This window comes from Peromyscus californicus, unplaced genomic scaffold (genome assembly GCF_007827085.1).
Source record: "Peromyscus californicus insignis strain IS unplaced genomic scaffold, ASM782708v3 Scaffold_4__1_contigs__length_199733344, whole genome shotgun sequence".
Taxonomy (NCBI): domain Eukaryota; kingdom Metazoa; phylum Chordata; class Mammalia; order Rodentia; family Cricetidae; genus Peromyscus; species Peromyscus californicus.
The window spans coordinates 120,659,736-120,781,356 of NW_026294562.1; the positions used below are offsets into that span (position 1 = coordinate 120,659,736).

General features: G+C 47.8%; 2 protein-coding genes and 2 pseudogenes across 9 annotated transcripts in view; all 4 read right to left on the minus strand.

The window, feature by feature from the left end:
- Positions 1-23,309, minus strand: part of Alpk3 (alpha kinase 3) — a 47,108-nt gene extending 23,799 nt beyond the window's left edge. Inside the window, exons 1-5 of one of the 4 annotated variants that reach the window (XM_052712853.1) lie at positions 23,156-23,309; positions 17,297-17,335; positions 13,414-13,535; positions 4,687-4,804; positions 2,849-4,112 (exon numbers count right to left, since the gene is read on the minus strand). In XM_052712853.1, the coding sequence (XP_052568813.1) occupies positions 2,849-4,112; positions 4,687-4,804; positions 13,414-13,535; positions 17,297-17,335; positions 23,156-23,298 (1,686 nt within the window). In that variant the 5' untranslated portion in view covers positions 23,299-23,309. Of the gene's footprint in view, positions 1-2,848; positions 4,805-7,957; positions 8,105-13,413; positions 13,536-17,296; positions 17,336-23,155 lie in introns of those variants that run through there. The other 3 variants (XM_052712854.1, XM_052712856.1, XM_052712855.1) reach the window with 3 other exon arrangements.
- Positions 23,310-37,758: 14,449 nt separating this feature from the next.
- Znf592 (zinc finger protein 592) lies at positions 37,759-92,970 on the minus strand. 5 transcript variants are annotated; one of them, XM_052714225.1, is made up of 12 exons: positions 92,863-92,881; positions 91,042-91,144; positions 76,457-76,580; positions 73,764-73,854; positions 57,945-60,192; positions 53,249-53,427; positions 45,497-45,673; positions 45,056-45,215; positions 44,684-44,971; positions 44,354-44,466; positions 43,437-43,572; positions 37,759-41,648 (listed from the first exon to the last, which is right to left on the minus strand). In XM_052714225.1, the coding sequence occupies exons 5-12, from the start codon at positions 60,171-60,173 to the stop codon at positions 41,118-41,120; spliced, it is 3,813 nt and encodes a 1,270-aa protein (XP_052570185.1). In that variant the 5' UTR covers positions 60,174-60,192; positions 73,764-73,854; positions 76,457-76,580; positions 91,042-91,144; positions 92,863-92,881; the 3' UTR covers positions 37,759-41,117. The 5 variants fall into 5 exon arrangements, with proteins under 5 accessions (XP_052570185.1, XP_052570188.1, XP_052570184.1 ...); XM_052714228.1 differs by lacking the exon at positions 92,863-92,881 and adding an exon at positions 72,082-72,246 and having other exon boundaries at positions 91,042-91,836; XM_052714224.1 differs by lacking the exon at positions 92,863-92,881 and adding an exon at positions 84,144-84,267 and having other exon boundaries at positions 91,042-91,835.
- Positions 92,971-93,706: 736 nt separating this feature from the next.
- LOC128123947 (importin subunit alpha-8-like) lies at positions 93,707-107,871 on the minus strand (annotated as a pseudogene).
- LOC128094441 (importin subunit alpha-8-like) lies at positions 107,613-109,559 on the minus strand (annotated as a pseudogene).
- Between the last annotated feature and the right edge of the window lie 12,062 nt (positions 109,560-121,621).

A 121,621-nucleotide genomic window follows, 5' to 3' on the forward strand; every position in this document is an offset into this window, starting at 1 on the left:
ACTCATATATATATATATATATATATATATATATATATATAATTTTTTTAATTTTTAAAGAGAGGGTGGAGAGGCATGCCCGAGTCTCAAAGCATCAGCTGAGAATTCTCATGCCTGTGCTGTCTCCTGGGGAAGTCCAGGCCCACGGAAAAGGTGGTTAAAATCTTGCTACGGCATTAAAGATCCAATCATGTGGAATTTTTTTGACCATGGAGGAAGTAATGAGAAGGAAATAATGAGAATCTTAAAACAAACAAACAAAAGAAGGCAGGATAGAAAACTAAATCAGAGGCAGAGCAGACAAAAGGGGCCTCTTGTGCAAGCCTGGTGACCTGAGTTCAATCCCTGGCTCCCTCAGTGGAAGAAGAGAACCAGTTCCTGAGGCTGTCCTCTGACCGCCACACGCACTGTGGGATGAGCCGCTCTAAAGAGAAATACGCACACGCGCGCACGCGCGCACGCGCACGCACACACTAATAACAATAATAATAATAAATAGAAATAAGGGTCTGGAAAGATGGTCAGTGATTTAAAAACAAAGCACTACTGCTTTTGTCTTTTGAGATAGGGTCTCTGGCTGGCCTCCAACTCACAGAGATCCCCCTGCCTCTGCCTCCCAAGTACTGGGATCAAATGTGTGTGCCACCACACCTAGCAAACTCGCTGCCTGCTCTTGGGTTTGAGTCAGAATCCACAAGGTACCTCACTACTGTCCTAACTAGTTCCAGGGACGCCAGGGCTCCATCTCTGGGACCTACACAGCGGAAGGATAGACCCGGTTCCTGCAAGTTATCTTCTCACCTCCACACACACTCGGTGACAGACCCGTGCACACATGCACACACACTCACATGCACATACAAGTACATGCACACAAAATAAATAAAATGCATATATATCTACATGTTAAATGTATTTTTCACAAGAATATTTAAATTGTTTTATATTTACCAAAACTATATACATAAAATAAAAGCCAGACAAGCAGAAGTAGAGCTGGTACAGACAGCTTCTGAGGTGCCTGCTCTGCCCTCACCAGCCCCACCCGAGGGAGGGCCGAGCTGGCACTTCCACCCTCCTGTCAGGAGATACAGCCAGCTGGGGGTGAGGTTCCCACCCTGTAGGCAGAAGCCGAGTTCACACACACACCTGGCAGCTAGCCTGATCACTTCCTAAATGAGCTCCCTCAGGGCCCCCAAGGGCTATTTCTCTGGAAGGCTGCTCTGCAGCCCGTGGCTGTGGGTGACACAGAGTAGCCCTACCGAGCTTTCCTAGAGCCACTGAGGTTCTGACGTCACCAGGAACCTCGAACAAGGCAGGCAAAAGCGATAAACAGATGCAGAACATGGTGTGGGGTCTTTGAGTTTTGTCCCACTCCAAAGCCTTCGATCTCCTCTTCCCACAGGCTAACCTTAGCACCCACTGAAATAAAACCACATCCCAGGCACTACTGAACCCTTCTTCCCTCTTGAGTGCTCTTTCCCCATGGGAAAGCCTGTCTCTGCTCCCCACCCAACACCCTCCTCCCCACCTTGCCCTAAGCTGCTGAATCAAGGAGGGTTTCCTTTCACTGTTCCAGAAAACCATCTGTCCTGTCCGCACGCCCGAGAAACACGCCTTCCCACGGAAAGCCTCAGCTCAGAAGAGCCGGGACTCTGGCTTCCTCTCCCCTGAGAAACAGCCTTGGTGTAGTTCCTGCCCGAATCAGAAGCCATCTTCACTTACATTTAACAGAGAGAGAGATGCAGCACAATAAAACTGGAATTTCTGATAAACAGAAATCGATTCTTAGTATAAACGTGCCCCATTTATTGTACCCCACCCACGCTCATGAGAACAATGTCTTCCTCCTGTCTGCCCAGAGATGGAACACTCTAGTCCTAGGTAAGTCTTCTGTCCCTCTGCCTCCGGAGCGTGAGACCCTGGCCACCTCTCATCCTCTTGATCCTGCTCCACAAGCTCCATGCTGCTGAATCCCATCTGTCTCTCTCCGTGGCAGGTGGGTATCCCTGCCCCTCCTTCACACAAAACACGTCTTCCTCTTGGCTACCCATTCCCTAGAAATGACTGACTCCTGTTCCCAGCTTTCCCCCCTCTCCCACCACAGGAGAGTCTATGCCATCACACTTAGTTTATGTGCGCCACGCCTCCTAAGCACCCAGTTCTTGCAATGACTATGAATTATTATTATTTTGACTATCACTCGCCCAAGATCACACCTCCCTAGGGGTTGCCAGGCAGGCATATAGGTATGCCACATCCCAAAACTTAAATGAAACCAGAATGAACCAGTACTTCTTAGACATTCAGTTTTAGGGGTGCTGGGAGTGACCTTGTTTTGTTTTGAAACAAAGTCTTACTATGCATCCCAGGCTAGCCTTGGCTCACAATCTTCCTGCCGAAGTCTCCCAAGTGCTTGGGTCATAACATACAGTATTTTTTAAGTCTTCTGGTGAGCATCGTGTGTATGACTACACACTGCGGAACACTCTCATCTCCCCCTTGAAGCGCTGTAGCATCAGCATGGCTATAAAAAACTCTCCACTGATCCCTCCCCCCCCCCCCGCGCCCCAGAACAGCATCTTCCTCCTCTTCCCTCAGCTAGAAGCTTCAGTATTCTCTTGGACAAACAGAGACATAGTCGGGCTATGCTGCCTGCACGTTCCTGTCTGGAGTATGGTCGAGCAAGGGCCATGCCTGTGCCCCCTTGCTCCTGGCTGGAACTCCAGCCCTTCCCCACCCCTTTCTATTAATAGCCCACCACCCACTGGGTGCCAAGCCCTTACAGCAAGAGTTTCCATGAGGTCAGTTTCCCAGAGCAGCCTCCACACACTCTATCCCCACTTACCTCTCCTGGAGTCTTGTAGCTTGTTCGTCCTGGCGAGGGGCTATCTCGGGTGCTGTGTCTCCGTCGGGCAGGGGGTGTTGGGACCTGGGCAGAGGCTGGAGGCAGGGCTTTCCCTAAGCTCTGGGCCACAGATTCTGGAACCTGGCTTGAGGAACAAGTGGTAGTGGGCTCCACTTTGGGTTTAGGAGGAGCAAATCTCTTCCTATTCAAAGGCTTAATGGGCGGGGGGACCATGGAAGGTGTGGGCTGGCCAGAGACCATAGGTACCTTCTCACCTCTAGCCTTGACAGGCTCCTTCCCTGAGGGACTTTCTCCAGATACCCTGGTACGTGGGGGTGGAGGCAGCTCCTCTCCTTTGGGCCTGCCTGCCTGGGTGCTCTCCATGTACATGTCCTTCAGGGAGAAATATACTTGCTCTGAGCTGGGGTCTGGGATAGGGGCTGGGACCGGGGCTGGGGCCAGGGCTGGGGCTGAGGCAGGAGCATCCTGGACCTTGTCTTGAATGCCCACAACAGAGGCTGACTTCCTGGTGCTTTCTATTCCAGAAGGCCCAGGCCCCCGTGCTATCCTGCCTCTGGGCTGGGTCTGCGCTGGCTGCACATCCGTGGGTTTCTCTCTTCTACTGGAATTGGGTGTATCTGTACCGGGGATGCCATTTTCTGAAGAGCACTGGCTTCCATCTGCCTTTTCTAACTCTGGCTTCTGTACTCCTGGTTTACATTCCTCATCTTTCCTTTTCTTCTTGGCCCCAGACTCCTTTGGAGGGGTGTTCTGAGGCCCCAGCTCCATGACCTCACAGATGTACGTCAGCAAGCCATGTTCTCCATCTTCCCCATTTTCTGGGGCCGGCTCCCCATTGGTGGGTACCTCTCCGGGAGCAAAGCTGTTGATCAAACCCAAACCTGGGTGCTGAACAGACTCAGTCTCTCCTTCCTGCCAAGCTGCGGAGGACCCTTCCTCTGTTTCCCTGACCGGGGCTGAGGGGACTGCCGCTTCGGCCCCACTCAGTCGGCGCTTCCGTTGGAATCGGTCAGGGCTGATCTTGCGAAGAGTGTCGGTCTCTGCTGATGCCTCCTTCCCGTGCTTCCAGCTCTGTTCAATCTCCCGCATCTTGGCTGCAGCCTTGCGCTTCAACTTGGCGAACCAGCGCTGGTGAATCTTGTACTCGGTCATAGTGCCCACCTCTAGGACCCCTGAGCAGGACACGATGCCCTTGGTGTTCCGAGCAGAGGCCTGGTAGATGGCAGCATCTTCTTCCCGGCACCTAGAGGCAGGAGCATGAGGCGCCATCTCTCCCTCCTGGGAGACGAGAGCCCTCCTCCCCACAGCCAGAGCCTCTGGCATTGACCACGTGCTCCCTCCCAATCCAAGTCCTGTCCTACCTTAGGCATCATGAATTTCCTCAGTTACAATGGAGGAAACTGAGGCCACGGGAGGGTGGCAGCTGACCAAGGCCATGCTGTCCCAGGAGGGATTAGACCTGGGGCCCAGAAGAGCTCCCTTCAGAAGCAGGTGACCAACACAGCCCCCGAGAGCAGTAATGATGACACTGTTGCTTTTTCTGGCTGCTGACCTCATGGAAAAGGTTTCTGTGGGTCAGGACCTCCTCTGGTTGCACTGACACGTGGCTGTGAGAAGCACGCCTACCCTGGCCTTGGGAGATCCCAGACACTGGCAGACAGCGCAGTTCACCAGGTAGATCAGCTCAGCCGCAGAACCCTGCCCTCTAACTGCAGAGAGAGCCTGGGCATTCCACCCGGCTGACTCCATGTCTGGTGGCAGAATCCCGCGTAGGGCCCTCAGGAGGGCAGAGAGCCAGGCAGGCCCTTCTCCCTCACCTGTACAGCTGAAGGGTGTGACGGTTGCCTTGGTGAGTGATCTCATATTTTGGCAAGCCACAGTAACGGTCCAGTTCTATGTCATCCTTGTACCAGGTCACCTCTGGCTCTGGGTATCCTGAACAAGGAAGCAAGAGATTGAATGAGGTTAAGGTGGGATCCATACAGTGTCGAGGGCTTCCTCACTGCCGGAAGAGCCTGGACAGTACCCATGCCCCAGGTCCTCTGGAAACACTATCCCTGTTGCTCAGCTCACTTTTAGAGCGTAGGATGTGTCAAAGAAGAAAGCATTTCCCCTCTGGCTGGAAGGAAGAAAGTTCTTTTCTTTCTTTTTTTTTTGGTTTTTGAGACAGGGTTTCTCTGTGTAGCTTTGGAGCCTGTCCTGGAACTCGCTCTGAAGCCCAGGTTGGTCTCGAACTCACAGAGATCTGCCTGCCTCTGCCTCCCAAGTGCTGGGATTAAAGGCCTGCACCACCGACTCCCAGCTGACTTCTCAGCTTTCTAGTAGGAAGAGGTGAGGTATTTCCAGCAACTGATAACTGGGAATAACATGCTTCCTTTCTATAATGGGTCATTCAATATCCTCATATTTAGTAAGGACTCTACCTGATAGGTCTCCTCTCCAAACCCCATCTCGGCTGCGTCCTCTCCTTTCATTCTAGGTTCCTATGCTGTATCCTTTGACAACAGAACTAAAACACCCACCCATCCATCCACTCACTTTTGATCTGCCTAGCCACCCATTCTCACACACACACACACACACACACACACACACACACACACACACACACACACACCATAATGAGGTTAATTAAAGAACCTACCAGGCGCCAGGTGGCACATGCCTTTATTTCTAGGACTCGGGAGGCAGATGGGATCTCAGTGAGTTCAAGGCCAGCCTGGTCTACAAAGTGAGTTCCAGGACAGCCAGAGCTTACACAGAGAAACTCTATCTCAAAAAAACAAAACAAAACAAAATAAAAGGGACTTACCAGTCCCTTCCTTGGGGACTCCACGCTTGGAGGGCAAGCCCTTTCCTGACTGAGCACCTGGACATAGAATTCTGAAGAGTGTGTGAGGCAGTCTGTTCTGAAGCACAACCTAAGAAGTGGATAACACTTGTTTACAGTGAGAGCTAGGGAACCACACCAGGGAACCGCACTAACCCGAGTCGGAGAGAAGCCAACACACTTCCAAATCCCACTTCTAAACATGGCATGGTGGTTCACGCCTACAGTTTCGGGCTAGCCTTGGCTATAGAATTGAGAGGCTACCCTGTCTCAAAAGAAAAAGAACAAAGAAGAGAGATCTTTTATTTATTGGCTTATTTATTTATTTATTTATTTATTTATTTATTTATTTATTTTTATTTTGTTGTTGGCTTTGGGGGTTTTGTTTGTTTTGTTTTTGAGACTTTCTCTGTGGGGTCTTTCTCTGTAGCCCTGGCTGTCCTGGAACTCTGTCGACCAGGCTGGCCTTGAGCTCATAGAGATCTGCCTGCCTCTGCTTCTGAGTGCTGGGATAAAGGCGTGCGCCACCACACACAAGCCCGTAGAAATCTTTTACAGAGCTTTCTCCACACCATCCAGCCCTGCTCCTGTTCCCTTTGATACACCAGAACCATCCACCATGGTCACCTGTGACTTGCACATGGCTAAATCACTGCTCACTTCCCAGACTGACTGGCTGTAGCTGGTCCAGGAGCAGCAAGGACCCCTGACGTGGCCATCTCCAGCCCAGCCCTCTCCCCTCAACTCCTGACCTGGATCATTGACTTGATATTTGTATCTTCACTTGAAGGTCTGACAGGTGACAGGTGTGAACAACAGACCCCTTATTCTTGTCTCAAGACAATTCGCACACAGCTGAGTAAGTGGACACAATCCGTCCCCCCAGTGTGGTTCGGGCCAAAGCATGGGGCCATTCTTGTCCCTTTCTTTTCCTCACGTCCACTCTGTCAGACAGTCCTAAGGCTCTCCCTTGGGAACAGATCCAGAATCTGACCACTTCCTGTCACAGCCTGGTCCCCTCCAGGGAGACCTTCCTCGCTGACATGACTGCCTCCATCCTGGCCTCTCTTCAGCCCGTGGAAACACAACAAGAAGCCCCATTCTCGAGGTACCCCAGGGGCTCCCGTCTCACACAGGCCCGCACAGTCTACACCCTGTCACTGTGCTGCCCTTATCTCTTCTTCTCTCCCCTTGGCATGCTGCACCCCAACCTCACAGTCCTTGCTGGCCCACTCTGACAGCACAGGAGGACGGACCTCAGCTCCTGTGGAGCTCTGCCTCCCAGTTAACTCCTCACAGAGGCCTTCCCAACACCCCTCAGCATTTCCTTTTTATGATCGTTTCTTCCTAGCGCACACTGCCACATGACACACTGAGCTTGTTAGTTGGTGTGCGCCCTGCCCATCATGGAATGTCAGCTTCACTGCAGCGGGGACTTATCAGTGTTCCTCGCCGCCGTGTCCCCAGCTCCTAGAATAGTGCCTGGCATGCAACCCACAGTAAGTAAATATTTACAGATGATGACATCAACAGTGTAGGAAGAGCCTAGGATCCAGAGAAGGAAGCGAGCTCCTTGGCTGAGGATTTGGTAGAGCCTCGGAGTGAGTGACACTTGATCTAGACCCAAAGACTAAGCAGAAATTCGGAAGATGTTCCCTTCCTCCCACAGGTGCGTGCGCCCCCTTCCTCCTACTAATCATGGCGCTGCAAAAGCCGAGCTCCTTGGCCACCTCCCCTGCTAGAGCCCAGACCCCAGCGGGCAGGAAGGACCCTTTGTTCACCGCCGTGGGCAGGAAGGACCCTTCGTTCACCGCCGTGGGCAGGAAGGACCCTTCGTTCACCGCCGTGGGCAGGAAGGACCCTTTGTTCACCGCCGTGGGCAGGAAGGACCCTTCGTTCACCGCCGTGGGCAGGAAGGACCCTTCGTTCACTGCCGTGTCTCCTCCACCCGAGACAGTGCCTGCCCAGCAGTTACTCAGTCTGTTAGCTGAGCGAGTAGAGGAGTGAACAGTGAACAAAAGGCGGTGGGGAGGGCATGCCCGACATGGCGGCGTGTGAGGAAAAGCGAAGGGCACGCCAGGGAACGGCACACAGCAGCAGGGAGGCGAGGCTGGCACACAGCAGCAGGGAGCCGAGGCTAGGGCTGGCGCGGCCAGGAACAGACTGGGCTGTAAGCCGAGCCCTGTGTTTCCACTGCGCGCTAAAGCCCCCGGTTACATCACTGCACCCGGGGTCAGGGCCAACGCAGGTGCTCTCACCATCCTGTGAGATGATCTCATCCACCAGGGCCTTAGACCTTCTGCCTCATGACCTGCCCAGGACATACACCCTCAGCCTCCAGGCCAGAGCGAGGCTGGAGCGGGGCGAAGAGGAGGAATGGCCTCACAGCTGCGGCCTCACCCCCACAGGAGCTGCTTATGATTCTGCGCACAACGGGCATCAAGCGGACAATTTAGGGCTTCCCAACAGTAGAGGCTTTGAAAGCGAATTTACTTGGGGAGCATGCTGGCTAGCCCTTGGCCAATGCGAACTATATTATATAAATGCACAAAAGCCTGACAGAGCTAGGTCCTTCACTCCGCTGTACATACTCCTGGGCAGGTATGCATGTATACACACAGAGAGACAGAGCTCTGGTCAGAAGAGTTCAAAATGGAACCTGAGCCAGTGTCCTTCCCCTGGCACACGCCTTTAATCCCAGCACTCGGGTGGCAGAGCCAGGCGGATCTCTGTGAGTTCGAGGCCAGCCTGGGCTACCGAGTGAGTTCCGGGAAAGGTGCAAAGCTACACAGAGAAACCCTGTCTCGAAAAACCAAAAAATAAAAGTAAATTATTTACTGAAAGAACGGTGGTTCTTACTACAGATTAGGTCCCTTGGTTCAATCTGCCTACCTCTGAAGCTCTCTTCCTCCACTTCAACATGTGACTATGCACATATACGTACATACACACCCCAACATAGAGCATACCCCAGGGTTGAAGAGAGTCAAGGGAGTACGTATGAAAAGAGCAGTCTCTAAACAGCAGCATTCCAGCCTAAAGGGGCCTGCAGGATCCAGGAAGCAGGGCCCAGCATAGGTCCACCGTCTCCCATTCTCCCACTGTGAGTGAGAAGAACCCTGGAGGTCCTGGGTTCCCTCTCCACGTCTGCAGGGGTCCCTTCCAGAAAGGCCAGTGAGTGAACAAGGGAGTCTTCCTCGACAGGACAAAGGTCCAAACAGAGGAAAGCATTGTCTGTGCCCAGTGAGGCCCTAGAGTCAGGCCCTGAGCCATCTACCCTTGCCAGAATGATGTGGTCCCCCGACATCCACCAAGAGAAGCCAGGGACACAGAGACCAGTCTCCATCACTGAACAGCCAGGAACACCTCCAAACTGAGGAGACCTAATGTCTAACCCTGTCTCCCTAGTTCTTGGCGCCCTCCCCATTTCCTACAACCTACATCTTCTCCTTGTTTGTTTCTGGTATACAACGGTACCATGGAGACCACGGTCGAATCTGCTACAGAAAGCTGAAGGAGCTGAGATTGGGGATGTGTGCGGGGACGTGGAGGGGAAGGACAGCAGTAATGAAAACGTGGATATTAGAGCTGCCCAGAGCACTGAAAACGGTACCAGCTCAGTGGGTAGCTGCTCCTCAGCAGAAGACCATGGCCTGGGCTGCTCATCATGAGATGCAGGGATTAAAAAAAAAAATGCCCCTGAGGCCCATGAGATGGATTCGTTGATAAAGGTGCTTCCTATCCTACTGACAACCAGAGTCCCATCCCTGGGACCCACGTGGTGGAAAGACAGAATCGACCCCCACAAGTTGTCCTCTGACCTCCACACAAGCACTATGGCACGCACACACACACACACACACACACACACACATTAAAATAAGATGTATTTTTAAAACTTATTCCTTTGGGCTCAGTGTTTTTTTTTTTTTTTTTTTTTTATTTATTTATTTATTTTTTGGTTTTTCGAGACAGGGTTTCTTTGTGTAGCTTTGCACCTTTCCTGGAACTCACTTGGTAGCCCAGGCTGGCCTTGAACTCACAGAGGTCCGCCTGGCTCTGCCTCCCGCGTGCTGGGATTAAAGGCGTGTGCCACCACCGCCCGGCTGGCTCAGTGTTTTTAAAACGCTTGCTATGTGAGCCTAATGACCTGAGCTCAATCCCTGGAATCCAGGATGGAAGAAGAGAACTGACTCCTGAAAGCTGTCCTCTGACCTCCACACATGTGCTTTGATATGTATGCTTAAACACATATCACACACGTGCGCGCGCGCGCGCGCGCACACACACACACACACACACAATAACAATACTTCTTTAATTGCTCCTTTGGACTGGGCTTGAGGAAAAGGCTTACTCCCGTGAGGAAATTGGGAGCACTCAATAAACTGTCCCATGATTCTGTACACCAAACTGGTGTCTGGCAAGTCCACACTGATTCTGAGAAGCCAGGACACCCTTGATTCCTGCTTTTGCTGAGGCTCCCCATACAGGTCCCCACATCAGATACTGCTACCCGCCCCCCAAGCTGCAACTGAGTTGAGCCAAGTGGAAGAGACACTAATTTGGTCATTACCACAGCCAGGTCATGTGGCAAATGAGTACTGTGGTAACTCCAGAGAGGCACCAACAAGTCCCCTGTGCACCCTGGCCTTGCCGATCTCACGCTCTTGGAGAAAGGCATTGGTGGGCAAGGTAATGGGGCCATGGAGGAGGGAGCAGGAGCCCTCCTGAAAGTGCTGGAGACGGCCTTGGAGCAAAAGGGACTGGCCAGGCAAAGCAGCGGTGGCTTCTAGGTAGCAGAATGAACATTCGAAGGAGCAGGGAGACTGCGCGCTGCGCGCACACACACACACACACACACACACACACACACACACACACACACACACACACACACACTAATGGGGCGAACAAGCAAGAAGAGAAATGGGAACTAAAATCTTTGTAAATAGGAAGCAGACAGGCAAGTATAGCGACAGCACCCTCAAGAGAGCCAAGTCCTGAGTTTAGAAGTGGTAGAAATGGAGAACTAGCCAGAAACCCCCCAGAGGGCACTGGAACTGGTGACTAGGGGTTCAGGGGTCAGAAGGAAGGTGAAAATGTCTTTCAAAACAGAATGCTGGGCCTTGTGCATGCACACCTGTAATCCCAGCACTCAGGAAGCTGGGGCAAGAAGATCTCCAGTTTGAGGTCAGCCTAGGCTACACATTAAGACCCTGTCCTGAGACAAAGCCAAACAAACAAACAAAAACTGCTGAGCGCAGTGATGGCATACGCCTTTAATCCCAGCACTCGGGAGGCAGAGACAGGCGGCTCTCTGTGAGTTCAAGACCCACCTGGTCTGTATAGAGAGTTTGGGGCCAGCTGTAGATACATAGTGAGATTCTATCTTAAAAACCAGCAAGAGCCGGGCGGTGGTGGCACACGCCTTTAATCCCAGCACTCGGGAGGCAGAGCCAGGCGGATCTCTGTGAGTTCGAGGCCAGCCTGGGCTACCAAGTGAGTTCCAGGAAAGGCGCAAAGCTACACAGAGAAACCCTGTCTCAAAAAACCAAAAAAAAAAAAAAAAAAAAAAAAAACCAGCAAGAACAACAAACAGACATGGTAGCTCATACCTCCAATCCCAGCTTCTGGGAAGACAGATTGGTGGAAGGGATAAATGGCTGTATTTTGATAAATATTTTTTAGTATCATTTAAAGCCTTAAACTACGTACATATATTAGTTTAATAAAATAAAATTTAATTTTCTTTGAGACAGGTTTCATGCATGCCAAGATGGCTTCAAACTGGCTGTGTAATGGAGGATGACCTTGAACTCATGATCCCCCTGCCTCCACCCGCAGAGTGCTGGGATCACAGGAAAGCCCCACCACAGGTTTATACGGTGCTGGAAGACAACTCCACCGCCTCAGCATGCTCTGCAAGCACTCCACATTCTATATGAAGCGGCATATGAGAAAGTGTGGAGTGAGGTTATTTTCTAGGGAACCATTGGTGCTGCGGTGCCAGAAACTCAGGCATGGGCAGTGCCACAGAGACTCTGAAATGGGCAGTGCCATAGAGACTCAGGCATGGGCAGTGCTGTAGAGACTCAGGCATGGGTAGTGCTGTAGAGACTCAGGCATGGGCAGTGCCGTAGAGACTCAGGCATGGGCAGTGCCACAGAGACCCTGGCATGGGCAGTGCCGTAGAGACTCTGGCATGGGCAGTGCTGTAGAGACTCAGGCATGGGCAGTGCCGTAGAGACTCAAGCATGGGCAGTGCCACAGAGACCCTGGCATGGGCAGTGCCATAGAGACTCTGGCATGGGCAGTGCCGTAGAGACTCAGCCATAGGCAGCGCACAAGACAAAGGCAACTAGCTCCTCGTGACCTGGGCGGCTCACCTAGCCTCTTGTAGCTTCGTCCTCTGCAAAGCCGGGCTAACAATAGCACTTACTTCACGGGCTTTGGAAGAATTGAGTTGCAACACACCACGTCATACAAAGATAAAGGATACAGGGAGTCGGTGTCCCTCTAGCACATGTGCCGGACAGTCCTGGTAAATGGGACAACTACCCATGAAAAAACCAACCCCAAAGAAGCTATCTAGCTGGCTGGGCTAAACAAGTCCACCCAGGATGGGGGACTGTGACAGCTGGAAGACACCCACGCCCTTGACTAACTTAAGAAGAAGGTGGGGGGGGGGGGTGTCTTGGAGGCCTGTGAGTGTAGGCCCTTTGAAATGGTGAGTGCACCTGACAGCAAATGTCCTGTAGGCCTTGAGGCAGGTCAGGGTGGTACAGAGGGAGGCTGTACTGGGCGGCGTGGGGAAGGAACAGTGCCTGGAGTCACTGTCCCAGCACGCCTAATCCCTGCTGCTAAGGGGCACCACTGGGAGTCCTACTTAAACCCCAGCAGGGAACCAGTGGAAAGAGACCCGTCTTGATGCCCGACACTGTGTGCCAGGTGCTATTCCGATGGCTAAGCAGCTATTCACTCACTCACGCTCATAATGCTGTGATGCTCATAGCAAGCTGCTCAGCACCATACACTGAGTCTAAGGATTCCAAGCCAGGCAGTTTGCCTCCTGGGTCTATGGTCAGAATGACTACGATTTACTGTCTGTCAGGCTAAATACTCCCAAGTCACAAATGGCTCAACTATTAAGTGGTATGTTCAGGAGCTAACTTCAAAGATCGCTCATCAATAAGTGAGTGTACCTGAAGGGGGAGGAACTTTGCTGAGCGCAGTTGGAGGCTTATCGTCTTTGTTTTCTGTCTTTTGAGACAGGGTCTCATGCAGCCCACCCTGGCCTCAAACTCATCATGTAGTTGAGAATGACCTTAAACTTCTTGTCCTTCCAAGGGCTGAGATTACAGACACAAACTACTATGCCAGATTCATGAGGAGAAACCTGGGGCTGCATGTATGCTAGCAAGCACTCTACTGAGCCACATTCTCAGCCACATCCTCAACCCTGAACACAGGTTTTAAAGAAGAAAAGACACACACAGACACACACACACACACACACACACACACACACACACACACACACACAGTTCCAGAGGAAGAGACACACAGAGTTGTGGGGTGGGGGTGGGGGAGCTAAAGCCAACTCACTCAGTTTGGTACCCATAATCTACCACCCCTCCACACCCATCCTATCCTCCTGGTCCCCCGCTTTGTGCAGAAACCCTGGCAGGGGCCGTATCAATAGCTTCATTACCTGTGACAATGCAGGTGAACCTGACGTCACTGTCTTCAGACACAGCCCGGGACTTGAGTGTGGTCTCAAATAGTGGCTGGGTCTCTTCTGTGAGCTGAGCGATGATGGAGCAGAAGGTGCTCCTAGAAAAAGCAAAAAAAAAAAAAATTTAGAGGAGCCCTCCTTACAAAATACACCCTGGCCTGGCCTTGCCCGAGTATAAGCCTTACCGTGTTTACCAGTCAGCCTGTGGCCAAAGTTCCTGGTTGTACCTGAGCAAGTCTTCACTCAAGAGTGCGGGGGCTTCCTGGCCAGGTTAGGGTGGGCACTAAGGGGCTGAAGGCCATCTTGACCCAGGGCCATTGCATAGGCAAGAGGCAGGCAATAGACCAGGCAGGCTCCTGAGCACACCAGACCACCGTTCTACATATCCCCATCAATCCTTAGTCAGGGATGGGAGGGAGCTGGCTTCATCCTCCATTATCATCTCCAGGGAAGCTGGTATGTGGGAGACACACATGTCTCAGAGATGGAGCCCTAGCATAGCACAGCCATACTGAAGAGGGAGAAGCCAGCCAGCCCTCAAGGTCCTAAAGGCATGGAACTGTATCCTAGAGCTCAGATTCCGAAGAAAAGTACCAGCATTTGTGAGCATAGGCCACGGTAGATGAAGAACGAGCTGTCAATGCCAGGGGCCTTGGCCCTTAAGGGGACTCTACTCTATGGACTATCAAATGAATGTTGATGCTGCATAGGACTATGGGATGGCACTAGCAAGCCAGCTGTGGCTCCTCTGCTCCTTCTATGGACATCATGTGGGGAAGTTGAAGACAAAGCTGGCAGCTGTATGGGACGGCAGAGCCACAAACAGAAGGACTCCTGAAAAAGCCACAACCCTTGGTTCCTTTGCAGTAGAGTCAGTCCCTCTTGCAGGACTCAGTCATATCTATGGGCTTCTTGTGTCTACCCCAAACTCACCAACAATCCTCGGGGCTTACAGTCCACTCCCTCCTGGGCACAGGAAGCAAGCCTAGGTGCCAACCCCTTTCATGGGCCAGCAAAGACAGTGCATTCCCAGGCATGAAGCTCAACCACAGAGCCAGGCTGTGTGGTGCACAAGCTGTGCCCAGCCCTCCTCCCCTCCCTGGGCACACACCCCTTGTGAGCAGCAGTGGGGGCCGTGAAGGGAAAGTCAACAGAAGCAGAAGGAACCATGGAGAAAGGTAGATCATTCCAAGTTGCCTTTCTCTGGGCCTCAGAGGAAGGAATCGACCCCAAGAGCCATATTCACCTGCTCATGACTCTCTAGCAAATACAGAGTGAGAGTGTGTGGTATAACAGTACATACTTTGCAGGGAGAAGACTCTATGGTCAACGTATCTTTTCTGTAAGCATTATTCTGCACTTGAGTTCTAAGAGAAGGTTTGAATGCCAGAAAATGTTTTGAATCAAGTAAGATGTCTAGGGATGCAGACACCCAGGCATTTGAGTCCTCCCTCGAAGGTCCACCCAGGATGGGGATATCCCTGTCAGACACCTGGACACTGAGCTAGGCCGGCAAGGAGCATTCGGTAGCATTCTGCAGCATCCTCTCCCTGAGACATCAACTGTCGAGTAGGATAAGCTCCTTTCTTTCCCCTTTAAGTTGTTCAGAAATAGAGAACCTTTTGGGATGGGGGCTCTCAACTCCCGGAACACTTAGAATGTAGCAGCTGGAAGTGTTTCTTTTCTTTTTTTTTATGTTGTATGTCGTCTAGACCTTGTGATCTGCCTGTTTCAGCCTGCCAAGTAGCTGTGATTTTCAACCCTGAATATTCTTCAAATGTTTCTTTGTCTTTGTTCTTCCTCCTCTTCCTCTTTCTCTTCTTCTTTCTCTTCTTCTTCTTCTTCTTCTTCTGCTTCTTCTTCTTCTTCTTCTTCTTCTTCTTCTTCTTCTGCTTCTTCTTCTTCTTCTTCTTCTTCTTCTTCTTCTTCTTCTTCTTCTTCTTCATCTTCTTCTTCTTCTTCCTCTTCTTCATCTTCCTCTTCCTCTTCTTCCTTTTTAAGATAGGATCTCTCCAGGTGGTCCTGGCTGTCCTGGAACTCACTCTGTAGACCAGGCTGGCCTCAAATTCACAGAGATCCACTTGCCTCTGCCTCCCAAGTTTTGGAATTAAGGACATGCACCACTGTACCCTATTTGAAAATGTTTCTTGTTCCTATCATATCATAGCAATTTCTGACTTGAACGTTCTAGAAAGTTCTAAGCCAAATATAGCCCAACTGCTGTTAATCCTCATTACATTACATAACTTGAGCTTGTTTTTTTGCTTGTTGTTTGAAGCAGACTTGGGGCTTTATTAAATTTATGTATTTGCTTTGTGTGTATGAGAGAGAGACAGAGTGTGTGAAAGAGAAAGTGGGGGTGGGGGAATATGAGAGAGAGAGAGAGAGAGAGAGAGAGAGAGAGAGAGAGAGAGAGAGAGAGCGAGCGAGCGCTTGGGGCCCAAACACGCCACAGCAGACAGGTGGCGTTCAGAGGGCGGCTTGCAGTTTTCTTCCCTTCAGCTTTTATGTGGGTTCTAGAGATTGGACACAGGTCACAGACTTGAAGGACAAGGCAGCACCCCGGCCTGCTGAGGCGTCTTCCTACCTATTCTCTGGGGACTTTGGGTTTGTTCGGCTGGTCTGCAACTGTTTGTGTAGACCAGGCCGGGACAGGGAGAGTCACTCTACACTGCTGTGTTCTGTTGACTGTTACCCCGGCTTCTGGCTGTCACAGCTTTCTGCCTGTCCTCCACTCTGCTGTGAGTTAGACTCCAGGTGTATCCTATCCAGGCACCTAAGGAACCAGGAGATCCGCACACATCTGGTAACGGTCTTTCCAACCACGACAGTTCCAAGTCCGTCCAATTCCATGACTTCTGAATGATCTCATGGGCTATTATGTATCTTGAAAGAACCCCAGAATCATTGGTTTCCATGATGTTCAAAGGAGCCTAACCCTACCCTTGGGTGTGCTAGTCCCTCCCTCTGAGTCCCCAGGTACCTCTTGGTACTTCCTTACATCACTGAATCCGTTGGGCTATCCGCTCTTCCTCCCAGACGTTTCCTTGGTGTTCATTCCCATCAAGGAGTGAGCACACCCTAAGACCTGACTAATCATCCCTGAAGACATGATGAACTATTCAGAAACCAGTTGGCTAGTCAGAAATCTTCCTCTGTGTAAAAAAAAAAAAATGGGACAACTCTCCCCAAACCTCCCAGTCTGGGATGGGACCCAAGAGGTGAGAAGTAGCCAGGAAACAGTCCCACCCTGATGGTAACAGTCAGTTCAGCCAGAGCAAGGGAGCTGTCTCCAGCCTGGCAGGTGAAAGGGTAGTTCTTCAGCTGGCAAGCCTTCACCACAGACTTGCTCAGGCTCTGAGCTGGCTCCGGAGTCAGAGGATATGCAGGATAGTAAGGTGGTCTTCTTTGATCTCACAGAGTTCTGAGTCTCTGGGGGTAGGGAGGGGTCGATGGAAAGGAAAATTCAAAGGAAGAAAAGGTAGCACGTGAAGTTACAGGATGGCTGAGGAAAAATATAAAAGGCAGGGCCACCAGTACAGGAAGATGGATAAGGCATCAGAGCTGGACATGTGGCTCCTGTGGCTGGTGGCTGCCTGCTGTGTCCCCATGGTATCTGTTCCAAAGGCAGAGGGCTAACATTGCAGCATCTCAGCAGCTCTTGCCCACATCTTCGTTCCTGAGACCCAGGCCCATGCAAGCATCAACTCCGGTCCCTGTGAGACCCATGCCCGTGTGAGTACCCTCTGACCCCCTCCCCATCACCCCATGCAGCCTGGTTAGTGTGCAAGCAGTCACCCAGTGGCCTCTCGAGGCCTCTCAGAAGCAGTCGGAAGAACGTAATGCAATGTGCGTTTACCTTCCAGAGCTGGGGTGAGACAACCGGTTGCTTGATAAGCTAAGCAAAAACAGTAAATGGAATCATTAGGCCCAAAAGCAAGGAGAGGAGGCAAAGTCAACAACAGTCACAAAGTATTAATCGGCCACCATCTGAGGCCCAGAAGCCCTTCTATTAAAAGGAACCAGCTGTCTTAGTTGGCCGCTCCTGTTAGCAGCGAGAGGCCTCACCACTGGCCACCAATATATCTGAAACCAAGAGCTCGTTAAATGCAGCCGAGTCCAGGAAATCGGTTAGGCAGGATGGAGGTCCCTGGCGGGTGTGCTTTGAGAGAAAGGTGTACGTCCCACATCAGTCTCTTTCCCCAGAGGGAGACCTGTGCCTGTTCCCCGCCCACAGCATACCAGCCTGGGGGTAACTGCTGCTTCAATTCTTGCCTTTGAGGGAGAGCAGCCTCATTCCTGGAAGTCCCCGCACGGGCTTGGGGAAGACAGGCGGCTTGGACCCACCATTAATGTGTTAAAGTGTGGTTAAAGGAGCAAGGCAGAGGGGCTGGGAGAGCGAAGAGAAGGGAAACAGAGCAGTTAATTCAGCAGGAGCTAGAGACACCCAGCTCCTCAGTCCAGCATCGCATCCTGCTCAGGGACCTGGGGCACAGGACAGGGCCTGATCCTCCCTGAGGGAGCCAGACCCACGCTTAAGTGGAGCACCAGCCCTTCGGTGTTGAGCCGACTAGGGACCGCTTCCTCCAGTAGACCCCAAGTCTTTTGGGAGATGGCAAGGGCCATCCCACCCACACACACCCCTTCACTTTACCCTTCTTTGCGGCACCCTAAGCCTGCTCAGTGGCACTCAGGGAAGCTTACATTCCCATCTCTTGATAACTGGTCCCTTCTCTTTCATTGCGCCTGGGTTATGTGGATGCCACCAACATTCTTCCAAACTCCTAAGCTCAAAACCTGCCATCTTGGCCTGGAGAGATTGCTCAGCCGTTAAGAGCACTGGCTACTCTTCCAGAGGACCTGGGTTCAAGTCCCAGCAACCACATGGCAGCTCACAACTGTCTGTTACTTCAGTTCCAGGAGATCTGACACCTTCACACCAATGCACATAAAATAAAGTTAAATAAAATTATTAAAAAAAAAAACCTGCCAACTTGAGCTCTTCCATATCCTGTTCCCACAAATCCTACCTTCACTTCTTTCTCTTTTTCTAACACTCTGTCCTTGTGTTACGATTTATCCTGACAGTTCCACACTTAACAGCACCCACCCCCAATCCCATGATCCTCTCACAGGCTGTTGTTTGGGTTTGATTTTTTTTACCCTGTTTGCTTATTTGGTTGATTGGGGGGGGGGGGGCACAAAGTCCGATGTAACCCAGACTGGCTTCAAACTTCCTGTGTAGCCAGAAGTGGTTTTGAATTCACAGTGATCCTCCTGCCTCAGCCTCCCAAGTGCTGTGATTACAGGCATATACCACCAAACTTGGGAAACGCTGCGGTACACCTACGGCCCGTTTGTCCAGATTCAACTCACATCAACAGTTAAGGCCCAAAGTCTTCTTACAGTCCCTTCCAACACTCAGGCTCCAGGGCAGCCAAGACCATCCAAACATGGCCACATCCAAGGCTACCACTTCTCTCCCTTCTTCTGCTCAGCTAAACCCTGCCACACAGCCTTAAAATCTAGGTCTTTTTGTAACTTCTATGGCTCTTCACATAGTGCTGGGCGTCCGGTGGATAATTGCGACTGTGTTTGTGAGAGGAGAAGGAGGGGGAGGAGGAGAAAAGGGAGAGCATTTCAAGAAGGAAGGGTCCTGCCCCCTCCCCGCAGGCTGCCGCTCCAGAAGAGTCAGGAAGAGGGCACACACCGCAGGTGGGGGTTTTAGAAATCCTCTGGAGGCTGTGTGGGCAGAAGCGCCCTTAGTACTGGCAACCCTAGTCTTTCCTGACCACGAACTGCCTTTGTCCGTCTCCTTGGAATTGAGAGATTTCCCCTTGAGTCTGGACCTCCTCCCTCGGAGGAGAGGCATTGGGCCAGCTTTCTAATTTACGACGGAAAATGACAGGTTCCACCTCCACGTGGGCAAGAGACTGAGTGGAAACAGGGTGTCCTCTCCATGCCTCGGGCTGTTTGTGAGGTTTTGTTTCTTGGCCCCATTGTCTTTCAGCCACACCTTACATGTTTGTGTGTTAACGTTTTGTGTTTTTTTTTTTAAGGTTTTACTTTTATTATTTTAAAATGATTTGCACATGTGTATGTATGTGAGCGTACAAGTGCCCTACGAGGACAGAGGCATCGGATCCCCTGGAGCTGGAGTTCCAGGTGGTTTTGAGCCACCCAGTGTGGATGCTGTGAACCCAAACCAGATCCTCTGAAAGCAGCACACACTCTTAACTATGGAGCCATCCCTCCAGCCTGATCTCTATTATTTTTAATTATGTGTATGGGGTGAAGAGGATGTGTAGATGTGTGCAGATGCCATCAGAGGCCAGAAGATGGCATCAGATCCCTTGAGCTACAGTGACAGTTGTGAGTAGCCCCACTTAGATCTTGGGAACCAAATCTGTGTTCTCTGGAAAAGGAGAAAGCTCTCTCAACTGCTGAGCCATCTCTCCAGCCCCTTACCTTGCATGTTAATCAGGCAAGAAGAATCTGAGGCCTCCAAAGGTACCTGGTCCTCAAAAGGCAGAAGATCTGTTGAGGCCTAGCTGACTGACTGTGCTAGCAGAGAAGCTTCTGGGTGTGTAGAGCGTGGGGTGGGGCAGGGAAGGTCAGAGACATCTAATGTTGGAGTGGAAGGACTTTAGAGTTCTGGTCATGGTCCCATTGCAGAATAGGAATTCAGGGCCCAGAAAGCAAAGTGCTCCTTCTAAAGGAGCAAATAGACCTGGAAGAGCCAGGGCAGGCATGGAAGTTGGGGGCCTCCCATCGCTCTGCTTTCCATCTATTCTGGGACATAAAAGGCCTCTAGTAAGTTCCGGCCCAATGCCTTAGTTTCCCTAACACCCTAGACAACCTGCCTTACCCAAGAGGAGCAGCAGAGGTTGTTTCAAAGTGGTCTGCAGTAATGCCACAGCCCTTCTGCTCCTAAGAGCCCACCAGGATCCGGGCATTTCGGAAACAAGAGGCCAGGGGCTTGAGAACTTCTGAGTGCCACACAAAAGCTAGTCAGTCACTGTTGTTTACTCTCAGCTTCGATTATTTAAAGTACTGTAGCCTATCCACATACTACTTCCCTAGAGAGGCGAGGTCCTCACAGCTGGATGAGCAAAGAGATCGTCCACCAGATAGGACAGCCAAGTGGGACCTCAGTGAGCGGCAAATATCCTTGAACTGACACGAGACTAGAAATCTCCCCAAGGATCATGGGCAGGCAGGAAGTATGGAACACATATAGATTCTGGAGCCCCAGCCATACGGCAGTTGTCCATAGCTCCCAGGGAAAGCCCTGTCTCAGAGCCCTTGGGAAGGGTGTCTTAAGAGCCCCATAGCAAGCCAGGTGGTGGCATCGGCACACGCCTTTGATCCCAGCACTCAGGAGGCAGAGGCAGGTGGATCTCTGTAAATTCAAGGCGAGCCTGGTCTACAGAGCGAGTTCCAGTACTGCCAGGGCTACACGGAGAAAATCTGTCAAAAAACAAAAAACAAAAGCAAGCAAACAAACAAAGATCCACCACAGATCTACAGAAAGGCAGACCCAGAATATTTTGGACCCAAACTGAGTGAGGGCAGAACTTGCCTCTCAGCCAGGACCTAGGGTTAGTCAGGGCTCTCAGCTGGGCTGGAGCTGAACACAGCTAGAAAAGTCCTCAAGCGACCCCTCTCTGTTTCTTGGGCTCCCTCCGCCCCCACAGGCAGTCACTTGAGGAGCCCAGTTCCCTCCTCCAGCACAAGTCAGACCTTCCCATAGTCCTGGGAACTGTCTCTCCACCCACCCCAGTTCAGCCCACTTCACAATCTTTTCCTTTCCTCTTGTCTTTCTTTCTTTTTCTTTTTTCTCCCCCTGCCCCTCCCCCCCCCCCTCCGCCATGGTCTCATCCAGAGCCAAACAAACCTGGCTGCTCTTGTCAGGACCCATGGAGGGTGGGGGTGAGGGGTGGGGGCGTCTGTAGCCAGTTGGCAGGAGGTGAGGAAGTACAGGAGCAAAACTGTCCCAAGTCCAAGACTCGAGAAACCCCCTCTCCTCTGCTCCTGTCCGAAGCCTTCAAACAGCCAACAAGAACAAAGAACAGCCTTCTAACAGCATCCCCACTGAGGTCCGAGGACTCAAGCCAGAGTCTTCTAACTTCCAGCCCTCGGCCTGGCACACGGGAAAAGTTTAATACAGGCTCAGCCAGGAAGCAGCCCCGTGCCCAAGCCTTGCTCCTCAGAGCCCAGATCCTGAACCCGCTCCACTGTGCCTGGCTTCCAAACCATCCTCTCTTCCCTTCCTCCACTGCTACATCTCCAAGAAAAATCCTGCTCCCTCTTCTCGTTTCACTAGTATTGACAAAAGCCAGACACAGAAAGAAGCAATGCCCAGAGAAGTCACAGCGACAAGTGAGAGAAACGGGAGGCTCTCACTAGGAAGTCAGCTTCACTGAGGACTACAGCAAATGTCCACATTTCATTGCGCTGTCCCACCGAGCCAGTAACTGTGGGAAGGGAGCCCCCCCCCCAACCCCCCCCCCCCCACTCCCCGTAGCCCAGGAGCCTGGTTACGTCTGACTCAGTCACTAACACCAGCCCTCAGCCCTGCCCCAAACATGTGACACCATTTGCCGAGTTTTATGCAGAAACAGGTTCCGGTTACATATGAACTTTTCCAACTCCAAGGTCAATAGGACTCAGCCAATCCAGGAGGAAGTGCCCAGGGCTTTTCCTGAATGTCATTGGTGGTGTGTGTGTGTGTGTGTGTGCTCTTGAGAGCAGACGTCTGCAGACAGTGTCTCAGAGAAGCAACTTTTCTACACAACACACAAGCCAAATTCTGTGCTAAGAAATAATACCTATTCCAAGAGTCACACTATCACATGCGGGGGCTGCCCACAGAGGGTAGGAAGTTTGAGGGGCAAATGCGCTTGCTTGTTCTTGAGTGTCTGCGTCTTTGGGAGTCTTTCCAGAAGCTTGCCTATTGTCTGTGTATCCTTGTATCTAGGAATAACAGCTCCTAAAGCAGTCTTCAAACTTCCTTCTCTCCAAGGCGGCCAATGAAGGGTTCTTCAGTCCCACCCCTCCCGTGACATCTCAACCCCCACCGGCCTTGAAACTGGGCAGGGCCATTGACTCCCTCAGAGCTTCAAGCCATAACTCCCTCCCTGGTTTCCCAGACAGGGCCACCCGTCACGACCTGGCACCCCTTCCTCTCAACCAGACACAACACCACGGTGCTGGAAGGCCGAAACCCTGGGCCCAGAGGAGGAACCCGAGTTACCCCACAGATCTGTCTCTCACTCTAAGCTAAATAGCCTCCACTGGCTCCCCCACACCCACCCACCGGCAGCTCCCCCTCCTTTGAAGCAGAGGAATTTCAGCCACTCTGGATCCCCTTATCACTAACAGTGGAATTCAGCCCTGGGAGTAGCCCGGGGTGGGGTGAGGGGGATAGGAAAAGCCTTCGGGCCCCTGTAAAACAGCCTCAACCGCGCCTCTCTCCTCTCTTGGGCCGCACATTTGAGGCACACGGGGTCTCAGGGGGTCAGAAGAGTACCATGAGGGTCTCTTCTGGCCCGATTCTGTCCCCAGACCTTAGGGTTGAGAAAGCTCGAGGGCACGGGCCTCAACCCAGGCCTCCATAGCTTCGGGGCGCTTCTGAGAGCCTGGCCACACCCGGCCACTACCCAAGGGACAGCAGAGCAGGGGGCCCCCGGGCGACCCAGGGCCGGGGGCGACTCACCTAGTCTCGGGCCGCACGCTGAGCAGATAGCTGCGACTAGCCGGGCCGGGCGTCCACACCGGCCCGTCGTCCTCGCCATCGCCACCCGCCCCTGCCCGTCCACCCAGGCCCCAGCCCCGGCCCGCGGCCCTCCGCGACCCCATGCCACCGCCGCCCCTGCCTCCAGCCCCGGCTCCTGCCCGACGACGACGCTGACGCGCGCCCCTATTTATAGCCCAAGGCTGCTGTCACCTGCTGCTGTCCCTCCCCCGGACCAGCGCGACTCCTCCAGCCTGACCGAGGGCCAGGGCGGCCTGCAGAGAAACGCTGTGAATGCCGCCCCGAGGCAGGCAAAGAGAGGGTGCCTAGAACCCAGGCCTCCCCACAACCTTCCTCGGGCTCCCTTCCCAGTTTTCAGAGAAGCTTTTAGAAAGAAAGAGGGAGGCGAAGACGCCCCAGCAAAGAAGAGCTTGAGATCCTGAAAGGGGGCCCACTGACGGCCACCTGGCCAGCGGTCTTTAGGCCAACTTAGACAAACTCTATCAGTGATCCCCCTCTGTCCAAAGGAGCCCAAGATTCCTGGGCACACATTCCGAGTCTCCCCAGAACCCTTACCAGTATCTAGCCTATATTAGCGGCTTAACAAAGGCTTCTAGAACCTCTTCGACCCACCCCTTCAGGCTTCCTTTCCTAAGGTCAGAAGCGGGGAATGGGCCAAGTCCTAATGCCTAGAAAAATGATTATTATATCCTTCAACACTTCCAGTGTAAGCTGCTAAACACTGCCTAAACCTGGCGCTTACTTTTGGGGGAGACCACAGTGGACTTATCTGTCCCTTCCACATCCCTGCATCTAGAAAATGCCATGGAATGCAATCCCTCTGCTGTATTCGGGTCCCCACCGTTTGGAAACTATCTCCTTCCTCCTCTGACCTTAGCCCACTGGAGTCTGACTCAGGCTAGATCATTCACAGTCATGTCCTGACCACAGACTCAACCTGTGCCAATTGAAAGTCTTCACCAAAATAGTCTTTTCTTCTCTCTCTCAGTCCTGCCTTCAAGGCAAGTGCTGGGGCTATAGATGTGTGTCATCATTCCTGACTTAACAAAACATTCTTTAAAAGAAAAGTATTGCAGTTTATTTAGTGTGTGAGTGTGCATGTGCACATGTATGTTCACTAAGGTGTACAGAGGACATGTAGATAAAATTACATAAAGGTCAGAAGTGGAGAGATGGCTCAGCGCTTAAGAGTATGTTTTTTGTTTGTTTGGTTTTTTGTTGTTGTTGTTGTTTTTGTTTTGTTTTTTTATGGTTTTTCGAGACAGGGTTTCTCTGTGTAGCTTTGCCCTTCTCCTGGAACTCGCTTTGGAGACCAGGCTGGCCTTGAACTCACAGAGATCCACCTGCCTCTGCCTCCCGAGTGCTGGGATTAAAAGCGTGCGCCACCACCACCCAGTCAAGAGTATGTATTACTCTTGTCGGGGACCGAAGTTCAGTGTTCAGTTCCCAACACCTACATCAGACTGCTCAGAGCTGCCTGGATGTCTCTGGTCTCCTCAGGCACCCACACTCACATACATATGTAGAGAGAGGGAGAGAGGGAAAGGGAGAGGGAGAGGGAGAGGGAGAGGGAGAGGGAGAGGGAGAGGGAGAGGGAGAGGGAGAGGGAGAGGGAGAGGGAGAGGGAGAGGGAGAGGGAGAGGGAGAGGGAGAGGGAGAGGGAGAGGGAGAGAGGAAGGAGAAGGAGGAGGAAAAGGCCTATCCCTCCCCCTAGGTCCCAATGACAAACCAAGGTACAATTCCACCAAAGTTCACTCTGGGGAGTCATGGTCAGGCGTGTGGGTGGCCTTGAAGCAGCCACAGGTGGGACTGCACCCAGCATGGGTGATGAACCCCTGGGTCTGTGTAGAGGGGTCCCCTCCCTTAGTCCTTCCCTGTTCATGTACTCTAGCCCTTCCTTGAAGCCACGTGCAATTACAGCAGAACTGTATTCAACCGGTTGGGAGGGGTGACTGAGTACTTGAGTGAGGGTCCTATGACCCTCTCCATCCCTCCTTCTCTGAAGGAACATCTACAGTCGACAGGCCCACCTCAGATGCTCAGATGGTTTTCTGCAAGCAGACATGGCTGATCGGATGAAGACAGTGGCAGTGTTTGGCAGACAGTCCTGTAGAGCAGGACAACTGACAGGACTTTCTCCTGTCTTTCCACCATAAAGGGCTTGGGGATCAGCTTGGGTCATCTGATCTGCTTGGCAGCAGGAATATTCTTTTTAAAAAAATTAACGTAATTTCCTTACATTTTCTTTTCTTTCCTTACTCCAAACTCTCCCTTGTACTCTCTCTCTCTCTCTATTGCTCTATTTCAAATTCGCAGCCTCGGCCAGGTGTTGGTGGGCACACCTTTAATCCCAGCATTCAGGAGGCAGAGGCAGGAGGATCTCTGTGAGTCTGAGGCCAGCCTGACCTACAGAGTGAGTTCCAGGACAGCCAAAGCTACACAGAAAAACCCTTTCTTGAAAAAAAAAAAATAAAATTTCCCTTAATCAATTCATGGCCTCTCTATTTTAATTGTTACGTGTGTGTGTGTGTGTGTGTGTGTGTGTGTGTGTGTGTGTGTGTGTGTGTGTATTCCTAAATATATAAATACAATATGTTCAAGTCTGTACAATGTTATTTACATGTCTATGTTTTCGGGACTGACCATGTGGCATTGGATAATCAGTTGGTGTGCTCTTCCCTGAGGAAGACGGCTTCTCCTGCTCTCGGGATTCCTTAGCTGCCTGTAGCAATTTGTCTAGGGTTGAGGCCCTGTGAGCTTTCCCCTGCCATGTCAGCCTGTTTACTTGTATCATCCTGTTCAGGCCATGTTTAGGCAGCCATGTTGGTGAGACTTCATGATTATAGCTTCTGACGTTTCCACGAGACACAATCTCACAGCCAACTTCTTGATCCTCTGGGCCTTACACTCTTCAACAACAACCCCAGCCTGAGGCACAGGGGTTGTGTTATGATCGCGTGCCCCCACACATCTTTGTTCTTGGATCTCTAGAGATGCACATGTTAAATTTCCTTCTCCAGCCACAGGGCCAGCCTTCAGATATTTGCAGTTTTTGTTCATTGGTTTGGGTCTTGTGAGCACTCATATGTCAGGCTAGGACTGGGGTCACATGATCTAATAAGAGAGACAAACACACAAAACAGTGCAAGAGGCCACATACAATTACAGTCCTAGAGAGACGGACATAAAATCATAGAAATAGAAATAGAGTGATTAGTTCTGCCTGGGAATTTGGTTAGGAAGGAAATAAAGCTTGAGCATGATTTTTAAAATAGGTGCTCACCTGCCAGGCGGTGGTGGCACACGCCTTTAATCCCAGCACTCGGGAGGCAGAGGCAGGCGGATCTCTGTGAGTTGGATGCCAGCCTGGGCTACAGAGTGAGTTCCAGGAAAGGCGCAAAGCTACACAGAGACACCCTGTCTCGAAAAAATATAAAATAAAAAAGGTGCTCACCAAGTAGACTGTGGAGGAAGACAGAATATACTAGATAGAGGAAGTAGTATGCATCAACATGGGAGATATGCTTGCCACACAAGTGTACAAGAGATGGGAACTCAGAGAGGCAGTCGCTAGACAGGAGCCCGAGCCTGGAGGCCTAGTCTAGCACACTGTGGAACTAGACTTGCCTAGACCACTTCTCTCAAGACAATAGATAGTACATCACTACATCTGACCTACAGAGGGAGTTCACCACCCTGGTGATCCTCCAGCCTCACCCCCCACCTTCCTAAAATGATATTAGCATCTCTCAGGGTCTATACACATTAACAACTTTTTTCACAGATTATTCCCTTGACTTCTAAACCTTTTCAACATGAGCTACTGCTCTCCTACATTTTCTGAATTTCTTATAAAGTCCTTTCCATGAAAAAGGCAAAATCCTTAAAAAAAAAATTTTTTTTTTTGAGATTTAGTTGTTTTTTATTTTTTGTGTACGGTGTATACACCGAAAACCTCTATGTGTCTGTGCACCATGTAAATACAGTGCCCACAGAGGCCGAAGGAGGGTTGGAGACCCTGGAAATAGAGATGTGTGTCAGCCACCGTGTGGGTGCTGGAATGGGCCCAGGTCCTCCAGAAAAAGTCAGTGCTTTTAACCACTGAGCCATTTCTCCAGCCCAGGAAGACAAAACTCTTACCCTTTTTGCTGTGGTTTATTTAGAACTCATCCTCCTTGGGCTCCCTTTCCTTCCTGTCCAGAACTTTGCCAGCTTCTTGTGATCCGAAGATTTTGTTTTGTTTTGTTTCTGCTTTTTTGAGACAGGGTTTCTCTGTGTAGCCTTGGCTGTCCTGGAACTCACTCTGTAGACCAGGGTGGCCTCGAACTCACAGAAATCTGCCTGCCTCTGCCTCCCTAGTGCGCCACGTAAAAGCACGTGCCCCATCACCATTCTGCATGCTTAATTTTTTTTTATGTGTATGGATGTTTTGTCTGCATGAATTTCACTCCTGAGTATCATGTCCATGCAGTGCCCATGGAGGTCGGAAGGGGCCATCAGATTTCCTGGAACTGGAATTACAGACGGTTGTAAGATGCCCTGTGGGTGCTGGGATTCAGACCCGGGTCCTCTGGAAGAGCAGCCCGTGCTCTTAACTGCTGAACCATCTCTCCAGCCCCTGTTGATTTGTTTTTTGAGGAAGGGTCTCACTGTGGACCTCAGGCTGGCCTGGAATTCATGGATCACCCATCTCAGCCTTCCAAGTGCCGGGATTACAGCTGCGCACCAGCACACATTTTTTTTTTTTTTTTTTTTTTTTTTTTTGGTTTTTCGAGACAGGGTTTCTCTGTGTAGTTTTGGAGCCTGTCCTGGATCTCGCTCTGTAGACCAGACTGGCCTTGAACTCACAGAGATCTGCCTGCCTCTGCCTCCCGAGTGCTGGGATTAAAGGCGTGTGTGTGGAGGTGACAGAACAATTTGAGGGAGTCAGCTCTCTCCTTCCACCATGCAGGGTCCAGGGACCAAACTTAGAATGTCAGGCTTGGCAACAAGGGCTGAGCCATTTTGCCAGCTCTCATTTTATTATTTGTTTATCTATCTATCTATCTATCTATCTATCTATCTATCTATCTATTTATTCATTTATTTATTTGAGACAGTCAGACTATGTAATCCTGGCTGGACTGGTGCTCACTACGTAGTGCTGGCCTTGAACTCACAAAGATCCACCTGCCTCTGCCTCCTGAGTGCCAGGATTAAAGGAATGGACCACCATCCTTAGCCTCCTCACTTTATGTTTTGAGATCAGGTCTCTCACTGAATCCAGAGCTCTCTGATTCAGCTGAAGACAGTGCACCTCAGAGATCCTTCTCTCTCCACCTCGGCAGCACTGGGATCACGGAACACAGACACCTGTAAGCCCAGCATTTGGGAGGTGAGGACAAGAAGATCAGGAATTCGTGGTCATCCTCAGCTACATACCAAGTGTGAGGCCAGCCTGGGCTACAAGAGACCCTGTCTTCAAAAGCAAAGAGAAGGGGGCTAGAGAGAGTGCTCAACGTAACAAACACTTACTGCTCTTAGAGAGGGCCAGCATTTGGTTCCCAGCACCCACCTGGTGGCTCACAGCCAACCATCTGTAACTCCAGGTCCAGGGGATCCAGTGTTTTCTTCTGTTTTCTACCAGCACCAAGCACACACATGGTGGACATACACACATGCAGGCGAACATTCGCACCACCAAATAAAAGTAAACACATACTCTTAAAAATTAAGAAAAAACACCCAGACCCCCAAACGAAGTGATAGCCACCGTACACTGAGCGCTGCACACACCAGGCTCCTGTCCTATATCATCCCGTCTGTGACTCGGCCAACACCCAGGCAGCAGGTACACTGACCTCGTCCTCACACAGCCCTTCACCTTCCCTTCCCTTCCCCTCAGCAACCCAATCAAATGCTTGCCCCTCTAACCTGGTCACCAGGAATCCCTCCACTTGTAAGGGGCCAGCCCGTCACCCTTCTCCCTCCCGGGCCTACACTTGTCTTTGTGGCAGCTCTGGACCTCCCTCCCCCGGTCCTTATGCTGCCTCACTTCTTCCTTAGCCACCCACCATGCCCCAGCTCCACATACATGGGAGCATAATGTTCAGTGGACAGTAACCTCACCTGTGCGCTGGATAGTCTTATGTCAACTTGATACAAGCTAAAGTCATCAGAGAGGAGGGACCCCAATTAAGAAAATGACCCCAGCCAGGCGGTGGTAGCATGTTCACACCTTTAATCCCAGAACTCAGGAGGCAGAGGCAGAGGTAGCGTGTGAGTTTTCGGCCAGCCTGGTCTACAGAGTGAGTTCCAGAACAGCCAGGGCAACACAGAGAGACCTTATCTCAAAAAAGAAAAGAAATGCCTCCATAAGATCAGGTTGTAGGTATGCCTGTAAGGCATTTTTTAAATTAGTGATTGATGGGGAGGGCCCGGTCCATTGTGGATGGTGTCATTCCTGAGCTGGTGGTCCTGGGTGTTGTAAGAAAGCAGGCTGAGCCGGGCAAGGGTGACACGGGCCTTTAATCCCAGCACTCGGGAGACAGAGCCAGGTGGATCTTTTTGAGTTCAAGGCCAGCCTGGTCTACAGAGCAAGATCCAGGACGGGCACCAAAGCCACATAGAGAAACTCTGTCTCGGGGGGAAAAAAAAAAGCATGCTGAGCAAGCCATGGGGAGCAAGCCAGTAAGCAGCACCCCTCCAGGGCCTCTGTACCAGGTCCTGCCTCCAAGTTTCTGCTCTTTTTCAGTTCCTGTCCTGACTTCCTTCAGCGATGAACAATGTTGTAGAAGTGTAAGCCAAATAAACCCGTTCCTCCTCAGCTTGCTTTTTGGTCACGGTGTTTCATCGCAGCCATGGTAACCCTGACTAAGACATCCTGTGCTTGACTCAGGAGTCTCGTGGTGCTTGCCCTTCTCCTAAGTTGATCTTGTAGACGTCTACCCTAGGATCTGGCTATGGGCTCCATCTTGCTCAAGGGAGGAGCGCTGTTTATGGTGTCCAACCTGAATGCAGTTTTTGGAGCCTGGCCATCCATTCACACTCTCCTAAACTGACCTTTTCCTTTTCCTCCTTTAACTCTTCCAAACAAGACCCCAGGAAGTTGGGAGTGGTGGCCCACGGCTGTAATCCCAGCACTTGGAGGCCTGCCAGGAATCCAAGGCTGCTGGGCTACATAGTGAGTTTCAGGTTAGTCTAAACTAAAATGTGAAACTACACCTCAACAGAAAAAGAAAAGGAAGGAAGGAAGAAAAGAGAAAGCAAAAAAAAAGGACCGGGCTTCCAATGAGGGCCTGGGAAGGGGCAGCAGCAGCAGGTGAGACAATGGGCCAGGAGATGGATCAGAGACCAGACTTTCAGTGGAAACAAACAAGGAACCCGAGGAGCCCAAAGAAAACGCTGTGGGGATGCACCTCCTGCCACAGGTGGAATTCAGAAATCTGGCAAGAGGGCTAGAGAATCGATTCAGCAGTTAAGGGCACTGGTTGTTCTTCCTGAGGACCCAGGTTCAATTCCCAGCACCCACAGTGGCTCACAACCCTCTACAACTCTAGTTTCAGGGCATCTGATGCCCTCCTCTGGCCTCTGTGGGTACCAGGCATGTGCACAGTGCACATACATACACACAGACAAAACACCCATAAACATGAAATTAGAAATATAATTAATTAATTAAAAAAAGAAATCTCCGGGGCTGGAGAGATGGCACAGTGGTTAAGAGCACTGGCTGCTCATTCAGAGGACCAGGGTTCAATTCTCAGCACCCACATGGCAGCTCACAACTGTCTGTAACTCCAGTTCAAGGGGATCTGACACCCTCACACAGACATACATGCAGGTAAAACACCAATGCACATAAAATAAAAATAAATACATTTGGGTTGGGGATTTAGCTCAGTGGTAGAGCGCTTGCCTAGCAAGCGCAAGGCCCTGGGTTCGGTCCTCAGCTCCGGAAAAATAAAAAATAAAAATAAAATAAATAAATACATTTTAAAAAAGAAGAAATCTGGCAAAAAGCAAGCTGTGGCTGAGACAATGGCAACTCTTTCCCATTGCTATTTAAGATCTGGACTCTTTGCCATAGCACCTTTGGGCATGTGTAGCTGGAATTAGTGTTGTCTTAGAGCTGCCCTCCAGTATAACAAACTTTTGTAAATAACAATAATTAAAAACAGAAATAAAGATTCTAACTTCCCCTTCCTCACGCCCATCAGCCAACTGTTTCTTCAAAGCATGGGGGTGGGAGGCTGGGGAGTGGGGTGCTGGGTATGGTGGCTCGTGCCTGCACCTTGGAGGCAGTGGGAAGACTGGCATGAGCTAGGTGCTAGCCTGAGCTACAGAGTGAGACCCTGTCCCAGAAAACAAAAGGAAAAGGGCTAAGCAGGAGGACTGTAGGAGTTCAAGACGAGCCTGGGCTACACAGGGAGACCCTGTCTCAGAAAACTAAACAGAAACACCACAGGCAAAGTGAGATTACCGGGCAAGAACAGCAGCTCTGAAGAACAGACTGGCTTATGTCCATGTCACAGCAACCTCTGTGTGGGAGTGACTGCTGTTCCCTCCCAAGGCTCCCAGATCCCGGCTTCCCAGCCGTTCTGCTCCACAGCTTTCTGTCTGCCGTGGCTGGCCTTCCCTCACAGGCTATGAGGGTTATCAAGGGCTTGCCTTTCCCAGAGATATGAACCCTTCCTTTCACTACTGAACTTCTCAGAAGAGCCCAAAGGGGACCAGTTCCCTTATCAAGCTGTGACAGGTTAGCCGACGTGGGTTACAAAGTACAGACAATGGCCTCCCGTGACTGTGCCATCAAGAATGGCCAGATGCCAATGCCTGAGGGCTAACTTGATCTCCTAGAGACCAGAGTTAGTGCCCCCAACTGGGACAGGAGTAAAGAGAGGGCAGAATAAATGGCCACAGCGATAAGGGAGGAAACTGAGCAGGGTCCAATCAGGGTGGGCAAGACGGGAACTTGGCATCATTAAGTATCCCTCAACCTTGATCCCCACCTCGCCATCACTGGACCTCAGCACTAGCTAGAACGTCCATCCTGGAGGCACCCAGCCCCTGCAGATACAACTCCAGGCCGTGAAAAACACCCCTCGCATGTGCATCCCACCTCGTTTTTCCCTGATTCTAAATTAAACTCCATTCTAAGACAGCTCCATTCTGAGACCACAGAAACCTAACTTCTCTTGTGATATAAAACCCACGTAAAGATGCAGACACACAACCCGTGGGATATCTTTTCATTGTCCTTGTTTTGTTCTTGAGACAGGGTCTCACTATGTGGTGGCTTTGGATGACATGGAACTTGCAATGTAGACCAGGCTGGCCTTAAACTCAGAGATCTGCTGCCTACCTCTGCTTCCAGAATGCTGGGGTTAAAAGGTGTGCGCCACCACACCTGACTTTCTTTTTAAATGTGTGTAGTGCATGTATGTACACTTGGCCTTGTGGGACATGTAGAGACCAGAGGTCGATGTCTTTCCATGATTACTTTTTGAGGCAAGGTCTCTTAGCGAACTGGAAGGTCACTCTGCTAGACTGGCTGGCCAGTGAGTCCTCAAGACCCTCTTGTTACCATCCCCTCATTCCAGCATTGAGATCACAGGCATGTGCTGCAACACTAGCTTTTCTGTTTTCCTTTGTTGTTTGTTTGTTTCTGAGACAGGGCCTCTCTACATAGCTCTGGCTGTCCTGGAACTCCCTCTGTAGACCAGACTGGCCTTGAACCCAGAGATCCACCTGCCTCTGCTTCCTGAGTGCTGGGATTAAGGTGTGCACCACCACCGCCATCCCCCCCACCCCCCCACTCCCCACCCCACCCCCACAGCATCACTCAGCCTTTTTACGAACTCAGGTCCTCACGCATGCACGAGCACTTTAACCAGCCAGCCATCTCTCCGGCCTGGTGTCTCCTTACTTGATGACACATCCACTCCCTCCAACAGTTCCTTGCTCGAAATGACTCAGAGAGCCTCTGGTCACAAGCTCTTCCTCTCTCAACACGTCCACCTGGCTACTGTGCCACGAAGCACCACAGTTTATGTGAGCCTCTCAGAGCAATGTAGAGCAAAACCATCAGTAACCTCCCTCTAGCCTGGGGACTTCCTAGACCTGATTTTGTGGTTTGGGCACCCATGTAGACTCATACCGAGGTGACCTTTTCCACAAGCTATGGCACACAACTGTGTCACAGGTCAGTTAGGAGTTCCTAGCTTCCCCTCCAAGCTCTGCAGACTGGTGGCCTGTCTCAACATTAGCACTTCAACTTAATCTGTGAGTTTCCATACTCCTGTACTTCCCCCTCTTCATCCTCCCTATTCTAAAGTCAAGTCCCAGCTCTGAGTTCAACAGATCTCTGCTGGTCTTTGTACCCATGAGGTCCTATTATCTCATACTGTAGGCTCTCCTTCCTTCTGGCCCGTGTGTGTGTGTGTGTGTGTGTGTGTGTGTGTGTGTGTGTGTGTGTGTGTCCACCCCAGGTAAGCCAGACAAGCACTCCAGCGCTGAGCTACATCCCTGGCCTCTTTCTTACTTTTTGTTTTTTTTGAGACAGGGACTCACTAAGCTGCAAAGGCTACATTTGAACTCATTCTTGACCTGGGAGGCCTTGAAGTTTCAATCCTCCTGCCTCAGCCTCTAAGCATCTGGGATTACAGGCCTGTGCCACTGGGTCATGTCACAGTACTCTTGAATGCTTGTCTGATCTCCCTCCAAAAGCTTAGGTAGCACTCAGCTCAGGCAGCTGAGCCTCTGTTCCAAGACGGTGGGGCCCCCAGGTCCTGCCCTTCTGGGATGAGCTAGCCAGTCTGGCATGTTCCTATCCTGGGACTGGAGATGTGGCCACAGCTGTGTTGGACTAAGTGGGAACGAGTTAAAGGATTACAGGCAACAAGAAGGCTCTCTGATTCTAGTTTTATTGCAAGGGGAATTTGGGTCCCCAAAGTAGAGCTACCTAGCTGGGTATTCTCTCCATCCTACATACTCTGAACACATGCCAGACTGCTACACGTCCAGGCACTTTCCTGAGGAAAGGGTAACTGGGGTCACAGTTAGTTAGTTAGTTAGTTAGGTAGTTAGTTGGGCCCAGAAAAGCCAACTCATCTCACCGGAGTCTAAAAAGCTTCCCAATGTCAGCCTCTCCTTCTAGGGCAAACCGGCCCTTTCTTCCCTTCCCCACTCCCATACTGAGGCTTGAACCCTGGCCTTGAGAATGCCGGGCAAGTGCTCTACACTGAGCTCTACCCCAGCCTGTTTCTCATTTTGAGACAGGGCCTTCTCACTCTCTCAGTCACCCAGCGTGGCCTAGATCTTGGTGATCCTTCCCTCCGTGCCCCAAGTGGCCAGGACTTCAGGCTTGTGGTACCGGGGCTTCCTGTGGCTTACCCTCCCTTTCCTATACATCTGCATCTTCTCATTCTTTTGAATTTTTGAATGCCTCTCTGTAACAACTGTTCCCATTCCTGCCCACGCAAGGAATGCCACCACCAAATCGGGCCACCACCGGCCCCACCCACCTCCCATCACCCTCCCCACCAACGGTAGGGGTTGAACCCAGAACCTCGGGCACACTAGGCAAATGTTCTACCACTGAGCCACACACCTGCACTACCACAACTTCTAGCCCAGGCAGGGCTTGAACTTGCAGTCTTCCTCCTCATTACAGGCCAGTGTCATCGGGCCTGGCCCTTCCACTACTTTCCTTCACGGCCATCACCTCCTCAGTTTTTGAGTCTTTTGTATATAGCTATAGCTGGCCCGGAACTCACTCTGTAGACCAGGCTGGCCTCGAACTTGCAGAGGTCCTCCTACCTCTGCCTCCCAAGTGCTGGGATTACAGGTGTGGACACCATACCTGACTCTTTTTTTTTTTTTTTTTTTTTTTTTTGAGTCAAAGGTCATTGTAGCCCAGGCTGGCCTCTTTGTGTTTGTTTTTGATTTTTGTTTTTCGAGACAGGGTTTCTCTGTGTAGCTTTGTGCCTTTCCTAGAACTCGCTTTGTAGACCAGGCTGGCCTCGAACTCACAGAGATCTGCCTGCCTCTGCCTCCCGAGTGCTGGGATTAAAGCTGTGCGCCACCACAGCCAGGCTCAGGCTGGCCTCTTGAACTCCTGATTTTTCCTTCCCTTGCCTCCCTAGTGTTGTGATTAAGGTGTGTGCCACCTCCCTAGCTTTGGCTCCATTTTAAAATCATATCCAAAAGCCTCTTCAGAGCTAGCCTCGGAAGGAAATGTGAAACCCCCACAGCTGCCTCTAATCCCAGCACTAGGGAGGCAGAGGCAGGTGGATCTCTGTGAGTCCTAGGTCAGCCTGGTCTACAGAGTGAGTTCCAGGACAGTCAGGGCTAGATAGACAGACCCTGTCTCCAAAACCAAACCAACAAGCACATTAGCCATGCCCATTTTCAGAGACCAGAGGTAAAGGTCCATGCTTTGACTTTAGTAGATCAGGACCATGGCCATCTATGTGATACCATGTGTACCCTTGAAGTTAGTGATACTACAGTGAAGTCTGGTCACTTAGTCACTCAATATGATGGGGCTCCTCTCAGCTGGAATTGGCATAAATGGTTTTATCATATTTTGTGATCCATTTTTCATATGATCAATAGCATATTGATTTGCAGTATTCTTGCACTAAACACAGTTTAAATTTGAAAATTAAAAAAACAAAACAAAACAAAAACCCACTGGGTGTGGTGGCTTACACCTGTCATTTTGGCACTTGGGAACCTGAGGCAGCCCAATCTTCATGAATTTGAGGCCAGCATGTACTACACAGTGAATTTCAGGCTAGTCTGTGCTAGAGATGAAACTGTCTCTATACACACACACACACACACAATTTTTTAAATTTTTATTTTTTTGAGACAGAGTCCCATGTATTCAGGCTGGCCTTGAACTCACTATGCAGCCCAGGCTGGCCTTGAACTCCCAATCCTCCTGTATCCATCTACCAAGACTGCAGGTGTATACCATCACTCCCAGCATAATAAAAACATATTTGAAGGCCACTACACTATACAACAAACTAGTTCAAGAACTCATCTGGATGCAGGTCCCTAAAGTGCCTAGATGACAAGATTTGAAGATGCCTGAAAATTATCAATGGACAGAAAGTCCAGTTTGGAAAGAGTTAACAAAAGGCAAACCTAATAGAAAATAACTCAGTATGTAAAAACAAAAACCTGATACAAATTGCAATACAAATAAATGTACTGGGAATGTAGCTCAGTGGTAGAATGTGTGTGTGTGTGTATGCATGTGTGTGTATATGTGTGTGTGTATGCATGTGTGTGTATATGTATGTGTATGCATGTGTATGTATGTGTGTGTATGTGTGTGTGTATGTGTGTGTGTGTATACAAAAGTAAAATGACAACTATTTGCAGGGAAGGATCTTTTCCATTTTGTATAGATTTTAGCCAAAAAGTAAATAAATAAGTAAAACACTGTAAGTGATAGTCTTCTCTATTTGGGCATAAACATATGTACAATGAGAAGATAGGTCAAGCCAAGTTCAAGATACCCAAGGACATAAAACAATCTCATTATCTGGCAGATGAGAGAACCCAGGACCAAATGACTGTAAACAGGGACCAGGAATGAGCATTTCTGATTTCTAGTTACTGGCTTTCTCTATTCCCTTACACTGCTCTTGAGATCACCCAAGAAAAATTAGAAAGTCTTTGTGGCGGTGCATGCCTGTAATCTTATTATTCAGGAAGTCAAGGCAGCCAACCTGACTACAAAGCAAGACTCTGTCTCCATAAAACAAAACAAAAAGCCCTGGGAGGTGACTCAGTGGCAGAGCACTTGTCTAGTATGCCCAACACCCTAGGACATAACTGCTATGATCATAATTATACCATAAATTCAATCATGAATATGCCAAAGGACTGGAAGGTGATACAAAACTGATAACTGCACTTGCTAAGAGGATGGGATTATAAATGTGTTTTGGGGTTGGAGAGATGGCTCAGCGGTTAGGATCACTGGTTGCTCTTTCAGAGGTCCTGAGTTCAGTTCTCAGCAACCACGTGGTGGCTCACAACCATCTATAATGAGATCTGATGCCCTCTTATGGTATAAAGGTGTACATGCAGATAGAGCACTCATAAAAATAAATAAATGTTTTACATTTTCTCTATTAGTGGACCATCATTTTCCAATTAAAAAAAGCATTTTAAACAGGGACCTGGAAAAAAAAAGTCATGTATTTGAGAGTCATGGCCCAAGGCATCCTGTGCGCCTTCCTAAGCTGCTGTGCGTATTGATGAGGTGGGTGGCTGTCTAGACCTCCTGGAGAAGACAAAGGACATCTTCTAGAATCTAGAGGGTCCACTCTTGTTTAGGTCAGCACGAGAGCTCCATGGCTATGTCACTAGTTACTAGTTAGGTTAGATCTGTTCATTCACGCACACATCCATTCACTCACCCGCACACCTTTTAAAGTACCACTGGAGGCAAAAAACTGTTTGAAGCTTTTAAAAAACTATACTGACCCAGTGTCTAAGTTTTGAACAACCTCTGTAACATTATGTAAGTGAAATAAAAAAGCAAGCTTCAGAACATGGTGTACAGAATGCTACTGTTTGTATTAAAAATAGATATATAAATATACATATTTATAAACTCATAAATGCATAGAATTGCTCTGGAAAGATACACAAGATAAAGATAACAATGAGGAACTCTGGTGAGGGCACTGGAGGCGCACCTCCATCAGGAAGTTAACTTTTTATTGTATATTCATTTGTATTGTTGAATGTTTTGTTTGATGTCAAATGTATATGTATCTATTTTTTCCAAACAAAAAAATTAAAAAAAAATTACCTGGTGCTGAATGTACAATGTTGAACAGGACAGAAGTTCCTCAGTCTGGGGCAAGGCAAAATGTGGAATTCTGGGGGGGTGGGGGCAGGGGCCACAACACAATCATTAAATTTTTAAAACCCAGACTGTTTACATACGAGGCAAATTCTTTACAACAATTAGTCCATGGTAATTCGGCGTATCATTTTACAAAGACAAAGCAGTTAAAGTGTAAGTACTAGTCACTTGTCAAGCCTCAGTGTATTCATTCGATGGTGGTTTCTAGAGTAGAGAATCTTATCTAACTTGATGAGGAGAGCACCCACTTCAGCAGTGAAATGCCTGTTACAGCAAGCGTCCTCAGAAGACAGACAATAGTGCATTGAAAATGGTCATGCGCAATCGGGAGATGCTGGCTCCAGGGAACGTGTGCTCCCCGGAGAGTTAGGTAACCTCTTCTACGGTGCTCCAGGAACGATGGGTCTTCAGACAGCAAAGTAAACCCCAGTGAGAATGAACGATGCAGGGACACCGCATGTGAAATGCAGGTCCCTCCTTGGGGTGACAAGGCACTGGTGGACTCCGTGAAGGATCTGACACTGTGGGGCACCCTGCCTTTTTAGAAAGTAGGGTGAGCTTTGGACGGCTCCATGCCACCGACAGGCTGGCAGCAGCCAGAGCAGCCCTGTCACTAAGGGAGCACAGTGGTTGACAAGCCTGACTCAGCACCATCATCACAGGTGGCCCAACATATCTGTCATTCGACCTCTCTAAGGCTGTTGTCCTCTCTGTAAAACAGAAGGATAACCAGGGTCCTTGTGAGGATTGAATGAACATCTCTGTTAAGAGTTAACAAGATGCTGGCCATGAGCGGGACTGGAAATGCTATCTTCATCTTCACTGAATAATGAATAGGCATGCAGGCTAGCTCTTAACCGATACCCCGCATCCAAATGTGAGCAGCAGATGAGATATGCTCGCCTCCAGGTCCAGAGTGCAGAATCCCCATGCTACTCTGGAAACGAGAAAGTGCTTGCACACTCACGGCCTCATGAGAGCTTGGAAGGAGCTGGATGGGGATTCCTAGCTCCACTCTGACAGGGTGGAGCCTGTGAGGAGGGAGGGCTGTTAGGAGCTGGTCACGGGCAGGAAGAACTCAGGCCATGGCTCAGGCTTCCCAAAGCAATTTCTATTCTCCCACTCCAAGAGCTGGGGTTGGCATGCGGACAGGTGCTCCACCCTTAGTCTCTCCCCCTGGGTTCCAGCTCCCGTGGTTCCTGAGTAGGAAGAAATGCAGACCTACAGCTCAGAGCCCTCTATTCACCTCCTTAAGAACCTGTTCTCACGAATGATCTGGGGTTCGGACACTCCATGAAATGGGGATTAGCATAAGGTGAAAGATTGATAGGATCTGAAGAGAAACCAGATTTATGTAATGGAATTGGGAAAGGGACGATGGCTGGTTTCCCCTCACTGCCAGCTGGAGAAGCAGGGAGGTAGAGGCCTCCCAGGAAGAATGCACATTCAAATGGTAGAGACAGGGAGCCTCTGGATCGCAGGCAAGCACTAACTCTCCCCACCATTAGCCATTCACTACAAATCTGGCATTAGATAGAGCAAGAAAAAAAATGTCTTCAATTGTGAAAAGGCCATGCATATTTATCCAACTTGATTCTTCATAGCTATTCATAGCTCCTTTGAAAGATCCAGTCCAAGAACTCAGCCAGCGGCCCTTCTCTAGGTTGCACAGGAAGGATCCTGCTGGTCTAGCTGCAGGCCATCTGAGTCAGAGAACACTTCCCACAACCTGTCCCTTGTGCTTGGGCAGGCCCCACCTCTCATCTAACCCTACCCTACCATTTGTCTGGGTTTGCTGTGGCAATGGCAACTGTCTCCAAGTGCTGTACGGAAGTCACAGGATTCCTCCTTTCCACCCCTCCCCATGAATCTCTTGGATTGAAAGCCCTTTCACGGAAAGATGCCCAGAGAATATCAACAGGCCTTAAGGCCAATGCTACTAGGCCACAGTCCTTGGAGGTGGCTCTTAACCAGTACTGACACCCTCCCTCTGCTCCTTTAGAAGTCTCAGAGAACCAAGATATACAGGACTCCTGGTTTCCCAAGCACAAGCTCCAGAGCTTAGAGCTCCATGGGCAGCAGAAACACTGTCTTCCTTCAGATGGGGCAGTCAGGGAACTCTGGGAAGAGCCTCAGGTGGAGCAGGGAAGTGCTAGCTCACATGAAGATGAATACCAAGAGCCTACCTGCATGGTAAGAAGATTTTTTTTTATTGAAATATAGTCTGAGCAACAAGAACGTACCCGAGAGGAGGAGGGCTGGCCTGTCCGAGGCGGCAGCCTCTCTAATGGCACAGGGTTAAGAATACAAATATCCCACTGTCTGTGGACCCCACGCCCCACCTGTCAGGGACTGCAGGACAGCAGCAGGAGGACCCACCCACAACCCCCAAAGAGGGCCTGGCTCTCGGCACCTGCCTGCCTTGGCCATACTTCGCGCTTCCCTCAGTTCCAAACAGGAGGGTACTGCCGTTGCTCCCACCCACAGAGACATGATCAGCCAGTGTGACAGGTGAGGTCCTCAGGATGTTTCTGGGGAAAAGAATCAGAGAAGACAGGAAGGAAAGGGTGATCAAGGAACCTCACCAAGCCAGGCTGGGCAGAGCTCCAGAGGAACGGCCAGCCCCCTTCATTCTCCTCCTCCTTGGGCTCTGAAGGCAGGAAGGAGAGCTGGTGCCTACAGGAAAATAGAGCTCTGAGGAGTCCCCACTGATCACAGCAGGTAGGGAGCCCAGAGCTGCACTGAGGAGCCACAGGCTGAGTGGACAGCACTGGGGTTGGACTAGCCTGGGGCTGGAAAGACACGGATGAGAATTGGGGTACCAAGAAGCAGCATAAAGCCATAAATAACAGGAGCAAACTCAGAGCTGTGAGGGATTCTGGATGACACACATTTTCTGGGGCTGGGGACACCCAGACTCTCCAGCTCAGGACAGACACTGCTCCAGAACACAGCGGCCACACACACTGGGGCAGAGCTTTCTAGTTCACAGTCTGCACAGCGGTGGAGGGTGCCAGGCCTGACTGATGGCTACAAAGCCTCTGGTCACACCTGAGGAGATAGTACAGGGCTGTTCTGGTCCTGAGAGGCCTGTGGTTGATTTGGGGGGCCTTGGGTACTGTCTTCCTCCAGGGACAGGCCTAGTGACCTCCTTGGCTTTAGGTCAGCCACCGAAGGCTCACTGGCACATTCTTCCAGTCCATTCTCTCTAGTTTCCATGGCCACCTCCTCTCCAGAGCATGCCTCTGGGTCCGCGGCTTCCACCTTCACTTCCACAGTCTCCTCCCCCTCCTCCTCTTCCTCCTCCTGGTCTCTCACTTTGTGGACTATGAAGAGGTGGCGGTTGAGGGAACTGGCAGACGTGTAGCACAACCCACAGAGGAGACACTGGGCTGTGGAGCTGTCCACCTGGTGCTGAGGTATGTGGTTCTGGAACTCCGGCTCTGAGTCCGTGGCAAAGCTGCACTTCGCACACTGAAACAGGGGCTTGTGCCTTTTGGTAGAGGCAGCAGTCACGCCATTGCTAGCGCCTGGAGCATCTGCCATTCTGCTGACTGGTCTTTTCAGATGGTTCACCTGAGAGAAAAGACATGAGCAGAGATGAGGCCAAGCCCTCAGACGTACTTCCTGCTCATCGGGGAGAGCACACGTGTACCATGGAACTCATTCGGAGGCCAGAAGACAACTTGTGGGAGTAGTTTTTTCATATTCACAGCATACAGAAGGACATCCCACATCAGTGGGTTCTAGAGATAGCTCAAGATTTTTGGTTTTTTAATTTTAATTAGACTTATTCATTTTCTTTCCCATGTGAGTGTCTTGCCTGCATGTATGTATGTGCACCACGTGCCTGAGAAGGCCAGAAAAAGGGATTCAGGCTCCCCAGAACTGCAATGTTGGGTAATTGTGAACCACCACATGGGTGCTTGGAATTGAACTTGGGTCCACTGTCCGAGTAACAAAAAGTATTCTCAGCTGCGGCACCACCTCTCCAACCCAAGTTCTTCATTTTTAGTGTTATGTATAGATGTGGCCTAACAGGAAGGTACAGGGTCCTGCTACCCCACTCCTCAGGCCTGCTCTTCAAACAACGTATTACTGGCTATGCTTAGTATTTGTCAACTGGACACAAGCCAGGTCATCTGGGAAGAGGAACCTCAGTTAGAAATGCCTCCTTCAAATTGGCCTACGGTAGTGCATTTTCTTGATTAATGATTGACGTGGACGGTCCCAGCCCACGGTGGTGGTGTCACCCTGTTCAGGTGGTTCTGGAGTGTTTAAGAAAGCAGGCTTAGCAAGCCATAGAGTAAGCATGTTCCTCTATGGTCTCTGCTTCTGTTCCTGCCTCCAGGATAGACAATAAACTATAGGCTGCAATAAAGTCCTTCCTCTCCAAATTGTTTTTGGTCATGGTCTTCATCATAGCAGCAGAGAGCAAACTAAGAACCCTGGGTTTTACAGCTCCTCTAAGAAACAGCGCACGAATGTTTTTTTTAAAAAAAGCTGTAAAACGATCGCGTGCTATGCTCACTTCTCTAACTCTGCACTTTGGTACCTAATACATCTCCTGGAGCTTGTCTCCATGTGAGCAAACACACAAGCTTCATCTTCCTAGTGGCAGCACACTAACCCCTTGTGGGCTGACGGTTTCCTCCAGCAGATACCCAAGTTCCACCCCGTCACTGCGGCAGACATCACCGGCACACCGCTGTACGCCTACGGCCCAACACTCTCTACCCAAAGGTCCTAGAAGCAGAGCTGCTGTGTCCAAGGGCATGTGCATGTTCTCATGTGCTGGTGTTGACCAAAAAGGAAGAAATGGCGACTCGATCTTCTTTGTGTGCTAGCATCACTCCCTGAACAGACAGTTTCAAGACAGCCCATGAGCTCCGGGTAGCTCTCCAACTTACCGAGTCCTCTTCAGAGCCCCTGGCTCTGTGCATGATGTGGGAAGATCTGCAGTGGAGGCCCATCAGGCTCTCTAGAAGCTCTCCAGAAATGGGAAAGGAGCATGCAACAGGGTGAGGGAAGACAGCAAGGGCTGGCGGAGGGTTCTGGACCCGACTCTTCCCATAGCTAGAGCAACAGGGAAGGAAGGCCTCCCCTGACAAGGCGGCCCCTCCTGCCCGTCTCACAGCACTCGCAGGAAGCACAAGCAAGGCTGGCAGGCTTTCCCATGGGTCTTTGTTGCTGTCTCCTACTTATGTTCAGTGCCCTAATGGGACACACGGAAACAGTGACTACATTCAGGTGTCACTCTGCTTGCTCCAGGACAACTACTAATAGGCCCCTGAAGTCCCTCTGATGCCTTTCCAGTCCCAGGCCTCACGAGGAGCCAGTTCAAGGCAGTGATCCCACACTTACCTGAGGGGAATGTCCACCTGGATGTCTGGCTTTGGACGTCTGGCTCAAATCAGGGTTTCTGATACCATGCATAAGGCTGATGTGGCTCTCCAGGAGGGAGGGCTGAGGAAAGCTGGGGCTATCCTCAGTGCAGTACCTGCAAGAGCACAGTTGAGGAGGTGGGTGAAACCCCAGGTTCCCCCTGTGCTCCTCACAAATATACGAAAGAAAGCTATGTGAGCAGGTAGACCTGTTAATCAAACCAGTGAGATGGCTAAGGGAGCAGACACCAGCACTCAGAAGGCTGATATACTTGAAACTAAGCCTTCATCCCAATGCCATCCAGAGGGCCTAGTGATAGGCCAGGGGTCAGTAAGAAAGGCCAGAACACATCCGTCACATCATCATCTCTACTCTCAAATATTAGGCCCCACTGAGAAAATTCAAGGCTAAAGAGTGAGAAAGGAAAGGGTCAAGAGCTGCCAGGCCCTGGAAGCTGGTTCCTGACTGTTACGGGATGTTTTGGTCACAGGGACACTGCGAGACTAATAAAGCTAACCTTGAATCAGGGGGCGGAGTCAACGACTAGTTGACGGGAATTAGCCATAGAGATTTTGGAGGACCCAGGATATGATAGATAGGCACAGGAAGGGATAAGGAAGGACTTAAAAAGATTTGCGGGCCTTTTTGATCTGGGAATTGTGGAGACAGGGTCCGCTGGTTGTCCCTCTGCTGCTTTCTTTTTTACCCCAATATCTGATTCCTGAGTTTTTATTAATAATAGAACAATTTAGATAACCGCTCCACCTGACTTGCCAGATTCCTAATTTAGCTGGTGTTTTCCTGCTGGCACCCCATCTCACAGACAGAAGAGCCCCAGTGGTGCCCCAGGCAGAGCCTTCTGAATTTCAGGACTTCCTCTCCCCTTCCAGACTCACCCACAAGTGTAGACCTTCTTGACTGTGTCATGGTTGTTGCGTATGTGTTTGCGCAGGCTGCTGGGGGTATGGAAGGACTGTTCACACTGCCGGCAGGGGTACCGCTTCAGTGTCTGCAGGAAGAGGAAACAGGTCCCAAAGCATCAGAATCCGAAGTTCTGGGTCCTCTTTCTAAGTTGTAGTGATATGGCCAGAAAGGAGGATAGCCCCAAGACCTTAAGATCTATAGTACACACCCTGCCCAAAGTACCAGGAACCTGCAGAGGTTAGCCACATAGGAGGATCCTTGCCTCACAGTGCCGCCGCACTGTGACACGTGGCTGCACTCACCCGACCGTGGCTCTTTTTCATGTGGGACACATAGCTCTCTCGATCAGGAACCCATTCCTGGCACTCCTGGCAGGTCCAGCCAGTGCTCCTCATCCGGGGCCTGGCTTCAGCCCTGCGGTGGGCTTCCGGCCGGCCCCAACGACCAGCCGTCAGGGAGGTGCCTCTAGCAGCTACACTTGTGGCTGGGGGCTCAGTGGGAGCCCGAGAAGCAGGGCGACTAGAGGATGTGTCCGCTGAAGACTGGAGGCTGGACAGTTCATCCACATTCCGGGGAACCCCGTGGGTACTCTGGGGATGGAAAGATGCACAGAGTCACACCCTTGGCCCAAGGCACATCACTTCTTCTGAAGCTTCTCTCCCAGGGCACCTCACCTTGACGTGTTGCATTAATTCTGGCTTCTGCAGAAACAGGAGTGGGCACTCAGGGCACTTGAAGACACCCGCCTGTGTCTTGCTGACATTCTGGTAAAAATGCTGTTGAATGTGCCTCTTCTTATTGAAGACCATTTCACAGGAGCACTTATAAATTAGCCTGACAAAACAAGCCCCGGAGGTGTGAGGTAACCAGGGCTCTTCTGGCAGGATCAAACAGCCCCTCTCCCCTGTCTCTGCTCTCTCTGAACCAGGGTGAAGTTTGGGGACACACTAGCCTGAGCCAGTGTGCATCTTTTCCTGCCTTGGGATGTCCTCAGGAGACTCCACATAATCTCTCCATACAGCCTTAGTCCCCTAGCCCATCCTTATGCCTCCCATACAGCATCCAGACCACCCTCTCTGCTCCACAGGACCTGCTGGTCCTGCAGCTGCACTCACTGGGAGGGTCTGTGGGGCTGGGTGGGGTGCTGGGCGGTGCTGTGGTCCATTGTACTACTGGCAGTCTTGAAGGCCATGGGGCAGAATGCACACTTGTGGAAAACCTGGCAGTGTCGCTCCTGGATGTGGCTTTTCAGCAAGGCCAAAGTCAGGTGGATGACACCACAGTGGATGCACCTGGACAGCAAAGGTGGAGTAGGGTTAGACCCAGGGTAATTCGTGAAGAGGATGGAAGGCAAGAAAAAGGCCACCTCAGGGCCCTTCTCCCTCATTCCAGCCCAGAGGCTGCAGCCTCTGCACATACATCCTAATACAGTACTTGCTGCTATCTGCACAAATGCACACAACTCCTTGTGCTCAAGGTCATGTTGGGCAGAGAAGGAAGGACAATCCTAAGTCCTCTCCAAACTGGCCATCCTGAAAACTGGAGCCTTCCTGAGAGAAGCTGACAGGAGTGGAGAAGGAGGAGAACAGTTCAGTACTGACTCAAGTTCAGTTCCAGGCCAGCAAGATGGTTAGGCATGCACAGGTTCTTACTGCCAGACTTGATGGCCCGAGTTCAATCCTCAGAATCCAAGAGGCAGAAAACTACCAACTCCCATAAGTTGTCCACAGGCCTACACACACACACACACACACACACACAAAGTAAAATCAACTTCCAGCATACACAAGTACTTCCAATTCATAACCACATTTTAAAAATGAAAAACAATTTTATAATTATATGCTGTAAAACATGAAGTTTTAAAATAAGTGTATAATATTTAACTTTGTCCATTATCAGCAATAAGAAAACAATAAATAGTATAATTGTGCTTTCTTATGACATCCTTGGCCACATTCCAAATCATCTGAAAAAGGATAGATTAAGTTTCAAAAACATCTAAGATTAAGTTTTAAAAACATCTGTGGGAAGGAGGGCAGAAAAAATATGAGCCAGCCAGAGCTGGCTCGGCAGCCTGAAGCACTGGTCGCTCTTCCAGAGGACTGGGTTTGATTCCTAGCACCACATGGTGGCTCACAATCATCTGTGACTCTAGTTCCAGGGGATCTGACACCCTCTCCTGGTCTCTGTGCATACCAGGTATGCATATGGTTCATAGACATACATGCAGGCAAACACTCATAATAAATAAAGTTAATTTAAAAATAGTAAAACTAAATTTAAAAAGAGAATCTAAGAGACAAAAGATAGGAAAAGGGGCCGTGGAATGCCATCTTCTGAACAAGACACAGCCACTGCCATCAGGCATTGGTAGCTGGGTCTGCATAAGAATGGGCTCCTCAGGCCAGCAATGGTGGTGCACACCTTTTATCCCAGCACAAGAGAGGCAGAGGCAAGAGGATCTCTGAGTTTGAGGCCAGCCTGGTCTACAGAGCGAGTTCTAGGTCAGCTATTGAGAAATTCAGGGAGGGGGTTTGGTGATTCCACCACGATCAACGGACAGCTCCAATTCAATGCTCACAAAGATGACCCTGGTTAAACTAAATAGGTCATAGAATGAAACTAAGTCATGTGACTCTGGAAAAGAGACTGGTAGGGATGGAGTTTTAGAGGCTGATAGAAAAAAGGGGGAATTAATCAAAATACATTATATACACATATGAAATTGTCAAAAGAATAAAATTAATCAAAACTTTAACTTCCTAAAACATATAAATTATACATATATTTTACAGAAAATTCATACAAATTATATAACACACACACACACAAAGTACAAGCTTTTTAGCATTGTCCTAAAACAGAAAAACAGAAAGAATACAAAATACAAACTAATATTGCAAAACTCTGTAGTAGCATTCAGTAAAATGGAAGTTATCCTTTTAGAAATTAGTGAATAGCATTAGCACCAGGAGAATGGGGAGAAATATCTGCAATTCATACATCCAACAAGGGACTGAGTAACAAATGTCGGCAAAGACAAAAGGATAAAAACTTCATACCCTGCTGGTAGGAATTTAAAATGGTACAGCAGCTGTGGAATACAGTCTGCCAGTACCTCAAAAAGCTAACCACAGAATTTGGATTTGGTATTCCTAGTTACTGCTATGCGTTCACTCCAAAGAAAGAAGCAAGAGGTGTGAGGCTCACTCCTGCAATCCTGGCACACAGGAAGCCAAGGCAGGCAGATTGCCATGAATCTGAAGCCAGTTTGGGTGACATTGTGAGCTACAGTCCAATTTGAGCTACATAGGGAAACCCTGTTTCAAAATTAACAGAAACTGCTGGCACAGTGGTGCATGTCTTTAATCCCAATACTTGGGAGGCAGAGGCAGGCAGATCTCTGTGAGTTCTAGGCCGGCCTGGTCTACAGAGTAAGTTCCAGGACAGCCAGAGCTACATAGAGAGACCCTGCCTTGAAAACAAACAAACAAATCAATAAATAACAAGGGGGGTTTGAGAAATGGCTCAGCGGTCAAGAGCACTTGCTGCTTTTCCAGAGATCTCAAGTCCAATCAGTTCCTAGCACTCACATCAGTACCCAAGGCAGCTCCCAACCACTGTAACTCTAGCCCCAAGGGATTTGATGTTCTCTTCTGGAATCTGCACATATCTGGCATACATAGACACATATACAGAAACATAAGTAAAAATAAATCTTTTTGTAAAAAGATAATAGTTGAGGAACTTAAGTACCTCCCCCATACACACATACTTTTTTCCCCTCAAGACAGGGTTTCTCTGTGTACCCTGGCTGTCCTGTAACTCACTGTGTAGACCAGGCTGGCCTCGAACTCACAGAGACCCACCTGCCTCTGCCTCCCAGGGCTGGGATTAAAGGTGTGTGCCACTACCACCCTGTAGTGGGTAGCCATTTCAGCTTTGATCTGGAAGTTCCAACCCCCATTGAGGCTTCAGTAACTGTCACACCTACAAGGCGGAGCCAAGAGAGGACCCTGAAGACCCAAGATCTGGATGCGCTGCCTCTCTTGGTTCCTGGACCCTGGACACTGAAGGTAGACTGAGCAGAGTTCTCCAGAGAACACCGCCGGACTGCACTACACCTTTCCCAGACCCTGCAACCTACCTATCCCTTCACTTGTAAGTTGCCCCACAAAATAAACCTCCCTTTTAACTATGTGGACTGGCCTTAATAATTTCACCAATACCACCCGGCCTTAAATAACCCTTTATTGGCATGTGTCTTCTGAGTTCGACCCTAGTCCCTTGAACATTTTAATGTCACTCTTCTCAGAACAATGTTTTATATGGCATTCATTATAAAAAGGCTTGATAACTTAATTGCTTTTAACACATTCTATCTTTTTTTATTATTTTTTAAAGATTTGTCTGTTTATTATGTATGCCTGCACACCAGAAGAGGGCACCAGATCTCATTACAGATAGTTGTAAGTCACCATGTGGTTGTTGGGAATTGAACTCCGGACTTCCGGAAGAGCAGCCAGTACTCTAAACCGCTGAGCCATCTCTCCAGCCCTATCTTTTTATTCTTAAAGAAGTAAAATAAATATTTAATTAAAATGAAAAGTTTACCAGGTATGATGGTGCCTGCCTGGATCTTAGTGCTAAGAACCTAGAGGCAGGAAGAATGTGCAGTTTGAAGCAGTGACCAATCTGTGCAACTGGGAATTTCTAGAACTAAAGAGTCAAAAGACAGAGACGGAGAAGCATCTCTGTGGCAGAGCACTTGCCTAGCACTTGAAGCCCTGGGTCCAATCCCTAGAATTTAGGAGAGAAAGATTAGAATATAAGTCTCTTGGTGCTAGGTATGGTTGCACACGCCTTTAGTCCCAGCACTTAGGAGTCAGAGGCAGATGGAGGCAGATCTCTGTGAATTCAAGGTCAGCTTGGTCTACATAGTTCCAGCCAGGGCCATACAATGAGACCTTGTCTCAAAACCACAACAACAAAACAAGAGGAAAGAAAAAGACACACCCTCTAAATATTTTGGTGTTGAATGAATTGCTATTAGATTAGATTTGGTCTTGGAATTAGCTGTATAAACTTAAGTCAGTTTAAAAGGTATTGGGAGCTTTTATTTTGTTTTGCTTTAGAAAAAGGATTTTATAAGCCAGGTGTTGGTAGAACACGCCTTTAATCTCAGCTCTTGGGAGGCAGAGGCAGGCGGATCTCTGTGAGTTCGAGGCCAGCCTGGTCTACAGAGTGAGTTTCACGATGAAAAACCTAGATAGATAGATAGATAGATAGATAGATAGATAGATAGATAGATAGATAGACAGACAGATAGATAGACAGATAGGTAGATAGATATAGATGATAGATAGATAGATAGATAGATAGATAGATAGATAGATAGATAGATAGACAGACAGACAGATAGGTAGGTAGATAGATAGAGATAGAATGATAGATAGATAGATAGATAGATAGATAGATAGATAGATAGATAGATACATAGATAGATGGATAGAGGGATAGAGATAGATAGATAAATAGATAGATAGATAGATAGATAGATAGATAGATAGATAGATAGAGATAGGTAAAGGGATTTTATTTTTAATTCTGGGTATGGGTCTGTGTTTGGGTTTATGCATGTGAGTTCAAAGTCTATAGAGGCCAAAAGAGGGAGTCAGATCTCCTGGAGTTCAAGTTATAGGTGGTTGTAAGCTGTTCAGTATGGATGCTGGGAACTAAGCCCAGATCCTCTGCAAGAGCAGCATATGCTCTTACTTGCTCAGCCATCTCTCACAGAGGGCCAAGATTCAGTCCCCAGTACCCACATAGTAGGAGCAAACTGATACCTGCAAGTTGTTCACTGATCTCCACAAGCACACTGGCATGTACTCTCACAAACAAATAAAGAATGAATATTATTTTTTATCTAAAATTCTAATGAGCCAGACCACACACTTGATGCAAACCTTTCTGCAGCTCTTCACTATCCTGGCTAAAGTCCACAAGTTTGACAATGAACATAAATAAGATGCTGCCTGGCTTGGCCCTGCCACCTCCCCAGCTCATTTCTTACCATTCCCTCAGGTCATATTCACAAATCTTTCCACACAACCACTCATTACCCTGGTAATCCCTTTTGTGTTTGCTAGTCTCCCTTTCTACCTTGTCATAAACCCTCTCCCTCACCCTTTTGCTTGAAAACCTCCTAATGTTCCTGTGGTGTTTGAATGAGAATGGCTCATGTTTGAATGCTTGGTCTCCAGTTAGTAGAACTGTTTGGGAAGGATTAGGAGGTGTGACCTTGTTGGAGTGGATGTGGCCTTGTTAGATATATGTCACTAGGGGTGGGCTTGAGGTTTTAAAAGCCCATGCCAGGTCCAGTCTCTTTTTTGGCTGGCAATTTGCAGATCAGATGTGAGCTCTCACTACTGCCTGCCTGCCACCACACTCCTACCGTGATGGCTCACCCCTGAAACTGTAAGCCAGCGTCCATCAAATGCGTCTTCTGTAGGTTACCTTGTCCTACTGTTTCTTTATCACAGCAGTACAACAGTAACCTGGACACTCCCCTTTCAGAGACTCTCCTGATTGTTCCACTCTGAGTTATAATTGTGTGTGTGTGTGTGTGTGTGTGTGTGTGTGAGAGAGAGAGAGAGAGAGAGAGAGAGAGAGAGAGAGAGAGAGAGAGAGAGTGAGAGAGTGAGAGAGAGAGAGAGAGAGAGAGAATTTTGAAACAGTCTCATAATGTAGCCCAGGCTAACCTTGAATCCCCCTTTTAAGACCCTTTTAAGGTCTTTTTTTTTTTTTTTTGCTTATGTGTATGGATGTGCATCTATGTGTATGCCTCATGTATGCATGCCCACAGAAGCCAAAAGATGGCACTGAATCCCTGTAGCTGAAGTTATACGCAGTTGTGATGTGAATACAGGGAACAGAATTCAGCATTAAGTGCTCTTAACCACTGAGCCATCTCTGAGATTTTGAGATTATAAGCATGTGCCTCCAATGCTCCAGTAAATATATACACTTTTAAAAACCAAACCGACAATCTGAGCATGACAGTGCCACTTGTAGCCCCAGCATTTGGGAGGCTAAGGCAAGGTGGCTGTGAATCTGAAGCTAGCCTGAGTAACATACAGAGGTCTAGGCCAACATGGACTACATACAGAGACCTTGTCTCCAAAAAAGGAGAAAATGCCACGTGTGGTTGCACATGTACATAGTATACATGTACGTGTGTGTGTGTGTGTGTGTGTGTGTGTGTGTGTGTGTGTGTGTGTATGCATGTAAGTATATGTATGTGCACACATACTCAGGAAGCAAAGGAAAGAGGGATACAATTGTAGGTCAGCCAGACCTACAGAATAAGAAAGGCAAAAGGAGCCGGGCGGTGGTGGCGCACGCCTTTAATCCCAGCACTCGGGAGGCAGAGCCAGGCGGATCTCTGTGAGTTCGAGGCCAGCCTGGGCTACCAAGTGAGTCCCAGGAAAGGCGCAAAGCTACACAGAGAAACCCTGTCTCGAAAAACCAAAAAAAAAAAAAAAAAAAAAAAGAAAGGCAAAAGGAAATAAAGAAAAAAAACAAAAACAAAGAGGGAGTTGGACAAATTGACAAAGAACTAAACATACTCTTTCCCTTCAAGGCTATTTTTTCTAATATTTAATTTGATTTTTGTGTTTTGAGGGTTTTTTTAACTTATTTTTTATATATGTAGGTGGTATGCGTATACATACTCACCTGTGTGGGCAGACACATATATACAGTTGTGTGTGGTGACCTGAGGTTGATATTGGTATCTTCCTCTACCATTCTTCACTTTATTTATTGAGGCAGGGTCTTTCCCTGAATCCAGAATATGCCAATTCCGCTACTCTAGTTAGGATGCTTGCCCTGGGGACCCACTGCCTCTACCTCCCAAATTCCAGAATTACAAGAATGTGCCACCCCACCTGGTTTAATATTTAACTTTTAAAAAACTCATTTTCTCTCCTCCTTCCTTTCCTCTATAAAACAAAATGTCTATCCACCCACCAGCCAACATTGCTTGTTTGTTTTTAGAAGCAGAGTCTCAGATAGCACAGGCTAGCCTTGACTCCTGATCTTCCTGTCTCCACCTCATAAGTACTGGGATAACAGGCATGTGCTATCATGCCCAGTCTTTTTATATTGTGTTAGGGATCAAATCCAGGCCTTCCTATTTGGCATTGTGATGTGTGTGATGTGTGCTGTGTGCATTGGTATGAAGGTGTTCATGTAGCACTGTGTGGGCATGAAAAGGCATGACTGGGGAGGTTGGAGAACACTCAGGTGTCAGTCCCTGTCTCCTACCTTGAGACAGGGTCTCTGTTGTTCACTCTTGTGTATACCACGCTATCTCGTTGCAAGTTTCCAGACTTTCTCCCATCTCTACCCATTTCACCATAAAAGCATTGGAACTGCAAACACATGCTACTATGCCCTGTTTTACAGAGGTTCTAGGAATTTGAACTCAGGTTGTCACACTCGGGTGGCAAATGCTTTATCCAGTAAGCCATCTTCTCATTCTCCTATTGGGCTCTTAAAAAAAACAACAACAATAACTGTATTTACTTATTTTAATTTACTCTGTGTGTGTGTGTGTGTGTGAGTGATGGCATGGGTGTAGAGGTCAGAGGGCAACCCACAGGAGGTGTTTCTCTCCTTCTATCATGTTGGTAAAGTGTATCAAACTCGGGTCATTGGACTCATCAGTAACACTGAACTATCTCACCAGCACCGCCCCTCCAACACATACACACACACACTGGGTTCTTAAAACCAAACTTCGGCCTGGAAAAAGGATTTGCCGCGGGCAATGCCAGGGCAGTGAGCTGGGGAGCACCCACCTGTAGCCCACTTTTCGGGCATAGTGCAGGCAATTCTCTTTCACATGAGTCTGGAAGTAGGCAGAGCGACAGAGGACACCACACTCCGGGCAGCAGTAGGGGGACTTGTGAGCGTGAATCCGCTGGTGTGCACAGAAACTGCACTGGTTTGGCAGCAGCATCTGGCACACCGGGCACGTCTAGGAAAAAACAGAAAGCAAATGTCACGGGTGGGGTGGAGTGGGAGACGTGCTGTCACGGACACGGGTGGGGTGGAGTGGGAAGTGGACTGTCACGGACACGGGTGGGGTGGAGTGGGAAGCGGGCTGTCACAGACACGGGTGGAGTGGAGTGGGAAACGGGCTGTCACCCACACGGGTGGGGTGGAGTGGGAAGTGGACTGTCACCCACACGGGTGGGGTGGAGTGGGAAACGCGCTGTCACCCACGGACAATCACCCACGTACACCAGCCAGGCAGTTAATGCCCAGACCCCAGAACTTGGGAGGCTGAGGTGGAAGGATTACTACAAATTCCAGCACAGCCGAGGTTACATGCTGAGTGATACCGGTCCAACAGAACCCAAATCAAAACAATAACAAGGAAAGAAAGAAAACAGACCAGTGTAACATGGGCTTTGTGTGTGGCCAGGGATACAGCTCAGAGGGAGAAAGCTGGCCTTGCATGCCTGAGGTCCTACACTATCAATACAAACAAACAAACAAGGCAAACATGTCGGCACACATCTGTGACCTTAGCACTTGGCTGGAGAGTCATAAGTTCGAGGCCAGCCTGGGTTACTTAGGGTCACCCAGATGTTTGTTAAAAAGCTAGAAATGGTGGGACATATCTATTCCTAGCGCTTGGGAGGTAGAAACGGGAAGATCAGGAATTCAGGGCCAGCCTTGGCTATAGAGTGAATTAGGGGCTAGCCTGAGAGAGCTACATGAGACATTGCTTCAAAATAGATAGATAAATAACAAAAATAAAAAGCCTACTGTGAGACTTTTTAATGTAATTAGGAAAGCTTGACTGTAGGTTTGTGCTGAGTAATATTAAAGAATGTTATTAATTTTACTAGGTGTGACAACAGCATAGTTAAACAAAAACTTAAGAATAAGAAGATACACTCTACCAGGCATGGTGATGCACGCCTTTAATCCCAGCACTCAGGAGGCAGAGGCAGGTGGATCTCTAAGTTCAAGTCCAGCCTGGTCTATTTTAGAGTTCCAGGACAGCCAGAGCTATGCAGAGAGGCTCTGTCTCAAAAACACAAGGAGGATGAGAAGAAAATAACAACGATGATACAGGCCCTCTCTGCTGACATTCGGTCCTAATTAAAAGGCTGGAACACAAGGGAAAGGATGAAAAGCGCTCCACCCATCCCCCAGCCCTTAGTCAATACAGAGGGAGGTGGCCTTGCTTCAAGTGCAGACTTCCAGGAGGAGGACAGAGATCCAAGCATGCTGTTCCTGCTTTGGTAAGGAGCTGCAGCCCACCTCATCTGAATAGCCTTTGCCCTGGCTATGTGGCCCGATACTGGTACTGTCATGGGAACCCAAGCCCAGGGGCCATCAAGGTGAACTCCTGATCTCAAATCTTCCTACGTAGAAGCCACATTTAGCAACAGGAAATACTATGAAGGAATCAAGCTAGGCTAGCTAAGAGAAGCCCAACAGCCTTCCAGAGCAGTCTCTTCAAACATGTTTGGATTGTGCTTTTATGTAGCTCCCACCACAACAGAGAGACCCAGGGAAAATGCAGTATGAGACTGGTGCCAGCCCTGACTCTATGCTCTGATTTCTACCTACACAAGACTTTAGAATTTGGGTAAAAAAGCAATGTGGAAAACATCACAGACTTAGGCACCAGACCTTCACGGCCAAAGACCTTCAAGAACCAAACTCAGAAATAAGAATCCTGGTCCAACTTAAATACGCTAGGACAAACAAGAACACAAAAGCCCCTTGAGAGGATGCTGACCACACTCCATCTGACTTATCACAAGAAAAATGGAACAGAGAAGGTGAAGATGAGAGGCTATACATGACTGTGGTGGTTTGAGCAAGAATAGCCCTCATGGGCTCACAGATTTGAATGCTTGATCATCAGGGAGTGGCACTACTTGAGAGGGACTGGGAGGTGTGGCCTTGTTGGAGTAGGTGTTGCCTTACTGAAGGAAGTGTGTCACTGGGGGTGGGCGTTGGGATTTACAAAAGCCCAAGCCAGGCCCAGTGGCTCTCTCTCTTCCTGCTACCTGCTGATCTGGATATAGAATTCTCAGCTACTTCTCCAACACCATGTCTGCCTGGGTGCCACCATGCTCCTACCATGATGACAATGAACTAAACCTCTGAAACTATAAGCAAGCCTCAGTTAAATGCTTTCTTTTATAAGGGTTGCCAATGGGTGATGGTGGCGCACGCCTTTAATCCCAGCACTCGGGAGGCAGAGCCAGGTGGATCTCTGTGAGTTCGAGGCCAGCCTGGACTACAGAGCGAGATCGAGGACAGGCACCAAAACTACACAGAGAAACCCTGTCTCGGAAAAAAAAAAGTTGCTGTTGGCGTAGTCATGGTGTCTCTTTACAGCAACAGAACACTGACTGAGACGGTGACCTATGGTACTCCCTGGCCATTTCAGACACCAAGTCTTCTGCAGAAGCTCAACTCCTGCCACTACCCAGCACATGGCCAACCACACCTTACCATCTCTGCATAGCTCTGACCTCTGTTCCCCATTGCCAGAACCCCTTCAGACACCCTCTCCAGACCTTACAGGCCCACTTTAACTGACACAACCACGTAACACTGCGCCTCTGCCTGCTATCACTATGAATTAGACCCTCTGATGTCAGTTATCCAACTAGGTTCTTAACCGTGTTTTAATCTCAATAGTCTGTCAGACAGAGCTGAGGCTTGGGTGCAGACTACCGCCTACTACTATCACCTGGCCTTAAAAAAAAAAGGTTTATTTATTTCATTTTTATAAGTATGAGTATTCTGCCTGCGTGTACATATATGTGTGTGTACAATGTGCATTCATGGTGCCTCCAGAGGTCAGAGGAGTGTATCAAATTCCCAGAAATTGAAGTTATGGGTGTTTGTGGGCCAACATGTAGGTGCCAAGTAAAAACCTGGGTCCTCTACAAGAGCAAAAAATTATGAAATAAAAAGCAAACTAATACACCCCGGCTAACGGAAGCATAGTAAAGAGGTTTATCATAAAAGGGGTCCTAAGGATGGAAGAGCTGGCTCCATCGTAAGAGTACCTGCTGTACAAGCCTAGGGCCTGAGTTAAACAGTACCCATGTAAACATGCTGTGTATACGGCCTGAGTTAGACAATACCCATGTAAACACGCTGTGTATACGGCCTGAGTTAGACAGTACCCATGTAAACATGCTGTGTATATGGCCTGAGTTAGACAGTACCCATGTAAACATGCTGTGTATACAGGCCTGAGTTAGACAGTACCCATGTAAACACGCTGTGTATACAGGTCTGAGATAGACAGTACCCATGTAAACATGCTGTGTATGGCTGTGCATGAATGCGACCCCAGTATTGAGGGGTAGAAACAGGCAGATCCTAGAAGCTTGCTGGCCAGCTAACCTAAGCAAAATGGTGAGCTTCCAATTAAAAAAGACCCTGTCTCAAGGAAATAAGAAAAACCTTATGTTCTTTGTAGTCTACATGCACGCACATGTTTGCACATGTACATATAGACAGACATACAGACAGACACACGGACACATAAAGACACACACACACAGATACACATATACAGTTCAATCTGGAGGCCTTTCTTTTTTTAAAGATAAAGTCTTACTACATAGTCCTCCTGCCTCCAGCCCAACATGTTGGGATTATAACTATGTACAAACACAACTGAAGGCTGTCTTCTTGATAGAATCTGCTATCAATACCAAGGGCACTAAAGGGTACAGCACCAAGTGCCTTTCAAAACAAACCACATACCTCACCAACTCTAAGCAGGAATCAGAACAAGCAGAAAAGCTGAACTCCTTTCTAGAGCTGGGAGAACATGGCTGAAAGATGGAGACTCTGCATGAGGCCTCCGTGCCTACCCACTTGCCTTCTTTCACCTCAGCCTTGCCTCTGTCCTGTCTCCAAAGAGGCTCTGCTCAACAGCTGTCTACTGGGGATGGAATGACTTAAAGACATAGTTCTTAGAAAATAGACTAAGGGATACGGCAGTAATTCACCTATCCCCAACCCCAGGTTGTTTGGACACACGCCAAAACCATGCTGCCATGGTTTCTGCTAGAGGCCAGAAAGAGACCACCCACACCAAGCCCTCAGAGGCCTGAATTTGGACCAAACAACTACCAGTCTGAGTGGGAGTGGAACATGGGACATATCCATAAAGACACTGTTTTGTTTTTATTTGTTGAGACAGAGTCTTGCTACAACCCAGACTGGCCTCAAACTGATCTTCCTGCCTTAGCCTTAGTGCTGGAATTATAAACATACATCACCACCCCTAGCTAAACTTGCTAGGTTTTCAGGCTTTCCTCACAGATTGGATAGGGTATCTTTCCAAATAAAAACCAAGCACTATATAATCAGGTGAGACACTAACTATGAAGCCAGATGGCCTCCTCTAAGACTCACACTAATGGGCTTTCTCCAGTTTCCATGATGAACCTGTATGGGCCTGAGGCCCAATACCCGACACAGTGACGGTCTACTTACCAGTCCCTCCGTTTCCTCTGTTGTCCTCTGGAAATGTGCAGCTAGGACCATATAGTCTCGCATCTGCTTGTGACACTCAGGACATTTGGTTCCATACCGGATGAGCCTCACTGGGTCTGGGTAAAGTGGCAAGGCGGGCATTGCAGGGCTGGCATTGCCTGAAGTGGGGTTGGGTTTAGGGGAGGAAGAAGCGGCTGGGGTTGCTGGTGCCGTGGAGTTCACAGGAGCTGTGACAAACATCTGGTCCGCAGAGATGGGCTTCACAAGCAGCTGAGAACACTGCATGACAAGTCCTTTGCTCTTGTGGTCACGGGCGTGCCGAAGCAGGCTGCACTTGTTGTAGAAGAGCAGTGTCTTGGAGCAGAGTGTGCACAGCACCTCAATGTGCACACTCCGCCGGCTGTAGTGCTGGCTCAGGCTCTTCTCTAAGGCAAACGCGTCTCCACACTCCAGGCAGCAGTACCCACTGGCCGGCACATGGATTCTGCTGTCTACAGGTGGGCTGAGATTTGGCGCATAGAGGGGCACAGGGTTAGAGCTGTGGAGGACCTTGTTGAAGACCTCCACGATTAGAGGGGCGGCCTTTTTCACCTGGTGGACCAGGGGAACTGTCATTTGTGTGACCTGAGGCTGGCTCCGTCTCTGTGCTGAGGACTTGGCAGTCACAGACGCGGCAACACTGTGGGGGACCAGGTTCAAGTTGGCCAAGTGCACAGCTTTGGGCAACAGACTGGCAGGGGCCAGGGTTGATGCCTGAAGTGCTGTGCTCTGTTGCTTCTTACTCGTCTGTGAGTTCAGGGCAGCTCCTTTTGGGACCCGGGGCCCAGAGATGCGGCAGGGAGATGACGTGTCACTGGCCTTTATCATGCTCTCGTCCCCTTTTCTGTCACCCTGGGGGCTCCCTGAATTTATGCCTGCCTCAGAAAAGTGCTCTTCCACAGGCAGGGCTGTGCCCTCATCCCCTGGCACCTCACTTGGGGCTTCAGCAATGGTGCTCTCTACAGGTGACTCAACAGGGGACTTACTTGGATCATCGGGGTCTGGCAAGATCCTTGTAACAGTCCGTTTGATCTCCCCTGATGATGTCTTAATTGTTTTGATTCTGACTTTGGGAATTGCTGGTGGGGAGCTGGCAGCCACAGAAGGGGACCCTTTGCTGCTACTGTCACTGCAGATGCTCCGAGGGCTGTCTGATGGCTTGATACTTTTTCTAGTGGCCTCCAGAGGGCTCCGGGGACTCTTTGGTGACTTGGGCATTTTGGGGCTACCTTTAGAACCCTCTTTAGTGGGCCCTGAGGAATCCTTTGTGTGACCAGGCTGATCCTCCTTGGTGACACTGGCCACCCTTTTGGCCTGTAGGGCCACCAAGGCTGCAACACAAGAGGACAGTTTGGAGTGGGCTGGCTTCAGACGCTGCCTAGGGGGCACAGAGGAGCAAGCACTAAGCTCTGGAGCAAGCTTTTTGGGCTCTCCAACACTGTTGCTAGAGTGACTATTGAATTCCAAAGATTCCCCAAAGAACCGACTGGAATCCAGATCTTTGTGAGGCTCTGACACCTTCTGCCCACCCCGCTCCTGCTCCTGGGGGCTCTCTAAAGGCAAAGGCTCTGGTTTGGGTTCTTTCTTACAGAAGTGATCAAACATGTGTAGCTCTGGGACTGGGAACTTACCCAGAGCTTCCAAGACTGGGCCCCCCACAGCCCCACACCCAGGAGGAGGTGGGAAATAACTATCAGAGTGCTTGGACTTTATCCCAAACCCGTTATCTTTGACAGGATCCTCAGGTTCTGGGCTAGAGATTGGGCTGAACTGGTTGAAAGTGGGTAATGGCTCCGACTTGGAAGGCTCTAGCTTGCCGGTAAAACTCCTAATACTGTCTCCATTTATGAAAGTAGAATCAAACTTCCCACAATGGTGGGAGTCTGGAGGCAGGTCTGAACCCCGAAATCCGTTGTGTAGGAGACTGGGAGCAATGTGGTCTTTGTCCGCTTCAAATGACTCCTGGCGGCTGGTGTTCTTGACAATGACACTCACGGCCGGTACATCTGGGGCAGACCCTGAGTGAGACAAGGACACGCTCTCATCCATACACATGCCTGAGGACTTCAGAGGACTCTCATTCTCCTCACTGGGGGTCTGGATGGCCTCCTTGGCATCAAGACTTGTGGGATCTGGGATGTCAAAGGCAGCCAGAAGGTCATCAAAATCTGGAGTTTTCATGTCCCCCATGGCTGGATGCTGACAAGAGCTATAAGAGAAACAAAGAAGGGAATCAATGACCACCAGGGCTTCTCTGAACTGTCCCACATCATCTGCACTGAATATTCATCACACTAATACATACATGCAACTGGCCTGCCCCTGCAGAACCCCACCTTTTATAGTAGGAAGTCACATACCTCAGTTTCAGCCTAAGAGGTTTCTAGCCTGCTGAAAGGTAGGGGAGGCTAAAAAGAGAAGCTTATATGTAGTAACAAGCTTACCTGGGAAGTCTTAACCCCCACTACGTGGACATTTCTGGCTGGCCCCAGGACCACGTGACCAGAAGAGAGGGCAGATACCCTCCTATCCAATTGACCCCATCACCTCTACCCTCACTACTTCTATTTCATTGGTATGTTCACCCCTGGGTGGCTCCCACAGTTCACACACATGAATATCAGGAACAAATGGTACCTAGAGTCCTCTGCACCCACTGCCCAGAGTCTGAGGATCTTTGCAGCATGTGTGTGTACTCATATTCATATATACTGGCCCCCTCCTCTCTCCAAGCTTTCGTCTCCTTCTTCTGATTTTTGAGACAGAGTTCCTCTATATTATCCCTGGCTGTCCTGGAACTCAATATGTAGACCAGGCTTTCCTCTAACTCTCAGAGATCCACCTGCCTCTGCCTCCTAAATGCTGGAATCAAAGGTGTTCGCCACTATGCCCAGGTGCTCCTGCTTCTATTAAAATCTCTTTCTAACATTTTTAATGCTCACACGTACATGTGTGCACACTGTGTGAGCCCAATGCCTGTGTAGGTAAGATGGGGGACACAGCACCCCACTGTGGAAGGTTAGGGGTTACTATGCTAAGGTGCTGGGATCAGCTGGGATCCTCGGCAAGAACAAGTGCTCTTAACTGCTGAGCCATCTCTCCAGCCCTCTTAATAAAGAAAGACAATGAAATAAAAATAGAAAATATCATGCAAGCAAAGAGATATCGATGTCTGTAGTCTTAGAGTTAATTTTAAGGCTGGGGGGTGGATCCCTCCATCTGGGTGCTAGCATATCCACAGAAGGACTTTGTCAGTCTAATTCCAGCACCAAATAAAGTGTGTGGTGGGGTGTGAACCAGGTGGGTGGAGAACACCTTTAATCCCAGAGGGTCATAAATTCAAGGTCAATCCTTTCTTACATGGAAGACTCAGGGCCTAGACTAAACACCTAAGAATGGGGAATGATTAAATATTTGACTATTATATAGTCAACAAAAACATGATCAATAATCTACACAACAACAAAGAAAATTACTTGTTAGCTTAAAAAAGACTAATACCAAAGTATTATCACATTATGATAACAATATACAATATAACAATTTATATTGGAGCTATGATTGAAAAGAAAAAGAAAACGGTTTAGGGTGATGAGATTACTAGCAAGTTATGCAGATGCAGGATGAAAGTGTTTCTCTTACCACTCCTTGATATCAACAGGCTGGCAAGTTTGGTTTCTCACAGCACAACCACCAACCCCCCAAACCCTCAACAAAGCATAGCTCCCTGCCTAGGAGTTCTCCTAGAAATGAGAAAAGCATGCTTCTTCCCATTGGGAAGATAGCCAGTTATGGTGGATAATGACAAGGTAAAATACCAATTATTTAAACACGGGTCGGCAGACTGTTTCACTGGAATGAGATTAAGGTTTTAAACAGAACAGATACTTGTCTCATGGACTAGGTGTTGGAGTCCATAAACAACAGGCAGACACCAGCATCCTGATACCAAGTGAACAGATGTGCAGGGCAGCTGAACAATGAGGAAATGCCTTCAGGGCTCTTTTCCAGAAGCTCCCTCCCTGTTTCCTCTTGCCTTCCAATGCCTAAGGGGAAGAAAGCTGAAGAAAAGTAGACCAGATTGGCCCTGAAAGGGGGAGCAGTGGTTGATAGTGAATGATGTGCTGGAGCTCAGTGTCCTCCACCAGAAAGGACAGGGGCTTGATGAAGAGTTCTTAGACCAGAATGTGTAATGTTCTCCATTCAGAACATTCAGGGTTTGCTCAGAATGGCCAGACAGGAAATATCTCTGCTAAAACGTCAGAGCTAGTCAGAGTGGTGCTGCTCTTGGGAAGGCTGAGGTTAAAGTACTGAGAGAAGGGTAGCCTGGGCTACATCTCAAAAAGTAATGAAACAAGCCGGGCGATGGTGGCGCATGCCTTTAATCCCAGCACTTGGGAGGCAGAGGCAGGCGGATCTCTGTGAGTTCGAGGCCAGCCTGGTCTACAGCGCGAGATCCAGGAAAGGCGCAAAGCTACACAGAGAAACCCTGTCTCAAAAAAAAAAAAAAAGTAATGAAACAAAGACAGATATGGTGGCATATACCTGCAATCCCAGCACTCTGGGAGGTAGAGGCAGGATGATCAGGAGTTCAAGGCCAACAACAATTATTTCTGGGGTCAGCCTGAAAGCTATATGAGAACTTGCTTTAAATTTTTTTCTTTTTTTTTCCTTTCTTTCTTTTTATATTTTTTTAAGATTTATTTATCAGAAGAGGGCACAAGATCTCATTACAGATGGCTGTAAGCCACCATGTGGTTGCTGGGAATTGAACTCAGGACCTCTGGAAGAGCAGCCAGTGCTCTTTACCACTGAGCCATCTCTCCAGCTCCTAAATTTTTTTTCTTAGCTGGGAGGTGTTGGCACATACATGCCTTTAAACTCAGCACTCAGAGACAGAGGCAGACAGATCTCTGTAAGTTCAAGGCCAGCCTGGTCTACAGAGCAAGTTCCAGGACAGCCAGGGATATTCAGAGGAACCCTGTCTGGGAAAAAAAAAAATTGTTGTTCTTTAAATAAAAAAGTAATACTCCCAAGTGTTACAGAGTTGTGGTAAAAATTTTATAAATAATAATTTATATAATAAATAAATGATAAATTATAAATTGTTAAAGCAATTTAACAATGCATAAGTAAAGCCAATAGAGCCTGGAGAGATGGCTCAATAATTAAGAGCACTTACTGCTCTTGCAGATGACTTAGGGTCGGTTCCTAGCACCCACATAGTGACCCACAACCATCAGTAACTCTACTTCTAGGGAATCATATGCTTCCTGGCTTCCTGTACACTGCAATCACATAATGTACATACATTCATTCAGGCACATACATATACACATAAAATTAAATAAAATTTTTGAAAGAAAAGCCCAATAATCTCTACAGAAAAAGAGATATAAATGGCAAAGATAATTATTACAGAATTTTTGAGAGAGGGTCGCTGTAGTTCGGGCTGGCCTTGAACTCATGGTAATTCTCGTCTTAACTCCCAAGAGTGGTTACAGATGTTATCACCATAGCAGGGTAGAAGTCTAAGGGCAATGAATGCTAGTGAGAAAAGAACAATGGAATAACTCATAAACTGAAAGGTATTATACAGATGAGTGACTTTGGCATACCTTGGTATGGGCAATGTGTTGAAGGAAGCAAGCTAAGCTGGGAAGCTCTAGCATCCTTGCCTGGAGAGATCACAAACACCAGCCTACGCCACCGGCTCAGGAAGAACAGCTTGTGGCAGAGGACTGCCCTAAGTATCTGGACAGGCCAGATCCAGACCTAGTGTGTTCACTGAACGGCTCAGGACGCACTGGCAATGGAGAACGATGAGGACCACTGGCTTTCAGTGAGCCAGACTGAGAACCAATTTTTCCCAAGGAAGAAACAATGGGAGAATAAAATAAACTGGAACTGGGCAAGGTTGAGGGAGAACTGGCTCCAGACCAGTCCAGACTATGCCATGGACCCTATTTCAAATAACAAAAGCGAACAACGGGAAAGCTGGCAGAGTGAGGGTAAGTTTTCACTTCAGGGAAGATCTATGGAAGAAAAAAGTGAGTATAAACTCCCGCTGTTTTTATAGGCTCTACTAGTTTGTCTGGGAAACTCTACCAAATACTTTAGTAAGGAATAAGGAACATCTTAATTTTGAATAGGGTCTCACGAAGTCTAACTGACCAATTAGAATTCTGTGAAGGGTAAAAATAATATATAATTTTATATGCCTATGGCAAAATTAGTAGGCAGAATTTCTTGACTTTAAATATCAAAATCCAGGGCTGGAAAGATGGCTCAGAGGTTAAGAGCACTGGCTGCTCTTCCAGAGATAGGTCTTGAGTTCAACTCCCAGCAACTACATGGTGGCTCACAACCATCTATAATGAGATCTGGTGCCCTCTTCTGGAGTGCAGGAACACATACAGGCATTTATTTATAATTAATAAATAAATCTTTTTCTTTTTTTTTTTTTTTTTTTTGGTTTTTCGAGACAGGGTTTCTCTGTGTAGCTTTGCGCCTTTCCTGGAACTCACTTGGTAGCCCAGGCTGGCCTCGAACTCACAGAGATCTGCCTGGTTCTGCCTCCCGAGTGCTGGGATTAAAGGCGTGCGCCACCACCGCCCGGCAAATAAATCTTTTTCAAAAAATTAACTATCACAACATAAAAAAAAAAAAGAATTTAAATATCACAATCATGTCAAAAACCAAATCCACTAAGCTGGGCAGTGGTGGGCACAACTTTAATTCTAGCACTCAGGAGGCAAAGGTAGAGGGATCTCTGAGTTCAAGGCCAGCCTGGTCAACAGAGTGAGCTCCAGGACAGCCAGGGCTACACAGAGAAACCCTGTCTCAGAAAAAAAAAAAAAAAAAAGCAACTGAACACTATAGAATTTGAGTGACTGTACACCGTATGTCCAGTTGTGCACGTGGACGTGGTTGTCATTTCTAGGTAACCACAAAGATAGATAGATAGATAGATAGATAGATAGATAGATAGATAGATAGATAGACAGATAGATAGATAGACAGATAGATAGACAGACAGATAGATACAGGTGTTAACCCGCTGACGAGTCCTAGGCTCAAGGTTCATGCTTTTATAAGTTCCTTAGAATGCTGGATCTCAACTCATGAGACTATCTGTTCCACTTTGGATCTTGGCTCTCTCCCACAAAGCGGTGCACTGAAAGCTTGGTGAGCAGCCATGGCAACACGGGAAAGATGGCAGTGGCACTTAGGAGAAGGCAGACAGCTCACTGGCCTCTGAAGGGGACACTGAGAGCCCAGACCCTTCTCTCTCTGTTTCACAGCTGCCATAAGATCATACAGTTGCTCTACCACAAGTTTCCTCAATCAGGCCCAAAGTAACAAGGCAAATCGATTATGGACTGACACCTCAGAAATGATGAGCCTAGAGAACAATAAAAACAAAACCAAACCCACAACATTACTGTTTTTTGAAACAGCGTCTCACATTATACACTAGAATAATGAGTTTAAACCAAGCTGTTCATAAATAAGGAGGTCTGATATGTTGACTAGTTTCATGCCAACCCGACACAAACTAGAGCACAGAGAAGGGAACCTCAACTGAGAAAGTGTCCCCACTAGAATGGTGTATGAAAAGCTTGTGGCTCACTTTCTTGACTCATGATTGATGTAATAGGGTACAGCTCACTGTGGGTAGTGTCACCCCTGGGTTGATGGTCCTGGGTACCATAAGAGAGCAGACTGAAGGAGCTGGAGAGATGGCTCAGCAGTTACTAGCATTGACTGCTCTTCCAGAAGACTTGGGTTCAATTCCCAGCATCCATATGGCAGCTCACAACTGTCTGTAACTCCAGTTCCCTGGGATCTCACATCTTCACACCAATACACATAAAATAAATTAAAAAAAAAAAACAAAAAAAACACACCACTGCTCCCAAGACCTGCAGGAGCTTCCGCCTAGACTCTGGAAGGGACATTGGTCATTGAGACATTGCTTCCATGGATGGTATTCAAAGGAAGTTAGCAAAATCACCAACTAGATCAAAGGAAATGTAGGAGGAGGGGATGCATATTTCTGGACCCAGAACCAAGTCCCAGACTAGGAATGGTAGAGCTAAAATAATAAGAAGTCATGAGCCCTAAGGACTGGCTTTCTCCCCACTGTGTGGCCAGACTTTGATTCAAATGAAAGATTAAACTAGCCTTAAGGACTTCTGAGTCCTTGAACCGACAAGGCAGCTGGCAAATTCATGCACAGCTAATAAATTTCTACTAAGTATGGACTCCGAAGTTGGATAACAGACCCTTCCATACACATCACAACTCTCCTGGACATAATCGAGGCTTGCTTATAGGACAAGTGGCCCCCCAAAAAATCACACATATTCTAGTGAATGGCTAATGTTTCACTCCATGAGACACCTGATGTGCAAACAATTAAAAACAGAAAAACAGCCCAAGGAGCCTCCGCCTTAGAAAAGCAGATAAGAAACAGCTGTTCTGTGGCAGGCATAAGCATTACACAGGATGTAAGAACAGAAGAGGACCTCCAAACTGATAGTGTCTGGTGACTTCCAAGTGCCACTGTAGACTGCTGTGGTCTGCCTATAAAGCATAAAATAAACACGGCCAGCAAGACAGCTGAGCAGGTAAAGGCACCAACTGTCAAACCTGTAAACTGTTCATGCTCCGAAAGGCACATGGTGGAATGTTGTGGAACAGTCCTTTACACCGTGTGAAGATGTGTCACTGTGATTTAATAAAGAGCTGAATGGCCATTACCTAGGCAGGAAGAGGCTAGGCAGGACTTGTGGAGACAGAATGGAGTCAGAGAGGAGTAAAGGCAGAGTATGGGACAAAGGGACCAAGCCACATCAAAGAATACAGATTAAAAAACGTGGGTTAACTTAAGTTATAAGAACTAGTTAGGGACAAGCCTAAGCTATAGCCCGAGCTTTGATAGTTATAAGTCTCTGTGTCACTTTTTGTGAGCTGGTGGCCCAAAGAAAAATCCACCTATAATGGAAGGTGAGAAACAACTCCTATACATTGTTCCCTACCTTTCACACAAGTACCATGGCATGTGTGCACATACACACACAAAGAAATAAAATGTAATACATGTAAAACAGTAGCAGTAGCAGTAGTAGTAGCAATAGTAGTAGTAGTAGTAGTAGTAGTAGTAGTAGTAGTAGTAGTAGTAGTAGTCGTAGTAACAACAATCTGCAAATGACTAAAACAGATGCCCAGGCTCCAGGCACAGCAATTCTGACTCAATAGGTCTGGGTCAAAGCTTCCTGGTTGTTTCTAGAACATTGTTCTACTCCAACCTCTTGATTTTACACATGGAAAACTAGGGTTCAGCAAAGGGAGTTTATCCACAGGTTACAAAAGCTGATGCTTACGGAGACCCTGTTCTGGAACTCACACCAGCCACTGAAGGCACACTGAGGCACAGGATCCCTACGGAAGTCACCCTAGCTCCATGGTTTTCCTTACTCTCCCATTATTACAGTTGTTTTCAATAAAATCTTTGCTTTCCTGCCTTTCCAAACCTTTGGTAAGAACTCACTAAATTATTAACTGCAATTCTAGACTTGGCACTCTCCTTAGATGTCTAACAGACACCTCACATCTACTAGACCTAATAGCAACTTCTGATTTCCTTACACTCATCCTTCCTCAGTAAATGACACTGCCATTATTCCAGGTGCTGAGGTCAAATTTTTTTCTGCCCTTCATACCTTCCACCTAATCCACATGCAAATACCATGACTATACTTTTTTTTTTTTTTTTTTTTTTTTGGTTTTTCGAGACAGGGTTTCTCTGTGTAGCTTTGCGCCTTTCCTGGAACTCACTTGGTAGCCCAGGCTGGCCTCGAACTCACAGAGATCCGCCTGGCTCTGCCTCCCGAGTGCTGGGATTAAAGGCGTGCGCCACCACCGCCCGGCCCCATGACTATACTTTTAAGATACATCCAAATCCAGCCATTTCTCACTACGAGCAACAGCATCACCTCTCCTGGATTCCCACTATGGTCTGGATTCTGCCCCGGCCTATAACAGACACGGTGAACATAACAGCCAAATGCTGCTTTGAAAATGTAAGTCAGGCAATGGCCCTCTCGTGCCTCTCCAACATCATCCTGTCTCCTCCTGAACACGCTCCAGTCTCTCCTGCAGCCTGCACAGCCTGCTGCATCTCACTGGCATGCCTCCTCCACAAGATTCTGTCCTATCAAGTCTGTCATGGCACCCATCGATCTCCTTACCATTCCTCAAGCATTCTGGCAATGCTCCTGCCTCAGAACCTGTACGTTCCCTGCTTTCTCTGATCTACAAGTCCTTGCCCACTTGGTGAATACCTATAATCCCATAATTTAGGAGGCTGAGTTGGAGGTCAGCCTGGGCTACACAGAGAAACAAGATGAAAAGAAAGGTTCTTGTTCTAGGTCCCTGTGGGCTCACCTCCTCATGTCCTACAAATCTTTACTCTTATGGGTGCTCTCCACAACCATCCCTACCCCTAATCTCCAGCCCTTTATTCTGCCTTGCTTTTTTTTTTTTCACAACACTTATGATCACTAAACATATACTACCGTCCATTTCTTTATTTGTTTACAAGTCTCACTGGTTTACTAGAAGGTGATCCACCATTAGAATCTCCCAAGATCATTTGTTCAGAGCTGAGATTATTCAAGGATAGTCACCAACTCCCAAGTAAATTTATTACCAGTCAAGTATTAGGCAAATGTGCAACAACATGATGTGTATAGTTTCTAAGACTTGGAATCCCAGGCTAGAGACTAAACCCAGGTCACCATGCATACTGAACATACCCTTTACCACTTGCCTACAACCTAGCCTCTGAAACTTTCATAAAGAAAGGCCTTAAGGGGTGGTAGGCCTTGTGAGTAGGAAAGGTTCTATCTGAAGTAGCCCTTGTCTATGATTCCTGGATCCCTACAGAAACTGATTGATTAAATCTAAATATTTCATCAGTGAAAAAGCACCTGTTGGCCAAGGTCCCAGGATAAGGACATCTGTCTGAGCATGAGATCAGTGAGAAATCAGTGGAGATGAAAGGCTAGCTCTAAGATCTAGGAGCTAGGACCCAGGAAGAAGGCACAGGTTGATCCTAAGTCATAAAGGGATATAACTTTATGAACACACTAAATTCCACTAAATTATGTATTGTAAAGATACTGAATGGTATGTGAGTTTTCCCACAATAAAACTGCTGTGTTACAAGAAAATGGAATAGGGGATGGAGAGATGGCTCAGTGGTTAAGAGCACTAGCTGCTCTTCCAGAGGAACCAGGTTTGATTCCCATTTGACCCAGGCTAACACCTGTTTGTAATTCTAATTGCAGGAGATATAATGCTTTTTTCTGGCCTCTGAGGGCACCAGGCACACATGGTATACAGATGTACAGACAAAAACACCCATACACATAAAATAAAAATAATCAAAATTAAAAAGAAAACAGAATAGAAGCAGAGTGGGTAGGAATTATACAGACTATAAAGCCGACTGAGCAGTAGAAACTAGGACTAAGCAACAAAGTCAAAGAGCTGGGGGTGTGGATAAAAACTGACACTTTGTCATCTGCACTTATTTTACCTTGCCTTACTTGCAAACAGATCTCAGCACTACCTGGGCACTCTACTTGTGAGAATACAACACAAACACTTGAGAGAAAAGGAGACAGTAATCCTTGCTCACACACCATCTTAAAGAATCCCTCCCACTGAACCTTGTAAAAGCATCGTGTTTTAGTAGTAAGGACGTCTCAAAATTAAGCAAGAGTCTAATAATGTCAGACTTGCTAGAAACCAAATCTCCACTCCTGAGAGGAGAAAGTGACCAGTGGTCCCATCTCTGGCATCACCGTCTGGCGGTTCTGAAGCTGCCCCTTACTCATCTCATCTACCAAAGCCAACAACAGTCAAAAAGACTCATAAGCTAAAATGTTACAGAAACATGAGGACATACTGCTAGCCTTGGAGATCTCTGTGGCTGCCACAGAAGCAGGTAATAGAGAAAGAAGGGACTTCTCTCAGCCGCCCCGACACACGCACAGAGGCTCCTCAGCTTACAATGGATTTGCTGCAGAAAAGTCATTCATTTTAAATTAAAATGTAAATAAAAATGTAAGCCTAGGGGTTGGTAAGACAATGCCATGGGTGAAGAATGCCAAGTCTGACAACCTGAGTTTGATCCTCCAGACCTACATGGTGAAAAGAACCCACTCCCCAAAATTGTCCTCTTCTTCACTCACACACACACACACACACACACACACACACACACACACACACACACACACACACACACCATGACAAGTGCACACATACTAAGTACTAAATAAATGTTCTATTTTTAAATGTAATCCTGATGTGGAAGTGCATGTCTATAACCCCATAATTTGGGAGTAGAAGCAGTAAATACTCAGGAGTTTAAGCCCAGCTTGGGCTACATGAGACACTGTTTCAAAAACAAACAAAATTTAAGATATCTACTCTACTTATCTGATTTGAACGTTTCCTTCACAATTCACACTGAAATTTAATAACCATAGTGACAGCATTAAGGGGTAGGACTTGATTTTTCTTCCTTTGGCGTTCAGAAGGTGACACAATGTCTCATACAGCCAAAGATGACCTTACTCCTGATCCTCCTGCTTCTTCCTCCTAAGGGCTGGAAATACACATAGTCTGGAATGGGGCTCTTGAGAGGAGACTAGGCTATAAGGATTCTGCTCTCATGAATGGATAAAGGAAGGAGCGGTTCTTAGTAAAAATGGTGTGTTTCTGCCTCACATGCATGCCCACTACTTCATCTTATACAGCACAAAGGCCCTCACCGGAGATGTGGCCTTCTGACCTTAGACTGCCCAGCCTCTATTGTTTATACATGACTCAGTCTATGGTATTTTTCTTACAGCAGCAGAAAACAGACCAAGAGACCCACTAGCATCATATTGGCCACACAGTACACTACCATATGGGTGGTTCATCCATGTGATCTCATGGCTAGCTGACCAGGAGCTGTGGCTTCACTGCCACTGCCCAGGAACAGCCAGAGGACGATGAGAATCCAAGTGAGAAGTGTCTCTCCTGAATGCCTATCACTTCACACTACTGTCGAATCAAACCAGAAAGTGAGGAACTCAATGTACTCTTCCCTTCCCATCCACCTCTGTTCCCTACTCCATGTGCAGTCAACCATATATCTTTCTTCCTTCTTCCCTCCCTCCCTCCCTCAGTCACCTTTCTTCTCTCCAGAGATCTGGGTGGTCTCTCACCATAACTGCCCAGCCCTAAGGGCAGTCAGCTTCTACTATAACCTTAATCTGCAGGAAAGTGATCCCAGCTAAGGCAGACTCTCCCCAACAACCCATCACAGCTCCAGACACAACATCCAACCAGCTGTATTTACCAGTGTGCCCACTGTAATGTTCCTATTGATCTAAGAAAGTAGTTCTCAACCTATGGGTCTCGATCCCTTTCACAGGGGTCAATTATCAGATACCCTGCATATCAGATATTTATATTACAATCCATAACAGTAGCAAAATTACAGTTATGAAGTAGTAATGAAAACAATTTTAGGACTGGAGGTCACCACACCATGAGGATCTGTACTCAAGGGTAAGGGTCACAACATTAAGAAGGTTGAGAACCACTGATCTAAGGGAATATCGGAGAATACATCCAATGGCACATCACCTTTTTATCATCAGACAAAAAGGAATAGTAAGGGTCCTTTTGTTAGTGGATGTGTAGGCACGAATCCTTTGGTCCCAGCTACTCAGAAAGCTGAGGCAGGAAGATTACTCGAGCCCAGGAGTTTGAAGCTAGCCTGAGTAAAATAGTGATAGGTGAAATCCTATCTTTAAAAAAAATAAAAAAAGCCCCTGTCTTCCTTTTGTTTGTTTTGTTTTGTTTTGTTTTTCTGGCTTTTCGAGACAGAGTTTCTCTGTGTAGCCCTAGCTGCCCTGTAATTCACTTTGAAGACCAGGCTAGCCTTGAACTCACAGAGATCCACCTGCCTCTGCCTCCTGACTGCTAGGCTTAAAGGGGCATACCACCCACACTCAGATGCCCTTACCTTTCTTATTTTTTAAAGACATATAGGGCTGGAAAGATGGCTCAGAGGTTAAGAGCACTGACTGCTCTTCCAGAGGTCCTGAGTTCAATTCCCAGCAACCACATGGTGGCTCACAACCATCTGTAATGAGATCTGGTGCCCCCTTCTGACCTGTAGTCATACATGCTGTATACAAAATAAATAAATAAATCTTTAAAAAAAAAAAAAAGACATATAGTGAAACACTTACAAATATAATGATATGATACATGGGATTTGCCTCAAAATAACCAAGAACAGGAGAAGGAGAACAGGAGGGCACATAAATGAAACAACTGGCCGCGAACTGCTGAGTGAAGATTTTAATCAAATTATTTTCTACAACATTTATGTTTCAGGAAAATAGTCCCTTGCCCAGTGGACTCCATGGGTCAAATTAGATAAGCCTGTAAGTTACACCCATCAGGATAGGTAATAATAATATGAACAAACAGAAAATAACAACTCTTGGTAAGAATGTGTGAAACTGGAAGCCTTGTGCATTGCTAGAAGGAATATAAAATAGTATTACAGCTGGGCGGTGGTGGCGTACATCTTTAATCCCAGCGTTTGGGAGGTAAAGGCAGGTTCTCTGAGTTCGAGGCCAGCCTGGTCTACAGAGGGAGTTCCACTACACTACAGTTCCAGGGCTACACAGAGAAAACCCTGTCTCAAAAAACCAAATAGGTAGGTAGGTAGGTAGGTAGGTAGGTAGGTAGGTAGGTAGATAGGTAGATAGGTAGGTAGATAGATAGATAGATAGATAGATAGATAGATAGATAGATATTGCCACTATGGAAAATTCCTCAAAAAAATTTAAAAACAACACTAAATGACCCAGAAGTCCATTTCTAGGTGTATGGGCCAAGCATGGGAATGCAGACCTTTAATGTCAGTATTCAAGAGGCTGACGCAGGAAAATCAAGTTCAAGGCTTGAGCTACAGAGCAAAACCCTGCCTCAAAATAAACACATACACAACACACACACTACAAGGCCTCAAAATGTCTACATATTCATTCATAACAGCCACATTTACAATACCCAAAGGTGGGACAACCCAAGCATTTATCAATGAATGAACATATTAACAAAATATAAAATATATAAAAATGGTATGTTACTCAGCCTAAAAAAGGATGGAGGTTAAGGATATAGCTCAGTGATAGAATACTTGCCTAGCATGGATAGTCTTGCATTCTATTCATATGACCGAAGAAAAGGAAGGAGGGAAGGAAGGAAGGAAGGAAGGAAGGAAGGAAGGAAGGAAGGAAGGAAGGAAGGAAGGAATGGGGTAGAGACAAGGAACTCTGGACACACTATACTATGGACAAAACTTGAAGACAGTAGTGATGTAAGCCAGATGTTCCATTTCCATGCCATCCCTAAAGCAGGCAAACCCACAGACAGACAGAAGAATGAAGGTGGCCAGGAGTGTGGGGACACAGACGGGGTATTAATGGACAGAACTGGGTGATGGATGGGGCGATGGCTGCACAACTACAAATGTACTTACTGCCGCCGCCGCCGCCGCCGCCGCTGCACATTTCAAAGGAGGAGACCTGTTGTATTTTACCACCAAAATGAAACCCAACAAACATAAAAGCTCTCTTGTAGCCAAACTCAGCTCTTCAAGGCCAGCTCAGGTCAACCTAGACATCATACCTTAGTGAGGTTCTCAAAACAAGGGTGTGGTGAACGCTGCTGGGGGAGTAGAAAAACTACCTAGGCACATGGTCTAGAGTCCAATCACCACCTATGGAAAGAAGAAAAACAAAATGCTTTTAAATGGGTTTAAAGATAAATGTTAAAGTAAGGAAAGAATTGAAGAAAACTAGAAACAACCATCCCAGTATAAGTACACCCCTGAGTAAAGCCTCTCAATTCAAAGCTAGCCCCACAAAGGCGAAACTTCCAGCCCCAGGCCTGCCCCCACCTCTACACAGCATGGTGGTTCAGAGCATAGGTTCTGCCTAGATAAAATCCCCTGACAGCTCACTAGCCATGTAATCTTGAGAGAGCACCTACACCTGGTTTTCTGTTTCCCGTATGTAACACGGAGCTACCACATAGTGAAAGCAGTATTCATGATGTTCTGCCAACCCCGGTGGAGGCAGGCTTCCCCTCACACCTTCCAGATCACCAACAGGAAGAAGTGCATGCAGAGCGGACAGGAGCAAGCAGCCTGGCAGCTTTGCCCACAGCTCCCCAGCCAGTGTTCAGGATGCAGTCCACGGAGGCTGAGGAAGCTCGCCAGGACAGGAGTGGACCACAGGGGAAACCACAGGTAGTAGGGGCTGAGGAGCAAGCACTAACACCTGATGGGAGCCAAAGGAGGGACGGGAAGAGCTGGCAGAGCTGTTCTTTATTAGGTGGTTTTTCCAGACTGGGTTTCCCTGTGTAACAATCATGGCTATCGTGGAACTCACTCTGTAGACCAGGCTGGCCTCGAACTCACAGAGATCTGCCTGCCTCTGCCTCCCAAGCGCTGGGATTAAAGGCATGCACCACCACCGCCTGGCTTACTTAGGTGGTTTTTAACTATAGCTGGACCTGAGGGATTACCTTGGGTACTTTGGAAACTGTTAATGCTTGGCCACTACTCCAAGATTTAGATTTATTTGGCCAGTGTTCTGAAACACTAGTCAATGGTCTATCAGTACTCATGAATGACAGGATGGGAGAAGAGTGTGATAGTACACCTATAATCCCAGCATTCAGAAGGCCGAGGCAGGAAAGTTGAAGGTCAGCCTGGGCTACATAGCCAGCTAGACCCTGTGTTTAAAAACAGGAAGGTGATAGAAAGTTGGCTCAGTGGTTACGAGCACTGGCTGCTCTTCCAGAGGACCCAGGTTTGGTTCCCAGCACCAGCATGGTGGCTCACAACTGCCTATAACTCCAGTTTCAGATCTGACATCCTCTTCTGACCTCTGCAGGGAGCAGGCATACATATACATATAGGCAACACTCATACACGTAAAATAAAATGTAAAAGCCTAAATAAATAATAGCGGTAGTGGTGCACATCTTTATGACAGCGCTTGGGAAGCAGAAGGAGACAGATCTCTGTGACCAGTCTGGTCTACAGAGCAAGTTCCAAGACAGCCAGGGCTACACACAGAGAAAACCTGTCTCAAAAATAAATAAATAAACAAATTATAATAAAAAGGAAAATAATCATATATGATGAGGCACACTTGTCATCTGAGCACTTGAGGCAGAGAAAGGAGGATCAGGAGTTCAAGGCCAACCTGGACCATAATGAAACTCTTTAAGAAAAGAACAACTTCTTTTTATTGCTTTTTTTTTTGGTTTTTTTTTTTTTTTTTGGTTTTTTCAAGACAGGGTTTCTCTGTGTAGCTTTGCGCCTTTCCTGGAACTCACTTGGTAGCCCAGGCTGGCCTCGAACTCACAGAGATCCGCCTGGCTCTGCCTCCCGAGTGACAACTTCTTTTTAATAGGGAAAAAAAATAACAAATTTTTTTTTAGTTGGGGGGAAATGTCCTATCATTGGCCTGGTGACACATGGGAGACGGATGTTGAAACTCACTAGATAGCCTGCCTTTTCTATGCCCTCACGTCCCAAGTGCTATTCCAATAAAGTTGATGACCCCAGACCTTGGAGCTGAACGTTTTAAACCAAAGGAAAACCATTCCTAGAGAAAATTAAGGAAAAGGAAGAACTAGAACAGTGCAGGAGGAAGCACTCCTTTCCTTCCTATGCACGCCAAGCCCCAAGCAGACTCTCCCCAAGGAGAGCGGACTGGCTGGGCTGGGAAGCATTACGTCTCCCTGAGGCTGTCACCAGGGGAAGGTTGGGGTGCTTGCTGTCTCTCCTTCGTCTGTCACCTTCTGTGAGCTGCCCCGTCTTAGTTGTCTAGGATCAAAAAGCTTATTTTGTAAGTTATTTGCATACTTTCGTGTTCAGCTTGTGGGGCACCTAACTTAAACTTCTTTACGGTTCAGACTGTTAGCCAGACATGGTGGTGTACTCCTTTAGTTCTAGCACTGGGAGGCAGAGACAGGCCATAGATCTTGGAGTTGGAGGCCAGCCTGGTCTAGAAAGCAAGTTCCAGGAAAGCCAGGGCCACACAGAGAAACCCTGTCTTGGGGGAAAACGTTTCAAATGTTAAAGGTGTCTGTATGGTTTCTTCTATGCATATACCTTGAGACCTTTTTGTTTGTTTGTTTTTTTGAGACAGGTTTTCTCTGTGTAGTTTTTGGTGCCTATCCTGGATCTCACTCTGTAGCCCAGGCTGGCCTTGAACTCACAGAGATCCTCCTGCCTCTGCCTCTAAGTGCTAGGCAAAGGCCTGCGCCACCACCGCCCAACAGACTGCATATGTCTATATGCGCACCTGGTGTCCTTAGAAGCCAAAAGAACAAATTGGATCCCCTGGGACTGAGTTACAAGTTGCCATGTGGATGCTAGGAATTGAACTCTGGTCCTCTGGAAGAGCAGCCAATACTCCAGACTGAGACCTATTTTTGAAAAAAAAGAAAAGAACTTGGTTGTGATAATCATTAGGACAGCTTGTGTGAAACTTACTTGCCACCAAAGAACAATCTGCAACTAGCTGTATGTCTTTCGGGTATCGTGTTAGCTCTCCCGAAAGGGCTAAGAGCTTGAATTACTACCAAATTTAATCACATTTTCTTTCTCTCTTCCTTTTTTTTTTTTGTTTTTTGTTTGTTTGTTTTTCAAGACAGGTATATTTTCTTATTAAAGGGTTTTGTTGCTCTTGGCTTTTTCTTTTGTTTTTAATAAAACACATCTGTCTAGACGGGAAACGGGGAGAGGTTTCATTTCTTTAATTTCTTTTTCTGTTTTCTTCTTGGCTGACCTGGAAGTCACTATATAGCCAGACTGGCCTCAAACTCACAGAGATCCTCCTGCCTCTGCCTCTCAAGTGCTAGGACTAAAGGCATGTGCCACTATGCCTGGCTATCTCTAACTTCTAATTAAGTTCCTTCTGCCCTTTCTCCAATCATGCATTTCCCAGGCCGACTTCATCTTTATCTTAATCTTGACAGGTCAGCTCTTATTTTAGATTCTAAATAGAGATACAGATATGTTAATGGAAATGGTGAAGGGCACCAGGTACCCCAATTCTGCAGAAAGGATCAGGGATTAAATTGTCTGAACTTTTTCCTTTTCACGTTTGGATCCTAACATTTCAAAACAAATGAGGCCAGGTGCTGGCGGCCCATGCTTGGAATCCCAGCACTCCAGGGGTGGAAGCAAGACGATCAAGAGTTCAAAGCTAGCTTGGGCTCCATGAGATGCTCTCTCAAACAAACAACAGAAACTATACCGTCAAAGGGAGGACAAAAACCAGAGGCTGAGAGCTAAAGAGGTAAGGGCAGGTATGAGACCTATCGGCCAGTGTGAGTAAGTTCTGAACGTACCCGGTTATTCACTCCAGGATAACCTCGGTGCCTACAGCCATGGGGCTCTGGCCTATCAACCAGAGAGTCTAGGGTGTCCATTAAACAATCTGGCTGTAGAGAGGGCTAACAGACCCCAGACTTTACTAACCCAGTTTATTGTTTCTTCCAAGCCACTGAAATCACAGACTTTGGGTTTGATGTAAGAAATTTACCATTTACAACACATTACGCTCACATCACAAGAAACTCAGCAGCAGGTGAACCATGACTAGTACTCAAAGTGCTCAGGCTTCTGCCTCCTTCCAAAGACCAAGATGCCCTTGCACTGAAAGCTCTAAGCTTCTAATCAGTTTCCCCATTTCCCAGCATGCTCATCTTCCAGGATCCTACTGGACATGGCACAAATTTTCCTTCAGTTTAGTATTGAGACATTCACTGTAGCTCTTGTCATAATTATGACACACCTTAGTGTGTTGTAAGACCAGGATTAGAAAACATTGTTCTAGAATATCTTTCTAGATTAGAGGTTTTTTTCAACATCAGAAACACAAAAGCCTGCCAGAGCCAAAGAGATTCCAGGAACTCATTAAATTTAAGCCACTCTACAAATAAAGAAATAGGCCCAGAGAGGTGAGGCAATCAGATCAGAAAAGGGATACAAATTGAAATTTTGTTACCTGCAAGGTTCCCAGCATCCCTGGCAAGGTCACTAGACCATGCCCTAAGGTCTTCCCATCACAGGGGGTAACCACTGTGTCTCCTTCCAGTGCTGGAGAAAGAGCTTATTTAACTCTGAATCAGCGATTCTCACCCTGGATGGACACTGGAGACACCTGGGGAGGAAATAGGGCTGACCCCAACACCTGACCCCAGCTCAGCCCACTGGTGTCAGGCTCTGCTGGGCCTCTGCACTCAGACCTTCCCTGTCTCCTTAAGCACTCTGGCCTACACGGGTTTCCATTTGCATTTCTCCTCACTGATCACTCTTCCCTCAGACACTTGCACAACCAGTTCTCACCAGCAGATCTCTACAAAGATCTTTTTATCAGTGAGAGTTCTTTATATTTTACTTTGAGACAGTATTTCTTTAATAGCCCAAGCTGGTCTCCATTCCTCCTGCCTCAGTCTAAGTTCTAGGCTTGACTTCTCTCATCCATCCAACCATCTAAATTTATTACGTGTGTGTGTGTGTGTGTGTGTGTGTGTGTGTGTGTGAGAGAGAGAGAGAGAGAGAGAGAGAGAGAGAGAGAGAGAGAGAATAAGTGGAGCTCTGAGGGGAACTCGCAGGAGTCAGCTCTCTCCCTCTACCATGTGGGATGGAACTCAAGCCATCAGCTTCTCCGCAAGCTCCTTTACCCACTGAGCCATCTCACCAGCCCCAACTTCTCCATTTAAAATAAGAAGCCCAGGGACTGCAGAGATGGTTCAGTGAATAAGAGCACTGGCTGCTCTTCCAGAGGACCTGAGTTCAATTCCCAGCATCCACATGGCAGCTCACACCTGTCTGTAAACTCCAGTTCCAAGAGATCCAATCCCCTTCTCCGGCCGCTGCAGGCACCAGGCTTTATATGGTGCATAAACATATACACAGGCAAAATATCCTACACATAAAATAATACAAATCTTAGAAATAAAAGAAAGCCAGAGCTGGAGATGTAGCTCAGTAATATGGACTTTGCCTAGTATTTTGGAGACCCAGGCTCAACATCCAGTGTCAAAGAAAGAAATCTGTCCCCCAAGTCACCTACCCACCACACCTACTTTTATTTTTCTTGTATACTTCTCGCCATCTCTCATATTTAGTACTTTGCTGTTTATTGACTCTAAGTCCCCAAATTCCTAGGTAATGAGCTCTATGAAGGGAGATTTTAATCATGTTCTCTGCTATGTCCCCAGTGCTTGGTACCTGGTACACAAGCCTACCTGTACATAACGTGCCACACACATTGGCCAGCACCCAGGAGCCTGAGGCAGGGGGATTCCAAGTTTGAGGGTAGCCTGAAATACAGAGACCCTATCTTAAAAAAAAAAACAGTAAACTGACTATAAGCCTAACAAAAAAGAAACCATACAGAAATAAATAATTTCTAGTCAATTTAATCACTTGTGAGTCAGATAATCTGTTCTGAGAAACAAAATCAGAGACAGAAAATGAGGTGATGGGACAAAGGGATTTCAGGCAGCACCTTAGGGTGCTACCTACAGAGCCATACATAAAGGATCGCTCCACCCTGAAGCAAAGTACTCTCAGTAGACCAGGAAGGACAGACAGGCTCCTCTCTGGGTAACAGTCAGAGATGTGACCCATAAGAACACAACCCCTACTCACCACCACCACCAGCCACTGAGAGTCTGTACTTCCTACTTCCTCTTTACACTTCATCTGCTTCAGAAACTTGTTTGAAACCACCGACATGTTCAAGGTTAGTGCACTGAAACCCGGCAGATGTCATCCGCCGTCACCAGGTCTCACTGACACCATTTGTTCCCTTCCATGTCTGCTGACCCTCTGTCCTGTTGTCTCATTCCTGACCACTCCAGTCTTTCCCTACAGCATCAGTTTGTGTGACTCCTCTCCATCATTATCTCATCCCATGACCTACTATGTTCAAACAAAACAAACCTAACACAGTTTCTTACTGCCTACCACCTCAGGTTTAAGCAAGGCCAGGCTCTCCAGAAGCCTTAAAATGCAGGCCTAGATCAGGTCTTCCGATCTGATATTGCAGCAGCTGCTCCTTCCCCTCCTCAGAACACACTAGACGAGACAAGACCCACCCTCCACTTCTATCAAGAGCATTCGTTCTCATTCTCCTCCAAAGGATCTCTTCTTTCTTTTCATCTTCCAGCTCTATGGCACTCCCACCCCATCTGCACAGTATGTACACTACACACATGTGCACATACACATTTATCCATTCCATATTAGTTGTACAGTGTGTAGTTCATGACTGTAATTCCAGCACCCAGGAAACAGAGGCAAGAGGGCTGTCATGAATTTGAGGAAGGAGATACTGGTTCATAACAGGGAATCAGAAAGCCTTTCTCAACTGGGGTTCCTACTCCCAAATCAGAATTTAGAGGGAATATATTCTCAGTTCTGAAACAAGTGAAAGAGCAGTCCACATGAATAAAGAAAAGAGGTTTTAGGCAAATGAGAAAAACCAAAGTCTGAAGCAGGAGCAGTGGGGGAGATGGGAGAAGGCAGTTGATGAAAGGCCACTGCAAAGACTTAGACTTTGAAGACTGACTTTATTTTAATTATGTGTATGTGTACATGTCTGTGTGTGGGTATGTGCACAAGGGTGCAGGTGCCTGAGGAAGCAAAAAACAGGTGCTAGATCCCCAGGAGCTGGAGTTATGTGCTTGTGAGCCACTCACCATGGCTGCTGGCTCTTTGCAAGAGTAATATGCACTACTGAGCCATCCCTCTAGTCCCCAGGACTTCGATTTTTAATCTAGAAAAGAACTTGGGCTGGAGAGATGGCTCAGGGGTTAAGAGCGCTGACTCTTCTTCCAAAGGACCCGAGTTCAATTCCCAGCACCCACATGGCAGCTCATACCTGTCTGTAACTCCAGTTTCAAGGGACTCTGACACCCATGGCAAAAACACAAATGCACATAAAAATAAAATAAAATATATTTAAAAAAAAAAGAACTTGGGGCAAGGGGTGATGAATTTTATATTTTAAGAGAGATCTGGCCGGGCAGTGGTGGTGCACACCTTTAATCCCAGCACTTGGGAGGCAGAGGCAGGAAGATCTCTGTGAGTTCGAGGCCAACCGGCTACAGAGTGAGTTCCAGGAGAGGTGCAAAGCTCCACAGAGAAACCCTGTCTCGAAAAACCAAAAAAAAAGAAAAGAAGGCTGGAGAGATGGCTCAGTGGTTAAGAGGACTGCTTGCTCTTCTAGAGGTCCTGAGTTCAATTCCCAGCAACCACATGGTGGCTCACAACCATCTGTAATAGATCTGATGCCCTCTACTGGCATGCAGGCATTCATGCAGACAGAACACTATATATAATAAAGAAATAAATCTTTAAAAAGAAAGAAAGGAGGGAAAATAATATAATTCCACCTCTATTTGAAAGCCCTCATACTCAACTCAGTGTCAGGCACACTTACCCTACGACCCAACCAACAGAGGACCAGATAAGCCTGGTATTGGGGGGGAAAAAAGGTAGCTCAAAAGCTAGGGACTCTGATAGCCATGGAAGTTTCTAGCAAAGTCTGGTAGCCTTATTTCCTATAGTAGGCACCTACTATGTGCCAAACCTTGCTTCAAAACAGGCTGATCCTGTCCATGTGAGGAAACCTATAATCCTACCACTTGAAAGGTAGAGGCAGAACCTAGAATTCCAGGCCAATCTCAGCTCCATAACAAGTTCAAGGCTAACCTGCACTACAAAGTTTCTTTAGGGGCCAGAAGACGGCTCACTAGATGAGAGCACTGGCTGCTCTTCTGGAGGACCTGGGTTTGATTCCCAACACCCACAGAGCAGCTCACAACCCTCTCTAACTCCAGTCCCAAGGAGGATGAGGGGTGCACATCTAACACCCTCTTCTGGCCTCCACAGGCACTTCACAGACACACGTGCAGGCAAAACACCCATAAATTAATTAAGAAGGGGGAAATGTCTTTAAAAGGTTTCTTTTGTTACCCTCAATTCTCTCCTGCCATGCAGGAGTGTGTCACTTCGGAGTCCTTGTCCTAAGTGCCTGCCTAGGCTTTCCCTCAGTCAAACTAATTCCTGATAATTAACTTACCGTTTGTTGATAAACTACAAAGAGTATAAGCCCTCCCAGGAGGTGTAAAAAAACGTTAAAATCCTCTCTAGGTTAGGAATGAAAAGATAATGGCATATAGGTGCTGTGGGATGGTCTGTATGTCAAATGTGTTGCTGATTGGTCAATGAATAAATCACTGATTGGCAGTGGCCAGGCAGGAAGTATAGGCGGGACTAACAGAGAGGAGACTAGAGAGAACAGGAAGCTGAAAAAGGAGACACTGCCAGCCGCCATCAGGACAAGGAAGATGTAAAGTACCGGTAAGCCACAAGCCACGTGGCAAGGTATAGATTAATAGAAATGGATTAATTTAAGCTGTAAGAACAGTTAGCAAGAAGCCTGCCACGGCCATACAGTTTGTAACCAATATAAGTGTCTGTGTTTACTTGATCGGGTTTGAGCGGCTTGGGACTGGCGGGTGAGAGAGATTTGCCCTGACTGTGGGCCAGGCAGGAAAACTCAAGCTACATATAGGCATGGAATGCAATGAATCGGGACACTTCTTTTGTGGACAGGGTTCCCTCTGGAAGAGGACAGGGTCAGTGGTGACAGGGGAATGAGTATGTGGCCAGTGACAGTGCAATGTTCTAAAGTCCAAAAGGCCCTGAATTAAATCCTCAGCAGCAAAAAACAATTACAGTGGGATGGAGTAGGGAAACAAGTGATGGAAAATGAAATCACACAACTGCCACCATCTCCTTCCAAATGCTGTCACTCTATTTTGGGTGCCAAGGATGTTCCTGAGAGGTAACCCCAGCCACCTCAAATGAGTAGCACATAACCACCACCCATGAAAGAAAAGCCCCCTTAAGATACTTCTGGCCAGCCAGGCATGGTGGGGCACGCCTTTAATCACAGCACTTGGGAGGCGGAGGCAGAGGCAGGCGAATCTCTGAATTTGAGGCCAGCCTGGTCTACAAAGAGAGATTCAGGGCAGCCAGAGCTACACAGAGAAACCCTGTCTTGAAAAAACAAAAAACAAAAAAAGACACTTCTGGTCTAGAAGCAAATTGTTCTGTAATTGCTTGCAGTGGGAGGGAGAGCTCCTAAAGGCAAAGTTCATCTCACATGATTCTTTTATGTCCTACAAAGTACAGTGCTCTGGGCTGGGCCAATGGTAAGCCTTACCATTGGCTGTACATTGCCTAGCAATGGTGTATAGGTGCACAAAAAGCTATGCAGGATTTTAAATACAAGTAAAGCATTCTTTGTTCCAGGTGTGGTGGCTTACCCTGATACCAGGATCAGGGAGGCTGAGGCACGAGGACTGCCAATTCAAGGACTGCCAACTCAAGGACTGCCAAGGTTGCACAGCAAATTTCAAGCCAACCTGGGGCTACATAGTGAGACTTTGTCTCAAACTAATGAAGAAGAAGCTGGGTACATGATGCATGCATATAATGCCAGCACATGGGAGGTAGAGGCAAGAGAATCAGATGTTCCAGACTGGTATACACTACATGGAGATTTGAGCCCAGCCCAGGCAATATGAGGCCCTGTCTCAAAAAAACAAAAAAATGGGGTTGGGGATTTAGCTCAGTGGTAGAGCGCTCAAGGCCCTGGGTTTGGTCCTCAGCTCTGGAAAGAAAAAAAAAACAAACAAACAAAACTAACGGGGCATGCTTGTGCAGACCTTTAATCCAAGTACTTGAAGGCATAGGCAGGTGGATCTGGATCTCTGTGAGTTCCAGGTCAGAGTCTGAGGCCAGCCAGGGATACATAGACTGACTCTATCTCAAAAAACAAAATATGCAAACACACATCACAACAGGTCAATGCAGAGAGCCCTTCCAGAAGAATCTAAACAGCAGCTCGCTGCCCACTCCTAGGCTTCTCTCTCCTCTGGAATGGCAAAGCTGAGACTTACCTTTGTTTTCAGACCTTGGGACAGCATGGGTTGTAGTTACAACTGACCCATCTCTTCAGAGTTCATTGCTACAGTCTCACTTTGCCCTTTGCCTTGCACAAGTGAACATCGTTGCCTTGATAAACTGAATTGGCAGAAAGGAGAATGTTGTAAACTGCAGCAAATGAGGATGTAAACAGGAAGCAACAGTCAATTCCAATGGCTCCCACTAAGGTAGTGTGGATAAAATATCCCTGTGTCCAAAGACTGCAAAGAGAAAGAAACAGTCCCCACCTCACCCTCAAAAGTGTCAAGCCTCCAGAAAGAGAGATACCCTAGGAATGCACCTTAAACTTACACATGGATCTAACTCCTTTCCTTTGCAGTCTCTTGAGATCTAAACTGTACCCTCAAGACTTTTGCCATCTTCCCTGTGGATGTGTGGGAGACTGCCTGAACCATACTGAAACCAGGCCACACCAGAAACAAATGGATTTCTTTAGAAGCTGGGTAGTCGTGGCACATGCCTTTAATCCTAATACTTGAGAAGCAGAGGCAGGTGGATCTCTTCCAGGCCAGCCTAGTCTACAGAGCGAGTTCCAGGGCAGCCACAACTATACTGAGAAACCCTGTCTCCAAAAACAACACACACACACACACACACACACACACACACTCTCTCTCTCTCTCTCTCTCTCTCTCTCTCTCTCTCTCTCTCTCTCTCTCTCTCTCTCTCTCTCTCGCACACGCACGCACGCACGCACAAGCAATCAAACTGGGTAACTGGGTGTGATGGTGCCTGTCTAATTCTAGCACATAGGAGGAGGGGGTTTGGGATTTCAGAGTTCCAGTCCTGTAATCCCAGGACTCAGAGAGCTTAAGCAGAATGATTTTGAGTTGAAGCTACACTAGACCACAAGATCCTCCCTCCCCACCCCACCCCCAAAAGAAACCCAAGTCAGGTTCACACTCTACTCACTATCCCAGGCTCCATAGATTCAAGGACTATCCTGATCAGAGGTGCTAGCCTAACAACCCTGAACAAGGCAAGCCATCTCAAAGCACCTAAAAGCACCTTCCCTTCAGCATGGCCCAATCAATTCCAACATCGTACTTCTTTTATAAGGATACAGCTGTAGTCAGTTTCAGTTTTTGCTACATGGCCCTCAGTGTTTGTCTCCAAAATGAAAGTAGACTTTCATTTATTTATTTATTTATTTATTTATTTATTTATTTATTTATTTATTTATTTATTTGTTTATTTATTTATTTATGTGAAGATAGGACATTAAAACTTTTATAAGATTCAAATCTTATAAAAGGAAGAAAATACAAAGAATAAAGTGTAAAAACCAGGGCTGGAGAGATGGCTCAGCAGTTAAGAGTACCACCTGCTCTTCCAGAGGTCCTGAGTTCAATTCCCATTGGCCACATGGTGACTCACAACCATCTATAATGGGATCCAACGCCCTCCTCTGACGAGCGGAGGAACATGCAGACAGAACACTCATACATAAATAAATAAATCTTTAAAAATGGTTCACCTAAAAAAATTTTAAACTACATACACATATACATACATTCCTCTGAGGCACTTACAAAAAGGTTTTAACAACATCCACTCCACTCAGAGGCAAGCTCTCATAGAGAGGGAGAGCCGTCATGCTGAGCTAGCCCTGGACAGCTCCTGCCTTCTCTGCATGAGTCTGTATTTTTTGTGAAAGATCCTTAGAGCTACCTCTGGACTACTAAAAAAATTTCAGTTAAAAAAAGTAAAAACCAGGTATGGTAAAACACGTCTTTAATCCCAGCACATGGGAGGCAGAGCCAGGCAGATCTCCTCTGCATTTGAGGCCAGCCTGCACTACAGAGTGAGTTCTGGACAGCCAGGGCTATGTAGAGACCCTCTGTCTCAAAAAGTTAAAATAAAATACAATGAACATTTTAGAGTTTCAGGATCTTTAGGGGGCCCCAATAACTCTGGAACTTTCCAAATCAGCTATAAGCTAAAGCCACGTAGGCTTCACACACATACTGACTTGAGATCAGGAGTAGCTGGCTCCTGGCCAAGAACACACATATTCCTCTTCACTCAACCTTGTGAGTCTTTTGACAACCACAAACAGACATCACATCCTGTCTCGTCTACTGGAGCGTGTTAATAATGAAGGGCCGCCATTACCTCTTGATATAACACCTTCAATTTCCAAAAGGCTGACAGTAAAGGACTTAACTGAAGTCACACACTAAACAGGATAATCCAAACATCAATTGGCAACACCAAACTTGAAATGAGGTAATTTACTTTTCTGGGAGGCATAAAATTATGCATTGGATAAATTATATCAAAATATGCTTCCCTGCTATCAAAATAAAAGCAACTTGGCTGAAAAAAAAACTTTCTTAATGTAATTATCTAATGGATATCATATTCTATACTCCTAGAACAAGCAATAGACCAGATGTCCACCAACAGAAAGACTTAGGTTTTAGGTATATGAAACTATTCTACCTCATGGACAACATTTTTCAGAATTCTTTACCATTCAGAATGTTCCTATTTTTATAAGAGAAAGTTAAACCAACATACATACAAAAATAGGGATGGAAATAAAGATCTAATACAAATATCAAAAGGGCTGAGAGATGGAACTCAGTGAGAGAACACTTGCTTACCATGCACAAAGGACCTGGGTTCAATCCCCAGTATAGCAAACAAATCGAGTATCAAATATTAAGCTGGGTGTGGTCAAGGCTGTAATCCTAGCACTTGGGAGACAGGAAGATCAGTTCAAGGCTAGCCTTGGCTACATGAAACCCTGTATTAAGAAACAACAACAACAGCAGCCAGGTTGGTGGGGAGAAGAACTAGGGGGAGGGGAGGATGTTCTTGGTTTTTAGGAACAAGAGAAATGGCTGGGCAGTGGTGGTGCATGACTTTAGTTCCAACATCAAGGCAGAGGTAGATGGATCTCTGAGTTCAAGGCCAGCCTGGTCTACAGAGTGAGTTCCAGGGCAGCCAGGGCTACACAAGAAACCCTATCTCAAAAGAGCAAAACAAAAAAGAAACAATTTTAATTAAATGCTAGTGATAGTTCTGAATATAGGACTTATCAGCAAGCTTTATTTCATCTGTATTCCTATCTGCATCTCCTAATTTTTCTTCATGAATATATATATATATATATAATTATTTTAGAGATTATTTGACAAGGATTTCATTTTAATTACATGTGTATATTCGTGTATCTAAGTATAGGTATGTGTACCTGAGTTCAGGTGCCCACAAAGGCCAGAAGAGAGTGTCAGACCAGCTGACGCTGGAATTACAGGTGTGCTGAGCCTCCTGATATGGATATGGAAACTGAACTCAGGTCCTCTATAAGAACAGTAAGTGCATGTTGGATGGTGGTGGTGTTGGATGGTGGTGGTGTACGCCTTTAATCCCAACACTTGGGAGGCAGAAGCAGATCTCTGTCAGTTCAAGGCCTGCCTGGTCTATAGAGTAAGTTCCAGGACAGCCAAAGCTACACAAAGAAACCCTATCTCAAAAAAAAAAAAGGTGGGGGGGGAGGAACAGTAAGAGCTCTTAACTACTGAGCCATCCCTGCAGCCCCAAGTTTTAGAGTTTTAAAAGAAAAAAATCCATCTACAGTCTGGGTTACTCCCTGAACAATTCCAATGCATATACTCACACTACTTCTTAGCCCAAGACTACACACACAACACAGACTCTGCATGTACTCTCTCTGCTAACTTAGTTCTAAAAAACCTCTCCCATGAAATTTCCTTTCTTTCTAAAATTTATTTAATTTTTGGTTTTTGGGTAAGAAAAGGTCTCATGTCAGTCAGGCTAGCCTCAAACTCAGTATAACCGTGAACTTGTCAATTTTTTTTTAAGTTATTCTTCCTCTTTCTTAAGTTTCACAAGCACAGGATCCCACCCAAATAACACAGCACTGCTCACTCTATCAATAATTATTATCAACTATATAGAGTAGTGCCGAAGAAAGACTCATGTATGTTCATGTCCATGAAGCCTGAGAAAGCATATGGGAATTGAGGGAGTTTGTAAGTTGCCCTAGCACCAGCCAGAAAGGGGAAGAGCGGTGGGGACAATGGCCAGAGGGTAGAAACATCTGTCATTCTACAGTCCCATTTGTATGGCCAGTTAATAGTGTAGGTTTATTCATCAGTCCCCTCTGAGTTTACTGAATGAGTCAGTCTCCCTGAATCTGCTGAAAACCTCACTAAACTCAAATTTTGGTCTCCAAGTCTAGGAATTGACACAAGCTCAGGGTCCCCACAGAGACAAAGCTGCCTCAGAGTGACATTGCTCTCCAGCTGCAACATGGAATGCATGAGTTGTATCTAATACTCTCTGGCACTTCGTCATGGCTTACAGACTAAAACACAAACTTCTTGACCTGTGTCTCATATAGCCCTGCCTTCCAGCCTCATCTCCAGACAATGAGCTCTCTAACGGTTGCATGCTTTCATATTCAGGGCACTATACAGACTGTCCTTCGGTCTTACTAACCTGCAAAACTCCTATGTAACACGAATCTTAGACGGTCTTATTAATAAAAACAAACCCGGAGCCAGGTGTTGGGGTGAACGCTGAAAGATCAGAGAAACAGAACAAGCCACATTCAACCTCACCTTGCCAATTCCTCAGCTGATCTTGTTTCCTCAGACTGAAAGCCTCTGAATCCTCATCCAAATGGATCTCAGCTGAACTGCTGCTCAAAGCCTAAAAACGGCTCTAGATCCTGGTCCTCACGCCTTATATACCTTTCGGCTTCCTGACATCACTTCCTGGATTAAAGGCATGTGTCACCATGCCTGGCTGTTTCCAGTGTGGCCTTGAACTCACAGAGATCCAGACAGATCTCTGCCTCCAGAATGCTAGGATTAAAGGCGTGTGCTACCACTGCCTAAACCGATGTTTAATATAGTGGCTGTTCTGTTCTCTGACCCCCAGGTAAGATTACTCGGGTGCACAATAGATCCTCCCCGAAAGCTCAGTTCAGAAGTCACCTCCTCCCTGAAGCCTTCCTTCTCTTTTCCCCCCAGGCATTTCTAGGACCTCACATATCCCAGCTGACTCCAAAACTACATCGCTGATCTTCTTCCTTTCTTCTACCTTCCAAGTGCTAGGATTACAGGACTGGACCACCATAACTTGCCCCCAATAGCTCATTAGCCACCACTATATTAGAGAATTTAAATAGCTATTATAATCCATTTGTTAAAATAATTGACTTTTCCTAGATACTCTACTAAAAAGAAAATGGTGTCTAACAGTTCTTACTTTGTAAGTTCTAGCACAGTATCAAAGCATGAAATGAGATATCAATGTTGAATGATTGATCATATGGAAACAGCACTGGCACTAAGTTAAGAGGAAAGAAGAGGGAAAGGAGATAGTTACACAAAATTCAAGAACTGAATATCACCAGGCGGTGGAGGTGGTGGTGGCAGCACACGCCTTTAACCCCAGCACTTAGGAGGCAAGAGGCAGGGAGGATCTCTGAGCTGGAAGTCAGCCTGGTCTACAGAGAGTTTCAGGACAACCAGGGCTACAGAAAAACCCTGTCTTGAAACAAACAAAAGACCTGAATTATCTATTTAATCTTATTCAAAATAGTCACAATATCACTGAGAAGCAGCAGGATTTTTTTTAGTTACGGAAACTAACATTACTGAACAAGTGCTAAACTTTATATAGCTCAGCTCTGTCTGAAACTTCATGACGTAGACACTTGCACAGAAGATGAGGAAACTGAGGCAGGAGCAAGTTAAATAGAAACTTGTCTGAAGTAAGATTAAAGTCTTGTCGTCTGACTCCAAAACCAGCGAGCGCGCACGCGCCAAGGGGGCTGCAACAGGCAGCCGGGTTTCAATCCAGCTGTGTTACACTCTAACTGTGAACACATCACCTCCCCTCTGGGTTTGTTTCTCTGTCGAACGGACATGAGAATCGTGTCTCCTGGGTGTACAGAGTAGTCCAGTAATGTAGACAAAAATCATTCCATGGCTTCTCCCACCTAGCACATACTCAGAAATGCTACTTCGTTTTCCCTTCCTAAAAGCTGGGTAAAGAACTCAGAGGAAAAGAAAAACCAGAGGCACAGAGGCAAGGCGGCCCCACACACTTGGGATCTTTTAAACAGAGAAATCCTTGCCTTAGCTCAAAGTCAGAACAGAACCCCCGGCCAGAGGCCTTATAAAATGCAAATACTCCTAATTACCCTACGCTAAGATCCAGCCTAAAGAGGGTGAGCGTCCTACACCCCCCCACCCCAGCCCACCCCCCCACCCCCCACCCCCCGGGTGAGCAGACAAGCCCAGCTCTCCACAGACTTTTATCCCCTCTCCCCTTTCTTTCTTCCTCTAGCCCATGAACCTCTTTCACTTCCTCCAGTTGCCAAGCTGAGTGCTGTTCCACACATGGTTAGTTAACTCTTAAGCCTTCTTTGGGTCGTGACCTATGGTGCTTTCTCCGGGAAGCCTTCCCTGAGCCCCTAACTCAAATCATTCTCTTTCCCCATCCTCTCTGTCCCTTGAACTCACCAGAGCTTATAACTTTTAGATCACCATTTCCTTCAGAGTTTTATTCCAAAGACTCATCTGGGGCCAGGTGGAACTCAAAGGCAGAGTCTATGCTTAGCAAGTGAGGCCCTAGGGTTGATTTCCCCCTCTGCAAAAACAGACTCAACACACACACACACACACACACACACACACACACACACACACACACACACACACGAGAGAGAGAGAGAGAGAGAGAGAGAGAGAGAGAGAGAGACAGAGAGAGAGACAGAGAGACAGAGAGACAGAGAGAGACAGAGACAGAGACAGAGAGCAGAGACAGAGAGCAGAGACAGAGACAGAGAGAGTCCTTCCTACCTACCTTCGGAGGGCCCCTGCCATTGTGATGTTAATTAAATTCTCTCTGAGCCCAGGAGCGCTGGTGTTTAGGTGTCCCAGCATTCAAAAGGCTGAGGCAGGAAGATCTAGACAAGCCAGTCAGGAAGGCATAGTTAAACTGTATATACAAAGAGTAAAACAAAAACCATCCACCCCTTTCCCTCAGATTCTCCTTCCTTCTCTTCTCTCTGCCCTTCGTATTAAGAAGACAGTACATGTTTATTAGACACTACTTACAGTCTTCCCACATACTGGAATGAAACTCTACAAAGGCAGTTATTTTTCATAGCTTTGTTCACCACAGCGAAAGCATATACTTATTGACAAACACTTTCTTTATTACTAGACTTTGTCTCACAGCTAAGATTCCAACACTAAAATAATGGTGTCTTTCTGGTTGACACAGCATCTCCAAAACCTACTTCAGTCATGGTCCATACTACAAGTGCTCAGAAAAATTTTTTGCAGTTAGGCATGGTTGCCTGAAGTCCCAACTACTGGGGAGGTTAAGACCTGAGCCTGATGGCCAACCTGGCTAAAAGGGGAGATGGGGGAGGGGTAATTGCTAAATGAACCAAAGCCACCGTCACTGAAACAGCAGAAAATGGTCCAAAAAAAAAAAAAAAAAAGCTTCAGCACCAGGCTTCCCCGGCTCTTTCGCCGTGTAAATGAAATGTACCTGACAGTTTAGCAAACAGAAATCCCACTGAGCACACCCATCAGGCCAAGCACACTGTGTTTCAGCCAGTGAACACCTGACACAAGCCCCCCCCCCCCCCCAGCCCCTACACCAACACAGACCTGGGGGTAAGTGGGCAAGCCCTGGTCCCAAACCCTTTTTACCCACCCAAGTCCCACTCTCCTCCCAATGAAGGAACTATCTAGGCTCGTCCTGGATACAAAACATGCTCCCTGGGTGGGCCTGGGGGTTGATTCCAACCCTGGACTTTTAATGTCACCTCTGGCCTGCTCATAAAAATAGTTAAAAAGCCCTAGCCACCTCCAACGATCCCGCCGCCGTTCTCAAGAGCAGGCATACCTAAGGTCATAGGGACCCCTCCCCCTCACAAAAGCCGAGCCAAGGCCAGGAGGCCATCTGCCCAGCAGACGCTCCCCTGTCCTCCCCCCCGCCGGGTCACACGGAGCCTTTCCCCCTAGACCCTAGGCTGGCAGGAAGAGTCCCCCGCGGAGAGAGAAATCCAACCCCGATCAACAGGCCCGGCCACCCCCCTCCCCCGCGGACCCCAACTCTGGAGGAGGAAGCCCTGCCTGCCCCGGGAGAAACCTCCCCGGGGGTCACCACTTGGCCGTCGCGGAGGGGGTGACGGAGGGGCGCCGAGGAGGGCCGCCGCTCCGGGCGTCTGCCCCGGGACGGCGCCCGGTCCTCGGGCGGCGGGGACCGTGGAGCTGACAGGGCGTCCCAGCTGGGCGCAGTGCACCGTTATCCCGGCCCGGGGCCGGGGGCTCGGCGGGCGGGCGGGCGGGCGGCCGCCTGTCGCGCGCGGGACGACAGCGGCGTGCCCGGGCCGCCCCCTGAGCGGCGGGCGGCGGCGGCGGCGGCGGCGGCGGCGGCGGAAGGGGCCGGCGACCCGGGCCGGGGGCGGGGTGGGGTGGCGGCCGGGGCCCGCCTGGCGGCGGTCGGGGGAAGTGGCTGCCGCCTCGGGCGGCGGGCACGGTCCGCCAGGCTGCAGGGCCGGGCCGCGCGCGGCGCGGGCTCCGAGCCGGCTCTCCTCAGACTCCCCTGCCCGAGCTGGAGCGGCTGGGGCGGCGGCCTCGCCCTGTCCCGGCGGCGGGGGGCGCTTACCTGGCGGCGGCGGCGGCAGCGGCAGGCCCCGGGCTCGGCCGCGCGCGTCCCCAGCGCCGGCTGCGGGAGCCACAACATGGCGACGGCGGTGGCGGGCGGGGCTGCGGCTCCGGGGGCGGAGCGGGGGCGGGAGCCGGGCTGGCGGCGGGACCTGGCTGAGGCCGCGGGTGGGGAGGGCGGGCGGAAGGCGACTCGGGCCTGGGCACCGGCCAGGGCGGTGCGGCTGAGGAGCTGCCCCGGCCCGGCCCGGCCCGGCCCGGCCTCGCGCCTTCCGCCTCCCGTCTCAGGCGAACGCGACCCTGGCGACGACGACGCCGCCGCCGCGAGGAGGGGCGGGGCGGGGACGGCGCTTCCCCTGGGCTCGACCCGGGGACTCCGACCCGGGCTGGCTCCCGCCGCCCTCCGCGCGCGCGGCCCGACACCCGGGGCTGCAGCGGCCCGCGCCCGCGGCCTCTCCCGGCCGCCCGGGCCTGGGGAGCTCGGACGCGCCCCTGAGGCCTCGGTGCGGCCCAGGCCGCCCGCTAGAGGGACGAGTCGGGCCTGGGCGGCTGCGGGCCGGGCGGACGGCGAGCGCCTCTGGAGCCCGGACGACGTCGTCTTCACTTAGACCTGGCCGAGCCGGGCCTAGTCACGGCTGTTAAGTGAAAGGAAGCAGGGGTGGCGTGGGCCTGGGCACTCAGGTGCGCCCTAAACGGCTGGTCATCGCAGGATCTCGGGACATGCTCGCAGGCTTTGGAGGCGTGGGGGCGCTCAGACATGTTGCCTCTGGGAGAACCAAGGGACGCGCGGGGAGCGGAGTCGGGGGGGCTGCTGACCTCTCGGGGTGGACCGGCCCTTCGTGGGCTTACCGGGGAAGCAAAGACTGCAGGGCAAGATCATGGAGAGGCGGGCAGAAGAAGATGACGAGGGTGACCCGCAGGACTTCCCGAGGACCCGAAGTACCTGGGTCTGCAGCGTTAAGGCAACGGGGAGGTCGGAGTGGCCTGCAGTTAAGCAGGGAGAAAAGCCTTCTGAAGAAACCAGCGAAGAGGCGACACTTTGCAAAAGGGCTGGAGCCGACATTCAGCTGGGGTCTGAATCTGCTGTGTGCCAGGCCCTGACCTGAGCCGACACTTGGCGGAGGAGGAGTATGTTTAGTGATAAAGCAGTTAAGAGAAATGACTCCAGAAGTTGGGCAGGGAGATGGAGAGACAACTAGGCCTCTCTCTTAAGGAGTAAAAGAAAGGTTTGTTTTCGGTTTTTCCAATTTGAAAGAGAGAGATCTCAAAGAAGCCAGTGGGAGAGAGAGTAACTTCTAGTGCGCATCCCAGAAAAGATGGGGGTGGGGAGGAGGAAGGCCGAGAGAAGGGTGTTTCATCCGATGAGGTTAGAGGATGAATAAAGACAGAAATACTTCACCCATGTGGTAGTGCATGTGTGTAACCCCAGCTCTTGGGAGGATGAGGCAAGAGGAGCTTCAGTCCAAGGCCAGCTGGCATTACTCATTGACTGGCTTAAAAGCCAAAAAAAGAAAGAGAAAAGGGAAGGATTTTATATGTTTATTTGAGACAGGGTTTCTCTGTGTAGCCCTGGCTGGCCTGGGACTCTGTAGACCAGGCTGGCCCCAAACTCACAGAGATCTGCCTGCCTCTGCCTTCTGAGGACTGGGATTAAAGGCATTCCCCACCATGCCCATCGGGCCTTTTTTTTTTTTTTTTTTAATTGGGGAATCCTGCATGTTTCCACACATCAGCAAGCAGGATGACCCTAAAGGCATCCACAGACAGGTAGATTCTCTGTCTTTTAAACTTTAGCTACAGTTGGTTCAAACTTCCATGCCATAGTGGCGTGAATGCCTGTAATCCAGCATTCTACTCCTGAGGTAGGAGGCAGGATAATCAGGAATTTAAGCTTTATCTTGGCTATGTAATCACTTTGAGACCAACTTGAGCTACGTGAGGCCTTGCTTCCCCCCATAAAAGCAAGACTAAAACCTCTACCACTGCATGTAGGAAATAGCATAACCAGCAGAGTTGACACCGTCTCCAAAAGCTCGTGAGGCACTTGATCTTGTTTTCTCTAAATGTCTCTGGTCCAGCCCCTTTATTTTGTGTGCACTCCTGTATCTGTCTGTGTGTGGTCACGTGTGTCACAGGTCAGAGGACAACTTGGGAGAGTCAGTTCTCCGCTTCAACTCTGTGAGTCCCAGCATCCCTGTCCACTGAACCATCTCACCAGCCCTAGTCCTAAACTTTGTTTAAAAGCTGATAAAACAGCAACAAAACCCTTTCCTTTCAGGAAATGTGTTTCCATTCCCTGGTTATCACTTCATTTATCCCACCACCCCCCCCCCAATAATGCACTATACCTGTGAACAAATGGTAAATAAATTAGAGTCTGTACTCATTAAACCATGGTGAGGGGCTGGAGAGATGGCTCAGTGCTTAGGAGTATATACACTGCTCTTGTGGAGGACCTGTGTGAGTCCCAGCACTCACATCAAGCAGCCTTGCCTCTGGCCTCTTTGGGCACTGGTATTCATGTACACACACACACACACACACACACACACACACACACACACACACAGAGTTAGAAATAACCTTAACAATGAGTAGAGGAGAGAGGTGGCTCAGCAGTTTGGAGCACTGTCTGATGTTCCAGAGGACCTGGGTTCGATTCCCAGGCCGTCTGGTGTCTGATCATGCCAGGATAAAGAAAGATATAAATAAATGAATGAATGAGTAAAAATCATGCCGAGGGGCCAATGAGGAGACTTAGGTAAAAGTGACACTGCACAAGTGTGAGGACCTGAGTTCGATCCCCCTGGGGTCCACAGAATCCAGGCACTAGTATGGATATTTGTAATCCTAGCACCCCTGTGGGTAGGTGAGAGCCAGAGGAAACCAAAGCCTGGAAGCCCAGGGGCCAACTAGCCTGGCCAACACAGCAGAAAAACTCCAAGAGATCCCATCTCAAGTGAGGAAGGGAGATGAGGAGCAATCCCTAAGATCATCCTCTGACCCCCACAGACAGTGCATGGTACAAACTTGCCCACACTGTCAGAGACATCTATGCCTACATGCAGACATTGCACATGCATGCCAACTGTGTGTTCATGGATTTGTGAGGCTTCAAAGAATTTGGAATTAGAAAAGGCAATCAGAATTAGCTCGTTTAGGTGTGTATAGGACTCTAAGCATCAAAATGGCCTAGGTGAGGAGACTATCCCAGGGGAAGGAGCTAGTTCACAGACAGAGAATGCCCACCAAGAGGACTGTTTGTCCGTAGCCCAGGACTCCTGTGGAAGAGTAGAGGAGCCTGTCTGGGAGGTCAGGAGCATCGGAGCACAAGTGAGTCAGGCTGAACTCCAGACTTCTCAGACCCGGACGGAGCACTGGAGCTTGAACTGCGCGGGCAATACTGTGTGAAGTGGATTTCCCCATTATTTCTCACTCAGTAGGGTTGAAGGCTTCGGCCTTTGGTCCTCATAATTGGACATTTGGTTGACTCAGAACAACGAGGCAGGGAGAACAGTGTATCCAGCTGTTTATACAGTGAAAAGTGGGCATTGCTTCCCTGTTATTACAATTTTTTTTCACTAGACAATAGTTTGTGTAGTGAGAAAATTATCAGAGGGGGGGAAAAGGAAAAAGAAATAAGCACCTTAACTAGGGTTGTTGACTGTTTGATTTTTTTTGTTAAGTTTTAAGATTTTGTTTTCTGTTAATGTGTTTATACGAATTTATGCCATATATGGGTGTCCTCAGAGGCCAGGCCAGAAGGAAACGTGTGGACACGTGGGCTACTAAATGACCCTGAAGCTGAGAGTTATAGGTGGTTGGGAGCTGCCTGATGTGGATCCTGGGAAGCAAAGTGAAAACCGAACTTGGTTCTTCTGGAAGAGCAGCAAATGCTCTTAAATGCTGCTTCATCCTCCCACCCCTGTTTGACTTTTGAGACAGGCTCTGTCTCTGTTCTGGCTAGTCTAGAACTTAACTTTGTAGCCTAGCCTGGCTTTGAACTCCTTTCCTGATCCTCTTTCCTTACCTCCCAAAGCTAGGATTACAGGCATGTACCACTACACCCGATTTATGCAGTGTATTGGAGACCAAACTCATGGGTGTTAGATAAGTGTACTAATTGAGCTATAATCCTGGCCCCTTGATTTTTGTTTTTGAGACAAGCTGGCATTGAACTTCCATCTCCTGCCTCAGCCTGCTGGTCCTTCCCTCTACCTCCCTTCCTTCCTTCTGTAGTATTGGCAACTGAACCTAGAGTCTCCAAAGCTTCATGCTTGCTAGGCACCCCCAAGAGCAGGTGAGTCTCTATGAACTCAAAGCCAGCCTGGTCTACAAGTTCCAGGACAGCCAGTGCTATACAGAGAAACCCTTTCTAGAAAAACAAAAACAAACAAAAAAAGCTGGGTGCGGTGATACACACAAGATCCCCCAAACCTCAAACTTACTTTAAATAGTTTAGGATTGGTATGACTATCATAGACGGCAAAGAAGTCAAGTGTTGTATAGCCCTGTAATCCCAGAGTTTGGGAATTGGAAGCAGAAGAATCTCCACAAGCTTGAGAAAGTTTCAGGCCAGCCAGAACTACACAGTGAGATCCTCTCACAAAAAACAGATCCTAGCCGGGCGGGTGGTGGCGCACGCCTTTAATCCCAGCACTCGGGAGGCAGAGCCAGGCGGATCTCTGTGAGTTCAAGGCCAGCCTGGGCTACCAAGTGAGTTCCAGGACAGGCGCAAAGCTACACAGAGAAACCCTGTCTCGAAAAACCAAAATAAATAAATAAATAAACAAAAAAACAGATCCTAATCAGCACTCGGGAAGCTGAGGCAGGCAGATGAGTTGGAGGTCAGCCTGGGCTAAACAGAGAAACCCTGTCTCCCAAGAAAAACAAAACAAAACAAAACAAACAAAAAACCCAGATTCTGATGCATACTCACTTCAAATAATTAGATTACTTAGTACATTAGCAAAATATACCATAAAGATGTACTTTCCAGTACTTATTCGTGATGTAATTGGTACATTGAGAGAAAGTAATGGCAAGGTAAATTAGCATAACCTTTTAAAAGCAATTCAAAGAGCCTTCATAGACATGCAGTACCTTTTGCCTCACCAGTAGCACTCCTAGAAACTTCTCTTTAGGAAACAATCCTCCCTCAAAAGATAACTACAAACACAACAATGTTTACTATAATCTTAATTGTGATAAATTGTAAACACAGTAAATGGTTAAGTAACTGATGTGTGAAACATTGTATAACAACACTACGCAGACTTGGAAACATTTGATTACATATTAAATGATGAAAGATACAATTCTCTAGTGTTTACTTAAGAACTACTGAAGTACATATTATAAAAGCTGTTTTTCTTAAAAAGATAAAATTCGCATTTTCTGCTTTTGTATCAGCCAAGACCAGAGCAGCAGGAAACAGATGGACCACTCAGAATGTGTAACTGAAGAGAAACAATGTACAAAGATAGGGAAACTGACAAGGAGTTGTGACCCACCCTAGGTCTGCAGGGAAGCTGCTATCAATCATCAGCCTGAAGGGCTAGAGATGTGACAATTACCGAGCTGTTAGCTCTAACAGAGGAAGGACCGACAAGATCTAAGCGACACACAGCCATGCTTGCTTGCTTTCAACTCTCCTACAGTACCTCACACTGGTTGAACCCAAAAAGACACCTAAGGAGAATTGAGCCCAGGTGAACTGGTTTTCAAGGTCAGCCTCTAGAGATAAAGAGCGGAGTGGAGGAGAGTGAGGACTGGGCCAAGGGTCAAAGGCAGGCTACATAATGTAATCACGTGCAAACCAGGACTGCAAATGTAGCTCAGCACAAGAGCTCTAGTCTAGCATGTACAAGGTTCTGGGTTCGACCACATAGGAAAAAGAAAAGAAAAATCAAAAAGATTTAGAAAACAAACAAACCTGAGCATGTAGCCAAGGACCTCAAAGGAACTTGGGAAAGCAAGTTTGAAAGCTTTCTAGAGTTTGAAAGCACAGAAAGCCAGGAAGCAGATAGGATAGATAAAAGGGGCAAGAAAGACTAATTCATGCTGAGGCCAGGGTGATGGCCCTAAAGGAGGCCGTTCCATTGTTTTGTTATAATGGTGCACGGGAGTCTAGGAAGGGAGGTCAGGAAGGATATTAATGAGAGATGTATATGAAAGGATTAGAGAGAGAGCTCACTTTGTGCCAAGTGTGAGGACCTGAGTTTATTCCCCAGCACTCACACAGGAGGCTGGGTATAAGGCCAAGTGTGGTACGCACGCCTTGAATCCTACCACTCAGAAGGCAGAGACAAGCAGGTCTCCCTGAATTTAAAGCCAGCCTGGTCTACGGAGCGAGTTCCAGGACAGCCAGGGCTACACAGAGAAACTTTGTCTCGAAAAACAAACGTAAAAACGCTGGGTATGGTGATAGACACTTATAGTGAAAGTGCTGAAGAGGTCTAGATGGCCGGATTCCTGGGGCTCAGTGAGTACCAGGTTCCATTGACATGGTGGACAGCACCTGAGGAACCACACAAAAGGTTGACTTCCGTCCTCCCTGTGCACGCTCACACACATGCAAACCCCACCCACACCTACGCACACACACACACACACACACACACACACAAATAGATTTGTAAAACATTTTTAAAGATGTACATGCGTTTAAATGGAGTTAAATAGTCTATAGTCCACCACTATAGACTATTAACATAGATTTCTCTTTCCTCGCCAAACTTCATGCAGTCAACAGATAATTATGTGGTACCTATCCTGTACCAGGAACTGCGGGGCCCTGGGGATTGAAGCGGAAACAAAATTAGCCTCCTTGCTCTGTGGAGTTTACATCCTGGTGGGGGTGGGCAGACCATGCTTAAGTGGTGATAAGAGGACTGGGGAAAGCAGACTAGACTTCTGTCCACTCTCCTACCTATGATAAACCTCTTGATTTGAACCACATCACTCATTATGTGCCAAACCCTCTGGGCAAACTAAGCCCTTGGTGTCTCCCACTTAGACTAAGATCATAATGTCCTTAATTGATCTTCCTGTGTTCCACATCCTCCAACTGTGCTGTGAGGATCTCTGAAACAAAGAATTTCAGCATCCTGCTTAAAAATCTCTAATGCTTCCTCATCTACAATGTTGAGTAACAGCTAACCTGCTCATCAACACCCATCTGTTTGTTTGTTTGGGTCTCTTTTGAGACAGGGTTTCTTTGTGCAGCCCTGGCTGTCCTGGAACTCGCTCTGTAGACCAGGCTGGCTTCAAACTCACAGAGACCCGCCTGCTTCTCCCTCTCCAAGTGCTGGGATCAAAGGCGTGCGTGCGCCGCGGCCGCCTGGTTCAGCACCCTCTCTTATCTCGTGGTTCCATCCTTTGTTTCCGCCTTCCTCATTCTCCTTTACACCCCAATAGCCTTTGTAGTTTATTGAACATGCCATGTCGCCTCGAATTTCCACCCCATTCCACAGACTGTGTTTCTACTCTTTTTCTTTTTGTAGTATTTGGGCTTGAACCCAGGGTTTGCACATACTAGACAAGGGCTCTACCACTAGCCCCTTTGTTTTTATCTTTTTGTTTGTTTGGTTGGTTTTTGGTTTTTGGTTTTTTGGGAGAGGGTTTCTCTGTAAAACAGTCCTGGCTGCCCTGGAACTCACTCTGTAGACTAGGCTGGCCTTGAACTCATAGAGATCTGCCTGCCTCTGCCTCCTGAGATTAAAGGCATGTGTCACCACCTCCTGGCTTTTGTTTTTATCTCCTTTTAGAGATTTTTTTTTAATGTGTTTGGGTATTTTGCCTGCACACATAATATACATGCATGTCTGGTGCCATGGATCCCCTGGAACTGGAGTTACAGTTTGTGAGCTGCCATGTGGGTGCTGGGAATTGATCCAGGTCCTTTAGGGGAGCACCCAGTACTCCTAACTGCTGAGCCATCTCTCCAGCCCCATTTTCATCTTATTTTTAATGTAGATATGTGTTTTCATATGTGTTCAGGTGGGGTGTGTGTGTGTGTGTGTGTGTGTGTGTGTGTACCTATGGAGGGAGGGTAGAGGACAACCTTGGATGTTGTTTAGTTTCTGTCCACCTTGTGTTTTGGAATGAGGTCTCTCCATTGACCTGAAGCTAACAGGCGAGAGGCTGCCTGACCAGTGAACCCCACGGGCCGACCCTCTTGTCTCTGCCTCTCCAGTGAGGGATTACAAACATGAGTCGCCACTCCCTGCATTTTTACATGGGCTCTGGGCATCAGATTCAGGCACTTTGCTGACAGTTATCGCGCCAGCCTGATTTTTTATTGGAACAGGTTTTTTCACATTTTATTTTGTGTCCATTGGGGGGGGGGGGGGCGCGGGCGTGCACCTGTGCCATGGTGCCACATGTGGAGATCAGGAGACAACTAGTGGAATTTTTTTTTTTTAATAATTTTATATTTATTTATTATTATACAGCATGCACGACTGCAGGCCAGAAGAGGGCACCAGATCTCATTACAGATGGTTGTGAGCCACCGTGTGGTTGCTGGGAATTGAACTCAGGACCTCTGGAAGAGCAGCCAGTGCTCTTAACCTCTGAGCCATCTCTCCAGCCCAACTAGTGGAATTTAGTTCTCTCCTTCTACCATGTGAGGCCCAGATTGTCAGGCTTGGTGGCAGACACCTTTACCAACTGAGCTATCTACCGCCACCACCCTCAATCTTTTGAGTCAGGGCCTCCCTTAGTTTCCCTGGCTGGCCTTGAACTCATTCTGGAGCACTTGAACTCATAATCCTCCTGCCTCAGACACCCAAATCACTATAATTACAGGCCTGTGCCACGAGGCCTGGCTTTCTTTCCACTTTTTTCTTCCCACACCCTCTGTTCTCACTAAGTCTGACAATCCTCTGTTCATTCATCCGCAACGGTCGGTGTGATCACTGGCCTTTCCAGAGATAAGGGTATCTCCCAGCTCCTGCCTGGATATTTTATGGTACCAGTGAATGTACTTATCACACTATGTAATCTTATTTTCTAAACTTCAGGCAAGATGTTATTAAATATAATACATAGATCAAGACAGCATATTTCCTGGTCCATATGTTTCCTCTTTCCTTTGGAAGCAGCATGTTTGGGAATGGAACCGGGGGCCTCACTCATACTACACACATCCTGGCTTCATCCCTGGCTCTGGGTAGCCTTCTTCTGTCACTCACAGCCCAGCCTAAACACTGGAATTGACAACTTACACATATCCTTTCACCTAGCACTCTTTATTCCTGGGATTGTAACTCAGCAGTAAAATGTTTTCTCACCACGTACAAGGCCCCAGATTCAATCCCCAACACTGGAGGTGTGGGCTTACGTTTACCGTTTTTCTTGTTCTTTTTTGGTGTTTTGTTTTGTCTTTTCGAGACAGAGTTTCTCTGTGTGTAGCCCTGGCTGTCCTGGAACTCACTTTGTAGACCAGGCTAGCCTTGAACTCAAAAGAGATCTTCTGCCTGCCTCTGCCTCCAAAGTGTGTGTGTATGTGCTTATGTGTGTGCACTTGTGTGTAAAGGCTAGAACAATCCCTTCTTCAGAAACGGTCTACTTTGTATCTCAGGGCAGGCCTTATCTGGAGCTCACTAAATATATACATCTACTGGGGCTGGAGAGATGGCCCAGTGGTTAGGAAAGCTTGTTGCTTTTCCAGAAAACCTGAGTTTGTGTCTCAGCACCCATCTCCAGCTACTTACACCTGCCTGTAACTCCAGATGGCCTCCAAAAGCACCCATGTACACGAGTCATACGCTTACACAGACAGATGTACATGAGTAAACATAAAACTTTTTTTTTCAAGTATGCTAGGCTTCTTGGCCTATGAGCTCTTAGCAATCCACCTGTCTCTCTCTCTCCAGCACTGGAAATTACAAGTGGATTTCATTGTGCCTGGCTTTTTTGCCTCAATTCTGGGGATTGGACTCAGGTCCTCATGCTTGGAAGGCCGGCTAAGCCATCTTCCCAGACCTCCCTCAAAAAAATCCATATTCTTAGAAATTAAAAATAGTTTATGAAAAATAAAGCTGAATGTGGTAATACCTATTGTTTCAGTACATAGGAGGCAGAGGCAGGAGGATCACTGGAAATTTGAGACTAGTCTTGTCTATACAGGGAGTTCCAGGTCAGCCTGGGATACAGAAACAGATCCTGTCTGGGGAAAAAAAAAAAAAAGAATAGTTATAAAATCAACCCAGGTGTGCCATTGCCTGCCTGAATCACACTTGGTAGACTGAGGCAAAAGGATTATCACTAGTTTAGTACTAGCCTGGACTACATAATGAGTTCCAGGACATCCAGGGCTACAAAAAAAGACCCTAGCCGGGCGGTGGTGGCGCACGCCTTTAATCCCAGCACTCGGGAGGCAGAGCCAGGCGGATCTCTGTGAGTTCGAGGCCAGCCTGGGCTACCAAGTGAGTTCCAGGAAAGGCGCAAAGCTACACAGAGAAACCCTGTCTCGAAAAAACCAAAAAAAAAAAAAAAAAAAAAAAAAAAAAAAAAAGACCCTATATGAAATAAAACAGAATTACAAGCTAGGTGTAGCAGTGCACACCTGCAATAATAGCATTCAGGAGGCAGAGGCAGGAAGTTCAAGGCCAACTTGGTCTACATGGTGAGTTCCATACTAGCCAGGAGACCCCTAGAAGAAACAAAAAAAGAGTTGATGTTGAATATATTTTTTTGTAAACTTATTAGCTGTGTAGTTTTGTTTCCTTTTTTTTTTCTTTTATGAAGTGTCTGTTTATGCCCTTCCCCCCCCCCCCTTTTCTGTACTAGGATCGAGGTGGGCTTTTTTTCAACCTAGTCAGTACTGTGCTACTAAGCTGTTGAGCTTTATCCCTACTTTGTTTTGTATGTTTTTGTTTGCTCCTTGTTGTTGTTTTACATTTTTTAAAATGTATTTATTTAGCCTTTCCTTACAGGGTCTCACTATGTAGCCCTGGCTAGCCTAGAACTCACATGTGAACCAAGCTTGCCTAGCATGTGTGAGACCCTGGGTTTGAGTCTCAGCACTAAGACATGAAGACAAGCATCATTTTAAAACCCTCCTTTACCACGTCCTCCACCAGCCTGCCTGCAAACAAGAATAACTCCCTGGAGTTTGTTGATCCATATGGACACATTTATAAGTGTAGACATTCACATACGCGTAGATTTGTTTCTCCATTCAGGTTGAGCCCCACACTCCCTAGGCAATTGCTCTACCACTGAGCTGTATCCCAAGACATAAAAAAAAAAGACCAGGTCATTCTATGTAACCAAGGCAGGTCTCAAACCTCAAACTCATTATGTAGCCCAAACTAGCCTCAAATTCTTAATTCTTTGCCTCAGCTTTCCAAACACTATGATTACAGGCATACACCACCATGCCCAATTCTTTCCACATATTTTAAAATGTGTTTTGTTTTTTTTTTTGAGACAGGGTTTCTCTGTGTAGCTTTGGAGCTTGTCTTGGATCTTGCTCTGTAGACCAGGCTGGCCTCGAACTCACAGAGATGCTCCTGGCTCTGCCTCCCGAGTGCTGGGATTAAAGACATGAGCCACCACTGCCCGCCCAGCTATTTGCTTGTTTATATTGTATGTGGGGAGTGTGCCATGACACTTGTGTGGGAGTCCAAAGACAACTCTCCAAAGCCAGATCTGTCCTTACCACGTGTATTCCAGGGACCAAACTCAGTTCTCCAGTTCTCAGGCTTGGCACAAGCTCCCATATTCTCTGAGGCACCTCAGTGACCATAGTTTGATCTCTCTCTCTCTCCCACACTCTCTTTCTCTCACTTTTGAAGATCCTATTTTTTTTTTGTTTGTTTGTTTTGTTTTGTTTTGTTTTTCGAGACAGGGTTTCTCTGTGTAGCTTTGCACCTTTCCTGGAACTCGCTTTGTAGACCCGGCTGGCCTCGAACTCACAGAGATCCGCCTGTCTCTGCCTCCCGAGTGCTGGGATTAAAGGCGTGCGCCACCACCGCCCGGAGAAGATCCTATTTTTAAGCGTAGGAACTATATTGTACTTACTTACCTTTACATTTTAGTCGTAGTCATAACAACTGTGTACACCGAGCAGGACTGTGGCTCTGGATGGGTCTGCTGGAAGGTGCACTGTGTACGCCCAGCAGGACTGTGGCTCTGGATGGGTCTGCTGGGAGGTGCACTGTGTACACCGAGTAGGACTGTGGCTGTTGATGGGTCTGCTGGAAGGTGCACTGTGTACGCCGAGCAGGACTGTGGCTCTGGATGGGTCTGCTGGGAGGTGCACTAGGGCAGCGCCTGGTCAGAAGACGGCAGTCTGAACAGAGCGATGATTCAAGCTGGGGAACGGTGCAAGGGCATAGGAAAGCCTTGGCTGTGGCACTGAAGGACTTTGGTGTTTTGTTTTTGTTTTTGTCATGCTAGTGTTCGAACCCAGGACTTTGTGAGCTGGTCAAGTGCTCTGCCACTGAACTACACTCAGAAACCTAAAGCATTTGATTCCCATCTTGGAGGTGATGGGGAAGGCATTCAAGACTTCTAAGTGGAAGAAGTTGAGTTTTTTTTATGGTTTTTTAATTGTTGTTGTTGTTATTGCTGTTGTTGTTGTTGTTTTCCAGAGACAGAGACAGCCTGGTTACCTAAAGGCTTTGTGCAGGATGCGAAGGCAGGAGAGGCTGGACAATGAAACGGGAGACAGAAACAATAGGCGCACGTGCTTCCAAGAAGCGCTGGTTTGTGGGCTGCTTAGGGGTGTGCGAATGCGCTCCCAGCCTGGATTCATTCATTCAGGAACCTTAGGGGCCTCCTCCAGGAAAGGCCCAGGCTGATGGCTGGGAACAGACACCACTCAGCAGGAGGCGAAGGTGCAGAGTGGTACTTGGGTCAAAGGCAGACTCAACCCAGCCTTCTGACTTTCAGCTCCTGCCAGGGGGCCTTGGCTAACTTACTCAAGCCATCTGTACCCCACGGGTGTTGTGTGGTTGCTACTAACTCCACCCTCACAGGTTGCCCAGAGAATCCAGTGAGTCCTCCATCCCCAAAGAGACACATAAAATTCAGGGCCTGCTGGGGAGTGCTGGCAGTGCCTTGAGGCAGAAACCCAAGTAAAAACACGAGAGACACAAAGAAAGCCTGAGCTGGATTTCTACATCATGGGCTAAGGTGAGAGAAGAGAGAGGAAACCAGGGAACCGGAAGGAGAAGTGAGGGCAAACTTCTTTTTTCGGTTTTGGCTTTGGTGAAGTTTTTTGGTTTATCTGTTTTGCTGTTGTTTTGTTTTTAACCTCTTTGTTGCTTGGTTATTGTGAAGTTGTGAGCTCTCTCTCTCTCTCTCTCTCTCTCTCTCTCTCTCTCTGTAGTTTTTTGTTTGTTTGTTTTGGTTTTTGTTTTTTTGAGACAGGGTTTCTCTGTGTAATGGCCTTGGCTGTCCTAGAACTCTTTGTAGACCAGGCTGTCCTGGTCACAGAAATCCACCTGCCTCTGCCTCCCGAGTGCTGGGATTAAAGGTGTACGCTCCCGCCGCCGCCGCCGCCGCCGCCGCCGCCGCCGCCGCCGCCGCCGCCGCCGCCGCCGCCGCCGCCGCCGCCGCCGCCGCCGCCGCCGCCGCCGCCGCCGCCGCCGCCGCCGCCGCCGCCGCCGCCGCCGCCACCTGGCTCACCACACCCAGCTCTAGAATTTTTAAGTGCTTCTTGTATTGGCACTCTCAGCCCAGGACTGGGAAAACTGTCATCGTCTTCTCCTCACAATGTTTCTCAATGGTGTCCAGGGCACGCTGGCTAATAGGACAGTACCGGTGGAGCTGTAGGACTCAATTTTTTTCAAGACCACCAACTTCCTCTATCAGAAGATACAGCCTTTCCTTCTTTTGCAGCTTCTCTGGAGGAAATAAGAAAGGATGCCAAGGATGATGCTGATCTTCTTGTCTGGGGCAGTGAGCAGATTCAGCAGCAGCGTGGGCAACTGGCCCTGAGAGGTCCCTGTCGCAAAGCTACCACAGTCCACACAGTTTCTTTCTGAATCCTGCATTCTTTAGTAGGGCTACCAGACAGAGGCAGCAGGTCATACACAATCAGCTGCAGATGTGGTGTTCGGGCCCAGCGGCCACGTTGCTCATGGCCCAGGCAGCCTCTTTCTGGATAGAAGACTTCAGTGCTTTGGGAACTAGCCCAGTTCCTTCAGCATGGAGCAGTGATGGCCTTCTGGGTCTGTTGGTCTGTCTGTGACAACGTTGCCCATAGTGTGGAGAAAAAGGTCAAGACATTGAGTTCCAAGTTGGTCATGGGCTCTATTAGCCTGTGAAGGACCCCAGTGGCCACCACATGATGGATGCACTCATGGAAGCCCTCTGTGAGGTAGGACAGGGCCCAGCAGGTGTCTGAGAGGATCTCATTATCTCAGCAAGAGCTGAGAGGGTGGGCAGTGTCTGTCTCATGGCCTCCTCCCAAGGGTACGGATGGATTCTTGTTTTGACTTAGGTTGGACAAAACCCATGTGATGATCCTAAGAAATGTGATTGATATGTTTGTCAAAATAAGGTTGAGCAGGCACGGGATGGCATTGTTTGTAACAAGTCTTTCTCTGTACCACCAGCTCCCAAATAACGACACGGAAACTCACTAGTTATGAAAGCTCGGCCTTAGTATGGGCTTATCCCACTAGTTCTTTTTTTTTTTTTTTTTTTTTTTTTGGTTTTTCGAGACAGGGTTTCTCTGTAGCTTTGCGCCTTTCCTGGAACTCGCTTTGGAGACCAGGCTGGCCTCGAACTCACAGAGATCCGCCTGGCTCTGCCTCCCGAGTTCTGGGATTAAAGGCGTGCGCCACCACCGCCCGGCTCCCACTAGTTCTTATAACTTAACCCATTTATATTAATCTACGTTTTGTCTCATGGCTTTTTACCTTTCTTTCATTCTGTATGGCTCCTTCCATGTCTCCTTGGCATCTCTCTGCACCTTGATTCTCTCCTTGTACTTCCTCTCTCTGCTCCTGGAAGTCCCGCCTATATCTCCTCCCCAGCTATTGGCCATTCAGCTTTTTATTACACTAACACAGCAATACATTTTCACACAGTGTACAAATATCCCACAACAATTGTTGGAAATGACATTGTCTCTGAATTCTGGGCTGTCACCGGCTCTATTACCAAGGGCCCACCTTGCCTGCGCACACACGGTCAGATGTGAAGACAGGAAGTTCAATCGAAGTGGCATCTCTTTTCACAACAGCTCAGGTCTGCTCTGAAGTTCCTGAGGCAATGCTGGTGAAAGCCTAGGCTGACTGGAACTGCAGGTTGGGGAGAGCTGCTACCTGCAGGAACTCTACGAGCTTGGGAGTGAGCCATGTCTCAATAATCAATTTTAGAGGAGGGTTCCTTTCCTGAGACAGCATTTTCCTGGCAGCCTGGTGGCCACAGGATTGGATCTGGGCTATTCATACCTTTGATTATGTCCTCCAGAGTGGGGCTGGCTTGAGAAACCTAGCCATTGGAGAACTGGCTGCTATTTCTTCTCTTTAAGACCTGTTCATCTTTCATGGCCTTTCAGAGTTCCAGGCTGGCAGCGATCCTCTATTGTCTCACAGACACATCTTTGCCTTGGTACGTCAGCCTCTCTTTGAGAGCTTCTAAGGTAGGCATGTTGATTGGAGGAAAGAACCCACCTACAGAGAGCTGCCCTGGTTGGTCTGTTTTAAGGCAGGGTCTCATAGAGCCTAGGCTGGCCTTTAGTTCCTGTTTCTCCTGCCTCTACCTCCCAAAGGCTGGGATTGCAGGTATGAGACACTAGGCTTGAACTTATTTTTGTTTGTTTTTTGAAAACAGTCTCATGCTGTAGTCCATGCTGGCCTGCAACTTGGGGCAATTCTCCAGCCTCAGCCTCCCAAGTACGAGGAAGATAGAGTGAAAGACACTAAGGCTCCGTGGCTGCGGATCTGCTCTCTCCCCTGACTGTGCTAAAAGGAGGAGAGGGACCCGAGGGGAAAAGGAAGGCCCTCCAACACTTAGACAGTCACTTCCCAGCCGGGCGGTAGGTAGTGGCACATGCATTTAATCCCAGCACTTGAAGGCAGAGGCAGATGGATCTCAGTTCCTGAACAGCCAGGACTGTTACATTGAGAAACCCTGTCTCAAAAGACAAAAAGAAAGGAAGGAAGGAAGAAAGAAAGAAAAAAGTACTTCCCTTGTGAGCCACTGGAGGAGTAGATGTGGGTGCGGGGGCGTGGCATCTAAAGTAACCATAGGACGGTGGGAAGGAATGTCACCAATGGGGAAGGAAGGCTGCAAGCTGTGACATTTTGAAGAAAAGGGAAGGGAAGAACAGAGTGCGGGACATTATGCAGGGCCAGGGGCTGAGGTGGACAGCAATGTGACAGGTTGGGTACATTCTTCTGATGGTCCTAGGAGCTATGGAAGAGAAAAGCACACCCCAAAGGGGGCCAGATTTATAGACTGTCATGGCGGCAAGGACAGGAGGGAGGAAGATGTTTGGGGAATTCCTTTGATTTGCCAGCTGACTGGCTAGGAAGACTAAGGTAGTATCCTGGGAGTCACTATAGTGTCGGAGTGGGCGAAGTAGGACAGCGAAAGAAGGCGAGGCCTTAACCTGAGGCTGTGTGAGAGAATGAGAGCGCTTACTGCCCAATGAAAGGGAAAGTAAGACATTAACCAGAGAGGATTCCAAAGTCAAGTGAGTCCTGGTTTTCTTTTTAAAGGTCAAGAAAGTAGTATCTCCCCCCCCCCCCCCCCCCCGGAATTATAGATGCTGGCCAGTAAAAAGGGGCCTAGAAAAGTTAGGTTAGGCATGATATGGTAGTGAATAGCTCCTTTGGACCAGGATGTTCCATAAGGCTATGTTATAAGGCTATGTTATCCTCAGAGGAAGAAACTAGGACACTGAGAATCAATTGTTCAGGGCACACTGCTAATCAATGGCAAAGCCATGGACTGAACCCAGGGTGTGTGACTCCAAAGTCCCAGGGCTTGCCTACTGCCCTTGTTCCAGAGCAGCAGCATGGTTGAGAGGGGACCTTCTCCCAGCACGGAGGGAGACAGAGGACACGTCTGTACTTATGGTCTGGCTTTATTTACTGTTACCTCCTTCCCACGCCCATATGGACTTGTAAAGGTTGTGTGATTGAAAAAACCTCACTTCACACACAGAAGATCCAGGCTGATCCTTCTGAAGCCGGATGATGAACAAGACCTGGCCAAGAATGTTTTGGGGACGGACAGCTTGAAAACAACTGTGTGAGCCCATTGACTCCAGCCCTGTGCCCAAGTGGGTACATCATGGGACAATTACTCCCCTCTTAACTCAGGAGAGTGGAAGGGGGGAGTTAGTAAGTATTGACAAGTTTATGATCACTATGAGGATATTAGAACTTTCTCTTCCTTCCTGCCTTCCTTTCTTTCTTATTTTCTTTCTCTCTCAGGGTTTCCTCAAGCCCAGGCTTGCTTAGTTATGCTTTTTTCAGGCCTTCTGTGGTCTACTAGGTGCCTTTGTGCCCTGACCCTGTGTCAACTATCTGTTATGACCTCTGGGGCTTGTTTGGTAGCCAAGGATGACCTTGAAGTCTTGATCCTACTGCCTCCAGCTTCCAAGTACTGGGATACGGGTGTGTGTTTCCACACAAGGCTTTGAGATACATCCCTCCCTCACTATTTTCTGTTAACTTCAGAACATCCACCTACAGAACAGACCTCATTTGTTCCACCACACTCTCGTGTGCAGAGAAAACCAAACAGCCAGAGGAAAAAGAAAACTGCAATGTCATGGTCAGGTCCCAGGCTAGGGCCAGAGAGACAGGAAAACTTGGAACTATAGTGAACTAATTGGGCAAATAGGACCCAAGGTCCAGAACACAGGAGCAGGGCGTGGGGGTGGGGGTTGTTGCCATGCCTCCGTTCAAGCCCCAGAGGTCATAACAGATAGTTGAGACAGGGTCAGGGCACAAAGGCATCTAGTAGACCACAAAAGGCCTGAAAAAAATCATAACTAAGCAATAAGGAAGTGACCACCTGACCCGGCTTACAGATTAGCCCCTACATCCCCAGCCCACCCACTTCTCAGGAAAATTCTATCCATCACAACATTCGTCATTTGCTGTGTAGATAAATGATAGGAGACACATACGTAATTTGAAATTTTCTCCCCCACTACACTTTTTAGGGGTTGGGGGGGATAGAGAGGTGGGTGGAGCAGGGTCAGCTATGTAGCCCTAACTAAATCCCAAACTTGTGGCAATCATCCTGCCTTAACCTCTGGGATTATAGCTGTGAGCTACCACACCTGGCTTAGGCTGCAATTTAAATTTATTTAGTAGTTGCCAGTGAGATGGCTGGGCAGGTTAAGACACTTGCCACCAAGCCTGAGTTCCACTCCTGAGACACACATGATGGAGAGGGAGAACTGACTCCCGCAAGCTGTCCTTTGACCTCCACACATGCGCTGTGGTGTATAGTGTGTGTGTGTGTGTGTGTGTGTGTGTGTGTGTGTGTGTGTGTGTACAATAAACAAATACATGTAATAAAAGTTTTAATGAAAAACAATCTCCTAGTAGCCCTATTTAAAAGTACAATTAGGTCCAGGTGTGATGGTACATGCCTTTGATCCCAGCACTTGGGAGGCAGAGGCAGGCCGATCTCTGAGTTCGAGGCCAGTCTGGTCTACAAAGTGAGTTCAGGGCAGCCAGGGCCACACAGAGAAACCCTGTTTTGAAAAAAAAAAAAAAACAGAATAACAATAACACAAAGAAGAGTACAATTAGTAGCTCCATTTAAAATTACAGACAGGGCCTGGAAAGATGGGCAAACAGTTAAGAGTACCTACTGCTCCTCCAAAGATTCCAAGTTCAGTTCCCAGCACCCACATCAGATAGCTCACAACTACTTATTACTCCATTCCAGGTGATCTGATAGCCTTTAGCCTCCATGGACACCTACACATATGCGGTGCACATAAACTTGAACAGGCACACATACATACATATAAATTTTTTTTTTTTTTTCGTTTTTCGAGACAGGGTTTCTCTGTGTAGCTTTGCGCCTTTCCTGGGACTCGCTTGGTAGCCCAGGCTGGCCTCGAACTCACAGAGATCCACCTGGCTCTGCCTCCCGAGTGCTGGGATTAAAGGCGTGCGCCACCACCGCCCGGCCATATATAAATTTAAAAGAATGTGGGGAGGAGTATAGACATAGTGATTGAGTTGAGAAGCCTGGACTCACTTCTTTTTTTTTTTTAAAGATTTATTTATTTATTTGTTTATTTTATTTATTTATTTATTTTTTGAATGCCGAATGCCATTTATTGAAGGAGGGAGGAGGCCTTAAATACAGGCTTACAGCACAATGGGAGAACCCCGGAGGGCAGAAGTTCGCTACCGATGTTTTACAATCTTGCATCTAAGCTGTTAACACCCATTATGCAGGATACACAGACAAGGAACTTCCCTTAAGCATTCAGGAGCATGGAACCTGGCAGGGAATTAGCATAGGGAGGATATCAAGGTCAAGGTCAGCAAGCAAGGCAACAGTTCCCCAAAATGGGGGCCAGGGACCTACAGGTCCCCCTTTTACTAGAAAATGAGCTTCTGACTTAGGTTGCATGGGACGTAAGCAGGTCATCTTACCCATCATGGAGATGCCTGCCCAGGTCACACAGGCACTCTGTCTTAGGTTGGTGAGCGCCCCCCAGACATTACCCATCTTTGAATACTCATTATCATACAGGTTCAATCGTGTGTGAGCTGCAGAGTTAATTGTTGCCAAAGATCTCAAAGTGGCGCTGGGCTTGCAAAAGAAAAGACCAACAGAAGCTGGACTCACTTCTTGAATGTGCATTTTTGCCATGTAATGAATTTCTTCCAAATTATTTTTTAAAATGCAGATATAAACAAATGAAATTAATTTCATTAATATACTAAAGCTCATATATCAAACAGTGTCTGTAAGGATTCGGTCCTTAATTACGTCATCAGCCTACGATGGCATCCCAGCCTAAAAAGCGGGTGGGCCCTCTGTGCATCCCTCTCTTTCCTTTCCGCTCCTTCCTTTCGTCTGTCCCCCTTCCTTCTCTCCCTCTCTCCCCCCTTCTTCTCTTTCTGCTCTCTTCTTCTGTCTGCCCCCCCCCCTCCTCCCTCTTGCTCTCCCCCCCTCTCCCAATAAAGCTCTAAAAAGGTAACCATGGCTGTGATTCTTCTGATCAGCACTCTCCTCTGCCGGTATGGCCGCCATGGGCGGTAGCCAGCCACAAGCAGCGTGCCATTTAACCAACAGTGTCATTTCTGCTTATAATCAATATAATAGATAGTTTTAATCCTCTGTGTGTGTGTGTGTGTGTGTGTGTGTGTGTGTGTGTGTGTGTGTGTACTTAGATGTGTATGTATGTGTGTGGTGAGGCCAGAGGTCAACCTCAGGTGTCATTCTCAGACACCATCTCCCTTGTTTTTTGAGACAGGGACTCTCTGGCCTGGATCCATCTGTCTCTGCCTCTCCAGTGCTGGGATTATAATTCTGTACGACCATGTTTGGCTTTTTGACATGGGCTCTGGGGGTTGAACTTAGGTCCTCATGTTGGAGTGCAAGCACTTTATCAATCAAATCCCCATCCTTTTTTTCTTTCTCATTCTTTTTTTTTTTTTTTGTCTTCAGATAGGGCCCCATGTAATCCAGGCCATGTGTAGTAGAGAAAGATCTTGTGTGGTGGTGGTGCATCCCAGCACTCAGGAGGCAGAGACAAGTGGATCTCTGTGAGTTCGAGGCCCGCCTGGTCTACACAGCTAGTTCCAGGACAGCCAGGGCTGCACAAAGAAACCCTGTCTCAAAAAAAATCAAGAAAAAAAAAATGATCTTGAACCTCTGTTCCACCTTTCTCTTCTCCTAAGTACTGGAGTTACAGATGCAAGCTACCACACCCAGTTTACACAGTTTACCACCAACTGAGTTACATCTTCAGCCCCTAAAAAAAAGAATCTATTTTTTGTTTTTCAAGACAAGGTTTCTCTGTGTATCCCTGAATGTCCTGGAACTCACTCTGGAGAGATCTGTCTGCCTCTGCCTCTGCTTCTCGAGTGCTGGGATTAAAGGCAAGTGCTGCTGCCGCCACTACCACCTGGCATCCTTACATCTTTTTCTTTGGAAATGTCTGAATCTCTGATATAGTGTTATTCTCTTTTCAGGTTAGGTAAGGCCTGAAGCCTCCATTCATTTCCTTATTGGTTGGTTGGTTGGTGGGTTAGTTGACCAAATTTCACATGGTTCAGGTTGGCCTTGAACTCAATATATAGTCAAGGATGACCTTGAACTTCTGATCCTCTGTTTTCACCTCTCAAGGGCTTGGGATTACAAGCTTGTGCTCCCATACCTGGTTTATGTGATGCTGGGGATGGCACTCCTGGTCTTCTTCATGTTAGGCAAGTATTCTGAGTTACATCCCCAGACCAGGACCTTATTTTGGACTCAGATAAATGAACAAATGAGATTAAAGTTCCATGCCATAAGGGACACATAATAACACAGGGACATAAGTATGGCATTGCTCACCCAGAATGCCAGCACTTAGGAGGGTGGAAGCATAAGGACCAGGAATCCAAAGCCAGGCTCCAATTCACAGTGTCTTCAAGAGCAGCCTGGGTTATATGAGGTACTGTCTGAAAACATACAATCAAAACAAAAACCACACATAGAGCCAGGAGTGGTGGTATATACCTGGAACCTCAGTACTGGGAGTCTGAGGCAGGAGGATTGCAAGGCCAAGGCCAGCACGGGCTACATAGTAAGATCCAGTCTCAAAAAAACTGATTCATAAAATAAAACCACACTACAATATTGACACGGAACTAGTTGAAAGGTGATTAACTCTGCTCGGAGAGGACCTGGCAGGCTTTAAAAGGATATGACTCTTGAATCAGATCCAGAGACTACGCAGGAGTTTGTCATCCTTCTAAGCTGGATTCCATTCTGGTAACTATCACTTATGGAGCGCCAAGCAAATTCTAGTGGATCTCACTCATTAGCACGCTTAATCTTCACTTAGAAAAAAAAGAAACTTCTGGGGTGGAGTGTAGCACAACGGTAGAGTACTTGTTTAGTAGGCACAAGGCCCTGAGTTCAAATTCCAGCACGCCCTCCCTCCACAAAGCTGTCGAGAACCCTAGAAACCACAACCTCTGCTTATAGATGAGGAAACGGAGGCACGGGGCACACCTTGTCCAGAGTCAGACATTTGTAAGGTTGGAGCAGTTTGGTCCCAGAGCTGGATTCATTAACCCCATGCCATATCCTGGGACTGGCGGTGGTTGGATATGTCTGGATTAGAGGGTAAAGTATCTCCAAGGAATATCAGAGGTCAAACCAATGAACAAGGCGGGGCCAAAGAGAGTTTTAGCTTCAGCACTTTGAAGGCAGGTGCATGGTGTGTGTGTGTGTGTGTGTGTGTGTGTGTGTATGAGTGTGTGAGATTGCTAATGACCATATCCTTGAATGTGGTTACATTAAGAGATTCATAATCAGACTTACCAGCCACAATTCCAGTGATGACTCAAAAAAAAAAAGAACACAACTAATTCCCGTAAGATCACTAAAGCTGTCTAGAGGACCATCAGAAGCCAGCTCTCTGCTGCTAAATCCAAGGGCTCAGAAGGAGGGTGGGGAAGAAAGGCAGCCCATCAGAGAAAGAGGCCCAAGCCCCAGCAAATGGAGCAGAAAGGCTGGTGTTCCTTATTCTTGGCCTCTACTCTACCAACGGGGCTTCCTCATTCACAATGAGGCTCTCTCTCTAAGAACTCACATTCCTTTCTTCCACAAGCAGTATAGCCAAGCAGGAAACTGGTACATCCCTGACCCTTCCATTACCACATATATGCACATGCCAATCCAGAGGCGTTCACTTCCTTCTCCCAGCTGCCTGTGCAGCTGTCTAGGATTTTTTAAAGAAAGCTCTTCAAACATCTTCCAGGGAGATTTGAGTGACTCCAGTAATCCCTCTGCAAATAGAGAGTGCCTTTGATTTGAGGGAATGAACTATCTTGCGGACACCCCATGCTGTATAAGTTTGCTTTTATATCATCTCTGGTTTCACAGCCCCGGACACAGTAAGCAGAAAGTCCTGTCTCTGGAGGCCCCTGGCTTAGCCTTGAGGAGGTTAGCTCTCCTCAGAAAATCCAGGAGATCCTCTTAGGAGACAGTTCTGGAGCACAGTCATTTCTGGTCAGGTCTATGTATTAGCGTGGTGTGACATGCCATGGTTGCTTCCTTTCCTGAACTGTAGAGAGATCTAGTCTTACTTCCTCCATTGAGAAGGTCAAGGAGTCACTGTGTGATTACAGTTATGTGTATATGTATCTTTGCATTTTTTAACAATTTATTTTGTTTCTATGGATGTGTTGTGTGTGTGTGTGTGTGTGTGTGTGAGAGAGAGAGAGAGAGAGAGAGAGAGAGAGAGAGAGAGAGAGAGAGAGAGAGAGAGAGAAGAGAGAGAGAGAGAGAGAGAGAGAGAGAGAAGGAGGGAGAGAGCATATGTGTGTGTGTGTGTGTGTGTGCACATACCCAAGGAAGCCAGGAGAGAGGGTTGGATTCATTTGGAGCTGGAGTTACAGGCCTTTGAGTTGTCTGATATGGGTGCTGGGATCTGAACTCCAGTCCTCATGATGGAGCAGCAAGTGTACTTAACTGCTGAGCCATCTTTCCAGCCCCACATTTGTTTATTACTTATTGTTTATTATGTATTTATTCCTGGGGTGGAATCTGGGGCCTCAAGCTTGTGTTCTGTCACTGAACTGCTCACACACTCAAGTGTGCTGACCTTGAGATTAGGCCTTCCCAAGTGTTGGAATTACAGAGTTGAGCCACCAAGCCCTATCATGAGTCCTGTCCCCCATCCCCACCCCCATTTCCTGTCCCCCCCAGCCCCACCCCATCCCCTTCGCTCTGCAGAACTCAGAGATCCTCCTGCCTCTGCCTCCCTCTGTGCTGGGATTAAAGGTGTGCACGACCACCTGGCTCCGTGAGCTCTTTTTTATTCCCACTTTACACACTAGCAAATGGGGATTAAGAGCCGGGCGGTGGTGGCGCACGCCTTTAATCCCAGCACTCGGGAGGCAGAGCCAGGCGGATCTCTGTGAGTTCGAGGCCAGCCTGGTCTACAAAGAGAGTTCCAGGAAAGGCGCAAAGCTACACAGAGAAACCCTGTCTCGAAAAACCAAAAAAAAAAAAAAAAAAGAAAATGGGGATTAAAAAAAAAGAGAGAGATAAATGGGCTGGGGTTGAGGTAGAATTCAGGAGGAGTTGGATGAAGGCAGTGCGGGTGGATATGATCAAAATACATTTTATATATGCATGAAAATTCCAAAAACAAATAATATACTTTTAAAAAAAAAGGTAACATAACCATTTGGCTCAAGGTATTTTGTGGTTCAAAGTCAAGTGAGTTAGACTTGACTTTTAGGCAAGTAGTAGGCTACCTACAAAGGAAAATGCCAATGTGCCATTATGATTCATAGGAACCAAAAATCATATTTATTGGGAAGATTGGCGTCGCAGCCAGTGAGGAAAAGAGCATGTTGAATCCCACATTTGGAAAAATGTAATTCTTTGGGCTTTGCACCTTTTTTGTTCTTGAGTCACCCAAATCTAAATTCTTTTTATAGGAGACACCGTATCTGTCACCGCACTATAAGGGGCCTTGGTCACCTCTCCCGCATCTTCCTGAGGCAGGGCAGAGTGAAGGGAGGGACAGATGGAAGTGGGAAGGAAGGCAGCCCTGGTTGAAGTCTCTCTCCTGCTGAGAGGGAACAGTTCTGGCACAGCCACAGCAGGTCAAGGTGATTGGCATACAAGCCTGGCAACCCAGGTTTGAACCTGAAACCCACGAAAGGTGGAGAAGTGACTCCATAAAGTCTTCTTCTGTGGCATGAATTCTAAATGGTCTTATAATAAAAACCTGGAGCCAGATATCAGGGTAGAAGCTGAAAGATTGGAGAAACAGAGTAAGCCACAGCTACCACCTCTCACCTCACCAACTCCCCAGCCTGAAAGAGCAAGAGTTCCTGTCTCCTCCCTTCTTATATTCCTTTCTCTGTCCAGCATATCACTTCCTGTCTCAACTTTCCTAGTGTTGGGATTAAACATGTGCACCACCACCGCCTGCCTCTGTTTCTCTTTTAGACTGGATTAATCTCCTGTAAGCCCAGTGTGGCCTTGAACTCACAGAAATCCAGATGAATCTCTGCCTCTGCCTTCCCAGTACTAGAATTTAAGGTGTGTGACCTCTATGTTTAATCTAGTGGCTTGTTCTGTCCTCTGATCTTAAGGCAATTTAAAAAAAATTTTATTTTATAATTAACTTATTTTCACATATCAGCCACGGATTCCCCTGTCCTCCCTCCTTCCACCCCCCTTCAGGCAATTTTTATTTGTTCAAAATATCACTACAGTCTTCTGATTCCACATGCTCAGCATGGCATGTGCCTCTCCACACATCATACAAAGGCACACATGCACAATGTTTAAAGACTTAAAAAACTATTTCAGCACAGTTAAAAGAATTTGCTGTGAAGATTGCCTATATAGAGACAACATTCCTTTTATATAGAAATATTTCAAATAATGTTAAAATAGTAATGAACCATGCTTAAGGCCTGAGCACATATGAGCTTCAAGTGTGGGCCTTATTCCTTAACTGTAAATCTGTAATTTTCTGGGAATGTCCTAAACAGGACTGTAAACTTTGTACGTAATAAAAATGTCTCTTAACACTTTTGTGACCTATGGCTTTACCTTATAGATATAATCCTGTCTAATACACCCCAGGAAAGAGAAAGAAAAAGTGTGTGTGTGTGTGTGTGTGTGTGTGTGTGTGTGTGTGTGTGTGTGTGTGTGTATGTGTGTGTGTGTGTGTGTGTGTGTGTGTGTGTGTGTGTGTGTATGTGTGTGTGTGTGTTAGAAACCCTTTGAACAATGTAACTTCAGAAGCCACCAAACTCCTATGTATGCTTACTGACTGTTAGGACACCTCAGTGAGCTGGGTGGTGGCACTGAGGGTGGGGAGGGATAATTCTGGGAAGTGGAAGGGGACAGCTTTGGCAGGTGAAAGAACTGGTTTTAGCCTGAAGAGGGATGCCTGTTTGTATGACAGAGACCAATAAAAGAGGCTGAGATGGGTTTGGAAGCAAATGAACTGCATAAGGCAGGGAATTGAAAGAGACTCCAATTAGCATTTTTTTTTTTTTTTTTTTGCAACTTGGGCCTGGTGGTACAGGTCTGTGATCCCAGCTACTCTGGAAGGTGAGGCAGGAGGACCAAAGAATGAAGGTCAGCCTAGGCTACAGAGGGAATTTAAGGCAAGCCTGGGCAACTTAGTGAGACCCTGTTCAAAATTTAAAAAAATTAAAAGTGAGCTGAGTGGTAGTGTTTGCCCATCCTTGGTAAAGCCCTAGGTTCCATTCCCAGGACCATAAAAAGGGAAAAAACCCAAAACTCTTTATTTACCCATACAGGTGGACTGCCAATATAATGACTGAAAAATGTGCACACAAATTCTCTGATACTCTTCCCTTCAAAAGCTAGAAGTTAATCCTTCCCTTGTTTGCATCTGTATTGAACTAGCTTTTAGTGGAGAGAATGTGGAAGAAATGAGGCTGTTACTGTGAGTGTCAGAGCTTACTATCGGGCCAACATTACCTGATGTGGCTGGTGAGAAATGAATCTTGACCAGGCACAGGTTGAGGGGGTCACAGCAAGACAGAAGCTGTGACAAGTTTATTGCAAGCAATCAGACTTTTAAATACCCTTATCAGAAACAGAATATAATAGTAATTTCCAGGATCAGTACAATGCAATTGCCAGGATACGATGACGTGTACAAGCTATACAGGATATACAAGATTAATGTCTGCAACCAATTGTCCTGTCAAACTTCTATATGTTTCATTGACTTCCAAGGAACACAGAGAAACACAGAGCAGCCTAAATATGTCACTGATAAGGGAGTGACTCCAGTTTCTAAGGAACTGAAAGGCACATGGTACCCCAGGAGCTACAGACTCTAACATGGAAATGAGGTAGCTAGACCAGGCCAACTCCATGATTCTCTGCATGTTACTTCCATGATTTGGATCTTATTTTGTCTTGTTCATTATTTTGTTTCAGATGGGGGTCGCAGGTTGGCCTTGAACTCTTGTCCTCAAGCAGTCCTCCTACCTTAGCCTCTCCAGTAGCTGGGACTACAGGCATATGTCCCCACTCCCAGGACATCGTTAGGTTTTCCAGGCTGTGAGTTTTGTCTCCATAGTCAGCTATCCTGGTTTATCTAGGACCGATGAGTCTCCTGAGATGTGGGACATGGAATGCAAACACTAGGAGCATTCTGGGCAGATCAGGATGTGACAGTCAGGAAGCCCCAGTAGCGGCCAGAAGGCAAACAGACTCTGGCTCTTAAGCAGTTACTTGTTAAAGCATGGCGTGGTGTGCTTTCATCTGCCCCGTCTATGAAGGTTAATCTTCACCGTGGACTTGACTGCATTTAGAATCAACTCTGAGTATGCCTCTTAGGATGTTTCTAGAGAGGCTTAACTCAAAGAAAGTCCTGCTCTGAATGTGAGCAGCACCATCTTATGGATTGGGGTCCTGTACAGAACCAAAGAGTGAACCAGGCTGAGCACCAGGATTCATCTTTCTCTGCTTCCTAGCTGTGGATGAACCCTGACCAGCCACCTGAAGCTTTTGCTGTGACGGACTGACTGTATCTCTCCCAATCATGAACCAAAACAAACCTTACTTTTAAAAATTTTAGCTAGGTGTGGTAGCACATGGCTTTAATCCCAGCACTCGGGAGTTCGAGGCCAGCCTGGTCTACAGAGTGAGTTCCAGGACAGCCAGGGCTGCACAAGAAACCCTGTCTTGAAAAAACACAGAGAGAGAGAGAGAGAGAGAGAGAGAGAGAGAGAGACAGAGAGAGACAGAGAGAGAGAGACAGAGAGAGACAGAGAGACAGAGAGACAGACAGAGACAGAGAGACAGACAGAGAGAGAGGCAGTAGGCAGATAATCTATGAGTTCAAGGCCAGCCTGATCTACACATAGAGAGTTCCAGGCTAGCCAGAGAAACAGTGAGACCAGTCTCAAAACAAAAGCAAAAACAAAACAATCAAAAAATTAAAAATATAGCACTCAATATTCTGATTTAATTTTCATGCAACTTGTTTAAGCTCCTGACCCATTTTTGTGGGTTGATCATACAATGTAACAATGAAATTTCAGGTTTAGCACTTAATGTCTATAAAATTATACATCATATTAACGCCATTATTTAAAATTACTGCATTTACTTGGTGTGAGTGTGTGTGTGGCATGGTGCATATGTGGAGGTCAAAGGGTAGTTTTGAGGACTTAGTTCTCTTCTTCCACATGGATCTTGGGAATTGAATTCAGGTTGTGAGCCTTGGCAACAGCCCCATACACCAACTAAATTCTCTTTATTGGACAGTTATTGAGAACTACTATAGCACCAATACAATCCGAAGGAAGAAGAAATATTTGGGCCAGTTTGGTGGCCTGTGATCCCAGCATTCAGGAAACTAAAGTTGGAGGCTTCCTGTGAATTGAGGCCAGCCTGGCCAACATAGTACATTCCAAGTCAGCCAGGGCTGGAAAAACAACAATATAAAAAACCAGGTGATGCCGGGTGTTGGTGGCACACGCCTTTAATCCCAGCACTCGGGAGGCAGAGCCAGGCGGATCTCTGTGAGTTCAAGGCCAGCCTGGGCTACACAGTGAGTTCGAGGAAAG

Coding starts and splice junctions, on each gene's coding strand:
- Znf592 (XM_052714227.1), bottom strand. CDS start 60,173: ATGGGGGACATGAAAACTCCAGATTTTGATGACCTTCTGGCTGCCTTT. Junction 45,674..53,248: donor GCCCGAAAAGTGGGCTACAG/GTGGGTGCTCCC, acceptor TTTGCTGTCCAG/GTGCATCCACTGTGGTGTCA. Junction 44,467..44,683: donor TGAAAAAGAGCCACGGTCGG/GTGAGTGCAGCC, acceptor CTCTTCCTGCAG/ACACTGAAGCGGTACCCCTG.